This window comes from Vidua macroura, chromosome 2 (genome assembly GCF_024509145.1).
Source record: "Vidua macroura isolate BioBank_ID:100142 chromosome 2, ASM2450914v1, whole genome shotgun sequence".
In the NCBI taxonomy this organism is placed as follows: domain Eukaryota; kingdom Metazoa; phylum Chordata; class Aves; order Passeriformes; family Viduidae; genus Vidua; species Vidua macroura.
Window position 1 is genome coordinate 44,745,283 of NC_071572.1, and position 144,179 is coordinate 44,889,461.

The window sequence follows — 144,179 nt, forward strand, 5'->3', positions numbered from 1 at the left end:
TTTTCTACATGTATATATGTATATATAGATACATATTTATGCGGACTTTCAGAGCCTTCTGAAGAAACCGTGAGATCACAGAACATTGCAATCACACGTGACAAAATGCATCACATGGGTGGGCCATGGAGTGACTTAATGTACTTCTGGGGCAATCTAGAACATGTGGCTTCAGTTACCATCCCTCACTGGGATTCAGGATCATATGGGGCAAAGTGAGGCAGGTAAGGCCTCTCAGATGATGGCAAAAGGGGCAGATTTCTAGCTGAGAAAATCAGGTGGCTGTAAAGGGGGTAATGGGTGTTTCACCTGTGACAGAAACATGATTCATAAATATACTGATTATCTTGCATGATAATTTACCTTTAAGATCTGTTTTTGGGTAAACAGAGGTTAAAATATGCAACTGGTCTGCAGCTATAAGTGGCTCTGTTACACACTGTAATTTTTTTTCTTCAGATATCAGCTGTGTACTATTTCAGACAAATTTGAGTACTAACAATGAATGGAAATGGAGAGCTTCACAAGTTCTTTTTAATGAAAAGGATATTTAAAAGTTCACTTTAAAGAATTGTTTAATCATCATTTTCTCTATTCAAACAGTTCTGCTAGTTTCTCACAATTCTCTTTCTATCATTTGCCCTAGCTAGGAGATTCTTTTTTCTAACCAGTGGTTTGTCCTGCTGAGATTGAAATATGTCTATATCCTAAAACTGTTGATTTCTCAAAGAAAAATTAAAAAAGACATATAAACCAAGGAGGTTTATGTGTTTAAATGCATTTCTTAAGGTAATTAGCCATTACATATATCATGAAATCACATGCAAAATCTACCACACTGAAGACTTTTATAACTTCGATGGTTACATTCTGCTGTGATGAGAGATTTGGAAACAGTAATGAATTGGTCCAATGAGCAAGCTTTCAGCTCCCTATGCTGTATCAATGATGATAATACTGCGTCTGACAATGTTAACTTTTTTAGGTTTTGACTTAAGTGTAACCAAGCACCTAGAGTGTAATTTGGATGTTTATGTGAGATGAACAAACCCTTTTTACTATTCATGTTCAGTTATAAGCCTCTGGATTCAAACTGAAAAATGGCTGAGAAACTGACTGTTGGTAGCCATAGGCCCTACACAAAGGCACAGTCTTACCTTCCAGTGTTTTATAGAAGAATCTGAAAGTATTTTCAGGTTGGCATACAGTTATGCGGCACATTTTTCCTCCTATTTGACTGAATGAATAGGTGCCATTTTTTGTTTCTGGATAGTTCCAATTCTGCCTTTTCTCGCACTTCCCTGAGACATTCTTCACTGTTTTCCAGCTCAGCAAAGATTTTATCTGGTACTTATTATTTGCACCAAAAAGAAATTATTTCTTGTTCTGTGCATTTGAGATAGCTTGAGAGTTGTCAAGCTGAGGATTCAGCTTTGCATGGATCTATAATGAAAAATAAAAATGAAACAAATACTGTTACAAGGTCTGAGCAGATGTTCAGCCATTTCCATTAATCAAATTCTTTCTATTGACACTTCTTGTATTAAGATCATACTTTGCTGATTCATATGATCTCTTAATTCTGACCTGATTGTTTCACAGTAAATAGACCTGAAGAAGCAGATTTTAGACAGAATATAAAACAGGACGGACAGGTACTTAGTCATTCAGAAACCTGAGGAAGATTCAGGGTCCAGAGAGCAGACTTAATACTACATGAAACAGCTATTTATGTCACACAGACAATGACCAGTGACAATCCTGAAATAGTAAGAGGAATGTTTGGTTGTCGAAAAGACAATTTGATGATTCCAGATGAACTCTGACCACACTTGCTGTTGCCAGATGCCTGTCATGTATAGTGGAACAGCCAGCAAGTGAATTTCACTCTCTTAATTCAGTTCCAAGCAATGATTGTTAATTGCACACTCTACATCCTGTATTGCCTGTGGAAGAAAATATACTGCAAACGTGTGGAAAAGATATGGATAACAGTTTTTGAAGCTGGTTAGGGAAGTATTCTGATGAGTTGGAGAGCTGAGAGGAAATGTTTTAAAGAACATTATCACCATGACACAAAATCCATACACTATAGTTTAAACCAGCAGCTGTGCCTGCAGTAACATCTCATATTGCTGCTATTTTGAAATATCTGCAATTGCTAATCTGCCTCAACAGAAAGGTAAAAACAGCAAGATGCAGTACTTACCTGCAGATGCCAGGAACTGATAATCCTTTAAAGCAGGTGATCGTACTGGTATAACAAAGAGTTTTACAGCTCAAAGTAGTAAAGCAAAGGTAACTAACTAGTAAAAACACAGAGACTGATGGTATCACCTACCTATAATTATGCAACCTCTGAAGCCATTTGAGCTCCATTGGCTCATCTTGCTTGTCTTCTAACTGTCAGAAGAAATAATTTCACACATCTTTTGTGCTCCAACTGCTAGTCCCATATGGATAGTTCAGGTACCTATCCTAACTTGCCACTAGGTAACTATGTTAGACAGCTAAATTTGACTCACTATATCTTATGGTTAAAAAAAAAAAAAAAAAAAAAAGGAAAACAATTTGCAGGCATTAAAGATTTTTACACTTGAACAACTTCAGAAACTCAGTTAAAGATCACAGCTAATATAAATAAGGGGTTATTTTAATAAATACAACCTCAAGTAGATTTTATCTAGTAGGTAGGTCACAGGAAAAATTTATACCAACTGAGGCTGAGAAAGGAGTAAGGTATGCTTCTCATTAAATTTTAATGGAAGTAGATTCATTGGTTTATTGTACGTCTAATAGCTGTTGTAACTGCGTAGTCTACTCTGGATATAGTTCACATGACTTTAGCTAGACATTATTATTTCAAAGTAGTTAGAGAACAGGAATTAATTTATCTTCTTGTGGTAGGTTCTATAAAATGAACCCCAGCAATACAAAAATTAATCATTAACTCTCTGTGTTTTTAGAATATTCAAATAAAACCAGAGTAAATTACAGTAAAGTATCTTGTATGATTAACATCTTCCATAACATGGAGCTTGTTTTCCACTCCTTAAAATAATCAATAATCTACTATACAAGATATGGAGAACACAATTTAATCCTGAATTTTGTCAGTCTGTGTCCATAACTTTAACCAGAACAGTAAAAATTTACAGTAGACATAACAATGTGTCATACATAATTTTTGGAGGGCCACTCAAATATCAATCATAAAATCATAGATTGGTTTGGGTTGGGAGGATTACCTAGGATTACCTAGTTCCAGGATTACCTAGTTCCATCCCCCCACCATGGCCATGGACATTTTTGCTACATCAGCTTGTTTAAAGCTCCATCAACCTGACTGAATATTACCAATGATGAGACACCCACAACTTCTCTGGACAAACTGTTCCTGTCTCTGACTACCCTTACCACAAGTGAGGTAGGAAACCCCATTGCCTACAGGGTGTCTCCCACTACTAACACTCTGCACTCTCTCCTGGTGCTGCAGTGTAGCTCTGGCTCAGCTGGCTCTGATTTTTTCATTTTAGAGTGCCCTCAGTTTCTTATCAGCTATGAGGACAGTGAATATATCTCTAGGTACAAGTCTTCAGGAACAGCAGAAGCCATCTTCTTGGTTCAGCTTCCAGGCTTTACCATCATGGGAGTTCTACTTGCCGCTCTATAGAGGCCCAGAAGATAAACTGATAATGTCTCAAACACTAATAGCTGGAGGACATGGAGCCAACCAAGGACTGGTGGGTGATAACAGCCAAGGAATGTTAGTAGTAACAGTTCTATGAGAAAGAACAAAATATGGCTGGAGAAGGGCAGGAAATATGGAGATAGGGCAGGACTTTCCTGGGAAAAAGTCCTTATTCTAGTTCCTGAAATAAACATGACACAGTGTAGTGCAAGTGCAGGAATGAGGCTGAAAATCACATGACATGGGGTGGATTAAGACCACCAAGACTCTAAAGCCCTCCAACCCATTTCTAGAAAGGTTTAGAAGAACAGACTGTGACTTATAACTAATTTGCATAGAAAGCGAGAAAATTTTCTCTAGGAAAGTACTCTACCTAGCCCAGTGCATTTGTTCTGTGTGCACCCCAGGACTCTGGACACCCTGAAATGAATACGGATTTACACTACAGCCAGGACTGTTGATTCCTTCCTTCCTTCCTTCCTTCTCTTCCTTCCTTCCTTCCTTCCTTCTTCCTTCCTTCCTTCCTTCCTTCCTTCCTTCCTTCCTTCCTTCCTTCCTTCCTTCCTTCCTTCCTTCCTTCCTTCCTTCCTTCCTTCCTTCCTTCCTTCCTTCCTTCCTTCCTTCCTTCCTTCCTTCCTTCCTTCCTTCCTTCCTTCCTTCCTTCCTGGAATCCTTCCTTCCTGGAATCCTTCCTTCCTGGAATCCTTCCTTCTGGAATCCTTCTTCCTGGAATCCTTCCTGGAATCCTTCCTTCTGGAATCCTTCCTTCCTGGAATCCTTCCTTCCAGGAATCCTTCCTTCCTTCCTTCCTTCCTTCCTTCCTTCCTTCCTTCTTCCTTCCTTCCTTCCTTCCTTCCTTCCTTCCTTCCTTCCTTCCTCCTTCCTTCCTTCCTGGAATCCTTCCTTCCTTCCTTCCTTCCTTCCTGGAATCCTTCCTTCCTGGAATCCTTCCTTCCTGGAATCCTTCCTGGAATCCTTCCTTCCTTCCTGGAATCCTTCCTTCCTTCCTGGAATCCTTCTTCCTGGAATCCTTCCTGGAATCCTTCCGCACTTCCTTCCTTCCTTCCTTCCTTCCTTCCTTCCTTCCTTCCTTCCTTCCGCAACTTCCGCAACTTCCGCAACTTCCGCAACTTCCGCAACTTCCGCAACTTCCTTCGCAACTTCCTTCCGCAACTTCCTTCCTTCCGCAACTTCCTTCCTTCCGCAACTTCCTTCCTTCCGCAACTTCCTTCCTTCCTTCCTTCCTTCCTTCCTTCCTTCCGCAACTTCCGCAACTTCCGCAACTTCCGCAACTTCCGCAACTTCCGCAACTTCCGCAACCTCCTTCCGCAACTTCCTTCCGCAACTTCCTTCCTTCCGCAACTTCCTTCCGCAACTTCTTCCGCAACTTCCTTCCTTCCGCAACTTCCTTCGCAACTTCCACAACTTCCTTCCTTCCGCAACTTCCTTCCTTCCTTCCGCAACTTCCTTCCGCAACTTCCTTCCGCAACTTCCTTCCTTCCGCAACTTCCTTCCTTCCGCAACTCCTTCCGCAACTTCCTTCCGCAACTTCCTTCGCAACTTCCTTCCTTCCGCAACTTCCTTCCGCAACTTCCGCAACTTCCTTCCTTCCGCAACTTCCTTCCTTCCTTCCGCAACTTCCTTCCGCAACTTCCTTCCTTCCGCAACTTCCTTCCTTCCGCAACTTCCTTCCTTCCGCAACTTCCTTCCTTCCGCAACTTCCTTCCTTCCACAACTTCCTTCCTTCCTTCCGCAACTTCCTCCTTCCGCAACTTCCTTCTGCAACTTCCTTCCGCAACTTCCTTCCTGGAATCCTTCTGGAATCCTTCCTTCCTGGAATCCTTCCTTCCTTCCTGGAATCCTTCCTTCCTTCCTTCCTTCCTTCTGGAATCCTTCCTTCCTTCCTTCCTGGAATCCTTCCTTCCTGGAATCCTTCCTTCCTTCCTGGAATCCTTCCTTCCTTCCTTCCTTCCTGGAATCCTTCCTGGAATCCTTCCTTCCTTCCTGGAATCCTTCCTGGAATCCTTCCTGGAATCCTTCCTTCCTCCTGGAATCCTTCCTGGAATCCTTCCTGGAATCCTTCCTTCCTGGAATCTTCCTTCCTTCCTTCCTGGAATCCTTCCTTCCTTCCTTCCTGGGATCCATCTTCCTTCCTTCCTTCCTTCCTTTCCTTCCTTCCTTCCTTCCTTCCTTCCTTCCTTCCTTCTTCCTTCCTTCCTTCCTTCCTTCCTTCCTTCCTTCCTTCCTTCCTTCCTTCCTTCCTTCCTTCCTTCCTTCCTTCCTTCCTTCCTTCCTTCCTTCCTTCCTTCCTTCCTTCCTTTCCTTCCTTCCTTCCTTCCTTCCTTCCTTCCTTCCTTCCTTCCTTCCTTCCTTCCTTCCTTCCTTCCTTCCTTCCTTCCTTCCTTCCTTCCTTCTTCCTTCCTTCCTTCCTTCCTTCTTCCTTCCTTCCTTCCTTCCTTCCTTCCTTCCTTCCTTCCTTCCTTCTTCCTTCCTTCCTTCCTTCCTTCCTTCCTTCCTTCCTTCCTTCCTTCCTTCCTTCCTTCCTTCCTTCCTTCCTTCCTTCCTTCCTTCCTTCCTTCCTTCCTTCCTTCCTTCCTTCCTTCCTTCCTTCCTTCCTTCCTTCCTTCCTTCCTTCTCCTTCCTTCCTTCCTTCCTTCCTTCCGCAACTTCCCCAACTTCCCCAACTTCCCCAACTTCCCCAACTTCCCCAACTTCCCCAACTTCCCAACTTCCGCAACTTCCTTCCGCAACTTCCTTCCGCAACTTCCTTCCGCAACTTCCGCCGCTTCCGGAACTTCCGCAACTTCCTTCCGCAACTTCCGCAACTTTCTTCCGCAACTTCCTTCCTTCCGCAACTTCCTTCCGCAACTTCCTTCCTTCCGCAACTTCCTTCCTTCCGCAACTTCCTTCCTGCCATCCTTCCTTCCTTCCTTCCTGGAATCCTTCCTTCCTGGAATCCTTCCTTCCTTCTTTCCTTCCTGGAATCCTTCCTGGAATCCTTCCTTCCTGGAATCCTTCCTTCCTGGAATCCTTCCTGGAATCCTTCCTGGAATCCTTCCTTCCTTCCTTCCTGGAATCCTTCCTTCCCGGAATCCTTCCTTCCTTCCTTCCTTCCTTCCTTCCTGGAATCCTTCCTTCCTTCCTGGAATCCTTCCTTCCTTCTGCAACTTCCGCAACTTCCTTCCTTCTACAACTTCCGCAACGTCCGCAACTTCTTCCTTCCGCAACTTCCTTAGTTCCTTTCGCAACTTCCTTCCTTCCTTCCTTCCTTTCCTTCCTTTCCTTCCTTTCCTTCCTTTCCTTCCTTTCCTTCCTTCCTTCCTTCCTTCCTTCCTTCCTTCCTTCCTTCCTTCCTTCCTTCCTTCCTTCCTTCCTTCCTTCCTTCCTTCCTTCCTTCCTTCCTTCCTTCCTTCCTTCCTTCCTTCCTTCCTTCCTTCCTTCCTTCCTTCCTTCCTTCCTTCCTTCCTTCCTTCCTTCCTTCCTTCCTTCCTTCCTTCCTTCCTTCCTTCCTTCCTTCCTTCCTTCCTTCCTTCCTTCCTTCCTTCCTTCCTTCCTTCCTTCCTTCCTTCCTTTCCTTCCTTTCCTTCCTTTCCTTCCTTTCCTTCCTTTCCTTCCTTTCCTTCCTTTCCTTCCTTTCCTTCCTTTCCTTCCTTTCCTTCCTTTCCTTCCTTTCCTTCCTTCCTCCCTTCTTTTTAATTAATCTCTCCCCCTTCACTCTACCCTGTTATCGAAAACACATGTTGTGTGTTCATGCTAGGAGGTCAGGGACAAAAAAACCAATTTCCATGCCAAGTGTGTAATTTACTATAAAACTCTGTAAGATTTGCAGACCCTCTGACTTTTGTAGTTCATTTCAGCCATGAGCAGCTATGAACCTTGGATGCTCCTTTTCACTTATGATTGGGATGTCACACACCCTGACAGGCACAGGCTCTGCCCATCTCTCTTCTAACAGTTGGAAGTTTGAGCTCTTGAAGCTGCAGTTGCTTGGAAAAGGGCCATTCAACTGCTTTCCTTTCATCTCTGATGCTGCTCAGTCTGCTGACCTCTTCCTGCAGCTCTTTCATTTGGTAGCACAGCTTCTTGACAACTGCACAGCTTCTACAAGCTGTAAAACCATCTGGCCTAACGTCAGTGAGTTGTCCCAGGCACTCCCTGCAGTTTGAGATTTGTAGATCTGAACTCTCTTTCAGAGGATTTGTCTGGGTCAAGCCTTGGATGTCACAGGGACAATAGCTCTAACAGCAACTGGGAACCATGCCCTGTCATGACGTCACCACCATAGTTGGAGACATATGTATGCTGTTTGGCACAGAGCTGCTGGCTCTGCGTTTGTGCCTTTCTGCATAAACTGCAGCATGTGTTAGCTGCACACACACTGATGTGCATAGCACAACTTCAGTACTCACCTCACACTGAGTGAGAATTAAGGGTATGTAATGTAATAATTTAAAAATTAATGTAATTATTTAAAAATTAAACACTTGAGCCCAGCCTGTTATTTAAAGGGACTGATTTAAGGGCCTATCTTAACTTCTGGAGCAGTCTGTAGGTAGTGTTAAGAGATTCCAAAGGGTAGATAGAACCAGGTCAAACTGCAACTTGTAGATAACTAATGTCATGCTAGGCACCATGTTTTGCAGAATGTCCCTTTCCTCTTTCATGATTTCATGATATTCTCCTAAGCATAGTTCTCACATGTAGAATTTTGTGTTTGATATCTTTTTATATCACTTCTACAGGAAAGTAAAGGAATAGATAATGGCTACCTGGAATTACTGATCTCATTCACAGAATGAGAGCTGCAACTTTAAAAAATTTCTCACTTACCTGAAAGAATGCTATTCTGCTCAAGGCAAAGGAGTTTTAGTTTTACTTTGTTATCAAGTGAATATTTAGTGAAAGACATATATATTCCTCTGCTACTACAGAACGTAATTTCAGCATACATTGTATGCAGGTTAAACAACAAAAACAAACAAAAAAGATAACCAAATAAATCTGCCCATTTCTCTAGGCAAATTGGATTCGTGGATCTCTATTGATAAAATTTCACCTGAATTTGCAAAGATAAAACCAGCTAATATTCTGCCACACATAAGAGTGTTTTATAATCTTGTTGGATAATGTATACATCTGTGAATGGCATGGATTTAATTTTCCTGGCTTACCGCGGCTTTGCACTGTTTTCCCCCGTCCTGGGCAGCTCCGGGGTGCCCAGCTAATGGCGCTGTTTCTCTGTGGGACCGGGGCTGCTGCTTGTCCTGGGTGCTGCTGCGTTCAGCGCACCAGGGTGGGGCTGGCTGTGCTCTGTGGCCGGCGCTGGGGACAAGACAAATGTCCAGTCTGTCCACGCGGTTGACTGGAAGGCTTTTCTTGTCATGTGGAGCTGCAATGGAGAACCGCGGCCGCTCCCTAGCGCAGCGAGGACAAAATAGCGCTGGGACCAGGAGCACATGGGATTTTATAGGGGGCCGGAAGATGAGGGTGGAAGCCCCCTTGCCCAATGGGGACAGGTAACGTGGCTGTGACATGGACCATGGCGACCAACAGGAATGCAATAGGGGCGGATACAGGGCTCTGGGAGAAAGGGGGATGCGGGGATGAGGTAATTGACAGGGAAGTTTCAGGAACAAACTGGGGGTTCAGGGGGTGGTGACTGGAGTGATGTGGGGAAGCTCCAATGGCAGGCAGCCTGGAGCGAACCATCGCAGGGGGAACAGGGGTGTACAAAGGGGTACACAGAATCGGCTAAATAACATTAAAAACTCTAATCTGAACGCAACCCGGGATGCAACAGCTTACCATAAGATGTGCACCCAGCATATTTTGCCTGGCAAAAAATCTTATGAACAGGATATGAAAAAAAGTTATTTTTATATGAAAAAAAATCTGGGGGAGAATTAGTGAAGAAGCATGCAAGCAGTTAAATGGAATTCACAAAACTGTCTTGTCTTTAAATTGCAATAACTTCCAGTGGGGATTCTTCCCTGTGCATGTGTGGATGCTAAGTGAACTTTGAGCACCTAAATGGAGTTGTCTAACAATTCAAAATTTCTACAGTGTTTGTGCTAACAGCAAATCCACTTTCTGATTATCTTTTTTTTTTTTTTTTTTTTTTTTTTTTTTTTGTGCCAAGAATTTTACACATTTACTATTTCAAATTGTAGGTTCAAAAGTAGGAACTTTGTATTTTATACCTAATGCACAGACAAGATAGATAAATTGATTTTAAAACAATAAATTTCCTGCATGCAATTTGTGATACAATCACAAAGATTTGTATGAGATTCATTTTGAGATTACTGTTTCTACCTTCTATTGAAGCTGCTTTCCTGTTGAAGATTATTACTCTGAAGAGACAGTGGCATAGAAGTCTCTATTTCTCGTGTCACAAGAGCACACATTTTGTCCACCCAGCTAGTATTCCACAATCTGTTGAAATTGGTTTTTGGTAATTCTTTTCTCTTGCTCTCAATTTCTCTTTTGCATCATACTTCTATATTAGTTGAAAATAATTCAAAAGAAAACAGTATTTTTAGACCCCAAAGAGGATAACTAGTAATCTAGACACATCCTCTTTTCCTGCTTCCTAAGATTGGAATGAAGAACTGCATTATAAAGTTAGTTTTTTCTGAAGAGCATGGGTCAGTCAAATGACACAGAAATAATGGCAAAAAAACATAGTGAATGTAAAGGTTAGCCTGAGTGATTCAAATGGTCCACATTTCTTTCAAGAAGAAAATAGTCTCCATTCTCATCTTTTATTTGTGTTCAGACCATTGTAATCAGAGAAAAAAAGCAAGCAACAAAAGTATTAATTCTACCTCCTAGTGGCTAGAATAGTCTGCTGACAATCTGTTTATCTAACTAAACTGCTGTTCATTAAACTGAGAAATGAATTCTGTTCAAGGACGGAAATACAGGGTTCTTTTCCATACTTGTACAATGCTCAGCAGTTTGTTCATTTCCTGAAGCCTGAAGGATAAATTGTGGTGGTTTTGAGCTTCTTAAGATTTTTACGTTCTACAGAGTCATTTCAGTCCAATAAATTATCTTGTCAATGGGTCACAAAATTAAACCCAGAAGTACTTTTATTTACTTAAAATAAGTGAGAGGAGGAGGTAGGCTCTAGTATTATATCGTGGAGCAAAATATTAAATGTATATATTTAGTGTAACTGTAATAGGATTTCACACAGTAAGAACATAATGAACAATGGAGAAATTTCTTTTCAAACTACCTTTTTATAAATACAGTAGACCTGGGATTTGGGGGGTTTTGTTGTCCTGTTTGATTCATCTTCTATAGGCTTATTTTCATATCTCGGAAATCTTTAATTTAGGGACTAAAAACACTTAAATATTTTCTAAGATTTTCACTTGTAGTTATGTTTTTTAGTCAAATTGTACTAAAATATTGAGATCAACTCAGAGTTTCGTTACAAAAGAGGGTACAATACAGACCACTTGTCTAGGCCATAATACATCAGCTTCTTTAGAAGGATGCTGTGGGAAATGTTATTGAAAGGCTTGGATAAATCCAGGTAGACCATGTCCATCCCTTGATGCACATCAACTGAGCAGGTTGCTTTGTCATAGAAGGCAATTAGGTTACCAAGAATGATTTGCTCTTGAGGCTGTCTTTCTCCAGTCACATATTTCATTCAACTTATGAGAGGAGCTTTTGTTCCACAACTTTTGCAGGGACTGTTGTAAGACTTATGGGACTATAATTTCCTGTAGCCTGATTTAAGGATAGTGATGAGAGTTGTACCAGCTTTGTAGGTGTATGACTTAAGGCATCTCAGCAAGATGCCTTTCCTGGCATCTGAGGCTGAGCAAGGGAACCTGTTAATTGACAACAGCCAAGGGAAAGAAAAAACAGTGAAGCAGCTGGATGTTGCAGTTGTGACTGCTGTTCTCCTTTTATGTTCTAAAATGGAAGGGAGACAGAATATTTTGGCAACTGCAAAAAGGGGACCTGCTCCCTGAGCTACTGAGCAATATATGCTTGTATCATTATAATTATGACTGAATTTCCTTGAGATGAAATTGGATAGCAGTAGAATGGAGCAGGTCAGGATGGACTTCTTTTTTCTAGGTTTTGGTTGGTTGTTTGATTTTGTTTATGTTTGTTTGCTCGAACAAGGGCTTAAATGAATTTTTATCCCTTGGTATGAAAGGCAATGAAAAAGAATAGAATCTGTGTCAGAGAAGAAAGTAGCAACATAGTTCTTTAAATAGATCCTGTTGTGGTTAACTGAAGCAGAAACAAATTAACATATCTGTAAGAAGAATTTTAAGCTTTAGCTTTTTAAAATGTATAATGTAAATACAGAGGGAGAAGCATAGCATTTGCCCTTTTCTCTAAATTACACAAATTTGCCTCTGAGAATTTCTTTACTGTGATACTCAATATCCCTTAATTTTAGTCCGAGGACACTGTGTTATGCATAATAAGTGATAGAGCAGAGTATAAAACAAAAATCCACAAATAATAAAAACAACAAACCTATACACACAGTATCCAAAATACTTAGTAACTGATAATGAGAGAAATCAATGAATGCATTTTCTATTTATTTTTCATAGGTACTTTGGTTTAGAGAAAAATTAAGGCTGAAGGGACCTCTGAAGATCATCCAAACTTCTGCTCAAAAACTGAGTCTTGAACCTCAAGGCTGGAGGTTCTTCAGCTCTACAAGACAACCTTTTCCAATGTTTGACAGCTCTTGTGGCAATTATTTTCCCTATTATGTGGTGGGAATTTTCCACATAACATGGAAGTGTTCCACCTTGTACCTGTTGACACTCATCCTATCCACTGTGCATCTGTCTCACCAGGGAAAGCTAAAAGAAAAAAAGACATTGATTTCCTCATCTATGTTCTTTGTCACTGTCCCCTTGCCACACCTGTTAGATACAAAGATGGTGAAAAGAACTAATAGAGACTAAAGAAGGCATTTAGTGGGCAAAAAGAAAAAATATAATTTCTCTTATTAAAAATAACAACAACAGCTGAAAAAAAAAAAAAAAAAACAACAAAAAAACCATCAAAGAGACCCCAAACTAGAGCTGGAATATCTGCAGCACAAAGAAAATCAACACAGAAAAGTACTTGACAGTTTTTGGCAAGCTTGTACAAATATGGAGTTAAGGGAAATAAAAATCTGAAAGAGAAGATATATAGTCCTTTCTCACAAGACTCTTTCTCAAATTAGCTCTTGTACAGGTGGAAAATGCACCCGAAAAAGTGGCAAATAGAACACATAAGGGAAGCCATGGTTTTAGCTAGAGCTAGTCAGTTCTAGTGCTACTGGAATGTAAAGGTGAATTTTTACAAGACAGTAGAAAAAAATTAACTGTGAAGTTGTGAACTGCAGTTCCGGGGTTTATTTGTGATATTCCTATTGAACGTTAATGCTCTTAAGCGTGGAACAAGAATGCTTTAGTAGAACTAGCAATTTCGCCTTAATTTCCTTTCTACACAGATTGACTCATCCATGCTGTTTACTCCAGGTAAAATGATACTGTTTGTACTTAATCAAAGCCATACAAGAGATTTAGCCGAGGTAGACTCAGATAAAAACATGGAATTAATTAACTGTTAAACAATATGCATGTTCAAGAGTCTAGTGCTTCATCTTGCTTCCAGGATGTCTTATTTTGCTGTACAGGCTTTGTTTCATAAGACCATTATATTAATAATTGCTTATGGTTGCATTTTTTATCATAGACCATCACCATCATTCAGCCTGAATACTCAGAAATGTTTAAGTGCTCAGAAATCTAGAAAACAAGAGTCCAATGTCTAGGACTCTTGTTTACCTTTCAGTAAAGTGAGGCCATTGATGTCTGTGAAGCCAGATGAAGCCAAAAGAGTTTTTCTTTTCCTGCAGAAGAAATTGGTAAGATCTGACGGGACAAGATTTAGTTGAGACACTATTTACAATCAAGTGAGAAGGATCAAGCCATATCTCACCTTATTATGGTCTAGTCACTGTAGAAACAGAAGAAAGATTTTATCCTGTTTTTTGTAACTTTGGTGAAGCACTGAAAAAATACATACAGGTATGATTTCTGTAAATGTAAGCACCTAAAATAATTATACTGTTTCTTATATCTACCTTTCAAATAAACATAAGTTTGCAGAGGTCTTTCAGTTGCTATTAAAGTCCTTTCCTTGCATGACACAATGGATGAGCACAAACTGTTTAAGGAATACTCAATGATCAAAACTTGCCTAGTTAAACTTGAAAACCAAAAGTATTACCAATGGAAGAGTAAAAGAAAGATTTCATCCATTCTTTGAGAATTTCAGGACTGTTACATGCTACATATTAAGTACTGAATCAATTCCTAGATTGAACATTTTTATTTGCTAAAGCTTATTGACACAAATGCCCTACATGTTAAGAAAAATAATGAGACACCTTTAATTTATTGCTGGTCTGTTAACTGTTTTTTCTAAATTTTGTTCATTATTTTTCCCTGTAACCAATCCATATATTTTTCTTGGCCATAACTTCTTGCTTTACGAGTCATTTACTTGACAAAATTACTGTCAAATTAATTAATTAAATAATTAAATGTACAGCTCTTTTTATACTTAATCTTGTGTTGTATTGTGTTTTTTATATTTCTATAACAGTTCTGTCATGGTCTGTCATGCCCCTTCACCCCCCATTTTTTCCCAATGGTTCCACCCCGAGTTTTCCCACCTTTCCCTCAATGACAATCACCCTGAAAATGCCTAGTCATTCCCCTGTCCCCTCCCTGGTACCTTGTCCATCACTTGGCTCCCCATCCCACTCTTCCAGAATCTTCCATCTTGGGTATCGAGTAATTGGACGAGGGCCAGGGGTCCCTCCCTTAAACTTCCCCCACTGGTTTATGTATCTGTCTATCCTTCCACCTTCCACTCTCCCAAATCCCCCCATTGGTTAATGGGCGTCCCTTCCCCCTTGTTACCACCCCCGTATTTGAGATGTTGCAAGAGCCTCGAGGTTACTCTCGGCTGTTGGATACTCTGGAGTTCGGAGCTCCTCAGAGTGTGGATTAAACCTGAGACTGTTTCCCCAGCCTTGAGTCGACTCTCTTATTACCTCCTCGGACGCTGCCTCTCCTCCATACAAGGCAGACAACCTAGCGCTCTGTCTTAGCCGCTCCCCGACTCTGCTCGAGATACAAGGGAGTGTCCCCCGCAGCTGACCATGCCTCTGCCGGGCAGGTGAAGCCAAGGGCTTCAGGGTGGCACAGCAGCAATCTTGTAGTTCAATTTTTTATATTTAATCAATTGTAAATACACTTGTACAAAATTATCATTAACAAAATGCAAAGAAATGGATCTCTTCATATCAACAGATAACTAGAAATAAAGAAACCTTAACAATTTAAATTATTATGTCCAGAATTTTATCTCTGTGTCTCTTTTTTCCCTTTTTAAGCTCTGTGTATAGGATCTAATCTTTTCAATTTCATTAACTGAGATGTACTTAGTTTTTAACCTCACAGCAGAAGAACTAAACAAAGAAAATATTTCATTTAAGTTGAATGGTTGCCACATCATGTGTCAGAAAATTTACAACGTTGTTACTCAATCCCTTAGCTCATCACTACTTCTAAAATGACAACTGTGAAATTGATTAAAAAGAAATGTGTATTTACTATTTCCGCACCATTGCTCATCTGTGTAACCAGAGTGAAATGACAGAATCTCACAGAAGTATAGGGACATTCACACTATGACATAGGATGTTAAAGTGAATCCATATGACATGTGGCACCTCTGAAAAAATAGCAATATGAGGAATAACAGTCTGCTGCAGATAATGAGGTAGGAGTAATGCATGCACAAAGGGCTAGCTCTGACCCAGAGTTCCATTAAAAAGACAACAGCATAAAATACAGCAGGAAATTGTATGTAACAAAATAAAGCAGCAGCTTAGCAGAATTGCTGAACAAGGTAGAAATTACCAGGACAAACAAATCATAAACACCAAATAATGCTATAAAGTCTGCTAAACCATGACCATTAGAAAATGGAAAAGAGAAGCGAGCTGTTTATTTGTAAAGGAATGAGAGTGGTAAAGGAGAAGAACTTGAAAATAAAAAAAGAAACACAAGGTGAAGTAAAACAGTGTTTGGGTCCATTAAGGATACTCGTGGAGCAGCTTTTTGCCTGACCATGTCAGACAGAAGCTAAAGAACAAATTTATTTTGAGTTATTTTCTCCAGCAAAACTTATACCTGCTTGCCCTGTGTAGTCAGGGAAGTGCCAGGCTGGATGTGTTTCCTAACTCTGCTCATGGTCATCTACAAGAGGTCATGTAAACATCCTTAATGCAAAGAACAGCAGCCTTAAATTATTTTAATTTCAAGAATGACATAATACATCACAGATCATTCTAATGATCACCTTTAAATCTGAGAAACAAAATAAGGTGATGTATTGGTGAACAATTATGAAAAAACTAAAAATTCCTGCAAATAAAAGATCAGCAGAAATTAGTTCACTCTACCTGCTGAAATTTCTCTTTGCCAAAGATCTCAGTACTTCACACTAGAAAAATATGAACTCATGTAGTTAGGTATTTGTAAAGTACTCCAAACATTACAGTAGATACACTGAAATGTCCCTGATCCTTACCCGGATCTTCAAGCGTGATCTCAGGTCTGCATCATTATTTCATATTTCTGTGATCATGTGGACCCCTGATTGCATTTGGTTATTCTTCCATTAGCCAAATGAGTAAGAATCCAAAATCTTCTGAAACTATGCAGCCAATCCTGCAGAGAATCCACCAGCTAATGAGTACAAAAGATCCTTTGCAACTTAGTCTCATCATAATTAGCACAAGATAAATAAAAAGTACTTGCAAAATGGTAAATTGTGGCCTCAAGAGGTTATTTAGAATATTCACTAACTTCAAAGCAGTAGAACTACATTATTTGTAAATTGTTCTATTATTGTTGTTGTTGTTGTTGTGTTTTTTTTTTTGTTTATTTTTTTTTTTTGTTTTTGTTTTTTTTGTTTCAGACCTACAGACACAGTAGCAGTTTGAAGGCTTACCTATTTTTGCAGGTGAATGACAAAAATTTCTTCTCCCTGTAAATAATGTCACTTGAATAATTACTAGCAGATATTTATACATTCTGTTTGCAAATTTCTCCTGTATAGATAATTTGTAACTTCTCTAAGCAGTACCTCCAGTCCTCATTATTTTTGACACTGTATGTTTTGCTTAATGTCTAATTACAGTTCATAACTGACATGGGAAACAACGTAATCTGCATAATGTTCAGCTGACTGTCTGACAACAGCTCTGTCCTAGCAAGACTAATGGAGAAGAATCACTGGAGTGTATGACTGTGACAGTCCTTCTTCTTTCTAGTGCTAGGCACATCACATAACTCAAATAATGAGTAATATCACTGTTTATAAAGCTAAGTTATGAACCACTTCCTCAGAAGATGCCTGTTGCCTAGATGCCACAGATATCAATAATTTTTTGCATAAAATTTTTGCATATTTTACCCAGTGATTCAAGCTTATGAATCATGGAGATCATACAGAGAATTCTACTCATGTATGGAACAAAGTCATTGTTGACTGGTACAATGACATTTTTGAAATTACATTCACCACCACTAAGTTACTGAAGGTATATGTTATGGTGATTTTTGGAAGGAAAGTTCTTTGACAGCAAGAAGAATATTTATTCATAGCAGACTTACCTTACTTCCACACACTGTGGGAGATGATTACCTTCAGTACATAAGAACTTATTTTTCTGAAACATTTAAGACATTGCTTATAGAATATAAGCTGTACTTGCCACTGTGGCCTTAGAATGGTCCCGGATCACAAACATCAACAGCAACATGAATTCAGCATGAATTGAGCATGTGAACTCGTGTTTTGCCTAAGGTGAAATACATAATTTAAATAATGTTATTGCTCATAAAATCTCTCAAAATGTTCCTGTTTTCCTTATTTTTTATATGCATTGTGGAGACATAGAAGTGGGCCAAAACTCAAATAACTTAGAAGTTTTGCTAGGATTACTCCTCAGCCTAGTGATAGGACACAGACTCTGTTTTGACTTTACTTTTTCTTTAGTAAGTAGAATCTTACAGAGCTTTGCGTCTCTCATATGTATTATGGATACAACATTACCTATCTAGTCTTCTAAAAAGTTCAGGCACATGAAAGCTTGTATGATAATTCTTCTTCTAACAACTCAGCCTTTAAGTATTCATCTAAGTGCTTTCATTATCTACTTAAAACTTCTCATTTTTTGGCTAAATAGTTTTACATTGCTGAGTGGTGCTCAAAAATCTTTTTATTATATTTTAATTGCATTGGTTAATGCAAGTGGTCAAAAAAATGAAAATACTTCTTTAATTTAAAGAAGAATATGCTGACCAGGTATTTTCTTGCAAGTCAATGTTTGACAAATATTTGTTTGGAAACAGTGCTTATTTAAAAAAAAATTTAAAGTTTCTTTAATCTTTTCAGACAACAATAAACAGATTCAGTTACTATGAATTTAATTAGAAGGGTTTTTTTTCCCCCCAGAGGGGACAAAATTACTCTTCTTTTGTATGTTGTTATTATGTTCTTTCATTTTTCTAATCACACATACTCCTATCTATAAATGAGGATATTAAACTACTGGAGAATGCATGGACTGACTTCAAACAAAAGTATGTTGTTGCTTTTCATTCTTTTCTTCTCTCTCCGACTTCCTTGTTTTCGCCTGGTCCGCTTTCCCGGAGCGCTGGCCAGGCGCTTCCGGGAGCCGCCGGAGAGAGAGAGAGGCAACAAACACCTTTGTGGGTTCGTATGATACGGACAGAGCTGTTTAGAGAGCGCAAGCAAGACCGGGATAAAGACACTCAAGAGATTGGACACTTGTTGTGCAGTCCAAAGTAGGTTGTATTTGCCTGATTGCCGCACATACAAGTGACCCCAATCTGGGGTCCAGACAAAGGTTTTATAGGGGAAAATAAGAGATAAGGTGAAACCAATAGAACAATGCCCAGTGTGAATACATTATAGGTAAAATCCAATGGGAATAACTCCAGGGGGAAGGATAAATACACGTAAAATTACAGAATAGAAACTCCAGCTATAGGTTTAGGAAACAGAAACTCCCATTTCAAATTCACAAAGCCTTTTTGCTCCGTTTGCGTTGCTGCGCAGTGCAACAGTATGTTTTATAGTTTTGTGGTAGGCTGAAATTACTTGACATAACTTGCAGTCTATTAACTTGTGCTTTGTATTTTATCATTAAAATCTCAATTACATTTGCTAATTTATGATTAATACAACTTTTTCTAATTCTGGTGTTTACTCTAAGAACAATATCCCTATTAATAAGTAAAATAGGCATGCTCTTTGACTCTGAAATCAGGTCATCTTGACATAAGTATCTACTGTAAGCATACAACATATGCAAAACAGTGGCTTTGTCCCAGCTGAATGTTAGTTTTCATTCACCTTTTCACAGATCACATCCTGCAGTGCTGATCAAGCACATCACACCTGCCATGCTCTCATTTCACCTACTTCACTCATAGCTGGTCCACAGGCAAAAAGACATGCACAATACATCAAACCCCAAATCAAGATGAGAATGTCGTTTAAGTCAGCACCCTCCCACTGATTTCTCACACCAAAACTGCTGTCACCACTGCAGTTCTTGGTTATTTCTGTCCATAATGCTGCTAGTACAGCCGTGTCTCATGTACTTTTTTCATTACTAACTAATTACCTCAGTGTCCTCCATTCTCTATGCTAACAAAACTGTTATTTACACAAGTATAACTCTTCAGTTTTATCACAGAATGAATGGTACGTTGAAGAAAATTGACAAGGCAGATCAAAAAAAGGAACTCACACAAACAAACAAACAATGGTCAATGACTGAACTGGCCTGGAACTGTAGGAGGACCTAATGAGCATTTACAAAATTACTGGTTTATTAAGTGTTTCTGACCACCATCAGGATGAAGTTTTGGTTTTGACAGTGTGGTGCTAGGAGGGAGGTTCTGGAGCTCAGGTAAGAGATATAGGACTGGTTCTTCTTCCTTGTTCTGCTGGATGTGAGGAGGCTTCTATTCCTCTTTCCCAGATCCAGTCTGTGGTAAAACTGGTCACTCAATCCTCAATCACTGTGTGTTCTCTTTACAAACATGGCCAACTGCTGGAAGCCTGGATGCTGAGAATTTTAAATTTTCTGTGCTGAAAGGCACAGACCCACAAGAAAATACCATATTTGACTTGAGGCCATGGAGAAGGCTTCCAAAATTGAATGATAGAACTGGGATTATGGGTGTATCATTTGAATAGAAGTGTGTAATATCACAGGTGGAAAACTTAAGAGTTTAAGGTTTTAGAATATAGTAATATATATAAGGCAAGATGGAGGTTTTAGGGCGGTGGCTGGTTGTTCTTCTTCACCTTCTTCATGAGTTTGAGTGGTGTTATGTAATTGGACAGAAAAGTCTGCATTGTGGGACACGAATGGTTAGTTATTGGGTTAAAAGTGATAATAATTTAAGTCTCATTTCTTAATTGGGTAGTTTAGCCTTAAAAGACCTTGTAAAGAAAGCTAGTTTGCCATTTTGTAGCTTGTTAGTGAAATACTGCAGAAGACTGTAACATAGGCAAGACAAATAATATACATCTGAGTCTGAACACAAAATACTGTCTTGAGTGCTTCAATCCCAACCTTGACAGAGGCAGAAAAGAAGACCAAACTGGCAGCCAAACACTAGCAGGACAGAGAAGACAGGCAGGAGAGTTGAGACTTTTATTAGCACTGTGTACACACACACAGTGCTTACATACACATCAGCAGTACAATGAGCCTATTCTAACCACGTGTTCTGTCTCTAATCCTGCCTAGCAGATCAGGCTCACATGTACACACATGTACACGCCGCACGCACACACACAGAGATATGTACAAACATAGCAAGTCTGTCTCATAGCTGGTTCACTTATGGCTTCCCCAACAGCAGGCTTTCTCATGGTGTTTGTTGTTAAGTTCAACTTTAAGCTTCCTACCTTGTCACACAGAGAGCACATACACAGGAAATTAGTTAAGAAGGTAGTTTAAGGAAGAGATAGAATAGGCTGTGGTGATCAGGCTCATCAGGGCATGTGTATTGTAAAATCCTTTCTTAAATGCTACTGGCACATTTCAGCCTCCCTTCTCTTCAATTTACCATTATTCTTATGAGATCTACCTTGATTCCTCTTTTGAGCCTTCCTCTGAATATCATACAATAATATTTGTTCCTCTTTGCCTAACCTCAGAAGTTTTATGCAATCTCTCAAGCCCCTTTAAATGTCTCATAAAGAGGGTTGGGTTTTTGTGGGTTTTTTTATAATACCCATGGTAATTTGCAAATCAGTTGCAAAGCATCAAGGTTAAACTTCAGTTATTCCTTTAGTGGCCCTTCAGCCAGCAGCCTGAGATCTATGTTTCTTTTTATTGTCTCTGTTTTTTCCCATGTTCATGAGGGTTTGTGTGTTTGGTTTATTGTTTTTCTTATCCTTACGGAAATAGCCTACTAAATCCAGTGTTCCTACATTCCACATATCCTTAAATTGTTGTATTTATACAAAAGCAAAGTCTTCTGAGATAGCTTTGGACTTCATATCTCTCACAGACAATTTTACACAGTTTTGGGAGACTGATAAATAGCTCAAGAAAAAGTGTGCAGGACATTAAATCTGACAAAGAGTACAAATAACAAGGATCAGGTGCCTAGACACATGACTGGAAGTATTTTTTATACCAGTATATATGTATCAAAAGGCTAAAGAATGATCATTCAGTCCAGAAAGAGTCAAATTCTTTGTTCTAGTCCTGACCATCTTCTCCTCTCCAAATGGAAGAATGATAGACTGTAAGAGTATTTAGAAGCTGAGAATGACTGCTTATAATATCCCTTAACACAGAGATGTCTTCCTAAATATTTAATTTTTAAGATGCTACCCCTAATTTCTGAATATAAGTATGTTCATAAAATAGTCTTGGTATTCTCGGTATTGAGTGTTATTATTATTTATCTTAATTTTAGTCATCCTTATCCACATTTGAGCTGGTCACACTAGCAGGAAAATTTAAGATGAATTACACATATAGGTGTCCATATTTGAATGTTACAAACATTCAAATAAATCATATATGTTCTATTTCTGTGACATAAATCAGTTACTGATTTATATCTAATATCTACATCATAGTCTACATCATGGTCTCCACCTCACTGCTATTTTGTATATTGTCCTCTAAGAATATTGTTGTCCTCTTTATGTTGGAAGTTATTGGTCTCGAGTATTTTCTTTGTATTTTGTTTATTTTGAAGTCTACATCTGTCCCCTGGTGGTATTCATTATGTGACACAAATAAATGAAAAATATTAAGAGAGACGAGGAAGTAAAAGAAAAAGTTTAACTTTGCATTCCCTGAATGTTCCCAGCTAGCCTAATCTTCTGTGATCAGCATATTTGACAAACATATTTGCTATTTTATTATACAGAAAATTAATATAGCAATTGAACAGTGCTCAATGCGAGAGAAATCCTTTCTGCACACTTGCTAGGCTACTTGTGTCTTTCTAAACTGACAACAAATAATTCAGTAACTTCGCTTTGACTACTTTGTGTGTCTGTTCCTGAATTTAGTTTTGCTCTTCCACAGAAATTTCCTGACTTCTTATTTCTTAGTGCTTATGAGAATGTCAAGTGAGGTTATCTCAAAATTCTCTAGGAGCCATCTAAAATCCGATTAAATTCATGAGTCAATGGGGTGCTTTAGAAATAATATGATTGTGTATTACAAATTGATGTCTTTGCTTTAGAATTTTTCTGCTTACAATCCCATATTTGTTTTTAAATACACATTTTATACCATGTTGTAATTAGAGAACAGTTAATAGTGTTGGATGAACTAGGGAGCTTCTTAGTATAACAAAAATTATTTACCATTCATTATTTTCCTGTTCATTATGTGGCGTAAATTGTTTGCTTGGTGGTTTATGAACACAAGTCTGAAGAAAAAGTGGAAGTGAAAGCAGCTTGAAAATGCTATACAATTTTCAAATTATGATGTCCAGATTTTTATTAGCATTTTAATACCTTACCATTCTTTCCAAGCAGTTAGTGTTTAATGAAGTGAGATATCTTGAAGGCACTTCATAATTGCTGAGAAAAAAATTATATCTAGTGAACTTTTTCTGATTTTTTCCTGACCCCTCTTTTCAAGGATATTGAAAGGAAAATACATGAATAAATAAACAGAGTTTCCAAAACATGTTTCAAGACCAAAGACTGACAGTTTTGTGTAATACTTAGGGAAGATATGACCTGGGAAAATGCCTTAAGATTTTGTCCTCACCTCAGGAAAAGTTTCCTGTCAAGTTAAAGGTAAAGCAATCTATTTTCAACCTTATTAGGTCTCCTATTGCCAACAAAATACACTGGTTTATGCTCATATTAGGCTGGCTGAATGACAGAAATATTGCATAATACTGCTAATGGTACCCAGTTAATGGAGGGTAATGGAGCAGAAAATATGTTCATTACTGAAAAGGTGGAGAAGAGACGCTTTTATATTGTTAGCCTAGAAAACCCCAAATAACTTACAGTTATTTGTCTGTAGACTGCAGGAAATGTGATTAGGATGTTGGCATGACACAATGACTCACTTAAAAATGTCCTTTCCCATTTTACTTCTCTTAAAGTTAAGGACTTAAAATCTTAGAATCACTGCATTTTGCCTTTCCCTTTGTGAAGATATCTACCATTCCAGTATAAAGCAAGATTCAGAACTTCAGCTTATATTGAAAACCTGTATAAAAATATTTTTATTGTTGTTTTAGACTTTTATAGTATGGCATATTTAGCATTAGTGTTTATCACAATTAGGATCAAATTTAAAAAGCTAATATTAAAAATTAAGTTTTCTTCAATACCAAGAAAATGTGGAATGTTTCACATATTTGTTCATATAACATTTTTGTTCTATTATAACATTTTGTACCTGTATCATTCATAAGAAAAACAAATTTAGTTCCTAAATCTAGCAAGCGTAAAAGATTGGCTTCCTTTAAATATTTATAAAGGTAGCAAAACTTTTATTTGGTTAACTGTTAAACTAAGGTGAAGAAACCCATCTTTATGAAAGTTTAATCAAGCACAAGATATAATCTTTTTATATCGTACATGAAAAAAAACAATAAAATTTTGCAAGTTTCATAAGCCTAATTTCTGCTTCTATTGCCTTAAATTTGAATAGGAACAGGCCCTATATGCTTTTTGACTGTAAGCCATTTTATGCAAATAATACTTAAGGTCAGAGGCAGCAGTTTTGTTATCTTTCTTAATCACTTTGTATTAATCTTTTCAAAATTATTGTGGCAATAAGCTTGCAAATGGCCAAGCCTTCAACCAAGATCTATTACCTAAAGGGTCATGGCAGGTGAAACTGCCAGGAAAAAGTGCTTTATTTATGCTACATCTGATAACATTGTTGTGGTCATAGTTGTTATTTTGTTTCATGTTCAGCATATATTCATAGCTAAGATTAAAAATTAAGACCCCAAAAAATAAAGATCCTGAGGTTTTCTGAATAGCCTACTTATAAGAAAAATGTGTATTATATATTATATTACATTATTGAAATTATTGATCTGTAGATTACTATTTCTTGCAAGTGTATAAATTGTATATGTGGAGGTATTAACAATAATATTAATGATGCTGACTTTAATTTTTTTTCCCAGAAATTTGGTGACGGTTACATCACATCCACTCTTGCATCCTAACTCTGGGTTTCAAGCCCTTTTGCCCTAGATCCCACCTTAAGTCAGAGACATAGTTTTCTGTATCTCTTTCTGGGTGATTGATAGGTCTGGCAAGTGCTTCAGAATTATCTGATTTTGATGGAAATAACACAGTCTGTAATGAGCAAACATGTTGGGCCTCCATATTAACTTCATAAAATAATTAAAGTAAATTCTGCAATTAAAGTAAATCACCGCAAAAGAGCTAATACTTTGCAAATTGTAAACATACTTTCATGGAGACTAACTGTGTGTAAAATTTTTTTTCATTTCTGAAAACTTTATATTTGGGTGTTTAGGTGTTATTAAAATCAGAAATTTTAAAATCCTGTATTTTGAGGGGTTTCTATTTTGATATCAATGTTATCTTTTCTTAAAGGATTTCATCCACTCTGTTTACTACTGTGTTATGTTAGCCATCTCCCATATTTTATATGACATAAAAATAAGGAGTGAAAGATACAACTGACTTTTGCTTAAGCTCTGGGAATTTAAAATGGTAAAACCATTACATTTTGAGACTTCTCTAGAAATAAAATTGATATTTTCAGAATAATAAATCCAAGAGAGATTAAAAAATTTAGGAAAAAAGGCATAAGAATATAATACTTTCCAGTCAAGCAACACTTTATTTTCTAATGTTAAATTAATGGACAAGAAATAATATATTCTGAAGTTATTGTTGTAGTGCAGTGGAGTCCAGATTTATGTTTGCAGATTTTGTCTGCTTTCAGTCAATGATAACTAAATTTCTAAATTTTCCTATGTTTCTTATTATGTCTAGTTTGAAATATTATGCCTGACATTGAGAAAGAAAAGCCTTGTTTTAGTATAAACTATATACCTCAATTGGTATAAACTTAAAATACAGGTAAAATGGTTTGCCTTTGAACTTTACAGTACTGTATTCTCAAGGAGCTAAGAAAAGCTCCCTAGGATCCAATATTCCTCTGCAAATCCAGTAATTTCATAATGCATAATATTGATGATTCATACTTTTCAAAATCTATGTCTTTGTATTATTTTATAATTTTTCCCTCTAAAATCTCAAAACACTTGAACTTTTTTTTATTTAAAAGACAGAAGTAAAATATGAAAAAAATGCACTAAAAATATTTTCATGCTCATATAATCTTGAAGCCTATTGAGCTTTTCCTGTAATTCATAGTGTTTTTCTTCTATAAATCCTTGTTCTTCAGCACCAGAATGAAGTACCATATTTCAAAGTCTTCCCAAAATTAATTCACATAATTAATCTGAAACCTTTCAAAAAGTTGTACATTCATCCATAAGTTTTTCTAAGATGAATTCAGTTAGAAATTCTTCCTGGTAGAGGCACTCTCCTTTTCACAGGTAGAAGACAAATAGGATGTTTAGAGTTGTTTCCTATTTATCTGCATATTTTGGTTCAGCAAATAGAAAAAAAAATAACTTGAAAATCAAAATTATTAATAGGAACTGTAGTTTTTGTAAAGATCTCTGAATTGCAGAAAAAAAGCTAGGTGAAACCCTCTCTCTACTACAGGAAAATAATCTTTAGGAACTTATGTTCTTCACAGTAGAGAAAGACCTAAACTTTAATGAGATCAACTTTGAGCTAAGAGGAACTGAGTCCAACTGGATACAAGGAAGACAATTCTCAGAACTTTAAGGCTAAATATGTGATGTAACTGAGATGTTTATTAATAACTTCATTTTCCTAAGTCCTCTAAATGTGCTTGTGTGTGAGGAGAAAGAGAGATCCATGCATCTGACTGCAACATTTATCATAATAGCAGCAGCCAGGGTTCACTTTCTGTTATTCAATGACTGGCAATCTGTCACATTTTTTGCATGCCTGACAAATAATTTGCTTGAATTTCCAGCCTTGATGGACCTTATCACTTGAGTGTCCAAGCTGGTTTTCTTTATTCATACTAGAATATTCAATGAATTCCAATTTGCTCGCTGTCAATCATACTTGATCTGTAGTCTATAAAAGGCAGTGGTTTATATAACATGTCAAGTGTTTCCCTTTTTATTTCCAGCTTTTTTTGTTCTTCTACATTCAGGGAAGTACAAACAACGTATCTGACAATAATATTTCCTATCATAAATGGTAACCAGCATGTCATACTACTCATTAAAATTTATAAAGTGTCCTATACTTGCAAAATCCAAATAATTTTTTCATCACCACAGGAGAAGAGCAAGTAACAGAAAATTTCAGTCTTAAGCAGTTGCAATGAAATACAGGCAGCTACACTGTCTTGGAAAATCTTGTTAAACATTATATCTTCATAGGAGTAAGAAGGTTAAGTGAAAATTCCTTCTGAAAGTTCTGTGAATGATACATAAAGTAAAGAAAACACCATGTTTTGAAGGACACACAGCTCAAAAATTACTTCATAAAAGGTGTGTTAACATGTTTTTAAAAATAAGAAAATTTTAAATTTTTATCTTTTTTCCTTGCATACATGAAAAATATTTTTTTCATTCCAGATCTCGACATTTAATAAATTGATACTTCAGCCCTGTTTTCATCATGAGTTTTTATAGACATTATTCTAGTTAAATTAGCAAATAAAATTCATTCAACCAATTTCCTTTCTGAATTTTATGGTATTATAAAAAGAAAATAGTACCCATTTATTTAAATGAAATAATATATTATATTGTGGCCTGAATTTTTAAGCATCAGTCTCCATTTACTTCAAAAGAGAGATATTTTAACATCAGTTTTACAGAGGAAACTAGTTGTTTCAAACAAGAAAAAGCCCTGACATTGCACAGCTGCTTAGTGGATCATAAGAAACGAGGAGAATCTGGTGACCCCTCCAGGCATGTACATGAAATCTTGCAGAACTTTGAAAACTGGTAAATAGAAATAAGAATTATGACATTTCTGAAAACAGTAGAAGGTTTTAAACTGACTTAGTATTTTAATTGAAACCCTGTAAATAATGAGACTATCAACTTCATAATATCTGTCCAATTATTTAACTTTTTATTTAAAAAAAAACCCAGACAAACCAGAAAATGTAAATAAAGGCAAAATATGAAAATATCTTGTTTATACAGTACATTGGGATTATAGATAAAAACCAGAAATATGTAAAAAAATAAAGAAGAACCAACCGAAACAACCCCCTCCCAAACACAAAACAAAACCAAAGCCTAATATAAGAGAGAAAAAGGATGAAGGGCTACAAGACCAAATTTTAAAGATATAGTTCACAGATTTTTATCAGAGGGATAAGAATACTAGCATGGTATACGCTCACCAGGTGCTCAGATATGAGCATTTAAGTTTGCTTAATGACTCCAGAAATAGAATCCATATGTTGCAGTTAGTTCTAGCTGAAAAAAACCTGCCACTTTAAGGCAGTACTAATAGATGGTCTGTTAACATTGAAGGCTAAAAGTTGAGTCGAGGGGTTTTGGACATACTCTAATTGGGAGATAATGTGAGCTCAGCATCCTGTAGCAGAGAGAATTACAATAATCTGTTCTTGCAGCTAATAAGATCGGAAATAATAAATAAACTGTAAAAAGAAAGGCTAAATTAAGTAGTAACATGTATAGTAACCCTCATAAAATCTGGAATAGCAAAATTCAAGATCACAGGCACTTACTGTAGTGAATCAGAATCTGTTTCATATGCTGCTTTATTTTGTGTTATCCAGTGAAAAATTTGGCACAACACCTAATTGAATACTTTCAGGTCTTTTATTTAATATAAGCAAGATCTACTCTGACAATAATGTACAAAACTAGTGTTCTATATGTATATTGCCCCAGGAAAAATATAGGCTTTGTCTTACGTTGATTTTACAGTAATAATAGATTTATATTTGCTTGGTTCTGAAACAATTCACTGAATTACAATAAAAATGAATCAAATTCATTGAACAAGAGCAACCTGGATACCAATTAACCTTTTCAGATCGCATCTCATCTTTCCAAAAATTTAAAAGGTGCCAAACTGCTTTTCTTCTCTTTTCTAACATAAAATGGATTACATGTTATTTTCTGGTATTGTAGGGTTTTTTTCCTTTTACATAATTTTGAATCTCTGATGCTAGGATAACCAATGTGTAATATGTTTGAAATTATGCATGTTTTACAACTAACATAGAAAAATACATTAATTTGAGTTCAACATTTTTTACTTATTACAAAATTTGCAATTTTGGTATTTTTAAAAAATTACTTCTCGGACTTTCTTTTCCTTGGGCAAACATAACTGATGAGAGTGAGGCATGTTGGGATTTCGTCTCCAGTTATGTAACTGCTGTTTGTTTGGTGGTGTGTGCTGCAATTAATAAGATGAAATAGAAAATGGAATCTAAAAGGCCCTCGCTGGCTAGAACAAGAAGGTGAAAGACGTTTAACCTATTTAACTTTTTTGTTTATTTGTTTGTTTCTAAGAAAGTCTTGCTTTTCCTCACAAAGCATTTGCTGTCTACAGCACTGAACTTTTGCTAGAATCCCTCTCCTACCACCAATCTGTAAGTAACTACAAAAGAGAAAACAGGCCCATCTTCATCTCTCTTGTCAGTCCTGTGGACTTAAACAGACAGGAAAGGTGATTATCACTATAAGTGGAGGTAGTGGACAAAGAATAAGCTAACAAGATGTTCTTGCCCATCAAAGAATAGTACTGAGACCTTTTTGCAATACCTTTCTAGTGCAAAACCCACATAGGAATATCACAGCAGATCCCTTTGCCCTGAATATATCCCATTTCCTGCAGAGTAGGAATAAGGACAGCTATGTTGCCAGACCTGAGCTTACACCATGGTTTGTGAATATTGTAGTGAGTCCTCTTCATACTTGGGCAAGTCCTGGGTTAAGAAGGCCATTCCTGTGGGTGAACATGAAGGCTTTATGGAGAACAAACAAACAAACAAACAAACAAACAAAACTCTTAAATAAAATATCTCCAAAGTTCCTAAATCATTCTAGAGGACGAGAAGGGGGTTCAGGCTTTTTTAAATTAAAATATTTATAAAGATGTTGAGATATATTATAGATGAAGTTCTTAGGCCAGGATCAATCATACACTGCATAGTCCAGGATCTTTTATCCTCATATGTTGAGAAATAGATAATTGATAAATTTGAAGTAATGAAGAAGTCCCTAAATAGTTATCTAAGAAGCTTGATAAATTGTCCTCCAGAGATGTCCATTTCTCTCTGTTGACCAAAAAAGAAGACTAAGGTAATTCTGATTTAGAAGTCTCTCATTGATATGGGTAGTAAGAGAGCTGGGTCCTCCATTTTCACCTTCATTCTTTTGTGTTGCATACATGTACATTTTTCTAGACACTCAAAGAAAGAAAAAAATTAAATAAATGAAAAGGGAATTAAAGACATTTAAAGTGATTTTTCAATAACTAACTTATGTCTTGGAACTTAAAGGACTTTTTTCAGCATCTATTTCTAAGCATATATTAAAAGGCTTCATCCAGACATGTGCTCAGAGCAGATGCAGAATTCCTCTGCCCTTGCTCCAAATCAGATGGAATTTTTGCAACCCCATTAGTGTGCCATTGCTAAAGTACATGAATGTGCTTTGTTTCTTAGCCCTACATGTTTGGTGTTTTTTTTTTTTTTTTTCCTTTTGGATGCTTTTCAGAACTTCTGAATTTATTATGGGTCTGTATGTGTTATTTGCAATTTAAAAACTGTTTAGAAGTATATGCACTTGAGACAAGTACTGAAGATATTGCCAAAATGGGGAGGAAGGTGCTGAAATGAAGTAAAAATGTAACACTTAGAATTTTGGCTTTTTTTAAAAAACATGTCATATTTAAGGTAATGCAAATTCAAGTCCAGTCTATTCCTAATATACTGATAAAATTTTTATAGCATATGCAAAAGAGAAATATCAAAGAAAAGAAAAAATTAAACTGTTAAAATAGCACACACTCAAACACAAACTTAAGAAAAAAAGTAAATTAAAATCAGAGGTAGAAAATAAGGTTTCTGCCATTAAATTCTATGTTAAAGACAAACTGAATAGATTTTTCATTCTGAATATAATCACAAAATAAGACTTGAATGGCAAATTTTCTGTTAGATTAAATTATATGTATCCTATGAAATTATCATTTGCAAAGAGCTCCGTACAATCACACCTGAGATCATTAAAGTACTCATTCATGTTTGCCAGATTTAGGAAAATACCTGTATTAGGAGAGTTGTTTTTTTTATTTGACTTTTTCAAAATGGATCAGTGAATATAGATGCTGAAATTAAAGTAGCAATAAAGTCTTTGTTATTAATAGACCAGTTACTGGAATTCAGCGTGATTAAGAAACACAAAAATCAAATAAGTCACACTGGTTGTGGTTAATAAAGGATACTGAATAAAGGTTTCAAATTTTTATTGTGGTTTTGTCTTCATTTTATTTTCTTGTAGCTGTCTGAATAAATGTAGCATTTCAAGTGCAGTAATATAGTTGAAGACAGGTGTCATGAATCACTAAACTACCTTGCATCCTAGCACTAGTGTGAGAGAAGTTATTTAAATCTGTAGTCCACAAGACTTCCCTAGTATCAATAATTTTGAGTTGTTCTCACCCATTAGAGTAATTTAGGTATAGTTTTAGGGGAAAACACACACATACAGGGATTCTGGTAGTTTTGTGAAACCTGGTGGGGAAATGTAAAATCTGCTGGATTTAGGTGAGCAGCTTTAGGAATGACATGGAAGTGCACAATTAATATTTAAAAAGAAGGGGGAGGGAAGGGGAACTGAAAGAAAAGAGGGTTATTGAATAATGAGTTAACACAGATAAATTGCTAAAATTATTTACATTTCAAGGATGATCAGGTTTAGTGTGATATAAAAGGTTTGGAATTACGTGAAGAGATTGTTGGAGCTGCATTTATTATATTTGGTTCTTCACTTAAATCTCCAGCTTCTGAAGTTTCCTTGACAATATTAGAAAGATTAGCTGATTAACAAGTATCGTACCCTTAAAATGCAATGTGAAGTATGAAATCCTTCCGACGACTAAATCAGAATATAAATAAAAACCCAAGGACAACAGGTCCACTTCTTTGATTACAGTATCCTAACTCTGATGAAGAAGGATGAGAACTGGATTCTGAACAATCTCTCTGTGTGTGTGTGTGTGTTTATCTTTCCAAATAATTTTGCTTCCCTGCTGCAAATTATTGCTAATGAAGAAGCGAGAGAAGAATTTTGTCTTTCATGAATGGATGGAGACAACAAAAAGGTACTTGAGTTTCTGTCATAAAGAAGCCAAGAATCATCACTCTCTCTGGGCTGAAAATTTGATATGAATAAGGTGTCCAGATGAATATTTTGGTATTTCATATTGTCAGGAATAAGAGCTACAGAAGGAAATACTGAAAGGGGAAAAGAAGATAATGTTAAAATGACAAATAGAAAAACAAGGGGAAAGGGAAGAACTTACTGGACATCACTGGGTGTCTTCACACATTGATTGTAAAACAATTCACATTCTTTCTTCTTTGGACAGGTCATTTTATTTCTACATAGATTGATTGAATCTTATCTAAAACTTCTATTTAAAGCAATTTGTGGGATGTGGAATGAGAAGCTTTTATTTGTGTATCTGTTTATGCTTATGTGTCTATTAAAAAGGAGTCTATTGAAGTAAAATCAGGGGTGGATGTTATATTTCTTTGACACTCAATATAATAGGTAAAAGAAATTGAGTAAAATATAGAAGTGGATTTGATATTTATTTAAACTTACCTTAATATCATGACTGAGTTTCCAGTGCTATGCAATATTTCTGGTTTATTCTTTAGGCAACAGAGTACAGACTGCAGCAGCTTTCACAGTGCCAAGAGAAGACAGTTTAATTATTTTCAAACATTATGAGAAAAATAGACAGGAAGGAGTTTGTAGTATTTTTTAGATTACTAGTTTTCTCATGCGCTATAAAAATCTGGATTCTTAAACAATTTTTTCTCATGCCTGTCAAATTCCTACCAGTATGATTTGACTTGCTGAGGCCATTAATTATATGATATATAATGAAATTCAGGTATTCAGTGGCAATTAGCTCAAATCTCAATATTTAAATTATCAGAAAAGTTTAATTTCAGATCTGAAGATGGTCCTTAATGTTAATTTTAAAACAACTGCTCCACAGAGTAACACAATGTAATGACTATCAGTATTTTCTAGCCATTTTACAGACAAATGGAGAGTAAAATGCTCCCATTTCAAAGTGAAAGGAAAGATCAAGTGAGAAATGCTGTAGAAAAACATTACAAAAAATACATGAAGGCCAAGAACCAGCATTAAGAAAGTGATGCTGGAGAAAGAAATTAATGGAAGCATCTGAATGGTCTCAGTATCAGGAATCAAAGCAGGGCAGAGGAAAAACAAAGGCCGGAATCTTTTGGAAGAAGGCAAAGTTATAAAAGCAAAGACAAGGATAGCAGCATGTATTTAAGTAGGATCTAGGCAAGAGAGGAGAGAACTTAAACAGTACTAATTGATAGCACAAGAATCCAGATTTACTTCTGTAAATCAGACCACAAGACTAGTTCCAAGCTGATTCTACAGTATACATGGTATACGTGTATTCTATTTTAAAATTTTTTTTCCCCTATATGTGATGTTTTTCTTGAAGCAAGGAGGAAGCAAAAGTGGAGTTAGCACTCTTCGAGGCAGCTTTAAATAGGCTAATTCAGGAGACACTTCTGTCTGCTCCTACAGATCTCTGCCTCAGGCAATAAAAGCCTTTGACATGCTCCCTCTTCTTAAAAGAGAGATTGTCCTACATATAATAACCTTGCTCAGTGTGCTTATTCAATATTTCAATATTTACGTCATAATTATATGGTTTTTAATGAAGAAACTGTTAATATATCCTTAACTGCATTTTCAGATGCTGAAGAAATAAAACAGTGTTTATAGAATCCCTATTGGTATCATGAAAACACTTAAAAACATGTTCTAAATATGTAAGAATTTAAATTTCTGTAGTTTTCAGAATAATATTTACTGAATTTGGTAATCACATATACTTACCAAGGAACCAAAAATATAGGAAAGTTGACATTCTAACAGCCCAGAATCTATATCTAGATTGAATGGCTAGAAGTCAAAGCAGAAAAAAACTCAATTATTAAAAAATCATGGTCTTATAGTGAGAGCAAATAATAATTGAAGCAATAAAGATATTTTAAGTATAATCTAGTATTTTCAAAGTCCCAGGGTGATCAACCATCATGTTTGTCCATGCCTTACAGACATGTCAGATTTATCAGACTGGTTTATTAGAGGTCTCTGATACATGGAAGGTATCTTAAAAAGGCTCACATTTTAAGCATTAAAATAAAGCAAAATCATGTTCTTTAACTTCAGATCCTCTTCTAATCAGTGGATATTTCATGCTTTTAAATATATTTAGCACATTGCTTTTTTTTTGCTGAGGCTAGGGCACATTCTAAATTAGGAATTGCCAAGTGGTATGGGATAATGCATATAAGTACTTGATTATTGTTCATGCAAAAATTCATGGCTTTGAACTGTTTTTTTCACCATTGTTTCAAATACCTTCTGGAGATTGCACTAGAGTAAGTCAAACAAATGGCAGAGAGTCATGTAAAATCCATAAAAAACCACAACACAACAAACAAAAACCAAGCCCCTCACAAAAGAAAAATCCAAGAAAAAAGCAGAACAAAAAATAAAATAAAAACAAAACCAAAAACAAAACAAAAAGATAACCTCACCCAGAAAAAATGAATACTTGCTGTTCCCCAATGTTTCCTAGCCCACAGCTTCTTGGGCACTCTACTGTTGCAGGAAAAATGTAGTAGAGCACTTCCATTCTTACACTCTTGGTCAGTGTGTGGTAGTGAGAGAAAAGCTAGATGAGTCTGGTGACACTTATTGCTGAAATACAGGGATACTGACAGCTTTGTAAAATGGATAAATGTCTTGAATGGTACCATTTCTAGATGCCTAGTTATGCAATATCTCTGCACTTATTTTCTTAGAGGAGGCAGTATTGTATCAAAAACTTATTTCTGTTCTTATCATAATAGTGACTCCAGATGTTCGCTAACCTTATGTCTTGTCTTCTCTGCACCTTTATTCTTTTATGATTGTCTATTACCTTCTCTGAATTTCACACCAGTATCTGTCCTGCTTTTCAGACCTTGTTAAAAGTAATTCTGTTTCAAATATTTTATTTCTAGAACTTTTAAAGACACATGTTGCTGTTTTCACAAAGGAATTTTCTCCTTTGTTTTCAGAGATACTGTCTTTACTTGAAAGAGATATTGTCCTCTCCTCCTTACATTAAGGACAATATACTGATCTTAGTTGCTTTTAAGGAAGAACTTTGCACTCAGCTTAATTTCTTGATTTAGCGTTTATAACATTTGCAAAGAGACATCCACATTACAGTGTTGTCAACCCTGAGAGACTAAATCTATGAACAGTATGAATTTCATGTTTCTTTAGATAGATCTGAATGTCATATTCTCATAACAGTAGGGAAAATTGAGTGTACTATACAGGTTAAAAAAACCCAGCAATAAAATTAAAAAAAAATCCACATTCCTTTTTTATTATTTATATAGCTATAACAATTTCTTATGTCAATACATATTTTTGGTGGCCTGATTCAGAATATAAAAAGCAATACTTACAAAGAGCATATAGATATGCTCATGAAGATAAATGTCAGACTACACGAACTTCATAGGTATTTTTTCATATTCTTTTTCAGTGACAGACAATTCAAAAATAAGTATCATAAACTAATTTTCTTTATTAAAGGCATTTTTTCTCTCTATCTATTTTTTCTCTCTATCCATCAATGTTCCCTTAAAAGATGTATTGCAAAGGAAGTTTGTAGAGAGTTCAGAGGAAAAATTGGATTGATCAAAACATAGGCAACTTTCAAATCCCACATTAGATTAACATATTATTAATTAACGAAAAAGAGCAATTTTTCCCAAAAACAATTCCTGTTAATAAAAATACTTTGGCTTTATAACCTTATATCTTTCTGAGAAAGGGCAAAGGCAATGAGTCTCCTTGGTGTAGGAAATGAGCCTGAAAGGTTAAGCCATATATCTGTATCCCTTGTTTTTTTTTTTTTTGTTTTGTTTTTGGTTTTTTTTTTTTTTTTTTTTTTTTTTTTGTTCTGGTTGGTTTTTTTTTGGGGTTTTTTTTTGAGTTTTTGTTTGTTTGGCTTCCCCACACCATGTGACAACCCCACGCTCCATCCCCCATAAAACCCCCATGCAGCCGAGGCCATGCGGCCATATTCCCCAATACAGGGATTGGGAGCACACCAATAAAATGCTCTCAGCTCCTGCCGCAGGGAATTTGGTCCTTCCTTCACCCTCTTTATCGAGGTCCCTCGTTCACAGCGGTAGAAACAGCCGACCCACCTTCCTGGAACGTGTGGCACCCGGGAGCAGCGCCGGGACCGGGACCGGAGGAACCGCACCTTACCTTTTATTTTTGCTGTGTCATTTAAACTTTTGATTTTCACCTTTCAGTTTTACTACCACTGCAAAAATTGCAAAACAGTAAGTGTATCTTACAGATACATGCTAAAGTCTGGAAACATCAAATTGAGTTTTCTGTCAGAAAATAATTTCTCACACCTCTAAAATAAACAAATTGAAATCTACACTATGTTAAAACTTTTCGCTACTAATTCAGAGTTTCGCACTGTTCCCAAATATGTTTGTCTAAGGGGCAAATGCAATAATGTTAATGAAATCAGGCAGTTAACAAATTGTCCATAACATAATTTTGACTTTCAAATGTGGATATGAGTGATCCTTTATCCTAAGCTTTCAATTTAACAGAGGCAAATTTAATAAATATTAGATAATTAAATATAAGATGAATGTTCAAATTTGTGAATGAACAGATAAAGCTCACTGATGTGACTGAGAGGAAAATTTTTCTGTAAACCAAAAAGTAAAGGAGCTTCTATGTAACAAAAATCAATCACTTTTAGAAGTTTTTTTGTGGATAGTTGGTTGGTCAGTTCCAAGATCAGAGAAAATAAGAAATCACCAAATTCACAAAAATTCATATATTTTGGAGCACATTTGCTCTGGACACTACTGATCTATCTTTCCTATATTCACAGTTTGACCATTGCAGTATTCTGGCTATCAGTATTCTGTAATGTGATAACAAGAAAAAGACAAATGAACATTTCAGTTGGTATTGAAAACAATATTTTGAAAATATTGAAAGCAATTTTTTTCCCTCAGTTTTCAGTTAAACATAACTGTGAAATATAATCTATTCAAGTATTTTAAGGATCTGATTTATTTACAAGAAAATCTGGATTAAATGACCTTTAATTACAGAATGGCATTATATACAATGAAATACTAAGCCTTTTAACCAGAACTAACTCAGTAAGTCATAACCATGCATTGAGAATGCTGTTTAATTGTTCTAAGTTTATAAACTCTTTTTTTCTATTTAGCAGTCCAGAACTCCCCTTCCTTCTGCAGCACTTTCTTGAAAATCTGAAGATCTTTCCTGTTAAATATAAAGATCAAGAGTCTTTTCCAGTTTTATAGCTTTCTAACAGAAAAGGACAGATCAATCCCCAAAATCCTAGAAAACTTTTATTATTTGAGGTAGACGAATATACATTTCCAGCTTAAAATTCTGTAGCAGTCTATTACGTACATATATATTAAAAAAATATTATGTATCTGATGATCATATTTTCATTTTTTTACTAGTATTAATGACTAAATTAGGAGTATTCAAAGCCCAAGAAATTAGCCTACAAATAAAGGTATTTAAATATTACTTGGAAACCTCTTAGTTTCAGGTATGGAGCAGCTCACATCTTCATTATTAAGTGAGACCTAAGCATTCCACGCCCCTCTGATGTTTGGATTTCCATAGTATATAAGCCCAGATGCATTGACGTGCATTAACAATGGCTTTAAACTATAGCACTAATTTCTCTGAATTTACATTACCTGAAATGCCTGAACTAGGGAGTAGGAAGTAGAAAATGGGAGCTAAGCTATGAATGCAGTCATTGATAACTGAAGAGTAATTTAGAGCTGAAGTAATGCTTAACACTTCTGAATCACTGTCTAAAGGTATTTGTCTTTTCATTACTGCTGTAATATATTTAAATGAAATTAGGTTCTAAATTAGCTAGTTTAGGCTAATTTGAACTCCTAAATTAGCCCATGAAAGGCAAGATTATGAATCACAAATGTATCATGGCATGGTGTTTTCCTGAAACGTGTAAAAATTTGTGCAAATATCCATAAAAGAGACAGTGAAAAAACAATCAATAAGTGCTATGACTGGTTTTTTACCTTTTCACAATTTTTCAGAAAAATTAGAATAATGGAGAATAAACTGTGATTTTCAGACACTTAATGACTTCTGTATTAAAATTACATGATGCCCTGGTTTACAATATGCTATTTTTTTTATGCTAAAACTCATGAAAAAGTGAATGTTCAAATCTCATTTATTCATTTTGTAACAGAAAAGGAACACAGAATGAGAGCATTTGTGTTATTTTAAAATATGTAGTGAGAACGTGATATTTAATTTATAACTCTAAATTTTTTTTTGTTTTTCTAAATGGAGGGATTCTACATGGATTTTCTTTTTAAAATTTATTAGATATGGCACTTCACAGTACTGAAAGAAATCCCCACAAAACCAATAAACAAAAAGAGAGGAAAAAGCATGCTAAATTGCTAACTATAAGTCATAAACATGTGAATTGCAATTTAAATTTCAGAGAAAATGTTTGATAAAGTTACAGGAAGATATTGTAAACATATATTAATCTGAAGGGGCAAAACCTCTACTTGTCTAAATGTCAGAGGTCAACAGACTGCAGTGGAAGAATGGCAATGTATCCTAGGCAACATCCTGCCTCCAAATGTCTGTGTAAGTTTTGTGAGACCTGTTGAAAGCTGTTGTCACCATCTACCATCCATCTCATGGTATTTTGCACAGGGGAAAGTACAGATTTACTACACAATTGCTTTTCTCTTTTTCTTGGTGACATAACAAAGGATTCTACGGAATCATTCCTGTCAATCACCTCTTATGATATTTGATATATAAATATAATAGCTGACATATGCTCAATATAAATCCTTAGCTCTTTTTGCTTACCTAGCAAATGCAACTCCTATGCTGTCCACAGGGAAAGGGTGTGTGGATGAACCAGATAAGAAATATATTTGATTAACTGGAAGAAGCATTAGGTATGAGATGTTGGATGATTTCTAACTAAAATAATTATATTTATAGGTAATTGAAAAAACATGGATAATTTTTTCCCAGTGTTTTATGATGTAGCAGAAGCCTATACTTCTAGAAAATTCAAGAAATATTTTTATCTGCTCACATATTTTTTTACCTTGAAGTCTTTTTATTGTCCAAAATATTCTGTCTAGGGATAAGCCTACAGTTGTTGGAATTTTTAACCACAATTTAGAATTCCTCTCCCTCTTTGTTTCAAGCCCATTCACCCTCTGCTGTATAGTGGTGAAACCTACATTTATCTCTTTGACAACTGCAACACACCTTTCCATTTCTGAGATGTCTTTCCTCCTGGGTATTGATTACCAGCACATTACCTTTTTCAGTCAGTATAAAAACCTTTTTCATTCACCCAGGTCTTAGCTAGCTCATGTCTTTTCCACAATATGGTCTGTTTAGAAGCTTAAACACATCTTTTAAAATAATCTTTAACATTACCTCTAACTGCCCCTCACTGTCTTGCTTCCACTTGCCCTTCTTGCCAGTGGGATTACCTGCCATACAGAGGTCACAGTTCTAACAGATTGTGCCGGAGGCCAGCTTCAGGCTGTGCAGCTGGGCTTGCATGTCATTTCACAGTACCTGAGGGCACAGCAACACAAAGACAACACATGTTTTTCAAAATTCCATGAAGCCTTCAGCATTTTTTTGTAATGCTTTGGGGAAAAAAAAACCCAACCATATCCTACTGATACAATAAATATTGTGCTCTGGTGAGTGATTATTTTTTAAGCTGAAGATCTTGTCTCCAGAGGCCTTCTACCATCCAGCAATGTGTTGAAATTTCCCTACTGCTATAATATAGTAGGACCATTGCAGAATTCATCTTCTTTATTTAATGTCCAGTTCTTCTGTCATGTTGAAAGGATGGTGGTGGTTTTTTTCTGGTAAAGAGGCTAAAAGTTTGATCCAAGCTGATCCCCCCAAGTGGGCCAAGATCAACATAACTAATGGTAGAAAAATATTCAGGATTCCTTGCTAAAATATTAAAACTTATATCAGTTTTTGGAGGTAAAGTTCTATGCTAGTATATTTCAATGGCGTGAACAAATTTTATTACAAAATATTATACATTAAAAGTTAACTTTTATTTCATGTTGTCTTATCTAACAGTGAGGATTGTTTGGAGATTTACTTATTTTAACTGAAAATAAAAAATGAAAGAAGTTTTACTCATTGTTGCAAAGCATTTTAAAAGGACTTGTTTATAAAGGCCATGTATTCAAATGTTTTTCTGTCTTTTATATTCTTAATCTGTCTCAGTGCACAAGCATTATCAGGCAACACAACTTCGATAAAGATTGAAAAGGCATTGTTTATAGTGTTTGTGAGATGTTAACATCTCTCAAGAGTCTACTGATTTCTAATGAGATCTGAAACTCCTCAAGAGATAGTACTATAGCAACTTCAGAGCTGGAGGAATTCACTTGCTAAAAGGAATAATAGAATCAGAATGGTCTAGGTTGGAAGCAACTATAAAGATCACTCAATACCCTTGGCACAGCAGTGACACATTAGAAATAATGTCAGAATTTTTTACATGAGAAAAATTAATATTCCTACCAGATAAGATTCTAAAGACTTTTCTCATGTTTATTATCATTTGGCAAATTATAGGTGCATTTGTTAAATTATTAAAAGAATTTTCTCTTCTTTTAAGGGAGAAAAGCCACAGAACATATTCCTTCTTTTTCATGTTTATTACTTTAACTATAACTTTTTATAACTTTAACTATAATATTTATAATTAAAACAACACGATTCTGGTTATGAAATCATAATGGTTTTGCAAAGTGTTATTGTATAATCAATTCCTAGATGCCTAAGCCTGAAGTAGACTTCTTCAGGTGACTTCATAGACATTCACATGTTTAAAATTAATTAATCAGATAATTATATAAACGGTGTTTCTTCTCTCTTTTATATAATTCCCTTTAAGAGGATGTGAGTAATTCACTAGTGATAACTTTTTCATTTGAAGAAAAAATATGTCAGAATTAGAATTAGTAGTCTACACACAGAAATTAGGATAGGATTTTATTCCTAAAATGTAAATGTTTTAGTGATTTTTACTAATATTCTATTATGCCATCTAGGACACCCTCAAAGCACTGGCAGGCACTGCAGGACTCAGGGGATAGCTGCACTCATTTACAAAGGTAGGTTAAAGCCAAAATGAATATCCTGTGGTTTCTGAGAAGGCATCTCATGTTTTATTAAAGACCAATCTTAGTTTAGTTGGAACATCTTTAGCCAAGCACAAAGAGTTATAAGAAAGTAGAATATGCTCAAGTTGCAAGTACAAAGCAAGTGTCCATTGGTTATTGCAGATAACAGATGTCAAGGATATACTGATATTCAGACTGAGCACTAGTATGCTCACGATCCCAGTGAGGTGCCCCAATAACCTATCTAGTTATGAATTAGAACTGCAAAATACTCATATCTAGTTCAGAGTTAGACTGCATTATCTTACTTAGAGTGTGAATATACAGGGAGGACTGGTAGGCATGAAAAGGACCTCCAAGACACACAATCTGGAGTGAATCTAGAGACTGTATGGGATACTTCACAGTTCCTAAAATGGGCATGCTCAGGATGCTGAATCCCTAAAATGAATTGTGCCCTAAAACGGTTTGGCTTTTTCTTTTAAATTTTTCATTGTCTATAAAAACCACTAAACATAACTGTGTTTGTTGTTCATTTATAATTCTAGCAGAACAAAATCCTCTCAGACTTTTCAAGTACAGATTTATGTGTGTATATAAGGTTACCAAACATGAAGACTGAAATATTGATTTCATTATTAGTTTTTGTAAAGCAAGCAAATATAAAGACTAAATGTAACATAGCTATCATAAGCATTGATTTTTTTTAAATTACAATTAAAAAAATAGATGGAAGAAACAGAAGGGAAGTTACTGCAAACTTTGCTTAGTGTGTTAACAGAAGTCACATTACAGGAACAGTATCTTCAAAAAAAGTACTATTCCATTACTGTTTATTCTTGTTCTGACATCTTAAGGGTAAATCCAGAGAGCATCCATGATTCTGTGCCTTGTATAACCATTTAAGGGTTAAGTAACTATGTACAGTTATATATCTCTCAGTAAGAACTTAATCCACAATATAACCATGGAAATTTGAGTTCACCTACTGCCTAACTGCGGTGTTTGTCCGCTACGGCCACAAGCAATTAAGAAACCCTGGCTAGCGCTGCTTTTGCGAGACCGCAGCTGCCGCGTGCACGGGCACTCCAGGGCTATCGCATTCACCTCCCTGCTAGTGCTGAGCGCTCCAGCGTGGGTACACAGCTTTGGTAGCTTCACGCTGAGTAGAAGCAAAGGGATGAGAGAGACACACTTTGATCGCGGGCCTGAGAGCTTTTATTTCCCGTGTGGTCAGAGCGATGGGTGGAGCAACCGCTCCTGGCACAGTGCAGGGCAAAATTGTGAATGGACAAAGAAAGCATTAGGTTAAATAGGGGGTGGGTGGACAGGGGTGGAAATCCCCCTCGCCCAATAGGGACAGACAACAGGGGAGTGACATGGAACATAACAACCTATGGGAATATAACAGAGGTGGGTACAGTGTTTTGGGACAAATAGGATTGCAAAGGTGGGGTGATTGACACAGAACTTTCCATGAAGAAGCAGGGAGTGGCTAAGAGCTCCCATGGCAAACAACTTGGAGCGAACCATTGTGAGAGAAAATAGGGGTACAGAGAACCAACCTAACTAAGATTTATTAAAATCCCTAACTGAACCAACCCAACCTACAACACCTAACCCTGGAGGCTGGATTTTTTCCAGTAAAATTCCACAAAGCCTACATATTTGTTTCTCTTCATTCTGAAAATTGCCAGGGTTCATGAAACTTTCTCTGAAGCAATATTAGTTTTCATTTTAATGATTCAAAGGTTTTCAGCACAGAAAATCATAGCTACTGTCATATATAAAAAAAAAAACAAAAACAAAAACAGAAACAAAATTTAAATTAAATAGCCAGAAAATGAAAGCTGTGGCACTTTGTTTGTTTGTTTGCTTTATTGATTTGGTTCTTTTAGCCGATCACAGCATGAATTTCTAAGAGAAGTATTGAAAAGACCAAAACTAAGCTGCAACCAGCAGAAGCAGTGCTGAAGATGTGGCAGCTGATGATCCCATGAATACCTGTTCAGCTCTAACTCAAACCAGAGTTACTGATGATAGTTTCCATTGGGATTCATCTCTGCATATTTCATGTCTTCAATAAAATACATTTAAAAGCACTGACTGAAAACAACTCTGGTGCAACTATTCTTTGAGCTGATTGTAACTTCATCCTAATACAATTTGCACAAGATTGTAAGAAGGCAAAAAGCTAGAAGAGTCTTCTTGAAGTAAAACAAGAATGAGGTATCAGAAGCAAGAGAATGCTTAAATTAAATATCTGTTTTGTGTTACAACAGGAGCATAACTGATTGGGTTGGATGATTATGTGAAGACAAAACCAGCTATTGTTCCTAAAGTTTCCATAAAGCCTGTCTATGTACAAGTACAGCTTTAAAACTACTTTATGTTATAAATTAAGTTTTTTCAAATAAACATTTCAGATCTAATTTTATCTGATAATGAAGCTTCTCAGGAGAGATTTTATATTTTCACATACATTCATTTACATCATCATGAAAATGAACGAATACATTTTAAAAAAAGTTCACTTGAATTTAGTATCCATTTGAGGATTTAAATTTAATTAATCAGATAATAACATAAAGTTTATTAAAACAATACAAAGGGGGCATATTTTCTTGCATTGTGAATTATCATCATCCTACTTAAGTATAAATGTATTTTGGTCTTTTTAATAGGAGATACCAGCAATTATTTATATGGAATATATCTACTGGGCCAATTCCTTTATATATATTGTGGACTTGTTACATTGCCCTGGCAGCATGAAAACACCTTTAAGTTTATATAAATATAACAGTAATAAAATTGCTATCTCAGTATTGCCAAATCAGTTAAATAGATAACTGGTGTAAATGGGAATTTATACACTTTTATTTCCATTTTTATTTTAGTAGAATTTTGAGATTGGTAATAAACACTGTAGAACATATAAATAACACACAACCTGGGAAATGCCAAATGAATAAATTTTTATTGTAAACTTATCTGTGTGAGACACATTTATTACATAAGGTATATGAAATTCTTTTTCTAAAAATAAGAGATGATCAATATTTTTATTATTGGTAAAGTCTTCTTGATTCAAAATACTGAACACAGTTGTGAACAGGGATTAAACTTGGAGACATCTAGAAAAGAATTTTCTCTTTTCTTCCCAGCAATGACAAGCAAATTATATTCACTTAACTTTTATTTTCATGACTTCCAGTATATCTCCCCACAGTCTCTTGTTACATTCATTTTCTGTAATTTTTTGTGCGCAGATGAGCAAAAGCTAGCACTCATTTATAACAGAGAAAAATATCTCCTGAGGAACATGTGAAAAACACAAATCTCCAAGACTTCCTTATGTCTCCTTGGTGTTCTGCTTTGTTCACTGGCTGTCCCAGGAAGGGATGACTCAGGACACATTTGCAGGGAGTAGGATTGTTTATATTCTTCTTCCTTCATGCTCATTATTTTCTACAACCACCATGTTCTTTTGGGACTGTTAGACATAAGACAGATTGTCTCATCTCTGCAACAGATAAATTCTCTCTGCAAGAGATCAAGAACAAGACTCCTCAGCAGTCACAAAGAAAAAAAAAATTGAAAGAAAACAAAAAAAAAACCCCATAACAAAACCAAAACCAAAACCCAAAAAAAACCCCAATGAACAAAACAAAAACCACACAAAAAATACCCAAACAAGAAAAGAAATGCCTATACATAACCCTACATGTATCAGTAGGTCTCCCAAGGAAGGAGAACTAGAATCAAACTTGCAATAGGGATGAGGAATCTAAAATTCAGACAATGAAAAAAAGAGTGGGGTAAATACCAGAAGATTGGCAGTTCTTACTGTCATTCTCTGTGCCTTCCTTTTCCAGCACTACCCAATATCCCAAGCACTATTGTTCCTGCTGATAGCAGCAAGCCAAGCTTTTCAAATCTCTGCTGTAGACAGAGTAGATTTGGCCATCAGTCCCGCTCTGCTGGGCTTCCTTATAGAGTAGTATATGGCTAAAATTGTTTTCTTGTTTTGATGAGCTAGGATTTAAGTCAATGCATTCGAGTTTAACTCTGTGAACTGGGTTTTTTTTTCCATAATTTTGGGTTTTGAAACTGATTATCCAAATTTAAAGAATGCTAACAATAGTTTGCAAACCAACTGACCTTATATAATACCTGCATGCATTCCTATAGTATTTTTTTTTGGACAATTACATATATTTCTTCATCAACATAATAGCTTCTCATTTCTTTTGAGATCTGGGTATGCAGTGGCAGTTAAACAACTAATTAAAAATTACTATATTTACAAATAAAATTTATTTGCTATTTAGAGTATTTAGGAAAAAATCAATACTTGAATACTTCTGTGCATACATTCAGCTAATTTCCTCTAAATTAATTTGTAGTATTTTACAGTAACATCCATAATAGACCCACTCTGCTCTCTTCCTGGCTAAAAATTTGAATGAGACCAGAATTCATCATCACAGACTTCCTGTTTAGCTTGGGCAGCTCTTTTAGTCCTCCCTATCTGATGATTAAACAAGGCTAAGTCTCCTTTGGAAAGTGGAAGGGTGACTTAATCCTTCCGTACTTGGAAGGCCCCTTAAGCTTTTCTGGTGGAAATTAAAACTGAAGTATATACTGCTTACAAAGACCAAAACTAGTGAAAATTTCTAGCTGCCTAAAAATAATGACCTTACTGTATATTTGCATTGCTAAAAAATAAAAATAATAATAAAAAAAACTTCTTATTTACCTTTTCCCTTTTTTTTTTTCCCTCGGGAATTGTAGCAACTACGTTATGTTGACCATGTTGGGTTTATTTGGTTGTGGATGTCTTTTTTTAATGTTGCTGCAACTTTTCTACATTTCCGTTTCAAGGGGAAACACTCTAACAAAAAGGTTTTGAAATTTGATGAGGGGCTAAATAATTTCAGGTTTTTCTCTAGCTGTCTGTCCAGGACTAAGTAACTGTCTTTTATAAAGAATTTTATAGGAGAGACTTTTTGAATCATATATCTTAATAAGATTGTTTATAGAATAAAAATCTAAATTTAAAATTCAACACTGAATTCAAAGAAATTTAGTTTTTTGAGAATTTTTTAAAATTTAAAATGATCTCACTAAAAGGGAAGCACAAATAGAAGTAATGCAACTTAGGTCCAGTCTGTTACAACTAATAGCACACATACTTTGCATGAATCATTTAGTAAAGACAATGAAATATCAAGTTTCAGTTTATGGAAAGGAAGGATGTTCTTTACGATCATGTCTTTCATAGAACATTTATTACTGTACTTTCAAAAGAAATAGAAGAAAAGGGAAGATACAAGAGAAAACCAAGATCTCTAGTGTGCTAACCCTGTGTATACAAAAGATTTCAGAAACACTTTTCTCCATTCCAGTCTTTGAGAAATGAAACTTGAGGTCCTGTAAATTGAAACAAAGCAGGAAAGCCTAAAAGAAGTGCACAACTTCACTCAGTGGCCTTGGAATAAATGAAAGGTTGAGACTAGCAATCATCTGTCTCCATAATTTCAGTCACAATTGGCAAACACAATTTAGAAACTGCCAGGAAGTGAAATTGATCTCACTCCCTGAGAAAGGAGTATTCGTCTCCTCTTATAATTTCTTTACCTCACTACAAGAACAAAAAAATTGAACCACTTTTGTGGCTGTCCTTATGAAGTCCCTTCAACTTGCATGTTGACACACATAGGTAATTTTCTTCTACCCCAAAGTTTAAAGAGTATGAAACCTAGCTAAGAGAAACACCACAAAAAATGTATGCAATTGTATTTGAGGCCAGAATTGATAACAGCTTGATAGTATCAATATAGCCCAGTTTAGGTGACATTGAATGCCTGACTTCTAGTAATATTTAATAATTTTCTGGCATTGATTTTTAAATTTTTGTCTTCTTTTCTACCGCCATGGTAAGACAAAACTAGGGACAAGAAACAGGTGCTACACTGTAAAATGAGCAGCTTCTGAAAAAACACTTGCTTATTTTAAAATACAGTAATTGAAAGATTCTTTCATTTATCTGCTGAAAAGTTGGGAGATTTCCATTTGTACATTACAATGTACTTGAAATTATTGAAGACAAATAAAAAATATAGATTTTTATATATATATATTACTGGGAAATATATATATATTACTGGGAAAGATTGCCATTTCAATTTTTTTTACCCACTTATTATAGCTCCTTGTTCTCAGCTGTATAGCATTGCAAAGTGTTTATTTACACCAGCTACAATTTTCAGTTTCTGATGTCTACAGAAAGGTCAAATTATGGTGGAAAATTTTAGCTGATATTTTCATGGGTGGGGAAGGTATGGGTAGCATTAACACAAAGAGCATGGCTAAGAGTTGAGCTGTTAGAACACTTTCAGGAAGCAAATCAAAGACAAGTCTTTGTCCATGCCCCAGAACTCCCATGTAGCACAGAGGGCTGGATAGGCTGACACATGTCTTAGGAAGAGGTTAAAGGCCCTCTCTGCATCAAATAAAAGCTGACTAAATGTGTTGGATTGAGCTTGGCTAACTAACTGGTGTCCATCACACGGCTCTTTCATGCCTCAGCATGTTTGAGGAAAAAAAAAAACCCATGGATTGAGGTACAGGCAGTTAAATACAGAAACACTAAGGCCACAAATGGGAAAAAAATAAAACACACAAAAATTTATTCTCTATTTCCCATCACAAGACAACATCCAACCATTTCCTTGAAAGTAGGGCCTCAGTACATGTAGTCATTTCTTCTCAGGACAAATGCCTTAACAATGAATGCCTCCTCCCCGCCTCCTTTCCCTTAACATTTTATTGGTGGGTATGACTTCATATTGGTAGAAAATATCTTTGGTAAGTTCTGTGATCTTCAGTCACAAAAGTGAGGCTGACAGGTGGGTAGCTCCTAGGGTCCTCCTTTCTACCTTTTTTAAAGATGGATACAATATTTCCACTTTTCTAATCACCTGGGACCTTACATTTCTACCATGACTTTTCAATTATCATGGAGAGTGGCTTGACAATTACATCAGCCAGTTCCCAGTGGACTCAGGGAAGCATTTCATTTCATCATAGATTTATGTACATTCAGGTTCCTCAGGCGGTCACAAGCCTGATCTTCTCTTACTTCTCTTCCTCCTGTGGCAGGAACTTTGCTCCCACAATTCTCGTGCTGCTATCCATCCACTTAATGGGTGTGGGAAGAGAGGTTGACACTGAAGACTGAGGCAAAAAAGATGCTCATCATCTGTTGCTACCAGTTTACCAGAATTTTTTATTGGGGGATACACTTCCTTTGATCTTCCTTTTCTGGTTAACATGCCCTCTTTTTATTCTTTGCATCCTTGTTATTCTTTGTATCCCTTGCCAAGTTCAGTTTCAGCTTCGCCTTGGTCTTCCTTACCCCATCTCTACACAACTGTACTTCATCTCTATACTCCTCAGAAGTTCTTTGTCTTTGTTTCCACTGCCTGCACATTACTTTCTTTCCCTTTAGTGTAACCAGCAATTTCCTTCTCAGCCATGGCTGTCTCTTGTTTTCCTCTCCTGATTTCTTGATTCTGGGGATTGCCAACACTTGTGCTTTCTGGAAGACATTCTTAAAGATATGCATGTCTGTTCTGCTCCCTTGTCCCATCTTCATTCTCATAAAACTCTTACCAAAATATCTCCTTGGCAGCCATTTACTGCCTTTGTCTTAAAAGTGTTTTCCTAAGTAAAGAAATATTTTCTGTAGCAAAAAACTATGAATATAGATAGTTTTAAAAAGTGAGTTTAATTTTAAGATATTTATTTCCTATGAAACTGATAAAATAATTTCTTAGCTGCTTCGCTGCTTAGTACCTTCTGCTATACCTTGATGTTTATATTTTGAATTATTCTGCACCACCTACAGTGTTTCTGTCCTGATCTCACATTACAGAAGAAAAATAAGAAACTCCCTACAGTTTTGAGTTTGATTTTATTTCTATTTTCATTAACTTTTGGATCCTCTAGTATCTCTCAATTTGGAACCTGCATACTGAATAGCAGTCGACAGTTATTTGGGTCAATGAACATACAATGGAGATCAAGATATAGGGAAAAATTAACAAATTAACTTAAAAAAATGTTTGATAGTAGTTAATGAATATATCTCCATACCTTTAATACCTAAATAAATAGAAAAAGGATAAGATGACATCAAATGTAAAACAGAGGGGAAGAGAACAATGAAGGCAATAACATTGTGTCCCTTGATATAACCAAGCAAAATAAATCAGTTACCATTAATAAGTGATTATGGAAATGTTCTCTGTCATGATGAAAAACCAGTAGAGATGATGCTGTCCCAAGAAAACTGAAGATAAAACTAATTACTACAAATATTTATGAAGAGCTAATCAAATCTTGCAAATTGATATTAAAAAGAAAATGCAATAATTCTATTACTCTTAAGTAAGATTCAGTAAATTGAAGGAAAATCGAGTGTTACATATCTGGATAAGTGCTAGGGAGTATTCACTTAAAGAGGTCTAAAGGTATTTAGGTGTTGAGATAATTACCAAAGAGAACAATCCATAATAAATTAGCTCAGGAAGACCTTTGCTAATGAGAAGTTTTTGCAGATTAAGATTATGGCATATAGTGTTCATTCAACCTCATTTTTAGAAGCTATTAAGAAACTGACCTTAGCCTGATTAGTTTAAGCTATATAGAAATCCACAATCGAGAAAACTAAAAGGGATTTTAATTAACAGAAGGCCTAGTCACAAGAGAGGCCAGACTGGAAAAAACCAAATATGACACTGAAACTTCGTTCACAATTTTTTCACACTTATTTGGCTATATTAAAAGAAAAGCTATGGCTAATTTCAATGTTACGCAAAATTCAATAGGCTAAGACTACCTACATTTTAGAAGAGTTAAGTATATTAAAAGCAAAATTGTGCTGTGATGATGTTACATAAATTAATTATAACTACTAATCTGTACTGTATGTGACTGGTAATTTTATTAATTAAATATGAATTGATTTCACATATTTACCATAAGAATATTTTCTTGTAACAGCCATTTCTACCTCTATCGTCTTCCTTTTAGATACTTATATCATTCTTGTGGTATAAACTAGCATCCAAAAATGCTAACTAGTCAGATGTTATCTGTTTTTAACAAACTAAAATCATTAAAACAGCCTACTTTCTTGACTGTCCACTGACCATGCTGTGATTCCTTTGACAAATCTCTTTCTGCATAGAAGCGCCATACATGCAGTTAGCAGGTGTTCCTACACTAAGAAATAGTCTTCAGTTATGGAAATTATATTGAGTTCAAATGTCTAAACCAAAAATGGAAAAAGTCTTCTAATTAGAAAGCAGAGCCACCAAGCTGCTGGAAAAAAAAGAGAGATTCAGCTTACTTTTTCTGTAAAGAAAAACATATCTTTGACAGGAGAAAGAAATATTTTAACATCTTGAGATGATCTTACTGAGATTGTTTGTTCAGAAACAGCAAGAGAAAGGATAGATTCAAAAGAAAAAAATAGAGAAAGAAATATAGAATCTAAATGCAGGAGGGCCTGTAATTCGTTCACTTGTCAGCTGCTTGCTCATACTGTTAACAGCATGGTCTTGCTGCTTTTATCTAATAAACCCTTAATGCCTCTGTTGTATAACAGGAAGCAAAGCTCTTCAGCTACTAACATTTGAGAGCTAAGTTCCCCTGCTGTGACTATTTTTGCCATTTCCTAGGATATGTGGAGGTATCTAGCTTAGGGTCAAGTAGAAACCTAATTAATATTTTCACAAATTAGTTCTTTCATATGTGTATGAATGAAAAAATGAAGCAACAGTCTCTGCAGTCAGAATAGCTCTATGTTACTGCTAAATTTTATTAACAGAAAGAATAAAATCAAGTGACAAAACTTTTTCTAGAAAAATAAACTTTTTTCCAATGCCCCAAAGGCAAGCAAACACTCTGACTTTTGAGAATTTTACAAAATTTTAATTATTTTCATTATTAAAAAAAACTCAAAACCAACATCATTTCAGTAACATTTTTATACCTCTTGTGTCAGTAAGGGCTTTTTTTGTTCAAGCAATTGTTTCAGCAGTCTTCATCAAACAGGTAAAATGAAGACTTGTCTTTCATATGTTAGTACTAAGAATATATCCTACTTTCTGGATATTCTTTCTAAAACTGTATTATAAATTAATGGAGTTTAGTAACAGGAATATCTAACTAAAATAACAAAAAGCATTAAAAGCCACAAAAGAAACAACACTGCTATATGATTAACATATGTGACCAGAGAGTTTAAACTGAGACTATGTTTAAATTAGGTATCACAAAGAAATTCTTTACTATGAGCGTGATGAGGCACTGGAACAGGTTGCCCAGAGAAGCTGTGGATGTACATTGCTGGAGGTGTTCAAGGCCAGGCTGGATGGAGCTCTGAGCAACCTGGGCTAGTGGAAGACAACACTGCCCAGGGCTGGAACAGGATGAACTTTAAAGTCTCTTCCAACCAAGCCATTCTCTGTTTCTATGATTCTACAATATGATGCAAGTATAAAACAAATCATTCATGGATGTATTGGAGTAAGTCCAGCAAAGTACCATGAAGGGAGCTTCTCTCATATAAGAAAAGGCTGAGACAGCTGTGACTGTTTAACTGAGAGAAGAGATGGTTCAGGGGGAATCTTGTAAATATGCATAATGACCTTCCTGCTGGGACTAAAAAATACGTAACCAGACTCTATCCAGTGGAATCTAATGATAAAGCAAGAGGAAATGGGCTCAAACATCAGTTTGATATGTGTGCCACCATGTTAAAACAAAATAAATAACTTTTTTTTTTTTTTTTTTTTAATGTGCAGGAGACCAACAATTCGAATAGATTGTCCAGAAGTGTTCTGAAGTCTAAATCCATGAGATATTCAAAACCCAACTCTTGGCAACCTGCATTAGCTGGTTCTGCTTGAGAAAGGCACTGTACTACGTGAGTTAAAGAGGTCCCTTTGAACTTCAACGATTCTGTGATTCTATGTTCCCCTGAAAAATAATAAAGAGAAAGGAACATATGCTGAGTAAGCTGAAACAAAATCTCATATTTGCATTTTATTCTGTTAGAAAATAAAACTGCAAATTCAGAGTAATTCCAGATATTCCAAGGGAAAAGTTTTTCAATTTCCTAACCAAAATATCCATATTTTCTTTTTAATAAAATTTTCCAGGTAATTCACTTTCTTTATGTGTTCTCACTATTCTGTAAAGAGAGAATAGTGAGACACTGAAATATAAAATATAAATATTCTAGTGTAAATATCTTCTAATCTTACAGTATTTGTAGCAAAACTGAGTACTTCAAATTACTGGTTTTTTTGGTTTTTTTTGTTTTTTTTTTTAGTTGCCTTGATTAAATGTCTTTGTTTCAGGTCTGGTGCATAATACCTCTGAACACACATTGAAAGTTCAATTAAATAGGAACAGAAATGTTAAAATAGTTTGAAATATTTTGTAATTAATTACTTTGTTTTGATCTTGTATGTATTAAACATAAGTCTGTCTTGAAACTAGACCAGCATTGTAGCAAGAATAAGGATCTGAAATACAGCAATTAATGAAATTCACATTTGCTTGAAAAGAAAGATCAGTCTAAGGTTTTGCAGTTTGCAGTCTACCCACTCACCCACACTAATGTAGTGTTAGGGGAGATAGACAAAAGAGAGGGAGTTGCAAGCCTGTCATTTTTAGCAACAACCTTACAGGGCAGAAAATAGAGAACATTTTTATTTACTGATTATGTGGCTAGAATTGAAAGCCTCCCAGGAAAAGTATGTGTTCCCTTCCTTAAGTTTGTGGAACAGCTATGTCTATGCAATGATAAATTTTATTTCCTACCAAAACCATTGACTCATTCCTATCTATTTTCCTCTGATCAAAAAATGTCACTACATATGCATAAACTGGTCTTCAGAATTACCTGCATGCTCAATATTCCTTCTTTGTCTTCAGCTTTGTGTGATTGTGATTAAAAGACCATTTGCATCAAGAAGGTTAAAATAAAATCTCACAGGCTAGCCTGCAAAAGCTCTTTTTCTCTGGTTAAATTTTGTGTTGCTGCATCCAGTATATTATAGTAAAGCCTAGAGGCAGTTGTTCCCATTGAGGAAAATATTTTGCAAGCAGTAAATTTTCTACAGTTGTTTGAAACAAGAAACAAATAAACAGGCAAAACAATAGGAACTGTGTTCAATGTGAAAGGTCTTTGAATATCACCATAAGCTCATATATGGACAGCTATGCACTAACCTAGCCCATACTGCAAGTTCCAGCCAGTGTAGCATCCCATGAACTCTCCCACCTCAGCCAATTCCCAAGTCCTTGGCCCTGGCAACGGCAATAAGTCAGTCCTCCTGGGGGAAAAAACAGACTCCCAAATGGACTTCTGCACCACCTTCCCCTGTGTAACTTCCCCTGCTTTCTCCTTTCCCTGTCCCCTGACTGGATTGGTATCCCTGGGGCCACCCCCCTTCCCCTGGAGACCAAACCCCTCTGCCCTGCCTTTAGCTCTGCCCCCCACCCCTTCCCCTTCTTAAGCTGGCCTCTTCAAGTGGTTGGCCTCTTTTCTTCGCTGGGTCCCCTTCAGCCACGTGTGACATACTTCGCTGGAATAAAACCTTGCAAAAAGAGCCTTTCTTGCCTCTATTGCTGAGCCAGTTGCGGTGAGTGTTGAGTGAGGGTCTGACTGCATTGCTTGAAGCTTAACTCAATTTACTTTTCTACAGGAGAGGTTGGCTGGGGACAAGAAATAGGCAGCAACACCCACCACTCCAGGAACACCTGCATTTTTAAGCCAGGGAGACTATAATGATCCTAAAGCCTCATCTCAGGATTAGCCCTTGGTTTGCTTAATCTAACCTTAAAGCTTAGATGGTGGAGTAAATCTTTGTATATGATTTCATTGCCATTAACATCTTTGAAGTGACTATAAATGTCTAGGGAAATTTTAAATTAACTACAAAATGCATACACTCTGAAGACAAACTATCAAAATATAATTCATGGACATAGAGGTATTAAGTTTGAATTAATTTGAGTTGTACTTTCTACTGTTGGAAAACACAAAAACTTCCTGATTCAAACCAAAAAGTTCAACAGAGAGAAAAATTGAGAAAAATTAAGAAATATTAAAAATATGAAATGTCCAGATTCTCTGGCATGGTTCATCTTCTGTTCTGTATTGCCCAAGTACACGTTATGCCTTCTCAGATTTTCATCACTTATTACACAGCTGACATGATATCAGACAGATCCATTGTCCAGTTTTCTTAAGGGCTTCACTTATTCGGCACATTCAAAACAGTTCAGCAGGGTTTCCCAACTGTGAGCAATATTTTTCATAACAATTCACTTTTTTGTCTGCTTCTCTCTTGAGCAAACATCTCAGAATTTGTCCTGGTAATGTTGTAAAAAAGGGAGAGGAGAGATTGAATGTATAATAGGACATTAAAATTCAAAACTCTTAAAAATGTTGACATAGATTTAATTGTCATGCAGCTGAACTGTTTGTAAGCATGTTTGCCAATGCCCATGTGTATCACGCACTCCATAGAGCGGAGAAAATACAGGAAAAAGCACCATCTTGACTGTGAGAAAAGGAGAAAAGGGCTAAAGCAGATGTTGCTTACTTGACATTCACGTCGACATAATGTGATCAGAGACATCTCTACGTACAACTTAATCATGGATAATATATAACATGTCAGGAGTCATGTTCTGAGTGGTTAGGTCAGCATATCCTGAGGGGACTGGACTCCATATAGAAAATGTCACATATGCAGGACTCTTTGGAATAGAGGTAAGCAGTTGCATATGCATTGCCTCTACAATTTTTCATGTGAATCCTTTTCCTCCCTTACTTCTCTTAGAGATATGGATTAAGTTAACAGTGCTGATATTTATAGCATATTGATATTCTGAGCTGATCCAACAAGTTTTGAAGGAGGTTCATCAAAAACCAGCCACTGCACTGTTCTGTATTTTCAAGATGAGTTTAACATTCTTGAAACCTACAGAAAAACAAAATAATGCAAAATATTTGAAGAAAAAAACCCCATATTCTGGGATGGAAAATAGATCATAAATATGACACCCATAGGACACAGCACTATGAAACAGTCTTTATTACTTGTTCAAGTGCATAATACAATTGTACTGTTAAAAATTACATTTGTTAAAAACTGATAAGGTTCATATGTATTCCTATTTCCTTCTTTATGAAATGATGGTATAATGGATTAAAAGCTGTTTAGATATGCTCAGTGTGTATTTTTTCCTTTGTCCTATTTGGATTTTGTTTAAATATGTGTTTTGTTTTTTTTAATTGTGGTTTGTTTATGACCATTTTATGTAAGTTATTGACAGCTACACTCTATCTGAATTCTGCTGCAATACTGTGCATGGGTGTGGGTCTGGAAGGTAATTTTCAACCTGTACATGTAAACATATTAAGTGACTACTGATGAAGACAAGAAATCATTAAAACAGAATTCTCATCTAATATTAGAATCTCTCATCTTAACCTTCAGGTTTTATATTGACTTTCATATCAGATTTATGGTGCTCATTCTTTATATCATGTATTATAGAGATAAACAAAGAGCATTTTTTGCTGTTGTTGTGCTGAACATTATTCTGTTTTCTTCTCTCTAGAACTGAATGCATTGTATTCCGTAAAAACTTGGGGAAGTTGGATATTGTGACCCAGAATTATGGAACAATCCAAGTCAGACAAAATAAGTCAATTTTTGATCTTCAGAAGAAAAGAGAATAACTATGCACTGTATGCAGGGGAGGTTTGAGAGAAACAAGAAGGGTATATAGGAGTGTGCCATTTTTAGGAGATTGGGAAGAAGATCAAGCATTAAAAAAACAGGAAAGAAAAAATGAAATAAAGGGGAAAAAATGAAAGAAGGAAGGAAAGAATAAGAAATATAAATAGTGTGAGTAAAGTAATATGAATATACTCTTCATATTGACAAATGTACTCAAACTAAACATGAAAACATATTATAATTAAATTTAATCTTTTCATGGAAAAGCTTATTAAAGCTTAAGTGTCCACTAGGCACAACTGCTTTGCAAGTCTCTTTCACTGTGTGCTGTGTTTCAAGGATTTGATGCCATGGTCCAGCATACACTCAGAGTTATGTCTGTGCTGAAGAATTTTTGCTTTTTTGCAACTTCTCACTTAGGGCCTCATTTCAAAAGATATCCTAGTACACGATTAAATCCACTGTTCTAAGCAGGGTTTGCAAAAAATATAGCATGACTTACATGTATGCCTACATATTATTGATTTCAAATATTATTTTCAATAACAATGTCAATAATGTTCTAAGCTGGTGCTGATCTCTGTTAGGTAGATTTATTTTCTGTTTACAAAAAAAAAAATCCATAATGTATTTTGATTTGAAACATTTAGAAACCCATTTGTGTGTAAAATTTTAAAACTTGGAATTAACAAATATTTTGCTGAATGCCTTCTTTGTTTTGTACTAAAGCTCTTTTTAGCTATAATATTGCAATTTCAGTATTATAACCAAATGAACACAGTGTTTGTTTCTATTAAAAAAGAGAAAATCACAAACATTTATTTAATCTTCTGCGCTCTTATCACACATTAAGAAGACATTCACAAGTGTAGACATTCTGCCCTCTCAAAAAGATGCTATGTATTGTCTATAAATAACTTCATTAAAAATTCAATACTGGACCAAAAAATATAGAAAAATTTAAAAATTATAGGCTCTAATTTTGTTGCTTTCGTTTATCACTTTGCTTAAATCAGTGCAATTATACAGTGCAATTATGTATACATATATTAAGGGAGTATACACAGTTGTCATATGAATGCTTTAAAATATTATTAAAAAGGACTTTTTTTATGTTTTAAGAAACAAGTCATGTTTCTTGTAAATTTAGAAATGAAATGTACTTCAGAATTCATTCTTGTTTTAACACGATTTTGTTAATAGAGAATTCTTTTCACAGCAGTGTCACCCAACTTGTAAAATTAGCTTCATAAATGGAAATAACTGATAAATATCTGAGTGGAAATGGATTTGAGTTTAACTACATGAAAGTATTAAACAGCATTTGAAAGAATGAGCAATTATAAATTCTAGCTGGGCTATTCACAACATGTGTTTATGGCTATGATAGATGAGCAAGATAAATTCAGGAGCCTTATGCATGCACCAGTGAGAGGTGTACACACTATTTTTGCATAATTCAGACCTGTCTAAATGTAAATGAGAATCTTAGTATGTGTTCAAATCTTAGTTATGTGGTTCAAACATTCAAATTTACGTATCTATATGTATATTTATATATATATAGGCATATACATACATACGGATATTTGTGTATATGTGTGTATGTGTGTATATCTATATAAACTTCATGAAAAACTGGTACTTGGAAAACATGTGATATGTACTTAATGTACATCAATCCTGAAACAATATGGGATCTTTCCTTCACATGGCTATATAAAATCTGAAATTGGTTTGGACATACAGTAGCAGTACTTACCTAGCACTTTTAGCTGAAAGGTCTACCTGGTGTTTTATAATACTTGAGCTTTTCTTACCTGTCCAGATCGAGTGTCTATGCCCATCTCTGGCAGAACAATCATTTTCAGACTCAGTTTGTTAGATGAATCAGATGGAAGAGCTATGGATGTTATCCCTCTGGACTTTGATAAGTCCATTGACATGATCCCCCGGAAACCTCCTCTCTGAACTGGAGAGAGATGGATTTGATGAGTGGATTGTTAAGTGGACAAGGTGACATCCAGAGGGGAAGTAGCAGTCAATGTCTCTATGTCCAGATGGAGATCACTGACAAAGGGTATTCCTCAGGGATCTGTACAGAGATTAGCCCTGTTTTGTTAAATACACTAAATACAGTATAGGCATAGATGCCTAGAGCCCAATGAAAGTCCAATACTTGCATCTGATTGGTGTATTCCAGTCAAAACTAATAACATCATACCTAAGACCAGCCAAAGGAATTTAAAAAGACTTCAATGACAATTGTGCTGTCTTAACAGAGAAGTTTGGCAAAAAAAGAAGGAACCTCATACTTTCTTTCTTACCACTTATGCATGAGAGAGAGCCACCAGACAAGGATGCTCATCTGGGACCCATCTCTGTCCATCCCAGCACTTTCCAATATCAACCCTTTCCCTTTCTCCTTTCCTTCCTTATCCCTCTTTTGATAGTCTTCCTCTCCTCCCTCTATCTCCCTTTTTTTTTTTTTCCCAAGAGCAACCTTAATGATTTAATCACTAGAATCATATGTATGCCACCAGATATGAACTCCAATAATGAATCTTTCTGTGTTGAAAAAGTCTTAAGATCCTTTGTGTAGCAACACGCATTGCCTGCTAGCAGTTACTAGTTTTCCAAAGCTCATCATCCTATTTTCCATATTTTTCCATCTATATTTTCCAGAAGATATTAAAAAAAAAAAAAAAAAAAAAGTGGTTTTACATTCTATATTGAGTTAAATTAATCAAAAGATGATTTAGGGCCTTTGAGGATCTTGGCAGTATAAACATACCCCTGGTATAAGATACTAAATTAGGATAGTAAAAGATATCTAAACATGTGAATGATATTATACCCTTTCCTATAAAGAAAGCAAACATTTTCAGTATTCTTCCAAAGAGTGAGTAGTCATATTAATTTTTCATACCTGATAATTTCTTTGATAGCAGCAATACTTACATCAACAGCCCTCAGTATTCACTGAGAAATAAGAAAGTCACAGTATTGCAGCTGCCTCTCTTTATCTGTCCCAGGGACACTGTTTATAAAGGAAAATTAAACTTACCAGCTCATTTGTTCTTAATTTAATAACTTAGGTAATTATAATTCTTCTGACTGCATTATTGCTTTGAAACTATTCCATTTAACTTTATCAAACTTCATTCTCTCACAATGATTTTTTGTCAGATTCACTTATGCTCATTTCCTCCCTTTATATCAGCCGGGAATGTTGTTTTAGTGAATTGATATCTTTACTAGAAGTCATTTAAGGCATTTACACATACAGTAAGGAAATTACCTTCCAGATCTACACCCATGCACTGTATTGCAGTAGAATTCAGACAGCGTGTAAGTGTCAGTAACTTATATAAAATGGCCACAAATTGCAATGAAATCCAAAGAGTACAAATGAAAAACAAGCAAACAAACCTGAGCATATATAAATAGCTTTTAATTCACTGATTTAATTAATTATGCATTCAAATGACTTACTATACTTAGCAAACATTTCATATTAACTTACATAACAGTGTCTTTAACATTTACAACTGTCTTTGCTTCATATTTCCTCCTTGCTATTTGCACTTTCTCAAAGTGACCATTTTATTATTACATTATCTAGAGAAGAAAATTAATTCTAAAATTTGTTTGCTTTATTGGTTTTACACAGTAATTCAGGAGACAGATAATTTCTGAGACCTGAGATCTCAGTTGAAGTTCATTTGAAAATTTTAAGTTTTCACCTAGATTGATCTATTAATGCATTTATCTTGTTTTGTGTTGCTTGATTGGTTGAAACATTTGGATTTTTTTAAGGACACATGCCTTTCTTTTCAAGAAAAAAATTTAGAGTTTGAGCACTTCAAGCTTTGTGTGTGTGAGTGTGTGATAGAATAGTAATTTTCGAACATTTTGTTTTGTTACTGTCATTACTTGATCTTCTAAATTCAAGCCCTTTCAAGCTAGACAAATCAGAGAGATTTTTACAGTATTCCTCTGTTAAGATCAAGTTACAGATATTCTATTGCTTGAGAAAGAATCCAGTGTTTTCATATATATCACCTATAATTTTTTTAGAAAAATTTCCATGCTTCAAGTTTTAATAGAGCTAAACACAGCAATTTCCTATCTTTTCCTAAAACCAATGTCTTTCCCATTGACACAGAGCCGATAAAAATTTTTGATAAGGACAGGGAGTTCTCATTGTCCACACTGATATTTTTACTTCTATATTTGGATTAATGAATCTCAGTGTAAATGTTTGCAGTGTTGACAGCTGTATCTGAACTGCTTATCTCAGAATTCCTTTAGAGATAAACAGCTTTATCTCACACATGATATCTCGCACAAATAATTCAATCTGGTTAAGATATTTAATCTATGATGACATAAATTGTACACCAAATGGGTCTTTTGATCTCTGAAAGAAAAGATACTTAACCATATGTAGAAGAGTAGTTGAAGGAAGATTCTCAGCCGGGCATGAGAAGTAGGACACAATGATTACGTGGATGATTGTGATTAGAAGTATTGCTGGTACCATGTCTATATACTGCCAATGCAGTTGCATGCACTACTGCAATGGATTATAATATAGGTTGTGGTCCCCTCCCAGTGTGACATGAGCTTCACTGAGATGCTCTTGCTTTCTAAACTTCTCAAAGAAGCCTAGGTATGGCTTGGTACACTTAGTCTCAGATTAGGTCTAGAGTTTATGTCTAAAGTATTATAATATCAGCTGGTTCCACTAGAAACATAGAGGTGCCTTACAGAATTCACAATTAGAAAGCCGCAATGTGTAAGATTTATGGCTTTATCTCTGCATTTTACTGAATCTTGGAGCTTTTTTACTTACCCACACAAAAGTCAGTATTCCCTGTCCCTGCCTAAGATATATCCTACAGGAGTCCCTGCTGAGGTGGGGCATCCAGCCAGGGGCTGCCTGCAACCTTCAGAGGCCGAGTTGCTCAGCTGGCTAAGTCTTCAGCAACACTTTATACACTTTTGCAGGTCGATGAGTACCAAAACATCTCATTTCCCCCATCTCTGGAATGCATTAACTACACCAGCATTCAGACCTTTCCACCTGCAATACCCGCCAGGTGTTCTTATCTTAGGGCAAATCAAATTGCCTATGAGAAGTGACTGAAAGGGAGAGGGTCTATTTTTGTGTGTGTGTGTATTCAGAATGAAGGTGAAGACTTGACTATCCTTCATCACCATCACATCTTTCTGGACTTGGATGTAAACATATAAGATTTGTTTAATTTTACCACATAGGTTTCATCTGAGCATCTAAGACATCCAGATACAAACAAAAAAGAGTGCAGGACTAAAAAAAAACACACAAGACCTTCCAAAGTGTCACCCAGGAGTCAGGCTAAATATCTTACAGTACTGTAATTTCACTAGACCCCTAAGAGTCAGCAGCTGAACTAAGTATACACATTTAGTCCAATAAATTCAGTTTCTAATGTGTAATAAAAAAGAAAGAATAGTATTTTAATTGCTGTGGTTAAAATTCTTTCAAGTTTTTTTTTGCAGAAAATACCACAATTTACCCTTAATCTTTGTCTCCTGCATCTTCTCTATAGGCAATTCTGTATTTCAGAAATTCATATGATTATTTAACTGTTCCATTTCTACTCTGATTGAAGAGGGAGTTGGAACTTGATTGGGTTGTAAAGAATTAAATTATGAGGTGCTGCCTGAAGTGCTCTGGCATTTCTACTGTTGCCTCCAGAAGCTGTCCCTGGAAGGATTAGATTTTGTACAGGTTTGGTCTCATTCCTGCAAACCTCATGCATATGCTTGCAAAGCCTTATGGATCCTCAAAGAACATTAGACATTTATGAATGGATAACTGAATTACGCTGTAGAAAATGCAGTTATTGAAGCTTAAAGAGTGACACAGCTGTCTAAATTATTTATTTTAGGATGCACTAAACAGCTGTTCAGATCTTGGTGACAGCATTTACATCTTGTTTGGCTTAAACGGGTGCCTAGACATCTAATTCTCCGACTGACACATTTTGAGTCTGAATCTGGAGCAGAATCCTGCTTTTTAAAAAACAGACACACAAAGATTTTCAGAGCTTTTTTTCTTTCCTTAATTTGTGTAAACCCTTTGTAACTAGCCCTTAATGATGTGTCACCTGAAACAAAAACTTTATCTATCATATCTCCATGTTTTCAATATATTTTAAGGTACTTCTGCCTTTTGTTCTGTGTTTTGTGCCTTTTTTTTTTACCCCACCCTGTCAAATACTGTGTTTTCTGTGTTTATTTTAACGACTATATAAACTCAGAATTATGGTGCGGAGTCACATTGTTTTTCCCCCGGTCCTGGGTGGCTCTGGAGCCCGGCAAGGGCGCTGCTTCTCTCTGGGACCAGCGGCTGCTGCTTGCTCTGGGGCGCCGCTTCTGCGGCATGCCGGTCGGGGCTTGCCGAGTTCTGTCGCCTGCGCGAGGGTGCGAGGCAAAGAGGTGAAGGAATTGTCCACTCCGTCCGCGTGGTAGGCTGGGGAGATTTTATTTACCGTGGGGAACTGCAACAGAGAAGCCGCGGCTGACTCCCCCTGTGCCCACGTGGACAAAAATGGCAACGGGACCGAGGAGGTGCGGGATTTTATAGGGGGCGGGACAAGGAGGGCAGAAGCCTCCCACCCAATGGGGACAGGTGACATGGTGGTGACGTGGACCATGGCAACTAACGGGAAAATGACAGGGGCGGAAATGGGGAAACGGACACCGAACCCTCCAGAGGGGACAGCGGAGTGGTTACAGGAGTGGCGTGGGCTAGCTCCAATGATAAGTAACCTGGAGCCAACTACCGCAGGGGAGTGGGAAACACAGGGGGTGCACGGGGGTACACAGAATTGGCTAGCTAACACATATCAGAACCCCTAATCTGAACCCAAACCCGGGATGCAACACTATGGGACAAAAGTCAGTAGATTAATATCAGCATAGGTGTGATAACAAAAATCCTTTTTGTTCATGGAGTTATTGTTCAGTCATATTGTTTGAATTCTAGATCAATTTTTCAGAGTTCCAAGACAGACTTTTTTTCCTCACTAAAACTATAATAGGAATGACCAAGTAATTGACAAAATTATGTATCTTGGAAATATGAATAAAATGGTCTACATTTTTTTTTTTTAAGACAGCACAGAACTAATGTGCATAATTTCCTAAAGCAGAAGAAGGATTTTTACACTTTTTTCTGTTTATTCCTCTGAGGGGATTTTCAAAGTGTTACAGCAATAACTTGTGTACATCATACCCATTTCTATAATTTAAAATATTTTTTTACCAACACAGGATCTGCTTAATGTCATTTTATGACTTATTATTTCAAATATTCTTATTGCGGTTTTTCTTCGCTCTTCTTTCTTGTTGACCTTGCACATATACTAAGGGCAAAATGATTGTCATTTTAAATAATCTGAAATGACCACAGGCTTTTAGACAGGCAACTGCAGAACATGAGTTAGGAACATAACGTCGCCATATCAAGAAAGGTCAGAGTTATTTTGCAGTCTGCTGTGACAAACTAAATAAATTGCTTTGCAATGAAGTTATGAATTGTGCTATGAAAGTATATCAGAAGTTTCCTCCTTCTGCTACCCTTTTTATTCCACTAAAGAAATCTAGTTTTGTATACATATACACACACAGACAGACACATTTGTTTATATATAAACTATATAGCATTTTAAACCTAGGTTTTGATCTTTTAATTTTCATCAGGAATGAGACAGATCATATTTTGATATCCATTACATAAATCTGTTTTGTCATGTGATAGTGTTTTATTTGTATAAAATTGTTGTACATAGAAAAAAAAAATCAAATATGCTGCAAAATTTTTTGAGATATAATGTTAAAATTATCTCAATTTTCATGTATCCAGACTAAAATTATGTCAGTTTTGTGAAAGCACTTGTCATCCAGGTGCATAAATCCTCTTAGAATGAAAATAAATATGGTTAGGGGAGTGATCATGGCCTTCTAAAATTAGATATCTTGGTTTTAATCTTCAGCTTCCAGCATATCTGATAGACCAGGAAAGAGAAAATTCCTACTTTCACAAGATTTTAAGCACTGGAGCTGGTAGGACAAAACCAACATATCCAAATGCATATTTACCCCTCAAACAATCTCCTTCCTAGATTATATCAGAGATTCCAACCTCACTTTTATTAATAACCAACTTCAAAGAGGTTGACATTGAAAGTTATCAACATGCTGACGTTCACATGGCCATGCTCTATTTTTCCATAATGTGATACCTGTCATTACATTTAATTCAAATTTAGATTACTTTGGTTTATAGTTTCTGATTCTGATTCTATGAGGTCCACTATTTTTTTTGTAACTCAAACCATTTTCATAATGTGATATTATGAAGAAACTGGTTATTAAAACATATAGTAAGAAATTCACTAAAACAATTTAAAAAGTTTAGAATAAATTTTTAAAAATATATTTGCTTATTGAATCAGTAATATAATGTGGCATTGAACAACACTAAGTTTTAGGATATACTAACATGCAGTAAACCAATCTAACAGGAAAAATAAACACTTTAAAGTGTGAATTATGCTGTTTCATTTACTAGCTCTTCCTTTATCATGAATTGAAAAACTAGTCCTATTAAGTCACTTTTATTTGAGTTTTTTGTGAATGAAACCTTTGCTTTTCATGGGTAAATTCTGCTGAATAGTGCTGAATAATAGATCTGAGTTTTATATATTGAAACATCTGGATTTTTCACTTGTAAATTGTGCTGTCGCTAATTTATGTCATGGGTATATCTTAATTCTATGTGCTTAATAAATTATTTAAATCTAATATAATTTGTATTTCAAAATAATATGCAGTGTATTAAGAACATTACTTACCACTAAACTTCTTTTTCCCCTAGTGTCTTTATTTTTATCTACACATCAAAGCATATTATAAATTAATCCAGAGAACATTTGTTATATATGTTCTTGGAAAAGAAATTATAATTACAGTGTTTATAACAGGAGGCTTGCCCATACAATAACTTTCATAAACTTAAGCAGTTAATCAAAACTATATATACAAAATTAAGAAAACCAAAATGAAAATAAAGCACACAGCAAAACAACAAAAACAAACAAAAAACACCAACCAACCAACAAAAAAAAAAAAAAAACCTTAGATCTTTTGCTTACATTAAAAAAAAAGCAAAAAAGCAGAAATTCTGAAGCCAGTCACTATTTCTCTTGAGTAAGAAAAAGATAAGAAATATTGTTTATTTTCCATTTTGTCTCAAAAATGCTACTGTTTAAGGAAAACCTCTGAAATCATACTTAGTCTTATAAGCCTGTAGCAATTCCTGGTTTTGGATTTGAATTACATAATTCACAACTTGTTATGTAATATCCACAGAGTATCTGTGCCTTGAAGCTGTATATGATGTTTCTGGAAAGCTCCAATGTAGTAAATGACTTTTAATGTATAGGATCAATTCTGAAATGCATTATGATGCTATTTTAAAAATATTACAAACATTATGAGATATCAGAATTTTAAATTTTGAAAGGCTGTGTAATGCAATTTTCTCAAATTACCATATGGTCATTCTAGCAAAATTCAACAAAATGTATGAGATTTAGAATTTATAAAAAAAAACATGTGGTAACTTTTTTTTTGCATGTGTGTAAAATTTTTTATTGTGGAAACTACTTGAAGACGTTGGGGATTTGCTCCCTTTATGTTTTTAATATCTGTGTTAATATTCTATAACATAAAGAACAACATTTCTACACCCATCCCACACAGCTAATGGAAGAGGAAGAATTATACATAAAGAGCCAATCCACCAAAGGTTTGATCTGCCCTCCTTTGATGTCTGAAGAAAATTTAATTTTTTTACCTCCCTCAAATATCCAATTTTATTATTTGAAAATAGATTCAATAAATTATTTCAAATAGTTAATAAATTGGCTTATTTATTGGAAAAGTACCTCACAAACAATTTTGTAACTGCAGCAGTGTTTAGGAAATTTCATATAATTTATGCAAAGTGTTGATTTTTCTGATTAAGATTGTACTAGAAAATAACAAACTCACCTATATTCTGCATTTACTTCATTTTCGTCAAAGTAATGAAATCTAAGAAAGCCACATGGGGAGCCAATTTCACCACCCTCCAGAGAGTTTATGCTTTTGAAATAGCTTATGACTACTTTTGTCCATAGCTGTACTACAAAAATTCATCCTAAGTCTCTAACATTACTATCTACTCAATTATATCTGATTCATCTAAGCCCTTATCCAATACTTTGTGCCTGTAAGAGACCCTTGACTATTTCAGTTAAAGAAACTGATTATATCTGCAAAATAAACCACATCTTGTCATTGGTGGCTGACCTTGACAGATGGCCTTGTTATGGTTCCTAGTTTGCCTCTTATCTTCCAGATGTTGTGATGTTTCTATTGTTCAGCAAAACTTTTTACAGAATCACAGAATGTGCTGAGCTGGAAGGGACCCACAAAGATCATTGAGTCCATCTCCTGGCCCTGCTTAGCACCATCCCCAAGAGTCACACTAAAAGTATTGACCAAATGCTTCTTGTACTCTGTCAGCCTAGTGCTGTGACCACTTCCGTGGGGAGCCTGATCCAGTCCCCAAGCACTCTCTAGATGAAAACCATTTTCTAATAAAAAACTAAACCTCCCCTGACACAATTTCAGGCCACTCCATTGGGTCCTGTCACTGGTCACGACAGAGAAGAGATCAGTGTCTGCCCCTCCTCTTCCTTCTCAAGGAAGGTGTACCTGCAATGAGGTCTCCCCTCAGCCTCCTCTTCTCCAGGCTGACCAGACCCTCAGCCACTCCTCATGGCTTCCCCTCCAGACCCTTCACTATCTTTGTTGCCCTCCTTTGCACACTCTTAATTGATTTGTATCTGATATTGTGGTACCCAAAACTGCCCCCAGCACTCGAGGTGAGGCCGCCCCAGTGCAGAACAGAGAGGACAATTCCCTCCCTTGCCCAGCTGGCCATGCTGTGCCTGATGCCCCTCAGGACAGAGTTGGCCCTCTTGGCTGCCAAGACACTGCTGACTCCCATTCAACTTTCTGCTGATGAAGACCACTAGGTCCTTTTCCTCAGCACTGCTTCCCACATCTCATTCTCCATTATGTACATGCAGAGTTACCCCATCTTGAGTGCAGAATCCAGCGTAGCTCTATATTATCCCCATAGAAAATTGCATGTATATCCCAATTATCTTCTAAAACTAAAGCAGACCAAATGCATGTTAAGTATTTTAACAAAAATCACAGCAAACAGAACTAAAAATGTAATCTGCAGTTTAATCCAACCTCATTATTCTGTGATTCTGTGTGTGATTCTGTAACTGCAGAGTATCTATTCTACTGATATGGAACAGTATTATCTGAACTACTTCTGTTCTGAAATGTTGAGAACTAGGCTGACATGCTCCTAATCTTAAACCCTGTTTAGTTATTACCAGAACCTAGGACTTCAGTCTTTATATACCTGTATTTCCAGAAAGCTGAACTGCAAATCTTTAATTTAAATTTCTAATGAATTAGTGATCCTCATGTGTACTTTCAAACTACTCATAATTAATTGTTTTGCTGTTAAGAATAGGCTAAAGCACATATTCCTACATTTCTTAATCTGCAAGAACTACAGTGTTAAACTGAAACCTTGAGAGAAATGTGAATGCAAAAAAAAAAAAAAAAAAAGGAAGACAAGAGGGAGTAGGGAAACTGTGCATATTGAAGAACACAGTAATTGCACTAACCTACTGAATGACCTTGTAAACTTGGTTTACTCTTTTGTAGTCAAGTTTCTCCTCCAGAAAAATCATGAAATTACTTTCTTATCTTTTTTGCTGAGTTGTGAATATCATTCACTCCTAATTAAAAACAAGCAAACAAAACAAGTACATGAAGAGCTTCTAAGAGATCAAAGGCTATTAGACCTTAAACTTTTGTGATCATTGTGAATAAAGTTTTATATGAATGTTTTAGAACATTTTGGTTTGAACATCAAGCCATAACCCTTACAAAAATATTCCTTCTAATTATCACAGAGGATGGTATAGTAAGAAGGTAATATAGAAACTAAAATTAAAAATATTGATACACAAGTGAAAAAAAAAGAAACCACAAAAAATAGAAAAGAGCACTTACACTTCTCTCATTTTGAGGTGATCCAAAATTTTTGAGAGCTTTTGCATGAAGTTTTCCATAGATACTTGTCCCATAAATTCATGTAGCTTCAAAGCTATAAAGCTAACAGTATGAAAATATTGGAATACATTATGTTGTTGAATCCAACACTAATGTGCAACTTCTAATCTAAAACATAAATTTACAATTAATTAGAATTAATCATGGCATATTTCAATTATAATGAGCACAAGAGTATAGACCTATAGGTGTGCTAAAATATCATTCACCCATTCACTACATCAAGAGATAGCCCATTGAAGAAGAATGGATATGGAATGTAAAGCAGTCACTGCAGAGGATGTTACACTGTCACATTTCAGGGATGCTGACTTCAGATTTTGGGAGCTGACAGTCCATTTGTTGTTGGAGTTCCCTGAAGACCCCTTCCCAGCAAGCCTTCTGCTTTTGTTTTATCTGAAAGTAATCTGATTAATGTACTCCAGGATCATACTGTGGGCTGAAATAAGGCATAGCTAGAGGGGAAAAATAGGGTTGTTTTGGAGAAACACACAGCTTATTCAAACTAAAATTGAAATTTTTGCCCCCAGATTATCCTCAGAGATGTCACTTTTGACCTTTTCTCTCTGTACTTTTAAATTCCAAGCAGATTTTAGAATTCAGCTGTTGTCTTAGCAACTTTTCTTTTGCTGATGACAAAGTCCAACCCCTGATTTAGCAAAAAATAGAATTTTACATATTCAGTTTAAAAACAAGCTTCTTTACTGAAAGAAGAAGCCAAATAAACTGCACATAAAATTCCTACATTTTCAGAGATACAATGAGTTAACTACTCTTTCTAGAAGAAGGGACTTGATGATCCTTTTTCACATCTTGGAAGCTTATGGAAAAAAATGTTTCTACATCACACTTGAAAGTTACTTCCATTATACAGACTTCTAATAATGTCACCTTCCTGCTCTGTCGGGAGTGTCAGACCTGCCAAAACATATTTGACATGCCATTCTGCCACTAGGCAGCACAGGTCACTTAATATCTAGACTACATAAGTGTTCTGTAGTCATGGAAGATGAGGAATTCAAACACACATTTTAAGGTGTCAAAATATTTTTAATGTGTATCTAACATACATCTATTTCCTGTATTAAACTGTAAACCCAACTGTTGATCAATAGGTCAATTAAATACTTTATAAACTAGCAGAACTTAATCATTATGCATTTCCTTAACCTGTGAAATTGTACACAACATTGGGCTCTTAGTAACTAGCATTACGTGATGGTGACATTTTTTCTGGTTCCACGGATAAGGCTCAGTGTCTGTATAAGTAGGAAATGCAAGTTCACATTAAATACTACATTTAATACAAAATGGAAATAATTTTACAATTCAGTTACTCATAAACAATATATTTTTTTATTACATTAAAAAGTTTTTATGCTTATAAAACAGACTTGAACTAACATGTAGAGGAATTAAGTTAACAGAATTGGCAGGAAAAAAAGTATACAAGTGCAATCATATTGTGTGGCCTGTGGGTTACCTGTTGAGCTGCCTGATCAAAATAGTAAAACATGATAATAATCCTATTTTTCCTGATTATAATTGAGCCTAACTTTTGCAGTCAAAGGAGCTCTGGTGCCCTATATGACACTGGGGAAGGAGCACTGTGAGACGACAGTCTGTGTGCCCTAACAAAAGAGCTCCGGAGTGCTCCTCTGGTAACAGTGGGAAATGAGCAGAGAAAATAGACCAGATTACTTAACTTCAGTAGCAATACTTTTCTTCCTTTCATAATCTTAGAAAAATTTCAGCATCAAATAATATTTTTAATGTGATCTTATTAGAATAATATTGTATTGTGATTTCTTGAAATTTGTTCTTTTGTTTATCAAAATGTATAATCATTTTGGGGTAAATGTATAATGGCATAAACAGAGGCTTACTTAGAAAATAATGGAACTGTCAGATAAGATGGATATAGACTCATCTATGGTCCTGCCAGCCTATAGGCCTGGCTAACCTTACACCCATTCTGAAGAACAAAATTGAAGCTGTTTCTTTTCCGAAAGAAAAATACATTTACTGTTTTCATTTAGACTCACTGGGGAGTTTATTTTGACAGATGACAAAATCTTGGTTCTCTGCTTACACAGAAAGTAAGTATAAAAGATTTAGCTAAGAACACATTGTATATTCTCCAATTCCAATTAAATTTAATGTGACAGTGAGAAAGTGTCAGCAACAGAGCTCTAGAATTGCTGTAAGTTTGGGTTGTTTTCAAACTTTCTAGTAGGAGGTCCAATTACTGATCCAGTATCAATCATCTCGACTGTGTCCCACATGGCCAACATTTAATTATAGGTAATGAGTGACAAGAAACTGATTTCACATAAAGAAATGTTCTGTATAAATAACTGTTGAACCAAAATATGCAGTGAAATAAAATTGATTGTGGGAGCTCAGTCACTCTAGTACAAAATTACTATTATTCATGGGGTTCAAGGTTTCTGATGAAATCAGGTGGTAGTTCTCGTAGCATATAAAATATTTGACAACTGATAATTATAGTGTATTTGATTTTCTTTTCATAATGAAAAAATGTACTTTAAGAAAAGATCCCATGGTTGGCCAATTTATTTTTTTTTTCTCTTGAATTTCTTTCAAGAGGTTAAAGTTTACCTTTTCTGCCTTTCTTCATGATGTAATGTTTTGGACAAATGTCTTGTGGTCTATTTTATGACTCTGTCACGATTGAAGACATTTAAAGACACGACTGAAGTCCATTGCAGGAAGTTAATATGCTATAGATCTCTTTCAAAAAAAGGCTACAAATCATCTAAATATTATTATACCTCTTGAACCACAAAATATTTTCTTAAATACCTTCTAATAAGCTGAAGACCTATGTTAAAAAAAACAAAGAAACTCTCACCAAAAAGAAAAATCCAGCCAAAAAAAACTTGAATATATCCTAGAAATTAAGCAGGGAGGATAAAACTCAGGCATTATTACCAGTCTCTGAAATTACATGGATGTGTCAATATTTTCTTTAACAAGAATATTGTCTATGATGTGAATTAAAAAATAAATAAAACTGATAAAATTTTAATTCAATTTATGTTTTCTATTTTAGCAATTATAGTAAGCAATTGCTAAATTACAGCTTCTTGAAGGTTTATTAGAATTGTTCAAAAAAGTCTAGCTAAAGAAAAATTATGAAATTTTAAAGATTACTAACTAAAATAAGTTTTTAGGCAACAAAAAGCACTAAGACATCACAGTTATTTAGCCATTTTCCAACTGAAATTCAGTTGAATAAAAAAACTTCAAAGTATTGACCTTAATTATAGAGTGCTTGTAATCAACTCCATGGATGTATCTTTCAGATCATCATCACCCATCAGAGGGTGGAACAAGATTCAAATTTTACTTTAACATTTCTTGCAATTCTTTCCACTTGGTTTATTCCCCTGCTCTGTGTAAAGCCCATACAGAGGGACTCCTTGTGTATAAATTTCATTAATCCTGTCTTTTGCTGTTTTGTTTCTAACTTTATAACTGAAGAGTTACTGAGCTATGAGGATGATGTCATTTTAAGTATGGAAAAATTAGACCTTCATAGACTCCCCAGCTTTTCTCCCTGCTCTCCTTAATGAGACAAGTTATAAAACAGCAAATAATCCTGTGCAAAAGACTGATTGACCAAAGTAAGTTATTTGGAAAGAAAGAGTAAGACTGAATTTATCTAGAAATTGTGTGCACCGAGTTCTTGGCTTCTTCAAGTCCTACACCCATATTTATTTTTCCTTTAGTGAAGTAATTATGAAATGTTTCAACCCAGATTCTTTCAGATTTTCGGTCCTTTATGTTTCATCCATTTTGTCTTTTGCAACTGGATATATACACACACTTAAGGACATTAGAGATCACTTTCACTGTAGCATTTGAAAGGTGTAAGATAGAGTTGGCAAAAAAGGTTGTGGCTTTTTACCATGAATGGTGGTATCTTACTGGCTTACTGAATACAGAAATACTCATGTAGCTGTATTAGTATGATTACTTTTGGATTAAAACCAGCAAAATGCAAAATAAACTATTCATTGGCATATTTCTACTTTATAGGTGCAACAGACCTTTATTTTTACCTGTAATTTTTTTAAATTGTGAAAAATTAAATGGACAGAGTAATTGACTTTAAAATAATGTACCATATGGTAAATCATGCATTATATTTAAGAATAATGAAATATGAAGATAAAGAATAGGGAAAAGCACACTAACCACCTGCTTTGTAAAAAAAGGATATCTGAGTTCCAGTTAGCACGTGTATACAAGTAACATATTTGAAAAAGGTCACTAATATTTGCTCTTTTTGAAAAATTTTTGTGGTTGTTATGAGCATCAGAGGTCAAAAACTGAGTTTATGTTACCAAAGCTTTTACACAGATTTTCTTTAGCTCAGGCAGTTTAGCAAGCACCATAGTTGTTACCTTTTTCTTGTCAAGCCACCAGCAGAGATCAACTGCTGTTCTTAGGCTATGAGTTCAAACTACCCTTTTCCAACACAGTGACTCCTTTTTATCTTATTATACATTTCAGAATTAGCTGCATCTTATTCTCATGTTTAAAACTTCTAATACCAGTACCACAAAACTATGTTCAGCATTGTTTGGAAAGTTTAGCTAGGTTAGTTGAATTAGAAACATTTTGGTCTCTCTGCTTTTCATTTCCAGATATGCATGATTAATATACACAGGACATTAACATAAATTTGATTACAAATATATACAAAACACTTTAAAGAGATATTTCAAATTTCAATGATATAGCATTTAAGTGAAAATGTTTTTCACTTAAGCCAATTTGCCAAGTCATACCTTTTTACAGATTATATGAAGTGCTGCTTTAAGAAGGAGGGAGTTGAACTCTACTATATCATTGCCTAAAGCCTTCTGATTAAAAATCTTTTCTGAAAAATGAGTTTACATGGGATCTCCCTCCAAGCTGAAGAGGGCTTAGAGACAAGTCTCTTCTGCTTGAAATAGTACAATAAATAAGAAATATTATTTAGAGGACAGGACTTGTCACTGACCTCAGGACATGGACTCTTGTTTTGAATTCATTGAGACACAGACATCTACTCTATGGATTCATCCTCTCACTACATGTGCTTATGGTTTTCCATCTCCTGCTCTGGATGTCTGTGCATTACCCTTCCAGGTACAGTCAATTTCACTGCTGGATGTCTAGAACTTCTGGACAAAGAAAAGTACTCTCTGCAGACACCTACTACCACCAGTTACTGTACTACCTGGACACTCAAACTTTCTTATTCAAGTTTGTCAAGCATAAAACTTATTTTTAATACATTTAAAACTCAACTTGGCCAGAGAAAGAAGCTGTGATTACCACTGTTAATATTTCCAGGCCAGTTATAAAATCCTTTTAGGCCATAAAATAAAATTTTATTTTATTTTACTGGGAGCTTTTTTCCCCTCAATGATGCTAGAAAACTCCTAGCCTGAGTAGCCAACATCATTAGGTATAAAAGCATCAGGAGCTCCTCTGAATGCTGAAATATTTCAGTAAACATATTTGTAATATGCCATATAGTGGATATAAGCACACACGAGGACCTACATAATTATATTAAGTACAGATGCAGTAGTTCAATATTAATGTAACAAAATCAAATAGTCAGAAACAGAAAATAAAGGCTCTGGATTTTCTGCAAATTAGGTAGATTTAATTTAACATATTTAATTTTGCTCTCTTATTTTTTTATTAAAATAAACCAGCATGGAAAGTAATGCAATAGATCCCAGTTTTGTGAAGTGTCATTTACACAAAAGCTTAAAGAGGTCCTTATTCCATAAAATATTCAAGCAAATAGTAATACATTAATATTACAGGATGTCAATATTATTTACTCTATGGATCTGCTTTATAGGACAATATATTCATAATTATGTTATATATAATGAAGATCTACTACACTTTGATAGCAACTTATTTGAGATTGCTGGATGCAGCAAATTCTTAACTGTATATTGAAATTCTTTCAAAAAAAAAAAAAAAAAAATTTCTGTGTGCATTCTCCTGATAGGACTACTTATCTTCTTCCTTTGTTAAGTGTTTTGTATGCAGTAGTATGGCCGTTTGGCTTTTTTTTTTTTTTTTTTTAATGAGCATTTACAATGTGCACATTAAATCTTTAACAAATTATGTTTACACATTTATGGATAATCTGAAATTTATTTGAATTGAAAGCACATATGGTGCTATTCAAATTTGTAAGATCTACCTTGGACAATCTTTGTCCCAATATTTATGAAGGTGGTTCTATTACTGCATTTATTTTAAGGATGACCACACACTTGTTCTTTTACTGTCATTTCCTTTCTTTTAAGTTTAATTGATTAAAGATTACCCAGTTTATTTGTGAACTGAAAATCCCTATAACTCTTTAGTTATTAAATTAACTGTTAGCCTTCCCCTTAACCCTCTAGTATAAAAATCTGGTAAACATTCTGTTATGTTAGGCTTCTTGATTGACTTTATTTTTGTGTTTATTATTAAGAGAAAACTGGGATGAATATTTCAAGAGTGAGTGTTGCTTATGGCTGCATGCTCCTACTCAAAAGTGAGCAATAAGAAAATCAAGCTGTGAATTTTGCTTTAAAGCAATTTCATGACAGAGGTCATGATACTGGCATGAAGAAGAACTACTAAATCACTCTTTGCCTTTCTATTTGCTCACCTTTTCAAGACAGCATGTACTTATATCTAGACATTCATCCTGGGATTCATGTCAAAGTAGTTTTACAGGAAGAAGGAGGGAAGCTTAGGTGAGAAGCTGAGGACTGCAAGATTACTTTTCCTGTGGGTGTCTCACTATCACATTTGAATTTTTCTTGAGTCTAGACATGCTATTATCAGAATGATTGCTGATTCTGACTCATAGTGGAATGCTCTTGAATGAGTAGATGTAGAAGTGCAGCATTGCCTTTTGCCTTATATTCGACACAATATTCTGATCTGGGTTTTAAAACTACCAAACAACTAGAGACAAAAGCTAAAATGAAATAAAATAAATAAAAAAACCAGCAAAAGACCTACATAAAAAAAGAACATAAAAAAAACCACTGAGTTTATTTCTGAGGAGAGGGAGAATAAAGGGATAATTTACAAATTAATAAAGGTGTAAATGATAGTAAAAATTTAAATGTCAACAGAACATTAACATGAAATCAAATCATTAAATCTTAGCTTCACAGTTCATAGGCCTTCTACCATGTGACAATATAGTAAGCTCATCAGTTAATAGTTCTTTGATTATTCTCTTCTTTCTAGAATGTAATTTCTTTTTTTCTGATGGAACAAACAGTAAATTTCAGTCAGGGCTCTGCATAGATCAGCAGCTCCCTGGGGCTGGAGGTTTCAGTGCTAACTGAAACTATGTGGCCGTAGTTTCAGTGCTGTGTGGCCAAGGCCCATGCCAGGGGACAGGCCAAGGATGGGTTGGGACATTGGCCCTCAGGTCACTGCCAGGTGGCATATCCAGACCAACGGGGTCCATGATCACACATAAGCATTGCTGTAACACTGCAGCTGAGCTCGGCATCCAAGGTGAGGTCTCCAGCTTAGAAGCACCTCTCCAGAGAAGGAGAAGCCATTCTTCAGGCATCCTCTAAGTTTGTTCATAAAAGCCAAAAAATTGGACAAGATGGGAGTGGGCTCAGGATCCTGACAAGTTTTTATCTTGGTTTATTTTCTGTGAAAGTCTATTTAAAAATCTGACTTCCAATATTTTGAAGAGCATATAAATATAAAAAAATACTTTCACAGAAGTTAGAAAAAAATGACAAATCCCTAACTAATTTTACACAAAACAAGGAAAGAAGCAAAATGTAAAATCAATTCAAAATATTTAAAAGCCTCAGTTGTAAAAACTTAATTAATGCTTCCTTGGTGAATAATTAATTTACTTGGGAATGAAAGGCTCTTAACATGAATAAAATTTATTTGTAGGAGTCAAATGTCCACATTCAACTAAATGTAAGTGAACAATCAATTTGATATGTACTTATACTATCTGTCCATTTCAAAGGCATTTTAAAATTTCTTTTTACTTATATGCAATTTTAGTATGGTTGGAGAACATTCTGCTCTTCCATTAGAAACCTTTATCTAAAAAGTATGCTCTTTCAAAATATATTTTTACTATTCCTTATTCTCTAAGAGTTAGCAGTGTTCAGCCTAACAAAACAGAGTTTCTAAGGCTCTTGCCCATAAATACATTAGGAAGGTAAGCACCAGTAATCTCCTGCATTTGCCTTTCAATTCTGTGAGCTGGAGCAAGAACTGGTCAGCCACAGAGAATTGTGGTGGGTTGACCTCAAACTTCAGCCCACCTAACTGCTCTCTCACTCTCCCACCCCAGCTGGATGAGCTGGGCAAGTAAATTGAAAAAGCTCATGATACAGGCAAGGAGATCAGTTACTGATTATCACAGTGGGAAAAACAGAATTGACTACGGACACCTAAACGCTTGGATCCCCATAGGTGGTGGGAGTGTTTTGTGTCCCACATTGCAGGGTCCCCAGGTCATCTGGGTCCTATCACTACACACTGTGTAGTGTGGTAGCACAGGTAGGCCCAGCTCTCTGAGTGCACCAGTGTCAGAAATACAAAATATCTCTGTATGTCTACAGCCACCACTCCTATGCCTTTCTCCATCACAATCAAATTTTTTCTAGAAACAGGTGCTTCTCTCTGCTAAATGTTGAAAGATATCTTGATGCTGCACCTGACAATATCTATTCTCTAGAAATCTTTTGTATTACTTATCTGCTTCTTTAAATATTGTCAAAATACGTATTTCAACACTCCTCTGTCTAGACCATCTATGAGAACAGCAGGTAATTTTCTAATTGACTCATTTGGTGTTGTTAATACCTGCACTTTACACTGTGTTGTTATAATGTGTGAGTTGTGACCTTTGTTTTTAACTTTTCACAGGAAAACAAAATTGACATTAATTTTTCAAATGCACACATATCTAAATTACAAGCAAGCTCTCATCATAGCTGTCTTTTTCATTGAAAACCAGTATAAAAAATATTTTATCAAGGATTTAGATTCTTGCACTTTATAGTTTCATACAGAAAGAAAAAGGGTTTCTCTCTTTTCATTAAAAGTTAATTTAAGAAAATTTACATTTATGTTATTATGCATTTATATGAAAACATAGGCTTACTTTATAAACTTTCTAGGAGCATAAATTTTACCCTAATAAAATTTTAATCTATAACAGTTACAGCAAAATACTGAGTTCCACACAGTGATGCTGAAATACTGGTTTTATTCTATATACCTCTCTGCTAACTGAAAAAGTTCATGGAGCCACACAACCTAGTTTTCAACCAAACTTTATTATTCATAACATAAAATTATTGGTTTATGAAAATTACAGCACTATTACCTTCTGTCCCCCTTAAATTTAGGTTAGATTTTTGTAGAACATTACTAATTATTTTCCCAAAATTTGTACCTCAGATACTGTGTGATGGTCTCATTTAAGATGTAGCAAAACATGCACTTACCACTGCAGACAATTAAATATATCTTCAAACACATGTCCTTGTTTAAATATAATTCTTGACTCTATCAAGAGTATTTTAGATTATGTAAAAACAAGTCAAAGCAAGGAGAAACAGAAAATTATAAGATTCAGCATTCTTATTTAGAGAAGAATGCAGTATGTGCTAAATTACCCTATAATTCATTAACCTTGGTAAATCTACAAGAGTATTTTAAGTTCAACATCTGCTCACATACCTCTGAAGTCTGAGGCTAACCACAAAAAATACAGTTATGCTGATTTAGCAGTTGAATCTCTAAGATGACATTCAGAGTATAGTTTGCAATTATCAGAAGCAAATCTCTTAGAAACACCTGAATATTGAAAAATTAATTTCAATCAATACATCCCTCAGCATGCATTACATCATGCAGCATGAATAAAAGTATAATTTTCATAAAGCCTTCATCTAAAAAATTATACTTGGCTACAGCTAATTATGTAGTTTGTATTTCCCATAAATTATACCAGTATACAGACAGTTTCAGTGCTTCCCTAACAGCACCTCAAAAATATATTAATATCTTCCTATAATTAATAACAGGGAAAATATAAAAAGTTATTTTTGTCAGATGATTATTAGCACAGTGAGAAGATTAAACCCTTGAAATCTCTAACAGATATTTAGATACATTTATTCAGTGCATTTCTTATCAGAGAATAATTCTTCCTGAGGTAAATAAAGAATTACATCCGGGATGCAACATCAGGATATCTTCCTCCCTACTCTACACTTTCTGTATAGCTTAAAATCCATATTATATATTTCTGCCTGTCAGTTAAAAAGAAATCATACTTTTTTTCCTCCTCTGTTTCTAGAATACAAAATGTACATAGTAGATATAATAAACTGCTTACATATATAATATGTAGATATAATGACTGCCTTCATTTAAAACCAAAGACTTCTTCAATCTGTTGAAATGTCCTTGCCTATTCTGTTCTGTTCTGATGATACACATCTTAATGATCCCACACCTCTGTCTACAATTTTAAATTTACCTGAATTTAAGAAATCAAGGTGAAAAAAAACCCCTGTATTTTACTGTTTGAATATGGAAAATTAAAAAAATTTCTTGTATCTCCTCCCTGTCTGGCTAAAATTTACCCCTACTGAAAGCTGTGTAAACTTTTCCATTGATTTCACTTCTTCACAACCCTATAGTCTTTAGTATAGGCATGCAGTGCTCCTGGGATAAAGAAGTCTCACATTAAAAATTTTGAGATATTTCCAAGAGAATGAAGGAAGATTTTGGACAGAATCCAACAACTGCCCTTTTTTTCTGTGTCTTGTAAAACCAATTCTGACTGACTAAAGTATCTCAAGTGCAGAAAAGGACATTGGTTGTTTCATTTAGAACACTTTCAAGCCTTAGTATTCAACAATGAGTGGAGAAACATCTGATGGAAAACTGCATTATATGCAGAAACATGCCAGTAAACACACTTTTTGCTTAAAGTTACTGTGATTTTTATTATTTTTGAGGCTTCAAAAGGAAACAGCAATATCTGTGAATGACAGCTTTTATCATTATAATGCAATATTGTGCTCACTAAGCAACAGCAATAGTTTCATATTTTACTGGGTCACACTGGTGACATTAATGGCAGTGGATTCAAGATTAAGAAGTATATATTCATGGATACCTGCATGACCTGAGATGAATAAATTGATTATGAGTCATAGATCGTTGTTTTGAGGAGCTCACAGAAATATGAATTGAAATTTGATGCATTTTAAATTATTTTTTATTTTGCATATATCTTAAAACGTGACTGCTGTCCTGAAAATGTCAAGTGATAACTCTAAAAAGTCTATTCTACACCTTCTGGTGTCATCTTTTCCTTTTTTTCATTTTAAAAAATATATGTACAAACTGCTCACTACCCAATGTGATATATGGGTTTGCTTCTTCAGTTTCCATTAGCATATCAAATAATTGAGTCCCTAATTAATCATTTATTATTGAGCCATTAATTAAAATTAATTAGTATCACAGCATTTTAAACATCTGTGGAAAATTATGCAACTTCTTGAAGCTGTGTATGATATATTAGACCTGGCTATATCAGCACACATTGTTATACTGAATTAAAGGGTTGGTTTGCTTCATTAAATGGAATTGTTTTTATAAGTTCTCACCATTAATTCTACATGCTCTTTTGTTCCTAAGCTTTGATCCATAACACCTCTACAAATTCTTATTATTTCAAGCAATTCAGAAATGTTACCATACTTTGCTATTAAGTTATTTTATCCCTTTTCTCTAAGCAACTTTTCCTTTAAACAGATTTAGACTTTTTTCCATGGATTTCCCTTTCTCTTTTGTTAGCCTAACAAGTCTCATAACATTATTGCCAGCAGAATAAAAAATCAGAAGAATTTTTAGCATAAATATCCCTAGGCAGGTTGTTTTCCTTTTAAGTTAAGAGCATATGCTGTCATTGTAATCGCTGTGGAGAAATAGCTGCTACTTGAGCACAGCTCAGCATCAAAGCTCTGGAACAGCATCTGTTCAGCTCACCCAGAGTAGGGCACTGCAACATAACAGTTGCTTCCATATTTTGCAGCAGGCCTTTTTTATTTTCCAATTGGGTGCAGAGGAGAAGGTTTGCATCTGGATGCCAGTGTACACGCAGTTAGGGTGCATATCTGGAGGTGCAAACATGGGCAATAAAGCCCATATTCCATACATCAGAAGTAACTTTTAAACAACTAAGATTCCTAAGCTAGATGACATAAATATCCTTTTAACTAGTATGTCCTTCCAGGCACTTGGAGATACATTAGTGTTTTATCTGTTTCTTCTGTAATTTTGAGAGAGCTTAAAGATGAATCACAGCCACATTCAGGCTATACAAGACACATACAAACCTGTACAAAATAACAGTATTTATTTATTATAAAAATATTTATTTATTATAATAGTATTCGTACCTGAATGAACTTCTATCACACTCAGAATTTTCATGTGAGCAGAGATCACATCTTTTATGCAGATAGAAGAATTTATGCACGTTCTAAGTAATGTTTTAACAGTGTAATAAATATACAACAGATACCATTAATCTAATTACACTGATATTAACACTTTTCAGTCAAATTGTTAAATCATAGCATCATAACTAGCAATGCAGTTAAAATTATTGCGCACACAGATATTCTAGCATCTTCCCCTTTTCTCCATTGCAATATTTATCTTTCTAAGCACCTGCTGTCAAAGGTCAAAGGCTATTTTTCCTACGATGCAATTCTTCTGTGAGTTGCCAGTAGCCAGAGCCCTTTGTCGAGGGTAGTTATGGTGTCAGTAGTGGTGATAGTTTCCTTTCCTTTCCTTTCCTTTCCTTTCCTTTCCTTTCCTTTTCCTTTCCTTTCCTTTCCTTTCCTTTCCTTTCCTTTCCTTTCCTTTCCTTTCCTTTCCTTTCCTTTCCTTTCCTTTCCTTTCCTTTCCTTTCCTTTCCTTTCCTTCCCTTCCCTTCCCTTCCCTTCCCTTCCCTTCCCTTCCCTTCCCTTCCCTTCCCTTCCCTTCCCTTCCCTTCCCTTCCCTTCCCTTCCCTTCCCTTCCCTTCCCTTCCCTTCCCTTCCCTTCCCTTCCCTTCCCTTCCCTTCCCTTCCCTTCCCTTCCCTTCCCTTCCCTTCCCTTCCCTTCCCTTCCCTTCCCTTCCCTTCCCTTCCCTTCCCTTCCCTTCCCTTCCCTTCCCTTCCCTTCCCTTCCCTTCCCTTCCCTTCCCTTCCCTTCCCTTCCCTTCCCTTCCCTTCCCTTCCCTTCCCCCTCCCCCCTCCCCTTTTTCCTTTTCCCTTTTCTCCTCCCCTCCCCTCCCCTCCCCTCCCCTCCCCTCCCCCTCCCCTCCCCTCCCCTCCCCTCCCCTCCCCTCCCCTCCCCTCCCCTCCCCCCTCCCCTCCTTCTCCCTCTCCCTCTCCCTCTCCCTCTCCCTCTCCCTCTCCTTCTCCTTCTCCTTCTCCTTCTCCTTCTCCTTCTCCTTCTCCTTCTCCTTCTCCTTCTCCTTCTCCTTCTCCTTCTCCTTCTCCTTCTCCTTCTCCTTCTCCTTCTTCCTCTCCTTCTCCTTCTTTCTCCTTCTCCCTCTCCATCTCCTTTTCCTTCTCTCCTTCTTCCTCTCCTTCTCCTTCTTTCTCCTTATCCTTCTCCATCTCCTTTTCCTTCTCTCCTTTTTTCCTTTTTTCTTTTTTCCTCTTTTCCTTTTCCTTTTTTCCTTTTCCTTTTTTCCTTTTCCTTTTCCTTTTCCTTTTTTCCTTTTTTCTTTTTTCTTTTTTTCCTTTTTCTTTTCCTTTCTCTTCCTTTTCATGTTTCCAAGCAGTCTGTTGCTAACACTACTCTTTTTTCCCTGATGCAGAATTTTTACCTTCAATGACCATTAAATTTTATTAAACCCCTACCATATGTGATGCAATTCCTTGGTACAGTAACATAAAGCTAAGCTGAAGCTACAAGCAAGTTAGAAGACAGTCATCAGATTATTGGGCTATGTGGTGTTGCAGCTAAAACTGAGCTGAAACAAACTCAAGTCTGGACATGTCCATAAAGTCCTGAAGAGCCATTAGCCCTTTTATTCCTAAGTTAATAAAAGTTCTCTGATGGGCTAAGAACTGTGAAGAGCCTACATCTGCTGTTTTGCAGTGCTATAGCTGTAATTGTTCTTCTGGGTCCTCTGAATTCTTACAGAATTTAAGAGCTCATAGCTTGTGCATGGCTTTTCTAACAAATTACCATCTTCTGTTTCATTATTTTCCATTTTCATTTGATGTTTTCTACCAAGAGTAAACCTTTCTCTGAGGTAGCCTCCTGTTTTGCTTCTGCCCACAAATGCTTAGTCTGCTTAGTGTGCTGAATTCTCTTTGAATAACTAAGATTCTATAAGCATAATGGACCTTTTCTACCCTAAGCTTTAATGAGCGAGTTTTCAGAGGCTGAGCTACTCATCCAAAGAATGTCTTCAAAGCCTTTAAATAAACACCTTTTAAATAAATTTTAAATAAACACCTTTCCACTTACGTCTAAGGGCACATCCATCTAGCAGAGGGTTGTAGTTATCTAACTTTGTATGAAAAAAAAAAACCCAACTATATGTGTTAGTTTGTGTTGCTTTTTTGGTGCAATGTGTCTAAAATAATGTAAGGAATTGTTTTTCTCTGTTTGCATTTCAGTAGAGCAGTATTTTTATAGAATGAAAGCAGAGATATATTTTGCAAGTATTGGGATTGCCTTAGGGCACATGGAAATGCTTGAACAGGAAAAAAGCAAACTAGAAGCAAACACATATATACATACAAAATTAAACTATAATGCTTAGTGTTGCCAGGTTATTGTATTAAATTCTCCATAGTCTAATTCAGTTGAGAGTTACTATATGCGTACAAAATATGTATCGCTTGAAAAGAGCTGCTGAAATTTTCATTTCCTTTCAGATCTTTCACCTAAAGTCACCAAACTCCCAAACCCATAACCTGAGTTTCTCTTAATAAGTCTCAGAATCTGAAAACTTTTTTGTTTTTAAAATATGAAGTTCTAAAAGTGAAATCCATATTTTTTTTAAAAGACTCTTAAATGTGTTTTTTTCTTCATATATACTAGGACATATATACTAGGACAAAATGTTGATGTATTCAACCCTACATCTTTATTTGCAATTGAGCTTTCCTGTTGTGGCTGAATTTTGGTAATTATCTATGTACAGACAAAGAGTCAGGTTAGAAAATGAGACACTCATTAATCTGAACAGGATAGAAATTTTCCATAAATCAAGCATACTGAGAAGAAAAGAGAAGAAAGCATACAGTAAGGTTTGCATAAACCCACCTATCTAGTACATAGCTGTTGCCTATCTAATGCATAATCGCTGTTTGTGCAACCTGTGCCTGCATGGGCCTTTTTGGGAGTCTCTATTTGAAATGGAGTAAGGAGAACCTCCCCAAGTGACCATCCTGAGTTCAGCTCAGGATGCACAGAATACAAGATTGCTGGCCAAATAAGATGTGACCTACAGCTCCAGCACCACATTTTCTTAAACAATTGCCAAGCAGGACATAAAATGCAAAAGCTTTTTATAAGCTACACCTGCGTAACACACCTAATAACATCTACATGCATTTAAAAGAGGGGTCAAAGATGAGAATGTTACCATCAACTTCCAACTATAAAAGAGATCAAAGAGGGACAGAGAATTCTGCTTAAAGGCATCTCTATCTGTAGTGGTTTCATTGGTTTATACTATTAAAAGATATTATTATTTATTACTTATATCCTTTTTTATATGTCATGATTTTGTGATAGAAGGCAACTTAAATTTTTAGTAGTTTCCTAGTCCTTTGTGTGATCCAGCATGTATAATCCAACTAAATTTTCAGTTGTGAACTATTACTAACTTACCATATTATAGAAGAAGCTTTTTAACAGCTGACAGTGCTTGTCAATATGTGTCCAATAAACTTCAGTGTAAGTACAATTATAGCAAGGCTGGTTGTAGCTGTGAAAATGTGACCTTTAATGTTTTGTCACTTTTTAAAAAATGCATTTTTTTAAAGAATGAAATAGTTACCCTCTACAGAGTTTTCTAATGAAAGAAGAAATAACCCAAAACCAGGAAAAAAATAAAATTACTACAATAAGATGCAATACAATGTTTGAGATTCAAATGAAAAAAAAAAAAAAAAAAAAAAAAAGGAAGACGAAGACTTACAGGAAAGCAGAGAAAATACTTGTGTAGGAACTTTGGTTTTGTTGCCTTTTTTTTTTTTTTCAGTTTATTTGATTTTTTCCTTTTGTCTGACTGATACAATTTCTTTGTTTCTTTTCTTTTCCTTTTTTTTTTTTTCTTTAGTGGCACATACTGTCAGTGTAATATAAAGCCTCTGTTAGTTTTGACAGCAATAATTCAGTGATACTTCACATTTTCCTTTGGGGCCTGATTCATTGAATAGTCACCTGAGTCATTCTGACACCTGCAGTAAAAGTCACATAACTAACAGCAATATATAGCTTAATAAGATCTTTTTTCACTTAGAAAATTACCATACTTTGCAACAAAAATGTAACCACAGGGAATTTTATTAGCACGGGTGAATACAAATAGCAGCAAAAGCATCCTGAGATCACTTGAGTAATGAAAAAGACTACAAGACATGATCTACATAAATTGAATTTGTACCTTATTATGCCATGAGCTCTGTTCATGCTGAATATGTGCATTGTGACTTTGGGGTAGCCAGAGAGACACTTAAAATGCAATGGAACTTCCATTAGGACTCAAAGATTTTGGTTTCCAATTCTACTACAGAATTGCATTTTAAATAGACTTCAAATACTTTTTTCCATTAACTTCCCCTTGGCTTATCAGAAAAAAACACATTCCTGTTTTTGTCTCTCTTTTTTCTCTCTTTTTTTTTCTTTTTTTAATTTCTTTCTTTTGTTCTCTCTTTCTTTCATAGTAAACTGTACAAAATCTCTTTGCATTTTCGTAAGTTATTATGAGTTTTTTTATAAAGTACAAAGAACAGGACTTCTTGATTTCTTTTTGGACTTTATAAATTGGCAATATAGACAGATGAATTACCTTTTGTGTTTTTTTTTTTTTTTTTTTGTATTGTGAGCAAGAACATGCATCTGAATATATGGTATTGCTTTGAGTTGTCCGTTGAGCAGGCAGATAGAGCGTGGAGACAATAACTTATAAGGAGGAGGTGGGATACTGAATTGCAACCTGGTGCTGCAGCAAGTCAGCAGATTTCAAATCAGCTTTTGTCCTACAGGAAGGAATGACTTTATCTTATAGAGATGTCTAAGCTTCTTTTAAAGTTACACAGCCACATATTTCTCTTGTTTTGAAATTTCTACATACTAGGTTTTTGTTAAAAGCTGGGACTTATCTGACAGAACATGGTGTTGTGTCTTAAACCAGAACAGGTTTACTAGATGGAAACAGCATCCCACCCTTCCCTTCTGAGTAGTGGGACAGGGAAGAAAATCAGAAAGGTGAAAGTGAGAAAACTGATGGGTTGAAAGACTTTTTAATAAGCAAAACAAAAGCTGAATATGCAAGCAAATCAAACTAATTAATTCGCTTCTTCAAATCAGCAGTTATTTAGCTTTTTCCAGAAAAAAAAGACTTCTTCACATGTAACCCCAGTCTCTCCCCACTGAGACCACCCCTGCAGCAATCTCCTATCACAACTTTTGCATCTAGATCAAATAAACTTTAATTCAGTACATATTTCCTGATTTAATAAAGGGCAAGATCACCTTCTTCTTCACTATTTATTCTTGCAGTATCATTTGGTTCTCAATGATTTTTTGTTCTGTCATACATGCAAACTGGAAATTTATCTGTTGAACACTATCCTGTACACCCCCAGCAGGAGAGGACCATTGTATTTAATGGCAGCACAATCTTACCTGAAATGAAAATAATACGGTATAATATGGCATCAGTGAATAAGGGAAAATAAGAAGTATTCTTTATTGGTGACTAAGTAGATCCTCCTTATTTATCACTCATCTTGTTTATTCTTTTCTAATTACTTTGTAGATCAGTCATCTTATAAGAATTCTCAATTCACACATCATGTATCATCTGGCTTATGCCTCCTTTTCTCTCCCCTTCCTAGATAATAAAAACTTACAGGCATTTATCACATACACAGCTTGTAAATTCTATGAAAACATTTCAAATCCAGTAAAAGAACTTCAAGCCATTTATATTCTCTATTGGAAAGAATAGTAATGAGATATGCTCTGTGTCTGTGATTAATAAGTAGAAGACAAAGATCCTCCATCACAATTTTAAACACAGGAAGTTCTAATGAAATAATTGAGGACAGACACTCAGAGGCTGATGAATAGAAGTTATTTCTAAGATAAGTCATCATTTTATAAGGAAAGAAAATATTATTTTTACATTATTTTTCATCATAAATGTATCAAAATAAAGCTTTTTTTCATTTTCACTAAACTGACAGTACTATTAGAACTTAAACTAAAATCAAATTAAGTCATCTGCTTTTTATATGGCAGATCTAGTCCATATGTCTGTCCATAAATGCTACCTGTTTGTAGCATGTGTTTTTTTTTTTTTTAACGTTCATGTGCAAACTTTTCAAAAGACAAGCCAAAAAAAACAATCCTCCAACTCCTCCCCACAGTATATGATGTGATGCAGGCAGAGAACAAAAAGACCTGAAGACAATCTGTAACTAAAGTATAAAACAACAGGCAACACCTAAGTGAATTAAAAAAAAAAAAAACAAAAACACCCCAAAACATTTATTAATCTACACATAGCAATTAAGACAGCAATTTTCTGACTGTTAGCAACAGTTTTGATGAGATTACCATAACAGGGTCTCTGGAGGAACACAAAGGAAAATCATAGGTTGCACACCAGCTGATAGTCTTACTGGCAAAAATGCTGCTCAAGAGGCTGAAAAGCTGCTCATGTTGACATCCTTGGTCAGCATTTCTTAAAAAAAAAAACAAGTTGTCCTTATATGTAATGCTCTTTCAACATATGTGGCAGTTCAAAAGCCTAAAGATTGTCCATATTAATATTAAGGTTTCATAACACAAAGATGTTAGTGAGTCATTTACAATAATAGCAAAAGCAATATAGTTTCTAGTAGGCTTGTAATACAAATTAGGTACATTTTGTTACAGTGTGATGTGACGTTGCATTATTTTTCCTGGTCCCGGGCAGCAGCCGGAGGGCCCGGCTCGGGCACTGCTTCTCAGCAGGACCAGGACTTGTCACAATTCCCGGGCACTTCTGCCTTCCGCACACCAGGCAGGGGCTGGCTGCGCTCTGTCGCTACACAAGGGACGAGACAAAGAGGGAAGGAATCGTCCACTCCGTCCGTGCAGTCTGCTAGAAAGCTTTCATTGCCATGGGGAGCTGCGGTGGAGAAGCCACAGCTCGCTCTCAGCGCTGCCTGGACGGACAATGGTCCTGGGACCAGGGAGGCATGGGATTTTATAGAGGGCGGGACAAGGAGGGCAGAAGCCCTCCCCCCCAATGGAGACAGGCGCCATGGCGGTGATGTGGACCACGGCGACCAACAGGAATGCAACAGGAGCAGACACGGGACTCTGGGGCGAATGGGGATGCAGGGATGGGGTAACTGACAGGGAAGTTTCAGGAAGGGACGGGGGTTGGTTACTGGAGTGATGTGGAGAAGCTCCAATGTCAGGCAGCCTGGAGTGAACCATCGCGGGGGGAACAGGGGTGTACAAGGGGGTACACAAAACTGGCTAGCTAGCACATATCAGAACCCCTAATCTGAACACAACCTGGGATGCAACAGTGTGATATAAAATTTATTCATGCAAGTTGAACCTGATCGCACAGCTCAGTCTTGACAAAGCCATAGATTACCCCTTGCAGTTCAATTATATTAAACCTCTGAAACAGGGGTTGAGATAAGCGCAGGAAGATCCCTCAGCAGTTACTGTCACAGGCAAACAGACAGACCTCGAGAAAATTAGTTGTAATTTATTACCACTCAAACAAGGGTAGGACAAGGAGAAATAAAGCTACATCTTAAAAACACGTTGCTCCACCCCTCCTTTATCCTGGATTTAACTTTAGTCCTGAGTTCTCTGTCTCCTCTGTCACAGTGGTGAAACAGCCTTTGTGCATATGAGAAGAGCTGATTATCTCATCTGCTATATGAAATGAGTGTTTCTGCATGTCCTTCAATAAAAGCAGGTTGGCTTTCAGAAAGACAGATTGAGAGAGAAGATTTAATCTCAAAATATCCAGTGAGTTGATACAAAATTCTAGGAATGATCATAGAAATTTCATGGAATTAAAAAGTTGGAAATAAGCTTTATAGTTCCCTTAAGCATGCCTCAGGAAGGAACTGCCTTTTGAGGGAATTATCTGCAAAAGCTGCAAAACATCTTTTTTTCTGTGATGACATGATCCTCTACATTAGTCCCCATAGTGTAAGGAGGGATTAAAATTTAATATTTTTCAATTGCATTAAATATTAAACCGCATAAAAATATTAAACTGCATTAAGTTGTAGTTTAATATTTTTAAACTGCAAAATGTAATAGTTTGTCAACTATTTTCCCTAGAAATACAGTTTTTGGAATGGCAAAGCATAGGACTCTGTTTTTAGCTAAGAGGGGAATATGTATTTTCACTAATAGGAGGGAGAGTGATAGACACGATGGCCACATATAGTATGCAGAATATTATATGAGGGAAACCTTAAAAAAATAGTTTTTTCATTTTATCAACTGTCCTGTTATATGAGAAATAAAAAAGAAAAATATCATTTACCTCTGACTTCCATATACTATATTCAGTTCAAATGTGACTTTTTGCATTTTAATACTAATCTTTGATATCAGAAAAGAAAAAAAACCTGACAAACTATTAATGCATTCCTTACAAAAAAATTACCCTTGTCTGAGAAACTCTAAGTATTGTGAGGACAAGAGAATATCTGGCAGAGAAGTTCTGTAGCTGCCCGGTTGTGGCCACAATGTGGAGGTCTCCCGGCTAGGATGCTCCCTGTGGTCAGAGGGCACTACAGGAGTGGCTGCCCCCAGGTCTCTTCCGAGACCTCATTGGATGGCAGTGCACATAGAGAGATCAGCAGCTCCCTGTGGCCAGCTGTGGCGTGGGTATCACAGCACCGGAGCAGTACGATGGGCCAAGACAAAGAAACAGAGAGGGACTAATTGTATGAGTTCTAAAACAGTTTATTTCCAAAGAGGGTTCAGAGAAAAGTAAGCACAGGACCAACGGTTGCAGCACATTTTAAAGAGAGGAGTGTATGAGGGGTGGAAACAACTCACATCCAATGGGGAGACAATAGGGGAGGAGAACACAACTGGGGTAATCCAATAAGGGCAATACAGGGGAGGGAGCAGGCTTAACAGCCCAATGAGAAACTGTGTAAGGGGTAACAGACAGGAAACATTCAAGAACAAACAGGGTGTGTTCTACTTGACAGGCAGGGGTAGGGGGCAGTGAACTGGGCATTGACAGGGACTTGTAAGGAAGCAAGGGAGGTACAAAGGAGGGACTGGGAATACTGACATGGGGATTGACAGGCACTTGGTGGGAAAATATTGAAGTAAACAACTTAGGGCTAAGCCATTAGGGGAACAGAACAGGGTAATAATGGAACAAACCATTATAAACTGATTAACAAAAAACAATTATAAAACAACAAACCACCACAAAGTTCCATCTTAAAAGTCAGAAGCCAGATTAACAAATAAAATGTCAGCATAGGATAGCAGCTATGTTGTCAGCAGACCAGAATAAAGACTAAGGAAAGAAACAAAGTGAAAGAGCTTCCTTCCAAAGCAGCTGTGTTTTCAGTGGAAGTGACAGAGCTGCTCAACTTGTGTACTTAACTTAGTGAATCACATATATTCACACATATATAAATCACATATCCAACGGCAGTACCTTGCATTTGGCTTTATTGAACCCCATAAGGTTCAATAAGGACAAATGCAGGTGCCCATGTGTTCCCATGGGTTTCTAGCAGGAGGAAGAGGATGGATTTGAAAGCAAGACTCTGGTGTTGCATCCCGGGTTTGGGTTTAGATTAGGGGTTCTTATTTATGTTAGTTAGCCGAGCCCTGTGTACCCTCGTGTTCTCCTCCCCCACGGTTGTTAGCCCCAGGCTGCCCGCCATTGGAGTGTTCCCCCGTCACTCCTGTGACCACTCCCCCATCCAGTACTGAGGAGTTCTGTGTCTGTCACCCCAGTCCTGCAACCCCATTTGCCCCGGGGCCCGGTATCCGCCCCTGCTGTGTTCCTATTGTTCGCTGTAGTACACATCAGCACCACGGCATCTGTATTCATTGGGCGGGGAGGTGTCTGCCCTCCCTGTCACACCCCCTATATCATCCCGCTCCTCCCTGGTGCCGGTGCCATTTCCCCCACGTGGCGTGGGAAGCGCGGGTCGCAAGCTCCCACTGCAGCTCTCCACAACAATAAAGCCTTCCCCCTTTCCTTCGTGGGTGATTTGGACAAATTCCTTCCCTCTTTGCCTCGGACCCTCGCACGGGTGACAGAACTGGCAGATCCCAACTGGCATGCAGCCAGCAGCGTCACACGGGAAGAAGCAGCGAGCCCGAGTTCCGGAGGGAGGCAGGGCCGAAAGGCGCCGGAGCTGCCTGGAGCCAGGAGAAACCGCGCAATGCCGCTCTCTGGTATGTCCTCATATAGCCATTCTTAGTTTTTATGCTGGTACAACTGTTGTCCAGTTATGAAGCATTCCATAGCTCTTCTGCCTCAAATAATAAGATAAATACTGAATCTGATAATGATTACTATGCTATGCTATAAAACAGGATCCTCTTGTTAGGGACCTTAGCCAAAAAATAAAGCTCTTTCTAAAGTGCAACTGTACAAATTATAGCAATTCATTCCTTCATTGTGCTGTTAACCATCACAGAGTTTTGTTCATTTGTTTCAAGATACACAATAATTGTGATTAATGCATGAGAATTTATTATGCCATTAGAGACACCTCTTTAAGTCCTCAGTATGAAATTGAAAAGATTATGTAAATAATTTAAAAGAAATAAGTATCTGATAGAATATAATGCAGATATAATTTCTGGGAAAGTGAAACTCATATTTTAATTTCCAGAGTGCCTTTGTTGATTGAGGAAATGAATCCTGAGTCAACCTGGAACAGTTCTTGCAAATTTTCAAAAACTCTGCACCTAAGACTGGGTGTTCTTTAAATGCAACATAATTAACCAGTGAATTTTTCACATGTAGGATTATATAAAGTATATTATTGCCAGTATTCATAATTTGCTTTATTTCTTGGTTTTTGTCTTTTGGTCATGATCCAGGCTGGGTTGCAGGCTCATAAATTGAAATGTCACACAGTTGAAGTGACACAGAGATCAGAGTGTACAAAGCCTTGCTATAGCCATTGGAAAGCCAGTCTTACGATACTCACCTTGCTTTGAAGGAGATACATATGCTGAGAGTGTTGGGGACTTACACAAGAGATATAATGAGAGGAAGAGGGAACAACATGATATAACTTTGAATTTAACCATTGTTTGAGCAAATTGATGGAGTAGATGATTTCAAGAAACAGTTTCCCATGTTAGCTAGAACTTTAAACTTTCCTGTTGAACAAAAGCAATTAGCAAATTACGTTAAAAAAAAAAACAAAACACTATGTTGAGAACATCTGTTGGTAACATTTTCAAGTGACTGAACTGCACTGTGCAATATATATATTGTGGAGCAGCTGTTCTCAGAAATAGCTGGTGGGACAATGAAATCTTTTTTTTACAAAGGCTATGCATGCATTGGAAACTTGCATTTACCAAAACCTATTGCAATATTTACTTGAGTTATTGCTATGCTCTTACCTCAGAATTTAATGAGGCACCATATAACATTATGACTACCATGTAACAGTATGAACAAACATACACCACAGATATCTTTCTACACGTGTCGTTGTTAACAAAGATAAGAATACAGGGTAGAAAAGTATAGCTTTTCCTTCAAACTTAACTTTATGATAACTTCTATAAGAAATAGCTCTTTTTCATCTGTTGTGTACCTTCAGATTTTCCACATGGTGTCTGCCACTTAGGATGATGAGGAAGCCTTTCTGAGCCATATTTCAAAATGCTTCCAAAATACCCAAAAATGTTTAGGTTTGAATATGCTTTCTGAAGTATTGAATAGCACAAATTATCCCTTCTTTAATTACGATTATTTTTAATAATGAAACATTCACAAGGGAAAAACTCAATAATTATACAATAAAAATTAGTTAGCATTATATGTGCAATATTTTTTAATCTTTTCAATAGGGATTATACATTTTAAAATATTTTAAGAATCACTTCATATAATGAACCAATTACCAATCATATTTAATCTCAGGGATGTTTATTTTTATAAAACTCCCTCTATTTAAAGAAGTTCCTTCACAATGAAAGATGCAAATAAGCATTTTAATGTGGAAAGAGCTATTAATAAGGAAAGAGCTATTTATTTGAAACTGAGTTTATTTATGGGATTTAATAGTTAATAGAAAAAGACTATACACTTTAGTGTTCAAAATACTAAGGGGAATAATATTAATGCAAATTAGAATTGTAATGCACTAAAGTTCTGTGAACATTGATGAAATTAAATTCAGGATAAGCCCTTTGTATAAGGTCAGATTTCCCAATAAGTCTGCATGTCACTAAATGAAAAAAAAAAAACAAAAACAAAAACAAAACAAAACAAAACAAACCCAAAAACCCCACAACAAAACTATGCAATTCTAATAAAACATAGATATTTTTGTTAAACTTAACGCTTAGTGTGATTTCAATTTACTTTTCTTCAGGTCATTTACATTTTACTATCTTCATGCATTAACTACTTTTGGTATTTATTTTCCCCTTTTTCAATGTTATATTCATGACTTTACAATTCCAGTTTGAATGACTTTTCAAAAATTTGTAGCAGTAACAGATTCAGATAATAGAAATCAGTTTTGATTCTGTTAAGTTCAACTTTTAATAGAGTCAAATGGCCAAATCTAAGTAGAAACTATGATGAACATCCCCGGAGTTTTGGGGTGTCACCAGTGTCCAACTTTGATTTAAAAACAAGAAAAAAAAAAAAAAGCAAAGCACACTTACCTGAAGTTAATGGAAATTTAAGTGTTGCATAAACAAAAACAATAATAACAGAACTAAACAAAAACTCCCTAAACTGATATTCATAGATCATCCCATTTATACTGTTGTGTTCTTTATATTAGATTGCTTCTGTTCTCTTGCCTGTCTTTTGCATTTCATTATTTCCAGTAATGTGATTCTCATTTTCTCAAGAAAAAATGGGTATTTATAACTATTAAAAAAAATCTGTTTTCTAATAAGTATTAAAAATATTAATGTTAATCATAATCTGGTCAGTTTTTGTTTTAAAATAACTAAATTTCGAAAAGACCAAAACAAATATTAGAAGTACTTATTAACTGTAGAGCAGTTTTCCTTGGGACCTTTGTGGGAGTGGCAAAAACTAAATGTAGATGGATGCATGAAGCTGTGTGTCTGTAAAGTGTAGAATGTATGGAATACTTCTATTTTAAAATAATCTAAAACATAATTAAAGAAAATAATATTCACTTTTGTATGCACAGAAAGAAAAATTAGTTAAATGATCATTAATTTGGCTTATCTCTGTACTAATGCAAACGATAAAGTATCTTACGTGAAAACAAAACAAAACAAAACAAAACAAACCCAAAGAATTTAGAAACAGACAAAGCAACTGAACACAGTATCTGAGGTGTGACTTCACCAGTGCTGGCTTACAACTTAATTTCATCAGGTGAGTAATTGAGTTATTCAGAAGTGAAAGTGTACTTTTTGGTTTTGTGTTGCTTCTAATGCTTTTTATTTGCCAGATTCATCATATATTTTATGACCTTTCCCAAGAAGACTAGAGAAGACTAATAGAACAGTTCAAATCGCTTTGTTTTTGAAATGAAAATTGGAGTTTCAAATGTATAATCTAATTTTAATTGATAGCATTCTTTAAAGACATGACATCCTTCACACTGTTTTAATGTTCATATAACTTTCTGTTAAGATTGATTAAACAGGCTGAGCATAATGTTCCTTTTTATTCACCTCCGCTCCTATGTATGTTATTGACTCCTTCCAGGATATCCTTTTTTCCTAGCGAAGGGCTTCAAGGTATCAACAACTATGTTTGCTAATGCTCCCCTCAGCTCCTAGAGAGATTTTTGTTATTACTTTGCTGCTGCATTTCCTTTTGAATAAAACATGTTTGAAGAAAACATTGGATAACTGGGACTCGTTCTACATTTATCTCTTCCTACTTCTTTACTCAATTCTTTAAATCCAGTACTTTTTCTTTCCCTTCCTCCCACACACTCAAAATATGCAAATTTTGGATTGTTTCATTTTTTTTCAAGGTTGAAACTCTTTACTACCTCAATCCTTTGTAATTATTATTTTCATTAACTGCATTATCAGTTTCAAAATAAATATACTCAGTAATACCATTAAAATCTAAGCCTTGATATTGAGAATTTTATATTGGTTCAGGTTTCTTTATGGCATGTTAAGATTTATTTTGGAGGCTGCTGATAATCAGTGCTCATTAGAAATTCTAACCTGCTTCCAAATAGAGAGAAGGTTTTTACACACTGTCCTGGCAATGAACTCTTCATTTATACAGCTTAGATAGACAGGTAACCCAGTCTCAAAGCATGATATGTGGACTTTACTTAATTAAATTTACTTTTTTTTTTTTTAACATGTAATAGAGTATAGAACAAGGTATTCCAAAATATTTTAAAAGTATTGCTATTTTTATTCATCATATAGATATAATTTGACTAAATTTATTTTAAAAAATATTAAAATAAGAGGGAGTGAATAGCATTGTTTTTTTCATTATTTACTGGTTGAAAAAGGATATATTAATTGTCATGATTAATGATATTGTAGTATTAATTAAAACAAAAATGTACACTATTACTCTAAGCAATAGTATTTGAAAGAATTTTAATAATATATTTATATTATTAATATAATATAATATAATATAATATAATATAATATAATATAATATAAAGAATATATTTAGTATCTGTGTATTTATTAATATAGGTATATATTAATAATGTTTATTACTTACAAGTTATTTAATTTGCTGCTTTCTTATCTCTTTTGCCTCTCTTTGAAGAAGTGAAACTTCTTCATCCTCCATCACTTCCAGCCAACTTTAATTTTGCCAAATTAAATTTGACAAAAATCTGATTTTAAATTTTCAAATAATTATTTGAGAAAAAAAAGCTTTTAAAAGTTACAGATTTTTTTTACAAATTTCTGTTAAAAAACCCACAGTTTTTCCAATCTAGTCTACTGAGCTGATCTTGTAAAATGGTTTCTTTAAACCCAAACTAAATTTTGTTAATAATACATTTTATGTATTATTAACAAAATTTTAGACTGAAAATTATATTTTATGTCATTACTTGAGGCAGCATGTAGTTTTTTTTATGAAAGACAATATTTTAAGGATGGATAGGACTTTATAGGAAGCAGTTTTCTTTCAGGAGGTGCTATGAAAAGATAACCAGCAAAGTCAATGAGAAGGACTATGCTGATATATAGAGAGAATTGTTTTTTCAGCATATAGAACAATAAAAGCGTAAATGCTTCATTTAGTTAGGTAATCTTTAGTATCTGGATACTTCAGCGAGCTTCAAAATCCTATAGTTGTTGTTCATCGTCTATACATTCTGTGTAGAACATTCATCCTGAACAAAGTAAGACTGAAAATGGAGAAAACCAAGGAAGGATGCACAATTCAATAACCAGGGAAAATGAAGACTGTGCTATACAAGCCCATAATCTATGTCTTTAACTTTTCAGATTACAAAGAAATGCTGTAAGTTCCTTCACAATTTGGAGTCACGAGAAAAGACTAAGGCCAGTGTCTTCACTTGCAAGATCTCACTTTAATGACAGGTTAATCATTCTGGGTGTATCTGTGCTCAGAGGTATAGGAGGAAAAGTTAAATTCACAGTGTTACAGTATACTTAAAATTTCACTATATATATATATATAAATATATATATTTTGTAATATATAGATATACTCCAATATACTCTAGTGTTTAGTCTCTCCTCAGCTTTATTTGTTTTAGGTGCCACTAAGACTTCCTTAATTATCTCAACATATTTTACAGTGCTTCCTGAAGATTTGGAAGGACATGAATCAAATTATTTTATATTGAAAAGTAAATATAAGGAAGAAATAAGATCACTGGATTAAAAACAAAAATTAGAATTCCTTATGATAGTAAAATCACCTTATTATGCTACTCTTTTTCTGAGTAACTTCTTTTTTAGGAATGCACCTGTGATGGAATGTGTACAAGTGAAAGCTGCAGTCTGTTTTTGACATCAATGAAAAGGATAATAATTTTAATAAGTCCAAAGAAGAAATTTATTCATGTTTTACAGTGAAATGAACCCAAAATAGTAATTTTTTTGAGAAGTGAAAGCGAAATTCCCTGAGAGAAGACTCCAAATCACTGAGAAGTGAAAACTGTCTGAAAAAAAAATCACCAAAGAGATTTCACCAGAGTAGCATGACATTTCTGGATTCCTTTTCCTGAAGCATTTGTTACTCTCCTGTGAAAATCAGATGGACAAAATGATCAGGAAATCTGAACAAGAATGTCTTCCTTAAATAGGGGTTTGGGGTGATGATATACATCTAGGTGAGCCGTACTTTATTGGTGTCAGTCTCTGTCATCTTTTTTGTCAAAGTGCAAACTTAATGCTTCTGATATCTAAGTAGTGGTGACACAAGGTGAACTTCATGTAACCTAAAACTTAAAATAATGTCTGCATAGAACACTTAATTTTTTTAAGGATTACACATTTTAGTCACAGAAGTTTCAGATTGTATCCATTTTTCCTGATAAACAGAATTGGTAAAAAATTCTATAAGGTCTGTAGGGGGAATATAATTTTAGTCTACTGGATTAGCAAAGGAAGAATTGTTATTGTAGTAATAAACTTTGTGCTAACTCCTGGTTGCTTCAATATTAAGACCTGTCAGACTTGCTTTGTGTGAATTTGGGCTGGCCTGGGCTTGCCTGGAACTTTGCTTTAGCCTGTTTAGCAACTGAATATTGAATTATTTCTTTTTGTTTACTTTTTATTGTTATGTGACAAACATAGAATAATTTAATCATAGATTTCAAAATAATACTGCAGCATAAATTGCCTACAATGATAGAAGAAAATTGCAACTTAAAGAGTGCAGGCATATGGTGACAACAAAGGCCTTCAAAGCACAGGCATGGAGGCCTCAGGGCTCTTGTATTATTGAACAACATACTAGGGATCAATTGCAGATCACTAAAGGAATCCAGCCTGGGGAAATTGGTAACTGAGATTTCAGGGGTAACAAAGAGATAAAAGAATCCAATGTATGGAGGAGCACACCATTCATAATTTATGTGCATGTTTGGTGGAAGTGCAACACACTGAGGAGCAAGCAACAGGCAGAACAGGTTAAAAATATATATAAAAATAGTCCCAAAAGATGTTATAGTAAAGAAAAGGAAAATCTCACTGTAATTATTGCATCTGCTCTGAGAAGGACTTAATATGCTGTTGATTTATTACAACTCATTACATCTTCTTGAAGACTCAAGTGTTGACCTAAGTACATGAAAGGATTTTGGAAGAGTGAGCACAACAGTGAAAAAAGTAGACATTAGAAGTTTTGTGTACAATTATTGTAACATTGCTTCTATTGAGACTATTGTTTTCCTGTTATATTGTTTTACATTTTCCTTCTCTTTCTGTGATAATTTTATCTATGTAAATTATGTACATATATATACATAAATAGCTAATTGGATTTTGATTGACTACTTAAGAAATTCTTGACTTAGTATATGAGGTTTGTTCCTTTGGATCCCTTGCATGAGTCAATTTAGGCTATTAAAATTTAGCTGCAAACTATGCATGTTGAAGTGATCATAAGTAAAACGAGGCCATACCAGAATACAAAGACTCATAATGCATCTACTTTGTGACTGCTGAGAGTATTTATATCCACAATCAATAGACCAGTTGAGAGGACTCGACTTGTATAATAATGCTGTAGGGAATTGGAAACAGTATAATCTCAGCCCTAGGCTGTATGGCTGACGTGGTTTCAGAAAATTATTAAGATAACTTTTTATAATTCATCATCACTACACTATGGTCTATTTACATATTTTTTAAAAGATGTTTATATTTGTATATATGTTATGTTATGCATGCTAGGGGTATTACTGAGACAATTAGATGATCACAGGATATAAATCACTACTATAACTGTGTGAAAAACTGTAGACCTGGGAAAATTATGTCATTGTTTTGGTTAGTAATGATGTCAAAAATTGTAATTAAAATTCTCAGTTGCTGGAGTTCTTAGGACATTTTAAACAGCTAAACTAACTTAGTCTTTTGACAGTTTCCCATTATACTCAGATGCATAATTTTTATTTTCACCAACATAACAGTGATACAACAACATAAGATGAAAACTTGTAACAGATTTTTTTCAATAGTTTGCTACAAGCTTATGATTTTAATACATTAATGATTTTGCTTACATCTCCCCATACTAATCTTCTTATGAAGAAATTACTCTCCCAGTGTACCAGTTCCATTTCTGATTTGACTGGGGGAACTTTTCTCCATTGTGAAGGACTGACACATAAAGCAAGAACAGAATGAAGTGAGTGAATTATGACTGCCAAGTAACAATAGGGTAGTCAGCTGCTTAGAACACTAACCATTAACTAAATAGCTGATCTTGATTTACACCTTCTCTCTGGAGTGCAAAATGTTGCATGCCTAAGTTTGTACACTTATAGGCAGAATAAATTTATTGCACAAAGATAAATAGAATGATAGCAATCTCTAGTTATCAGTCACCTACAGATAAACCATTCATAAAAGTTGTCATTGTAGACAGGTCATTGTAGACTCATTTGAACTCAACATTGCACTTTATTTTCTGAATATAGGAACAAAATTACTAGCAGTTACTTGTAGTATAAGATTATGCATTTCTGTTGCATTCTTAAAGAGATAAATACTCTGGGTATTAAAAAAAAATAATTTCACATGAAATTGAGTTTATTGTGATTTTTATGTATTTAAATTATATTAAATACATCTTTTTAATAACATTTACAGAAATTATTTGCTGAATATTTGCATTTAGCTACTGATGAAAAAACACTGTTCCACTGTAAATGGAATATACATAAACAAACTATATCACTGAACACTGAGACTGGTGCATATACACACACAGGCCAGCAATGGACACCTTCAGAAAACTGTGAATATATACTGAGTCAATATTAGAAAACTGCCTAGAAAAGTAGTGATTGCCCTATGGAGGTGTTCAAGGTCAGGCTGAATGGGGTTCTGTGTCACCTGGTCTAGTGGAAGGTGTCCATGCCCATGGAAGGAGTGATTGTAACTACATGATCTTTAAGGTCCCTTCCAACCTAAACCATTCTATGATCCTTACAATTCCAATTCTCAATAATTTGTAATTCAGAATAGGACCCCAAAAACATTCTTGCAGAATTTCACATGTAATCAGCCTTTGTTCAGTTAGGACATTGTTTAGTACCTTTTTTTCACTTCTTTAAAAGAAAAAATTAGAAGCTGTTTTGAGAATTTCCTACTATTCCACAGGAGATTTTTTTCCCCAAACTTTCAAGTTACTTCAATTTTCATAGGAATAATTGGCTAAAGATTAGTTCCAGAAATTTACATCAGGCAGTAAACCCAGTTATTGCCTTAACATTGCTATCTTTGTGTAGAAAGAGTTGGGGACAAACTAGACAGTGAAAGACTGGATGTGGATGATGATGAATCCCTGGAGAAGTATGGATATATAGTATAGATAAAATTTGCTACATATACTGTTTTTCAATGGAGAAAAGGTCAATCCCTGTCAATATAGCTAGAGCTGTAATTGTCTTTCTCTTCTTTTGTCTAGGTCTTTTTTTTTTCTTTTCACTTCCATAACCTTTCTTGCATTAGTCCTAATTTTCTTTTGTATATCTATAACTTTACTCTGTGTGTGAGCTGAGAAACAATGGCTTTATTTTTTTAAGATGCATTTATCCTGTGTGCTCTGTGCCTTTGTGCATAGGTAAAGACTAAATAACTGCTTTGTAATTATAAACTTCTCTTCCAGAAACTCATCTAAAAAGATAAAAATTCTAAATGGTGGCGATGATAAACTCATCCTAAAGTACATCCTTAGTTGTTAAATGAAAGATTTCTACCTTAAGACTGGAAATCTGCATGTGAAGTCCTCTATAGTAATTACATTTCAATGAGCCATGACTTTTCTGAAAAGGTTTGTCTACTTTCCATTAACTATTGCACTGTTTCTTAAATTTTCTACAGCAAATATAAAATTCTTCTGCTTCTCCTAATAATAATTATCATTTATACCTAGGCCTAACTCCAGAAGATGTCTTCAAAAAATCATAATCACATGAAAAATTCAAGTTTTAAGTGCTCTGGCAATATTTAATACTGTATAGAGCTACATGCCTAAACCCTTTTAAAATGCGATTAAGAACCTACATATTCAAATTCATATCTGTTTTGCAGCAAATGGATGTCAAGGCTGCCTAGTGATCTGGTGAAAAGATGAGTTCTCAGATACACGCAAAGTAAAAATTACATATGTTTGGGGAAAAATAGTCTTCAGTGTTGTTTCATAGATCTGGATGAAGAAAAAGTATCAAAAATTAATAATTAAAATCTAAAAAGGATTCAACACAGCAAAAAATGCAAGGTTTGCATGTTAATTAATGGTGCTGGATGTCACATGGAGCTCAAATTCAATCATTTCAAGCATTAGTACCATCACTGAACACTCTTGACGTGAAATGCCACAAAATTTAGATTTATTTAACTGAGCTTTGAACTGTAGTCAAAATTAACTTCTGTGTGCCAGTAATGGATATGATATCCATGAAACTACCATGAATAAGCAGATCAATACAATAACATGTAAGGCATTCATATAATAATTTTATACTTATTTCAGTAATGGAAATTTGGATCCTGTCATGTCAAATTTGGAAATGATCATGTGATGAGACTGTTCATCCATTTTTCCAGATTGTTAGCCCTAAGGTTCTCACGTGATCAAATATAATTTTGTAATTAAATAACTACATCCCTAAAATGTTATAGTTTTTCGTAGCACAGATACATAGGTTTATGCAAATATTTTCCCTGGTTACATCTTTCAGAAATCTAAATCAACAGTAATGAACCCCTTGCATTTTTTTGTTATAAAGAATTAAGACTATTCTCCTCCCCAGCAAAATTTTAAATTAGAGGGCAGTAAAATACCAGCATAATTAGAGCATATAGAGAAATATAAATAATATATTATTTATGTAATCAATATAATGGAGAGGAAACCTGCTGCTAATTAAGCATTTGTAAAATACTTTCAAATCTGAATTATGATAATAAACAAAATATATAGAGAACAAAACAACAGAAAAAATAAAGGCATTATTTTGCAGTTTCTTTTGCATTGTGAGAGGACAAAATAAATTTGTTTTGCCTGAAAGCATCTGGCCCCTCTGTAAGTGAATACATATGTGATGTGTATTCAAATCAAATTCAAGGAGGGGAAAAAAAAAAAGTGTTCCAATGAAATTTTAATCCTGAAAACTATAAGCTTAAAAATGAACCCTGAAAGCCTAAGTGAAGCAATTTTCTTAAGTTTGCTTGCTAAATGTAGAAGAGGAAAAAAAGGACTTGCAAGCCTCACTAGATATGGCATTTTCTCCTCAGTCTTCACCAGCAAGATGTCTCAGGCTTTTGTGATTAATGAAAGGGTTTCTGGTGGAAGAAAAACATCAGCAGTGGATGAGGATCAAGGACTGCTTAAGCAACCTTTACTCATGAAAACACATTGCAATTGACAGACCTGTACAGCATCCTGTAATAACGGAGGTGGGAGGTGTCTTTGTGTAGCTATTGCCTATTATTTTTGAAAAGTGATTAGAGAGGTCCCTAATAATTTTAAAATGGCAAATGCCCAGACTTTTTGCCCTGCTACATAGTTCTTGACAAGATGTTAAGTTTGTTATGAAAGAAACCAGAACTTGTCAGGAAAAGAGGAAAAAGCTGAGGAGTGGGAAAAAGTATAATGGAGAGGATGATTGTATGGTGCATATTCAGAGGTCAGCCCTAAATCTTGTCCAGAGCATAGAACACATGTGCACAGAGATGATTTAAAAAAGAATACTTAACTGTATGCCTATAAATAGAGAAAAAATATTTTTGAGGTTCAAAATTCTAACAATGCATGTAAAACTTGGTAATGTTTTACCTAATTGCTTAGATGTGAAGGAAAGTTGAAGTTTTGGGAGTATTTGAAAATATGAGAGCCACGGAGGTCAGAATAACACTGAAAATTAGTAAAGTTCAAAGAATATATTCAGTGGCAAGATATACTCATATAAAAGAGGGAAAGAATAGGATGAGAAAGAAAATCAACCAATGTCTTGAAAAAAGACACACCTAAAACCAAAAAATTTGTCTTTCTGGTACTGAGGAATACACTCCTTTTCTCTTTTCACTCAATTTCCCAGAATATCTCACATCTCACTGGAATTATAGAGGCCTTTATTTCAGTCAGATAAAAATGAAAGAGGGAGAATGAATAGCTAACCTTTAAAAAGGTTATACATCCATTTAAAAGCTATTTATCCTGCCAGTTTTGCTTAGTCTGAACATGCTTCACCACCTTTGTCATGCTACACACTTTGTAACCTTCCATTAAATTTTCCTGGCTTTCCTGGTCTAATAGCTACTGGTATGCACTTAAATATCTCCCAATTGCTTCTAGTCAAAGAATAGAGTTCCCGCATAAAATTACTATGCAAGTAAATGATCTAGAAATCAGAAAAACAAACAAAATAATTTCAATGGAAATTAATTTAGATTTAAAACCTTGGTCACAGACACTTGAAAAAGATGGGTTTATAGTAATTCTCAGGCTTAGAGAGCATAAGATCAGGCGTGATGAAGTGAGTCAAGATCAGAAACAGCCCTGGGATGTTGAGGCAGGACCACAGGGACGAGACAGAGCTGAAGTCAAGCCAGGAAAATAGCCTTCAGTTCAGGATCCGTGGGATCCAGTACTGCTACAGCTGAGCTGGAGATCACTGATAATACAAATAATAACTGAAGACCTAGGCTGAAATGGAACTTTTGAGCCCATGGGTAGGATGTGTAAGTAAAGGCCCCAGGTTTGCTGCTCAGGGACATTTAGGTTTACCAGTGCCCTCAAAGACACAACATTTCTCCTTTGTCTCTCACCTAAATCTTAAAATCACATAAATTATCAACTGGTGTTCTATATACAAGGAAATATAAAGCTGATTTTAAGAATAATATAGATCTGCTCCCATCTTAGGAAAAAAAAAGAAAAAGAGAATAGATTATTTTTGTTACACATTTCATTAACAACTGTGTTGAAGATGCAGCACTGCCAACAACTTTAAGAAATTTTATTAACATTTATTTCTGGAGAAAAGAATGATGTAAAGTTATTAAACAGTGTCCAAAGAAGGGTAACAAAGATGATGAAGTGTCTGGAGGGGAACCCATATGAAGAATGGCTGAAACCACTTGGTCTGTTCAGCCTCGAGAAAGGGAGACTGAGGGGTGATCTCATCACAGTCTGCAACTTATTTGTGAGGGGAAGAGGAGGGACAGACACTGATTTTTTTCTCTGTACTTTTCTCATTTTACTTCAGTATTTTGTTAGTACGACATCCTTTAAAAAGGATGTTGGCAAGGTAAGCAATTCGCCAGCACAATAAGCAGTGGAGCACTTTAGTGCAGTGCACAGGGGGATTTCTTGAATCAGGAAAACCTCATAAGATTCAGGAGTGGCCCGGAGCCCACAGTTTATGCAACGGTGGCTGACTAGACTTGTGCAGGACCAATATCTCAAAGGCAACTGTCAAGAATACAGTGCCAGATTCCTTTCAGTGGTGCCAAACAATAGGGCAGGGAGCAATGCCTGTAAACTAAAACACAAAAAGTTTCACCTCAGCATGAGGGAGAGCATCTTTACACTGAGCATGGCAGAGCACTGGAGCAGGCTGCCTAGGGAGGTCATGGAGTCTCGTTCTCCAGAGACATTCAAAACACACCTGGATGAATTCCTGTGTAGCCTGCTCTAAGTGTCCCTGCCTTGGAATTGGAATTGGACTAAATGATCTCCAGAGGTTCATTCCAACCCTTACAAATCTGTGATTCTATAAGTGGAAGTTCTTATGATTAAAACAGGCTAAAAAATGTGTGGTAACTGAAGTGCTCGTTCTAATCCTGACTCAGACTCTAGTTTTAGTGAGTCATTTTGCTTATCTAGGTTTTCCTGCTCTTAGCAGAGACAACCTATACATCACTGGAGACAGTGTTAGAATGAATACTTAGGTTTCAGCTAGTAGAATAGTAGTATTTAAATACTTGTATAATCTCATTCAAACTGATATAAATTGTGTTAATTTTTAAATTAAAGTTGCACTGAGACAGTGATGAAATATATATGCTTCACACTGAAAAAATTTGAATGTGGTAAGAAATAGCCTAAATGCATCCCTAAACTGTGATAAAGAAACTGATTAGAAACAAAAATATGGAAATTGGGACAAAATGGGCTCATAAGTTATTCATGAATAAGCTTAAAGGAAGCTGTATAAACCAGCTAAATGTGGAGAAAGTTATACAAGGAAAAAAAGTAAGAGAGAATGATAGATGCAGATTTTCTTTGGGTTTTGAGTCTATCAAAAAAACAAAAAGATTCCTTTCCTCACAAAATAAAGATGATTGTTGTATTTAACAGATAGGTCTATGACTTCTGTAGTATTTTAATTTTTTTTATATTTTTTCTGTTCACATATAAAATAAAAACCCAAATGAAATCGCGTTCTACATCACCTGATCATACAAACATCAGGAAAAGTGTAAGATTAGTAATAGCATAAGTTTTTTCTGTTGCTTAGTTAAACCTGTGTTTCTCAGTCTAAACAGTGCTGTGATACATCAGCTGAAATTACAATAGGTGTCACAGAAGGCTATATTCCTTAAAGTAAAAAGCAGCTTGTTGTTATTCCTGTTGAAAGAATTTCTGAAGCCTGATGAAGTAAAAAAAAATGAGTGACACACTGAGCTGGTGGTGTGAATTGAAATTTTGAATATAAAATTTTTGATAATATAACACAAAAAACTTTTAATCTTATGTTTTACATAAACTTGATTGATGGCCTTTCTCCTTTATCTTCTTCATTCCATGGAACAGACCACAGTTACCCTTTCCTGTCAGCCTGACTCTAGCTTCTTGTCTCCTAAGTATCTGATTGCCCTCTCACTCTTCCATTCAACTACGTATTAGCATTCACTGCATAGCAAAATGGGGTCAAGAGGGAAGGCAGTGCTCAACAAAGCAAGTTGCTGGAAGATTAAAAAATGAGTGTACAGTATGTCAGCTACTCTGTGGTCATGCATATGCCATTGCATTTATACACACACCCGACAGCAAACCAACAAAGAAAAAAGTCATCAATGACTTAAGGTTATGGAAAACTTCTACAAATACACATAAACAGCAACAATTTTGTGGTAGTTTATGGCTGAGCTTTAGTGAAATGTATGCAAAATATGTTACATATAATGCATTATACAACCTCTGCTAAGTAATATTACAATCTTGACTCAGACTGTGTGTTTATACTATTAGCAAGACCTAAAAAAACCCTGGACTAAGTTTCTAAGATGGAAAGTTACCTCAGAATGCTTTTTATTCTATAAAGGCACAATTTTGTATTTCAGATCTATTACTAAATCAAAACAATCTGAGGTAGTTGTATGGTTCTCAGGGATTAATATATTTCTGTACAAGGTCTTTGAGAAAGTAAGATAACATTGCCTTCACTTGAAAGAGGACTAATGTCTGTACATCATGAAAAAGAAAGATAACAATGTACAGAAGGTAGATAGCACTGGAGAGATTGGAAAAAGGAACAGAGATGAAAGGACACAAAAGTAAAAATTTTAAGGAAGAGCTGACACTAGAAAACTAATAAAAAAGTAAAATAAATGCAGGATCTGTATTGAGTGTGCTTGCTATACATGCTCTTGTATATATATATATATGTATATATATATGTGTACTTTTTTCACATATATGTACATATACATACATATATACATTTTATTATATACATAATTTACATATATATATTAAGAACACAGGTCAACCATTTACATATTTGCTCATTTCTTTATATTTTTTTCCATTTCTTATGTTTGTCCATTTCTTCTGGAAACATGGCTGTTTCTTGAAGTGTTTCCTAGTAAAGGAGTAATCTATTCTGGGATATACAACCAAAGGCACCTCTTATTGCTTACAACCATACTTAGAAACTCTGTTTAGGATTCTTCAAACATAGTTTTTTCAGGGTTCAGCTAAGTAAAGAGATTGAGACTATCAATATCTCTTTAAGTAATCTGATTTTTATTTTCCTATACAGATGATGTGGGATTCTTCATTACACTGGTCTATTTCTGTTATGACACACATTTTGCTCACTCACTTCTCCCACCCTCACTGTGGGGTTGTAAATGTGTTGTGCCCTGGTTGTAAATCCAAAACTGTATGTTGTCGTAGAAGTCATTAAAGCAATTTTAAAGTAAATCTGATATTTGACAAGCAGTTGCACTGTGGCTCTCCCTCAAGACTGGAGTGACATGTTGAATTGCTTGGAGTGAGTTAAAATTCTGGACACAGCATTTTCAATAACGGGCAGCTTAGGCAGCATTTTCTTAGACGTCCATATAAATAAGATTGAACCCTTTAAAGTGCTGGTGGTTACGGAAGACCAGCACAATTCTCTGAAAATGCTAGCTATTTTTTATTTGCAATAAATTTCCAGAGTGGTAGAAAGTCATGCTGCATATTTTAACATAAAGATTTTTAAAGGTTGTTTTAAAATTAATGTTCAATTTCAGAAAAGTTTAAGAAGAACCTTTAAATTCAAAACTTTAATCCTCCACCATTGTGTGATAAAATCTAATGGTTTTGAGTGTCAGAGAGGGAAGAAAACTATGACAAGATCTTACATTTTTATAGTGAGATAAACATGGTTCTATTGCTTAAAATATTTAAGATTACATTCCTGCTTGTCTTGATTTTACTGCCTAAAGAGAGAGGAATCTAATTCTTATTTCTTTGACCCATTTTACATACAAGTTCTGGAAAAGAAAAAAATTCTTCATTTTTCCTGTTTTTATAGAGCATTTATCTATTCTTTCATAGAAAATAACTATCCCTAAACATTTTTATGATCATCTCTTACACTACACATCATCACTTTAAGGCAATTCTTCTTGTTACCCTTCCCTATGGATATGTAAGAATCTCAGATTGAAGTGATGATTGCTGTTAATTAGACTCAAACAATAACTAAATAGTGAAGGAATTTCCAGGGAAGTTACATCTTGCAAACTCTTACAACACAGGGGGATTCCTCCACCTGCCACTTTTCAATCCAGTAATTCCTCACTGTCATTCACAACTGTTAGAAAACTTATTTGAAGATCCAGATGTTAGCAATCAATAGTCTATGAGATCACGATAGACTGGATATAGTTTCCAAACATCAGTAGGACTTCACAATGCTTCTATGCAAATTGGTTGTTTTATATTTTGTTTTTTTTAATTGGTGTGAAGTCTGTAAACCTAATCTTCCTGTCCATAATTAGATTTCAAGACAAAACAATGTGATTTCTGATATTTGAATAGCATGATATTTTACAAGTAGAAATTTGAATATTTCATTGTAATTTCTGGAATTAAAATAAAACTTTCTCTTCTAGTACTTTGAGACAATGTAAATTGGTCTATGATTAAATTAATTAACTGAGGACTGTGGAGGAGGTGAGTGTATTTCTTCTATCTTCCTCATAATAATTCTTTTATTTCCTTCTACTATATGTACACCATTCAAAAGTACCAGAATTGAATGTGTAGTAAGTGTACAGCTTGGTTGTATTAGCAAATGAAACTTGAGTGAAATAGAAAGCTAGATAACAGGAACACAACACAAAAGTGCTTCACAGTGTTCAGTAACAATGAAGCAGCTTTGAAAACTTGCCAGAAGAAGTTAGAAACTGTGGCATAAACACCTCCATCCTTACTGCAAGGCTAACACAGAAATGGCAGAAATACAATAGAGGTATCAGTGAATAAATTGTCCTTTTCTGAAAGAATTTTCTAAAGCTTTGTTAGAGCACTTCAGAAGATAACAACTTATAATGAAACTATGAAATGCCAACAGAGGAGGAAATATTAATAATTTTCCACCTATCACTTGTTATGTTCATTCATTTGTACTAATAGCATTTGGAGATGCTAAAAACATTGGGTTTTTTGGTTGGTTGGTTGGTTGGTTGGTTGGTTGGTTGGTTGGTTGGATGGTTGAGGGAAGGGTGTTGAGTCAGGGAGGGTTGAACAGTCCAATAATAGTGGACTGTTTTTAAAATGTAATTTTTCCTCTTGTGTTGTAGTTTTAAGCTGAGATGGAGATGAAAAAACAGGCAGCCACTCGCTCAACCCCCTCTCTTTCCCCCCTCACCCTGGTGGACTGGGGAGGAGAGTTGAAGTACCAGTGTTGAAGTACCAGCATCCCTGGTTTGGGTTCAGATTAGGGGCTCTGATATATGTTAGTTAGCCAGTTCTGTGTACCCCTGTGCACCCCCCGTGTTCCCCCCTGCGGTGGTCTGCTCCGGGTCACCTGCCATTGGAGCTTACCCACGTCATTCCTGTAACCACCCCCCTGTTCACTCCTGAGAGTTCTGTGTCTGTTACCACATCCCCACAACCCCATTCATCCCAGAGCCCCGTGTCCGCCCCCCGGTCACGTCCCCGTTGGTTACCGCAGTCCATATCACTCCCCCATTGTCAGTCCCCATTGGGCGAGGGGGGCTTCCGCCCCCATTGGCCCGCCCCCTATAAAATCCCACGTGCCCTCGGTCCTGTCGCTATTTTGTCCACGCGGCGCTAGGGAGCGGCCGTGGTTCTCCATCGCAGCTCCACGCGACAATAAAAGCTTTCCAGCCAACTGTGCAGACAGACTGGACATTCATTCCCTCTTCGTCCTGTCCCCAGCGCCAGCCACAGAACATGGCCAGCCCCACCCCAGTGCGCTGAATGCAGCTGCGCCCAGGACAAGCGGCAGCCCCCGTCCCGCAGAGAAACAGCGCCATTAGCTGGGCACTCTGGAGCTGCCCGGACCGGGGAAAACAACGCAAAGCCGCATACCAGGACTTAAGAACTATGTTTCTTAAGAAAGATAGTGATGACTGATTCCATATTCTTCTTGATGGGTTATTTTAACATTCATTTTTAAGTTGATCTATTTTTCTCTAAAAAAGAAAATTAAAAAACGTGAACAAACATAACTATAAAATGTTTTTTAATTAAAGGTATTTTGCTTTCCTCATATTTTTCATATTTTAATTTATTTTAATTTTTCATATTTTAATTTATTTTCCTCATATTTTTCAGCCTGAACAAAAGCACTCAGAGGACCCCTGAAGATTCATGTTGCTTCAATATGGGGGAGCTCTATAGCTGCATTCTGAAATTCTGCAGCTACATTTTTCCAAAAAGTGTCTGTTGTATATGGGATCATTCCCAAATAGTATTGACATAGACGATTCAGTGTCACATAGCCTTGGAGCAGATCCCTGTTCCTTTCACTAACCATTACAGGCAGAGCATAATGCATATTCATAATTTCTATTTAGGGAAGAAGATATAACCCATTAGCATTGCATGTAAAACAATCATTACACACATAAAATAGAAATTGTTAAGAAAACTCCCCCTATCACTCTGTGAAAGTAACATTTCACTAATAGATGTCCTCTACAAAGCAATGTAGCACCCTTCAAGCTCCAGAAGACAGAGATTTTTAAATGTTATGTGTCACATAATTGTCTTTACTCTGGAATTTGCTGCATTGTATATTCACTAGGTGTCCCAGAAAATCCATAAAACTTAGATTGTCTTATTAGTCTTGTAGATCAGATATTTTTAAGTGGTAAAAGAAAGTCCTTTATAGTATGGAAATTGAGGAAGGGACTTGGCAGCTTGGTGCAGGCAAAAGTGCTTAGTGGTAGACTTCAATCAAAAGACACATTTTTTGAGTTTTTGGGTTGGTTGCTTTTTTTAACAGAAGGCTATAGGGAAAACCATCTTACTTTTAAAAGTGGGTGGGAAAGAAGGTTTGAAAATACACTTTTGGAAAAAAAGATTCTAAGATTATGTCTACAGACAGGTAGAAGATATATGTATTTCCCTATGAATATCCAGACTTTCCAAGGAAAAGTTTATCTGTTCTTGGTGTTGAGGAGGGGGTGCTAGGGTTCTCCACTTTATGTCTTCTTTTTAGATCCGTTGCTGTATAAGTTTTTCTCATATTATTTATTTGTACTTAATAATAGATTTCAATTTGTTGGTGCCTATGCTAGAAATATCTACTCTTTTTTTTTTTTTTATTTGATGGCGATTATTTTTCTGTGGTGTTTCTTCAGGTGCAGACACCATCTCTCTAAACTTTGTTGTCAATTGTTGCATCCCGAAGTTTGGGTTTAGATTAGGGTTTTTAATTTATGTTAAAATAAGTCAAGTTCTGTAATCCCGCGTTTCTCCCGCGTTGTTCCCCCCCCGCGGTTTCTGGCCCCATGTTGCCTGTTGCCGGCTCTTACCCCTGTGCCGCTCCTGTAACCACCCTGCCATCCGGCCCTGGGAAACCCCGTGCTGGCCGCCCCGAGCCACACGGTCCCGCTCGGCCCGCTCTGGCTCGGCGCCCGCCCCTGCAGGGTTCTCTGGTTGGTCGCGGTTGCTGACATCATCGCCACGGCAGCCGCCCCTATTGGGTGGCAGGCCGTGGATCCTCTAGCCCCGCCCCTCCATAAAGCCCTATCCTGCCGGCAGTCAGACGCCATTTTCTCCCATGCGAGTGCCGGGAGCGGTCGCGTCTTTCCATCAAACCGCGCCACGTGACCAATAAACCGTTCCTGCCAAGCACGGAGTAAATGGACAAATTCCTTTCTCTTTGCTGGGTCCCTAGCGCATGGTAACAGTGGTTGGCCAGCCCACGCACCCGAGACACGGAGCCGTGTCCGGGAACCCGCGGCAGCAAACCCCGGCAGCACGTGGAAGCTACGCCACAGCCGGGCTCCCAAGAGCCACGTGCAGCCGGGGAGAGCAAAAACCCACGCCGCAGTCAATCACTTTGTCATGGAAAATCTGGATGCAGAATAGAAGAAGAAATAGTATAATTTAAAAGGATATAATAAAGAGAGGCTTTAACAAATAAGGTACCCATGTAGGGTGAGTCATGTCAAGGGTGAAGAAGCAGAATAGAGATGGAAATAGGTTGGGATATTAAACACATCATGGGTTACAAGATCAAGGAGGAGACAACGTGGGCAGCAACACCGTGAAAACAAGACAGTGTACATCTTTTGGAAAGTTTCTTGAAGTATCATCCATAAAAACTGGAGAGGACAAAGAATTTCTTCATGAATATTTGAAATTGTAAGAGATATACAAAAATTCATTCACTTTGGCTTCAAGCCAGAGCTTATATTTTTCAAATCATACCATCACCATCACATTACCATCTTAGATGCAAACTGATGAATGCCAGAGCATAACTTAGTAATAAATTCTAATTTGGGGGTATCTATGCCTGAGAGCATTTGATAACAGTATGTTGTAAGTGAAAATAAAATGAAACAAACTCAGAAAAGATTCCTTCTTCCCTCAATCTTCCTATGCCTTTGAGACAAAATTTAAATCAGTGTAATAGAAGACATAAATATTACAAGGTTTGATTTTATTATACCCAGTGGTTTTAATAAGAAAATTAAATTCTGCCTGTATCACAGCATATGGGTGTTAGAGTTTTGGTTTTTTTTTTAACTAGAAATAAATTATTCAAAAGAAAAAATTATTTCACTAAATAAGACATACCAACCTAGATTCTACTCCCTAATCTGTGAAATCCATAATATGTTTTAGTCACATTGCAACATTAATAATAATTTATTCTATAACAAAAAAAAATTACAAAGAGAAGTAAGCTTCAAACAACATATAATCAAAAATTTTAAAACCAAGAAATGGTTAATGTCAATACAAATAACATGTGTGTCATTACCCTAGTGGAAAGCATCAACATAGTGATGATTTTCTTGTCTTTTCAAATGGAAATAAAAATAGTTGATTTAGAGCCCCAGTTCACTACAATTATAATTGAAAAGTATTTGTATGTAACAGAAGGTGTGGTACTAATCATAGACATTGAATAAAGTGGTCAATCCTCAGATCTGCTCTCCATTTCAGTTGTGATCTTTCAAGTAAAATCATAATCTCTGAATTTTAATTGTAGTTTTTCTTTATCACTTTCCCCAAACTGTACACTTGTATAGCTGGTATTTCCTTTTCTTTGGAGGGCTAGTGGATTTGGCATCTAAAAAAAGCTGGATTTCAGGTTTCTTTGAAAAGTAGGATAAAGGGACTTGGGTTTACCAAGGTAAATCGATATTAACTTGGTCAGAAGTTACAGGCTTCCCTGAACAAATAGAAAATTCTATCAAACATACATTTGCCGACCTTTTGATAAGTCTCTATAGAAAATTACTTTGCCTTAAGTTGCACTGTGTTTTTCAAATTCTGGATTGCATCTGCATCCGTGGGTCATATTTTGACAATTTATTTTCCCCTAACTATAAAACTATTTCAGATTAACAACTCCAGCTAACTGTAACAAAGACATATGAACACTTAGTAAGATAAATGCTACTCCCATAACTATACTATGGCAAAATATGTCTGCACTGCATCTGCTTTATTCCTGTGTCTTTTTGTTCATGGCAAGTCTCATGGCAAAATTTGGGAATTTTTTAAATGACTGAAGCTAAAGCTGAAATAGGCTAAAGCTGAATTCCTCTATAAGCCAGCATAATAATCAATCACTGTAAACAATTCTTGGATGAACAAAGCATTAATTTTACTCATGGATTTTCTTATTTTCCTATAGGAGCAAATGCATATCCTCATTAATTATTATTTTGCTTCATCACTTATTAATATTGTTTGAGTATCCTAGCTTATTAAAAATAAACAATAAAAAAAAGGTCACAAAAAGCCCAAGACCCACAAATTCAAAACAAATGCAGACTTAGATATTTTCCACATTTAATAATTTTATCCCTTTTTAACATTATGGTCTCATGAGTATACAATATAATAAAAACAGAGACCATGGTCTAAACTATTTCTTTTAATGTGTCAATAAACAGTTACTTTTCTTTTAAATCCCATACCTCTTTCTTACTCTATTTCAACCATGTCATTCTGTCTTTCTACTGACTTAATAGATGAAGCTAAGACCATGACTTTAAACCTCTAAATTACCTAATGGAAATCTTACACATTGAATCAGATATCTAAAACTATTACATCTCAAACATCCTTTAAAGTCATTGTAGAGAAATTGAATTCTCCAAACATAATTCAGCTGACTTTACAAGAGATGCTTTTAACAGTTGGCACATCAATCAACCTTTTAGGTGCTTATTTCTCCCTATTGATTATGTGAGGAAAATAAAATCACAAGCTCAAACTTAAATCTGAGATTGATAAGAGTTGAATTCTATGACCCTTGCATACTGAAAGAGGTTTTGCTCTTTTATGTTTTCCCACCCCTATTCCCTTACCTTGATGGAAGGAATAAGGGGCAGAAAAGACGATGAACAGTTTTGGGGAAACAGAGAGACTGCTGAATTCCCAGAGAAATAGTTTGAAAAAGGCACGATTTTCAGCTTGATGTAAAGAAGGTTCAGAAGTTAAAGTGAGAAGTACTGACCTAGACATTGCAGAGGAAAGTGATAATTTCAAAATAGCTACCTGTGGCTTAACTGAACAAGGAATAAACAAGAAAAAAACAGCAAGTGATTCAAGACAGTACTTGGTGTTATGATCCAATATTCCTCTTTATGACCTGTATTTCATTCTGAAAAGAGAACACAAACCAAAATGGAAATACAGTTTGTCATATTGTTTTCTTACTTTATGTGTAAGCATATAAATAATGCATTATTTTGTAGGTTGCTAATGAAATTTTCCTGTCTGCATTGAATTAGAGGAGTTAGTTTTTATAATTATAGATATGCCAATCTACAACCGCAATCTTATGAACCATTAAAAATTGTAGAATCTTCCATAATTCCTTCTTTTTGTAATCAGGCTACAGCATACTAGGTTAATAAAACTAGCTAATCTCTTGTTCTAAAAATTCATTACAAGCTGAACTCTTGTGTTTATAAAAGATTGATCTTGATTAATGTGCTGAAAAACATCAACTTTAGATGTAAAATAAAAAGAAAGATATTCTACTCCTACTGATGGAGATATTTCTTCTCCCATTTTGAAGGAGTACCCAGACTTTGAAATTACTCAGTTATCAGTTTTACATATATATATAGATAGATATACAGATATATACATATATATATATATATATACACACATATATATAAGATAAAACTAAGCCACTGGATTGTAAAAATTTCATAAAATGTGTGATTTTAGTGAGTATTAGAAGGTTATCTGACATGTCTTCTGTTTTACTTTTCTTGAACATATGAGTGTTTGCACAGATATCTCTATGTCATTCTATGTATGTCTACTTATTTGTCCACTTTCATACATAAATTCAGTATGCTATGCATCTGCTTCTGCAGCTTCACTTTGGTTCTTTTGGGGTTTTTGGTGCGTTTTGGTTTTTTTTGTTTGTTTGTTTGTTTTTTTTTTGTTGTTGTTTTTGTTTGGGTTTTCTTGTGTATATAAAAGTCCCTTGTGTCCTGTTATTAGGTTTATTTTAAAACCTTGGAATAAACCTGTGTTTGGTAAATAACACTTGGGTTCAGTTCCAGATTTAGACACTTTAAGTTAAACACGAGCAATGTAGGCAACTAGCTGTGATCCAATCATCCACTATATAGAGTGGAAATAAGGGGTCATTTAGATTGGTAAATAAGCTTTTAAAGGATTTTAAGGCTTGGTCTTCTTATTCCATTTGAGTGGCTATCTATGTTTTTCATTGTTTATCTGTTTTTTCATTCTTTAAGCAGAAGCATATGAGCAGTCTCCTAACTACTGTATTTTTATCATTATTTTGAATCCATGTTTCTCTTGTATGTGTGTTGTGGTGCCTAGAAATATTGCTATCCTCATAAAATGTAAAAAGAACAGAAAATGTTCTCCTTCCTTTATTTGAAATTTTTGCCTTTTCTTAAATACATGTTCCCAGAGCTGCCACCATGGTGGCTGCTGGGCTCAGCTGTGGGGGGTCTGTGAGAGCCAGCTGGAAATGTCTGTGTTTGCATCAGGGCATCCCTGTAGCTCCTAACAGAGGCCATCACTGCAGCTCTCTCCACATACCAGTACCTTTACACCTGCACCCAATAGAGCAATACAGAATTACAAAGGAATTAGAACCTGCTATCCATTAAGTGACACCGAAGTAGAAATATGTCCCAATTAGAAAACACAAAGTAACAGTCCTGTCACTTTCAGAGAAGAAAAACAGTTCCTTCACTTGTATTCCAGCTGAGCATATTTGGAGTTACATTGAGTCCATTTAAAGAAAAAGCTGCAATTCACTTTTACAAATTACATGATCACTGGTCTACATTAAGGCAGGGTGATTAGGTGATTTTTTATAAATGTTATCTGCACTGAGGATTTTTTCTGACTACAAAAACTGGAACAATTCTTACAATAGGATTGTACTTACACAGTTTGGGTGTTCTTTAGTCCAAATTGGATTTAAGTATTTAAAAGAAAGAACAATATGCATGGCTTTTTCCCTGCTATCTTCTATTTTTTTTTTTCTTCTTGGGGAAGGGATTATATGATGGTGAGATTTCAAAATGGTGAAAACTCCTTGCGAATATAGGACCTTATTCTAGTCCTGCTACTAGGTAAATGCTTTCAATATACCTAGGATAGGCACTTTCTCCCATCTGCTCCCTTCTTTCTGTCTCTTCTTTGCTTGGATTTTTTTTTTTTTTTTTGGGGGGGGGGGGGTGGGTGGGTTTTGGTTTGGTTTGGGTTTTTTGGATAGAAAACACTTACTTTTGTCCTTTCTGACTGAATAGTTTTGTTCTTACTGGTGGCAGTGTGTTCTTTCCAAAATTTAAGAATATCTGTGTAGTGTGTAGTTTTTGCATTAATAAAACCCTGATGATTTGAAAGTACAACAAGTAAATTTGCAGATTTCTCCTTTTTTTCTTACTCTTTTGTTATGGGTATATTTACATAGCAATTAAAGTTTGGGCTGAGCTGAGCAAACATTAGTATGTTTGATTTAAGTTTTTGTAACCTACCTGCTCAATTTTGCCCTGTTCAAGACAGCAAGGCCAAATTGTGCTCGTATTGAGGCTAAGAAGTGTTGGAGTCTGTGTTGTTCCTCAGCTTCTGTGGATATGGATGTCCATGAAACACTGATAACAGTTACCTGTCTTGCATGACTTCAGCTTCCGATCTGACATCAGCGTGACCACAATGCTCTCTGCTCAGTAACACTGAATGTGCCTTGTGAACACTTGGACATTGTGACCTGACTGTTGCAGGCAAAGAACAAATGCCTATTATATTCATGGTTGTCAGGTTATGCTCAGAGCATAACAAATGAATTAAATTTTCCAGAAGGCTGAGGCCATAAAGAGGTGACTCTGACTAATGGTAGTCGTCATGCATTGAGATGCATCTGAATCTGTTTATCCAGTCAGAATATATAAAATATTTATCCGGCTGCTGCTATGTTACCTAATTTATGTACTAGTATGGGATTCAGAAATATACTAAAATTGTTGATAAAATTTATTGTATGAGGCTTTCTGCTAAAGGAAATTGTACCAGAACTGTAAGTTATTTTTACTGTTGCCTAGTGCAATTCATATTTGCTTGAATTATTTATGGAAGCCTACAATGTTATTTCTTTTCATTTTTTTTTCAAATACAATAATGGTGCCACTACTTAGACATTTTATATCCTAAAAAAAAAAAAAAAAAAAAAATTGCTTTTTATAGAGAAAACCCAGATTTTTAGTGAGTCCCAGAAGGAGGGTCCTGTTATAGAAATGTCTCCTTTGTCTTCAGTCGTGATCAATCCAGGAAAATGGAAACTGGTATATTCTTCTGATATGTCTTCTTGCATGTTAGGATAATGATGCCTTATGATCAACAATGTCATGTGCTGCTGATATGCAAGAAGAGAGTCTTACATATTTCTTGTCTTGAATCATTCATCACCACTTCTCAATTTTTTTCTGTAGCGTGCTCTCAGATGATTCAAGATAGCAGAATATAAACAGTCTGAATCTGTAGGAGTGCAGTGGTATATCTTGATATAGAAAAAAGCTTTTTTCATCACAACTCACTTATTTCCAGAAAATTATTTTATCTTGGAGAACCTAAGACAACATGAAAAAAAGGGAAATATAGATAAAAATCCTGCTGATTAAATTATTTGTGTATAGTTTTACAATAGTAGATAAAGTTAGATACATATACACGTATCACTCTTGAAGAAAATTTATGGGAAAATAAAAAGAAATAATTTTAAAAAGTTCAAAAATAGGAACGACTGGTAAAAACAAAACTAAAAGAATCCAGTAATTAAATAAAGTTGGAAATCCATTCAGACACAGGTAGGATTTTTCACCAAGTGCAGACAGATGCTCAGTAGACACTTATATCTGAGGTAGCGTAATAGTTTTAGCTGGAACAGAGTTATCTTTTGGTTTGGACACCAGAGTCAGCAGAGAAGGAGGGGGAGGATGTGCTCCAAGGGCTGGAGCTGAGGTTCTCTTGCAGACCATGGTGAAGACCGTAGTTAAGCAGCTGTGCCCTTGCAGCCCACGGAGGGCAAAAATTATGCAGAGACCCACCTGCAACCCTTAAAGGAGATCCGTGCCAGAGAAAGTGGGTGCTTGAAAGAAGGCTTTGAACTCATGAGAAGCCTGTGCTGGAGCAGGCTCCTAGCAGGAACCTGCAGACCTGTGGAGAGAGGACACCACACTGGAGCAGGTTTCCTGGTAGGACTTGCAACCATGTGGGGGCCCCATTTTGGAGCAGTATGTGCCAGAAGGATGGCACCCCATGGAAGAGTGACCCAGGTTGAAGCAGTTCTTGGAAAACTTGGAGGAGGTACAGCCTGGGAAGGAGGATGGACTGACAGGAAAGTGTTAATAAGATTTATTTTATTTCTCATTATCATGCTCCAATTTTTTATTATTAATAAATTTAATTAAGATCCCCAAGCAGAGTCTGTTTTGTCCATTATGGTATTCAGTGAAAGATCTCTACCAGTCCTTGTCTCAACTCATGAGTCTTTCATTTTATTTTCTCTCCCCTGTCCAGTTGCAGAGGGGAATGATAAGAACAGCTTTGGTGGATACCTGGCATCCAGGCAGGGTTGACCCACCACAACTGATTATGAAAAGAGTTCAGATGTGGGCTGGTTCAGATGTGGGCAATAAATCTTGGTGGAATGAACTCTAACCAGAAGGCCTGAAAACAAGAGCACGCTCATGAGAGTAAATCAAACATTATGAATTGAGCCTTATTAATTCTTTTGGGTTGGTTCTCTCAGTTTACCCCTAATTAACTATGATTTACTTAATTATAACTAAGCAACATATATAACCCTTGGAATATTATCAGTGCTGTCACAGTCAATATTTTCCTTATCTAAAAAAAGATGAGCTTCTTTCTGAACCTTCTGCGTCTGTGTTGTTTCAATTCAATGTCATTGTAATTTGCTCCACATTGCAACTATTGCTTTTGAAAAAAATTATTCTATTCTATTAGAGATGCATGTGAGCATTCCAAATCTTCATGGTTTTGGTGTAGAAATGTGAAAATATAAAGCTGAGAAAGTTATAAGTAATTTCTACGGAAGTATAGTGATTAAGTGCCTGACAAGCTATAAAGGGGACAAAGAAAATATGTCAGGTCAGCTCAATATTTCTTAGTAGTTCATAGAGGTTAATGAGGAATGAACAGAATGTTTTGTAATCAGCACACAAGTGATTAGTTCAATGCCACTCATTCTCAGTAATGAAGAAGAGAATAGTAACATTATATAGATGTTAAGAATACAAGGGAAGAACATCTCTTCTGAGGATAATTATGGCTAAAAACTAGGTACACTAAATCCTGGTTTTTCACTCACAAACCTTTCTCTATACTTTCTTTCCTCTATCCACTTGTGGAAGGAAATAATAGAGTAGCTTTGGTGGGTGCCTGGTATCCAGCCAGGGTCAACCCACTATGATATCTCTGTATAATTTTACATTCTGTTTTAGGCAGAAAAAATAAAAATTTTTGACCTTGCCTTTTGATAAACTGACAGATGCCAGTAATAGAATTAATAAGAAAGAGTACACAAACTGTCTCTGAGATTTCTGGCATACTGTCAGTGGTTCAATAGTGTCAATGCAAGGGTTAGGCAGTAAAATAAACATAGTCTTCAGCTTTGAAACATTATTGTAGCTTCCTACAAAGCTTTGAGAAACTGATTCCCTCAAATAAGCATATTAATACCAGCAGACTCTGAGTCCTAGTGTTTTAACCTAAAGCTCCAGGGAACTTTTGAAGAGAATTTCAACTACATTATTTGCTTGGGACTGCAGTAAGATGAAGACAATATGACCCTGAAGACCCTTTACAACCTAAATTATTCAATGATCATATGATGAATATCATCAGTATCATACCATGAAGGAGAATCATGACAAATACTGGCAAAGCACCTGTGCATTGCTCAAGGTCTCATTCAATGTATTTGGGCTGTTGGAAAAAGTGTGAAATTCTTCGTAGTCCCCCCATTCAGGAAATACTACAAAAACAAAGAACTGACATTAATATTTGAGCACATATTTTCTTTTCTCTGTCTCAGCTTGACACCAGTTTTTACTAAATACACATGTCAATTGAACAGCTACCTCTGGCATTCTGCTATGTTTGGAAGATTCACAGGAGAAAGCCCAGCAGCACATTGCTACTCTGTCATCCATACTATTGTCATTCATACTATTCACAGTAACTAGTAATGCATTCTCTTCAGAGCTTCACTACATTGGTTCTTCAGAGAAATTGGTTTTGAGGGAAACAAAAGTAAGGTGGTATTGGCAAGTCTTTCTTTCTATATTGCTGTTCCCTCAAGGATCCTGTTCACCTGTTCACCCACTCACTGCAGTCTTTAATGTTAGATGATTTTGAACCACCTAAAGTCTCTTCTGTTCTCTTCCTTCTGTCCTTCAGTTCTAGATGCTTAATGAGACATGTTTGTCTCATTAAGTTCTAGGCAATTTTTGCTTTCTCAGTAAATTAAGTTTGGATTCTTTTTTATAACATTTCTGATATATTTATGATTTAAACACAGATATTTTACTGTTTTCCATTACCCTGTGCCTTCTTAGTGGGTATGTTGTATGGGGTGGTACAGAAAGGATCATGGAATGTAAGATTTCATGGCACTTCAGCATCTCTCAGACTGTCTCAAGATGTGTCATGGTTTAACCGCAACCATCAACCAAGTTGCACCCAGCCACTCACTCACTACCCCACCAGCAGGATCAGCAGAGAATCAGAATAACAGCAGCTGGAAGACTCATGGGTTGAGATTGGCAGTTTCATAAAGAAAGCAAAACCCATGCATACAAATAAACAAGGAATTCATTTACTGCTTCCCATGGCCAGGCAGGTGTTCAGCCTTATCCAGGAGAGCAGGGCCCCATCATATATTAACAGTTACTTGGGAAGACAAATTCCATCACCCCAAACATCCCATCTCTTCCTTCTTCTTCCTTCCCCACTTTTATATAGTGAACATATGGTATGGAATATGCCTTTGGTCAGTTGGAGTTGCCTGTCCCAGCTGTGTCTCCTACCAACTTCTCATGCACCCACAACTTCCTTGCCAGCTATACAATATGAGCAGTAATAGAAGGCCTTAAAATGCCTTGGCTCTGTGTAAGACCTGCTCAGCAATAATAAAATAATTTTTATATTATCAACCCTGTGTTCAACACAAATCCAAAACACAGCCCCATACCAGCCACTACGAAGAAAAACCTTACCCCAGTCAAAATTAGCATGTGCTGTAAAGCAAAGATGCTAATTTCTCTTGTCTGGGGTGAGAGGTAGGAGTTCTTTTCCTTTGGAGCAGAGTGTGTGAGCTATTGCAAACCAGAAAAGTGTGGCCTTCTCTTCATAGGGCACTTCAGCCAGAATCTGACTCAAGTAACAAGTGGATAATTTTTCATAGAAACTGTAAAGGAAAGGGAATGGAAAGATGACATCTAGGGAGAATCTAAGGGTGGTTTTTTTTTTTTTTTGAAGAGCAGTAAAAACTTACTTTGTGATCTTCAAGGCTAATTAACTGCAACTATCTCCTTAGTCATTATGGAGTTGTTTTAGGCCCCCAGAGAGAGGCCAGACAGAATTCAGGAGCTTCTAAAGAATCGCAGAGCAAGCAAAGTCTGGCTCATTCTCTCTCCTGCTTTCTCCTTGGCATACAGCAGCCACTTTTCTAATACACTTTCCCTCAGCTAACTGCTTGGTCTTGTAGGAAAGCTGTCTTTTTCTGCTGAGACAGCATTCTCAGGTACATGCTCCTATTCTAAAAAGGTCAAAAAGATAAAGAACCAGGGAACATACAGTCAGATTTATTATGTTTCTGCAAAGATTGGTAGATACGTTATGAAGAGGAAGGGGAGGAAATGTAAGAGAGGTGAATCTTACTCTTTTATTTGTAAGCCTATTTTATATTGTATTTATGATTCAAGCTGATAGATTTTTTTCAAGAAGCACACACAACAAAATAATGAGCAATAATTTTAGTTTATTACCATGACTCTTAGAATTGGTTATGGATAAGGCTGTATTGTTTCCACCCAGATCCTCCAAACTAGTCTAATTCAGGAATAAATATGAGACAAGCTATCTTTAAAAACAAAGAACAGAATGTTCTTCATTTTCATTAGGTAACATTTTAGTGTTTTTTTCTATTGGAAAGTAGACTTGGTTAAGATCTGTAAGAATGCTTGGAGAATACAGTTATTTTTCCCTCTATAAAGCTGGCATCCAGACTTTACAATTCAGTGCAGTGTAATGAAGTGAGTCTGTGTCAAGAACACTCTCTCTGGCCAGAAAAAGCAGATGACTTATGATTCAAAGTGTCAGTTTTTTCTTGTATAAAGCCAAGCTAAGGTTAGTAGCTACAAATCACGACTCGTAGAATGATAGAATATCAGATTGGAAGTGACCTCAAGGATCATCTACTCCAACCTTTCTTGGCAAAAACAAGATCTAGGTAAGATGGCACAGCATGCTGTCCAACAGAGTCTTAAAAGTGTTCAGCATTGGGGAATCCACCACTTTCCTGAGGGCATTATTCCAATGGCATTGTGAAAACTTTTCCTCTTCTGTCCAGTCAGAATCCCCCCCAAGAGCAACTTGACCCCTCATCTTTTCCAGGTGACTCCTTGCAAACTTCTTTGTAGACACACTTTAAATAGTGAGACAAGGTGACAGGGTCTCCCCAAAGCCACCTTTTCTTAAGATTGAACAAACCCATTTCTCTCAACCTGTCCTCATATGGCAGTTTCAGTCCTTGGATCATCTTTGTGACCCTTCTCTGAATCCTTTCCAGCCTACCAACATATTTTTGCTTGGTGGGGACCAAACCTGAAAAGAGTAATGCATGTGTGGTGTGGCAAGCACTGAGCAGAGGAAAAAGTGCCTTTTTTATCTCTGCTGGTGATGCCGTTGTTGATGTACCCCAACATCCTGTTGGAGTACTGCAGAGAAGGTCCTTCATCTTTCTGCTGGAAAGAGATCTGTGTGTCCACATTGCAAATTCAGAAAAATAAACTATTGGTCAACTTCAGCCGTGACTGAGAAAAGAAACTAAGAAAAAGTTTTATGAACAAAAGTAGTGTAGAGTGTGGGCCTGGTGACTTGAAATATAAGACAAACTTTCACATTCCAGATCTCTAAATAATTTACTAAGGAAGTTCAAAAGTACTCAGAGGATTAAAAAACGGCATTTAAAATTTTTGACATGGAATACATTGAACATAAAATGTTTATTTTTTAATTAGTCTAGAAACTTAGTTTCTTGCTATTCAATGTATCAACAGTTGCCAGCAATTTGGTAGAATAAATGAAACATACATGTAACTGGGATTCATATACCTGAAATTGGATTCAAGCTGTGTAATTCATGGTTTTTTTAGAAATTAGGGGTGTATTTCACATCATCTAAATCTAGGCTTTTACCGATGTGGATATTTACATCTGAATTAATATCTTTTATTATCAATTAAGAAATCAAGATTTTCTAGTTTGTGTCTGAGAGGTACAGACATCAGAGTTAAAGGTGTCTAAATGAAAGTGGTGAATCAAAAAACACATAGAGGTCTGAGACTTCTGAGACAACTTTTGAATGGGATCCTATCACCTACTTAAGACATTTTCTGTTTAGTGTGTTGAGAACTGTGAATGAAAACAAATTTGAATTCGTACTTAACTAGGCTGCAGGGTGAATTAGAGCTGTGGTTTCAATCTCCAAGTTCAGGCCAGTGAAACAGGTATGACGCCATGAAGTGCTCTTAAGCTGATGTCCTTTTTTGTAACCTGCCCTGAGCACTGATGATGAGAGAGGATTCAATGGAAAATTTTCCTTCAGAAATTTTCAAGATAATATATAATAAAACATAAAATTAAATTGCCATGTGTTCAAAGTAATTGTACTTTAGTTGAATTCTATTCTCTGCTTCTGAAAAAACCTCCTGAATACTCTCTGGTTAAGGAAATTTCTAATTAACTAAAAAGTTCTCAATCTGTGATCACATGAAATTGAAATTTCCTGTGATCACATGAAATTGAAAACCAATATATCATTTTTGTCTCCAGAATTACTGGGCTAACATATATCTTAATTAGCTCATTTCTTAGTTTATGTATCATTCTCTTTATGGTTCATACAGGTTGTTTAATACACATTGATTAAATTTAAATTATTTATATTGGTTTGGGGGGGGGTTTGTTCATTTGGTGGTTTTTTATTTGTTTGTGGTTTTTTTTTTTTTTTAATGAGATTTGCCCTACTAAAATCTACACATTTTTAGTAATTTGACTAAGAATGCATCTTATAAGACCATGCATCATCCATCTGATTTTGGAGTACTCTTTTACAGGAAAACTATAATCATCTTCTACTCTACACAATGGGTTCTGAAAGTTTATTAGAATACTTTATGGGGAAAACAGTAATTTTCAAAATCTCACTTGAAGAGGGATTCTTCATACTATGTTCATTAATTTTGTTAAATAATTTCACTATAAAGGATGCAAACTGAGTCTAAATTAGACTACTTGTAATTTCGAGTCATAGGATCCTGAAACTTTTTTTTTTTCTTTTAAATTAAACTGAAAATGCTGGGATTTTTTTCAAATTCCCTCTTACCATTCAAAAAGAGACAATAATTTCAAATGCCTGCTGATCTGTTCTAATCTCTTTTTCATATCAAAGCATTGCAAATTTTGAAAAGCCATCGTTGACCATCAATAAATTAATAACCTTTTAAAGAAGAAAGAAACAAAACATGATTCTGTTCAGATGGAATGAGCCTAAAAGAGCTTGTAGATGCACATTCCTAGAAAAGTGCTAAAATAAAATGACAGGGTGGCTTGTTGCAGTGGCTGATTACAAGTATTGGTAGAAGCTGGAAATCTGTAGGAAGGCATTTCAAGAAGGTCCCAGGTACGGTAAAACCAGGATGAAATAGTATCAGGGATAGTATAAAAATATGTCTCCACATGGCCCCTGACCTAAGGTGAGAACTCTGGGAAGACTCCTGTGAAAAGTTTTGAAAGCTCATCTCACCTGGTGAAGAGGGTATTTGGAGAAACATGTTGAATCAAAGAACTTGTGCCCTATGAGTGGTCTAGAGACTTTGTAATGGAAATTGTTGTATTTTGCATAGACAATAAAAATATTATCTGGCTAAATATATAGATAGATTGATATAGATATATAGATTGTAATATATATATATACATATATATATATATATATAGTAATTCTCAAATTCGAAAAAAAAGTCTGAATAAATACTGAAATTCTACATAAATTAGAAGTGTTTTTCTCAAACAAGCGAACAAAAAACATTTAGGAAACATTCTTCAGGAATATATTATAATACGGAATTTAGAAGGCCTGGAGTGAAATGCCTGATATAGTCAGTAAAACTGGAACTTGAAAGAGGACTTTTTTAATATTCCATGTAAGTGCTCCCCTCAGGGATATAAAGAATAGAGATGTTGGGATTTAGTGTGCCACCTAGGTAGCTAGGCATGTTTTAACACCAAAAATCAATTAAAATTTCCATATTTTAAAGGTGAAATAATTAGGGGCCACATTAATCATTCCTGTCAGTATCTGTATGTCTATAAGAACATTTCTGAAGAAGAAATTTCATACATCCAGAAATGGTGTAATTTTAAAAAGTACCAATTGGTTTCTTCAGGCCCTCAGTGTTCTTCTAGTCTTGCTGAAAATATGTACAGATAATTTAAAGAGTTTCTTGGCTGAAGTGTGTATGTACAGGAATATGTATGTAAAGGAAGCTGCACCTGCTGATTAGTTTCTCTTATAAAAATTCTACTTCCTGAGTAGATTTATTTTCATTATACATGTTGACATATTAAAGAAAAATTCAGCAGGTGAAATTATAGCTGTTAATAAGGACATAAGAAACAAGACAGCAAAAACAACCTAGCATGTGAACACAGAGAAATTACTTACTAGTAGAAGAAAGTTAATTTTGAAAAGTAGTGCCAGAATTTATTAATATAGGTGACATGGGACAATAATAAGAGAAAGACAAATCCCACACCTCAGGTTTTATGAATGAAATTGTTGTTGGTAGAATCAAGGATTAGGTACACAAAAGCTCTGATATAAGAAATAAATGTTTTTTTTTTTTTTAAAGTTCTGCTTTCATCCATCTAGATAAGCAAGACATTAAATTTGAGCTGCTTGAGCATGGAAAAATGAGAGATTCATCTCTAGAAAATATTACCTAGAGTACTCAATGACTGACCTGTTGGAGTACAGAAGACATCATAGGAAAGGAGAAGAAATTGATAAATTTACAATGAGGGTAACCCCCACTCCTTCCTCTACAGAAGTATTTTGACTTAAGAATAATGAGAGATATTCACATGAACCTTCTGCTTAATGCACATTTGTTAACATCTAAGTGCTTTAAACTGTAACACTTTAAAGAGCTTGGAAGGATTTCTGTTTCTTTCCTGCTTTACTGAAGATCAAAAATACTTCCTATCCCCTTCACTGACATGCAGATAGTTCTGACATTGACAGGAAACTATGTGAATCACTTGGCCAAGTGCATTTTGAGTTCTCAGGAAGCCTTCAAAAAACTCCCTTCAATGATCCATTGCTCAAAGTCCAGTTCAGCTGAATGACACACACATCTTGGGTGGATGGCAATAACAGTGTTCTCAAGCTATAAAAATTTACCCCCAGGAGTGACATGTGTGCATGTATTTCCAGCCTAACTGCACTCAGGTGATCACTTTATAACCTCAAACCATGCCCAAGCAATACTACTCTGCTAGGGATTTTTAGGAATTTTCTTTTGTAAATTCTCACTAAAATGAAGCCTAGTAAAGAATCAGAAAGCCCTTTACCACCAAACTCTATTTTACTTATAGATAATTTATAGTGAATTATAATTATATACTTTGCTGTTCTTAACATTGTTATAGATAAAATATTTTATCAATATGTGTCAACTAAAATTTATAAGTCATGCTTTGCTATATACATTTGAATTAAATAATTTCAGTCCAAAATTGTCAAAAGATTGTATATCCTATAAAAATATAGTTTTAGAAATTGAAGAAAAAGAAAGAAAAAAGTAACATTGCATTTACTATCTCTGGAACACTTAGAAGATGATTTTTATACAGCTAGATTTTCAAAGTAAAGAGACTAAATAATCAAAACTTTGATAAAATATTATCTATGTGTGTGTCTATATACAAATATACCAGACAGCAAAGCGACAGAATAAATCTGACAAGAGATTCTCTTAAGACTTTTAAATTCTCTGTTAGATTCTATATCAAATTCTATCCCTGTTTTGCATATTTGTGCTAATGAGACAGTTTTCAGCAGCAATTCTGGCAACTTTCAAAATGTGTTGCACTAAAATGAGTTTTTCAGTCTTGCAAAATGGGAACAAGTAATGACAGAAGCCTATCAAGACCTAGGACCTCTAGAAAAGCTGAGATACTTAGTCTTCTACTGGCTTTTTATCAAGTTTTGGCTTCCAAAACTTTTAGAGTTTGAACTTGAGAAGAATTTGAACAATGAATGATTTTAAGTCCCTAGACTTGTCCTGGTTTTGCTGAACACCATACAAAAGCTGCTGTATACCTTTTCTTCCATTCAAAGACTGCTGTTTAAATTTCTAAAATGAGATTTTTTAACAATTTTGCTCTGTGTATATACCATACCTTGACCAACTATCTTCACCATTTTCTGCTCTTTTACCTTCACCTTCAGTCAAATGCCCTTACAGCTGTACTTTGAAAGCTGTATGCTAGAAAGAAAACGAATGGTAAAATGCTTATTATAAAAGTGTCATTATGATCTGGGTCTCGTTTACTTATCCTTTTTCCAAATCACGTTACAAAAATGTTCCAAACAGCATTAAAAAAGTACAAAAATGTTTCAAACCAAGCAATATAATAAAATTTACTGCAATTTCTAATGACAGTGAAATGCTGAAAACTATGTGTTAAAGTGCTAAAGACCATGAAATAGAGATTTGATATACATATCAGGTTTCCTTTTCTTTTTGATGCACAGCACACAGGTTGCAGGGTTTTACCAATTGATTTTTTAAATTAGATTTTCAGTTTTCTGGAGCAATTAGATTGACTTCTACGGAAAACATGCTTCTAAATGGTCAGAAGAAAATGATATTAGATTGTCAACAGGAATGTTATTAGATAATGTTGTTTGCTCATTACATCTTTATCTTGTACTGGCTTTCATGAGCTTAATTAAAGCACAAGGTATTATTGCTAATATGATACTTTGATACATATCAAATTAATTTTAATAATAAATAGCTCATTATTCTATTAGGTTCTTTATGTAGTCTGAGTTACATTAACAATGAAAAGAATTTGCAAGTAGCATTGTATTCTTCTGTTTGGAAGAATTTTTTAAAATGTACTGTTGAGCTAGTGCAGCAAAGACATAAAAATATAAACTCCAATATGTTAATAAACACTGTCTTCATCACAGTTTCTAAATTTGCTCTCCCCTCTCACCACAAAGAATGTTATTTGAAGTCTTGTGTCAGATCAGTGACTACCCTTCTATGAAATATAATTTTCTTAGAAATATTACTGTAAGAGTACATAACATTTTATGTACTGTGAGCTCAAAACTAAATTCATATTCCACATTTAGGTACTATTTGAGGAGCTTTCATATTCTTTTATTGTTTCTTTTGGTACATCAAGTTTCAGTTTAAAAGACTAAAATATCTATCAATTTCTTATTTGAAAGTTGTGAGTATTCTCCAATGTTCCTCAAAAAACCTAAAAGATTTTCTTCTAAATTTTTTGAAAGGCACACTAATAGCTAATATAACATGCTGTAATTTTAGTCATTGTGTCAAGAAGCATTAAAACGCTGTAAAAGCACCTTGGAAAAGTCCTGTGCTATGAAACTTTTGGTGGAAAACCAAATGCCCGGGTCACTTTGTCTCACCACCCTAGTTCCAAACCATCCATGTGGTAGGACCAATGTGGGATCTAAGGACTAGAGACATTTGTCTTTTTCCCTGGGGATCTCCTGGGCAAGGAACAGCTGTCATATTCTAGTTCATACACCATACTGCTGTGGGAATGAGGCGGTTGTGGAGGTGTTTGTTGTGGCTTGTTAGGCAGCACCTTTTGAGTATTGTGTTGTGGCTTCTGAGCCAGGACCTCTGAGGAGTTTGTGGTGGGAGCTCAGAACTTATAAAAGTGCACTGTATAATAAAAGCATAACAGTCCTTGACATATGGTCTGGTGTACTTGCTCGGCCTGATGAGAATTTGTAATGAACACCCCTCATGCACTGGTCATGGCACATGGTGTGTCCCACAAAGCTGGAGAATTGCCACGGTCCTTCTTTTGTATAGTGGCATGAGTAGTTCTCATCAGATTTTATATTTCTAAAAGTCCTTCAAAACATAATTGTAAAAAAATACTTTGTTATTCTGGTAAAAAATATAATAAAGATAAAAAGGTAAAAAATAGAATAAACAAATCACACACGTTCTTCTATTTGAATACCTTTGGTGTAATCTACTAAAGAGAGATCTTTTTTTTTTCTCACTCTTGTCATCATGATCCTGACAAATAGAATTTGCACCAGATATGTCCACATTTATTATTGTCTCAGAAGATTAATTTAGTTTTACTTCCTCACAAAAAACAAATTCTATGCTTTAACCCCAATTATAAATTATTAGAAAACACTAAGCTGTGTTTATATAGAATGTAAAGGCCACATTGTGAAAAACCTAATTTTGGCATTTCAGCTGCCTTACAAGTAGTTTAGTACCAAGAGAATGCAAACTGACCCTTCTTACAGAGGAAGACGTCAATAATTGCATAACAATGATAGAATCTATTTAATACCTAGTGTTTGTTTATAGAAGAAGGCAGGTTTACAAATTCCAATAGCACTACATGAAAGTAAATCTGTGGGCCTGCATCAGACCTGAGTCTAAATCCATGAAACTATGAATGTATTTCACAGTTTTACCTAATCTGAGCAAGATTATAATATTTTTAGGAAATTATGTAAGTACCAGATGAATATTAATGTATTTTCACTTATATTTAGGAGTTTCCCAACTGGAAAACTTCCTGTTGCAATATTTCAGATGCTAAAAAGAAAGAAATGGTCACTTAATATTAGATGTATTTGCAGATGCAGGTAGTAAAAAAAATCTGGGTTTTTTAAGCCAAATTTGATGTTTGACATTTCTTATGTCTGGTATGGGCACAATAGGAAAAAAAAAAAAACTGTTTTCATTTTTTTCTTTGCTTTTTTGTTTTTGTTTTTTTGGTAAAAAATGAAGTTTTTACCATTTCTGTTTTTTCATAGAAACCTGTCTGACTACTTTAGGATAGGTGATGGTGTTTGCATAAAGTGTGACAATTTGCTTAGCACACAAATTAGGATAACTGTGAATATAAAGCAATATGTTGAAAACTCTTTAGATAAATGCAGAGCAGTGCATTTCATCTCAGACTACTGTGATAACTGGGAGAAGATTCCTTTGTGTCCTCTGTATTTTAACTGATAGAGCACTTACTCTTCTCTGAAATTAAAAGTTCTGTGTCCAAATGTTCCTTGGCAAAAATAATTTGTCTCCATAAAATATTTTATTCTAGAAAAAAATAATAAATCAATTGAGCATATACATTAAAACTATGTCAAAATAATTAAATACATCTTAAATCCTATTGTATTTTTTAAAAAATGCATATAGCTTTGAATGCTCAGTATTTTTGAAGTATTTTTTCATAAATATTGAGCATAAGCAGCCACCTTTTCCTTTGTCTTATGTTATTTTGGGCATTAAGTAAATATTTCAACTGACTAATGGTAACATGTAAACTTCTGTATATTATCATATGATATTTTCTAAGCATATCAACTTCCTTTTTCCCTCAAAATTGCCACCATTTTATTGTGTTATGACAGAACTTACTTAAACAGGCATCAGACAATGAAATTACAGCATTTTTTACTAATACTGCTGTTGGTACAAAACTACAAAAAAAAGTTGCATCGTAATTTGTAACAAGTTACAGAATCACAGATTGGTTGAGACTGAAAGGAACTTCTGGAGGTCATCTGGCTCAAAACCCTGTTCAAACAGGGTTATCTACAGCTTGTTGCCCCAGACTAGGTTCAGAAAAAACAGAAGGAAGAAACACCCACAAAACTTCACTGAATACACTTCTTTCTTTCTCAGTGCAAAAAACTATTTGTTTGTGGTTTTTTTTTTTTTTTTTTTTTTTTTTTTTTTTTGATGTTTTTATCTTTTGGCACAAGATAAAGTTTTTATGAAACGAGAAGCAAGAGTTCTGCTATGTATTTCAAATAAAAAGAAGGGGTTTTTTTTTGCTTTTTTTAACTGTTAAATAATTTAAGTTTTCAATATAGAGGTGAACTTCGTATTTTTTACCTCCTCTGAATTTGGTCCAGATTTGTAGCCCTCCAGATGCAAAGACTTTGCTTGTTGGCACCAACTGCATTAGCTGATACAGCAAAAATGTATATTTTACTCATGCAACTTCCTCAAGCGTAAACTCAGAAATGTCTCTGGGACCAACAGAACCATTTGAAAAATAAGAAAAATTGAACTTATTTTAATGGTTGAACATTGCAGAAATGGATGTCAAGGACTTGATTTATACCATACAACAGAAGACCATTATTAGAGAAATTTATAGGAAGTCCTTAGGCTGCTTCTGGAGTCAATGAAGGCAGTGCATTATCTTAAGAAAGTAATAAAATTCTTGGGCTAATTTTTTACCTTTTTTTTTTTTTTTTATTGCCTGAACAGTAAAGGGACCCTGGTGCTCATTAACCTTATTTAGGTTAGCCTAATCTATGCTGAAAATTAGTTTTATGAACAAGGTATATACTATACTTCAGTTAAATATACATGGTCCTATTAAATCAATTTGGTTATGTGAATACTATGTCTATAATCACAAATTAAATAGGGCCAAAGCCCATTCACTGGACCTTGTGAAATGGCATAGCACTCTTTATACCCACCTTAATAAACTTTCTCTTCCTGCAAAAAAAGACTTGTCTATGCCATCTACTGCAGTGGCCTCTAACTCTCGATATCTGTGAAAAACTGACTAGGAAAAACCAGGGAACATATGATCCCTGGAGAGAGCAAATCAATGTTACAGGCCATACTAGCATTTTACAGCTTGGACACTCATACCTGAGGAGTAGCTCGCCATTTCAGCACTATACTCATATCTTCCAGGTCAGATTTCCTAAATCTTAATCTGGGACTGCAGAGGATGCAAATTTTCATAATGAAAGTCAGTGATTTCCAAGCCTGAAATCTTTTTTCAACACATTTCTTTGTAAAATCAGGTTTAGTTCCTCATCTCAAAAATAGAAGTATTTGACATAGGGTGAACAGTGGAGCCCTGAAATAGAGGTTCCACTGACAAACTGAAGTCAATATCTCTTTATTTTGTCTTTATCCACCACCCTAGTGTGAAAATTTAGAAATGACCTTCTAAAATAATTCATTAACAGTTCTCATTTCAATGGATATTAATTAAGATGTTCCCCTTCTAGCTTTTTTATTATAATGTGACAATTTAATAGGCAGGAAAAATTTGAACAGACAAACAATTTTACAAGGATAATTTCAGATACATGTGCAGGGGTGTCTTTGATACCCTTGAGGATCTGGTTTTGCAATTACATGGAAGTCCTAATTACACGTTTTGTAAGTGAGAATTTTTCTAGTTGCTCCTCTCTGTACTGCAATTTTTGTGAAAATTTGTTGTCCTTTCAGCTCTAACTCCCTATGTTTTGGAGTGGATTCCTACATATTCATGAATTTAAATACACCAATTTGAATAAAATACTTTCATTAAGCTATAATAAAAAAAAAAAGATCCTTACTGTCATAACTCAAAAGCACAGAAGAAAAAAATTATGGGTTGAACAAGGACATAGAGTTTTGAAATAATTTATATTTCTGTTCAGTTGTTCTAGTACCTGCTATCTACTTTTAATGAACACTGCTCAGCTCTAATGTTTTGTTTCACTTAACTTCCTTTCTGTTAGTAATATACCAGGCTTAATACTTTTTCACCTCAGTGCCTTTAAGAGTATAGAATTGCAGATCTAATCCCTTCCCCACCAAGTAAAGTTTACTTATCCTTTGTACCACTTACCCCTGTAGTTCAACCAGTAAGTAACTACAAAAGAAATATTCAGTTAAAAATCCTGAGACGGATCCTCAAACCTTTTGTCATCTATAATTCTGTTCTTCCCTCTTCTTCTTTCTACCTCTGCCACTTCCTTTTGTCCTGTGTTCCTCAGCATGTTGTTTTTCTACCAGCTAATTGTTGCATCCTGGATTTTGGGTTCAGATTTGGAGTTCTGGTCTTTGTTAGCTTACCGGTTCCATGTATCCTCGTGTGTCCCTGTGTCTTCCCCCCCTCCACGGAAGTTAGCCCCAGCCTGCTGGCCATTGGGTTTTCTCCTCTGCCACTCCTGTGACCACTCCCCTGTCCGGTCCCCGGCAGTTCCATGCTCGTCACCTCATTCTCGCACTCCCACTGGCCCTGAACCCCCGTGTCCGCCCCCATCGTGTGCCCATTGGCCGTTGTGGCAACGTCACAGCCACGGCGTCTGTGTTCATTGGGCGGAGAGCTCCTGTCCTCCCCTGTCCCACTCCTATATCCCTCCGCGGTACCCCAGCCTCGGGGCCAGATTCGTCCAAGCGAGGCTGGGAGCGGCCGCGGCTTCTCCATTGTGGCTCCTATGACCAATAAAGCAATCAGCCGCGATACGGACAGGTTTGGACAATTCCCTGCCTCTTCATTTCCTTTGTGCCAACAACAAAGCGCGGCCAGCCCACCCCAGAGCGCAGCCGCAGAAGCGCCCGGAAGTAGCGGCGGCATCGACCCTGACGAGGAGCTGAGGCGCCAAGCCACGTTCTCGGGAGCCGGTCAGGGCAGGAAAAGTGACGCGCCACCAGAGCTAATCTACTTCTGCTTTCCTGATTTTGAATAGCACACAAGCCACTGCCTTTCAAACTATTGTGAGGACAGATTCAAGTGTTTCTGAATCCCTCATTAAATGATATCACAAAACATTTTCACTAATATTTGCTTCTAGTCAAAAGGAGAAGACCAAAATTACAAAAATTATGTAGACCAGAATTCAGTCTCTTAAGGAATGAAGTTTATTATCTAACACTGTAGAAGCAGTAGACTGGAATTAGATACCTAGAAACTTGGAGTCCTTGGTATGATACCCAGGAAACCCACATTTTTACTATTCATTACAATTATCCTAGATAATGAACTATAAATTTAGACTGTACATTGTGATGTTATAGAAGAAGTTTTCATTACCTCGATGTAGAAATATTGCCTTCCTTGAGACTTCTGGCAATCAATTTTAATTTCTCTTCAAAACACAATTTTAGGGAACATTTTATTCCTCATTTTATGGACAGTGGAGATTGAGATAAAGAAAGGAGCAGGAAAGAGGAAACTTTGTGTTTTAAAACTAATTTCTGTTAGCTGATAAATCATTATGATGGCTAAAAAAAAATTGTTGAATTGCAATGTTTGCGCTTATCTTTGCAATTAATTCAGTCGAATAGTGCACTTCAAAACAGCCATTACAAGAGAAAAACAAGAGATAAGCTGTTGAAGGGCTCCCAGGCCATTATGGCTGAAATGTTTCCTCATATTATACAATCCGTGTGGTCAAAAAACTCTACAGAAATTTGCCTCTTTGGAGTAGCTTATCAGTTTTCTTAATATTAAGTAATCTTTTTTTAAATAATACTTAAAAGAGAAAATACTAAGTTGTCTTTCTTTAAGTATGTTTAAGTATTTGTATGTCTGTATGTGTCCATGATGATTCTGATAACTGATTTTAAAAATTAATTTAAAAATTTCATTACTGGATTCAGCAAGGATATAGTCTTGCCCTTCTAGAGTTAATAATAACATAATTATAATAACATAAGCAATATTACATGTTGTGAGGAGAAACACCTATAAAAAAATTGAATAATCCATTGAGTTTAAAAAAATGCTTCTTAAGATGTGTAAGATAATATTATTTCAAGATTTCAAGTAATTAAAAAAAAACCCACTGAACCACATTGCAAAAAATACAACCCCAAAAGAAACCCACAACCCAAACAAAATTAAAATAAAAAAATCTTTCAGAAAAATTACCATAGGCTTGGTAACAGCTATGGAGGACAAAACTATTTATGTTAAGATGATGTATGAATTAACAAAGACAGCCTTTCTAGCATGGATGACAAAACCAGAATTTTAACTGCCAAATACCTGTAATAAACAGATCTGTATATGTCATGTAAGGAAGAATTCCTTGACACCATATAAAAGACAGACGTGGAGCAATGAGTTACTTTAGAGCTGTATATATTAGTAATATGAACTATAATGGAATTTGAAGAGTCTTTGTCATGTTTTTTTTGTTCCACATACTGGGCATTGAAGCAGTCCTCATTGAACTTCAGAACATTGATAGAACCTCCACTAAAAGCAGGCTAACAAATACGACAAACTTTGGAGGAAAAGGCTGGTTATGGGATGTTCTAAATGATCAGTGGAATAATTCTTCATGAGAAACAGCAGATATTCTGTGATCAGACTGGGTCCACCAACACATTGTAGAATGCCCCTGTTCCTTAGAGACAGGAATTTGATCTTACCCATTTTTTGTTGCTAATAACTCCTCTCTTAACCTGAACCCTAACTCCACCCCTGCAATACCCTATAAAAACCCCATGACCCTGCCTTTGCCCGGTCTTTCCTCTCCATCCCGCCCCTCCTCCCTGGGGATAATAAATGGATTCTTGAGCTTTCTGAAACGAAGATCCGTCTTGTTTATTCCCATGCCTGGTGCTGGCAGCTGCACCCTCCCTGGACACGATGAACCCAGTTGCAACCCACTGCAACAACACATAACAGACTGTAGGTACTATAGTCATCTGCTCCAAATCTGTCCATCATCTTTTAACTCCACAGAATCAAACACCTCATATGAAACTTATAATTCTTCTAAGTTAAAAAGAAAAACGTTGCATTTATTTTGCTTACATGTTTTTTCTGTGTCTTTCAGTTTTGCTTCTGAGCTTGCGCAGTGCACTAGGTAAGGATTTGTTTGTCATTATCATCACGTGTAAATAAATGACACCTAAAATCCTACTTGAGCTGTAATTTCTTTGATGGATATAAATGCTCCAAGGTAGAGTAGAACAAAATATGATACTGAGTATGTTACAGTTTCTTGTCCAGTGATTTATAACAGCCATACAAAATGAAGTTTATACCCTATAAATTCCAACACATGTTTATCTTCTGAAACTCATTTAGTTTCTATGACATGCCAAAACAATTTATCACTTCTACTGTGTTACATTAAAATTGGAATTTATTGTTCATTTCTTCTTTTTTCTTTTGCAGACAACGCAGCAAGCTCCAAAGGTCAAGTGAAGAATAATGAAGCATGACACACTTAGAACTATGAAATACAAGAATCTTGGAAATAATACTAATGCGTGTATAATAATTAAGGAAAATAATTAATAAAAACAATGTTGAATCCTTGACAATATATTAACCAAAGACTGCAAAATGACTGATTAAAATTCAACTTCTGTTCCATAAAATTAACTCTACATGGCTAAGAAAACAATGTATAGAGGATAGGAAAAGTGGAAATATCACCCATGATTTCGCTGTAATACATTATGGAATGTGCTACATAGATAGTATACTGAATATAGCACAGAGGTAACAAAGCAATGGTAAAACACACTTATATTTCTAGTCAAGGTTGCTTTGGCCATGTTACTTTGGAAACTGTACTATCTTTTGTAACTATGGGTCATATGATTTAGCCCATGCAGAGATAAATAAAAGATTAGTTGTTGTGAACTGTAGTGTCTTTGCATTCTGAAGCACTTTTCATGTATTTACACACAAATTGTTATTTTTTTCCAAGTAGTAATTTCTGTACTAACAAAGGAGAGTATTAAAAAGGAACCCCAACAACAGACAATATTGTTGTTCATGGCAATTCAAATTTATGAGCAAATTCTGAAAAATAAAAGAATTGCATGTATTGACTTTTCAACAGAATATCTTCCTAGCTTCCAGGTAATAGCTGTTCAGAAACCTTTTGAGCAAAGGATGGTGCGCTGTGGTCATAACTTTAGGTATATTTTATTTTCATGAATGGCTTCCAATAGTTTTAAACCGCTGTAACTTTCTTTCTTCAAGGACTTTCGTAATTTAATTGTGTATTTTGCGAAAAATCTGCTTTATTTTTCATCTTGAATTTGATCAGTTCTTGTTCATATCTTCTGTTGAAAAAGCAAACACTCTTTCCTATTTCTCGTGTTTCTTGCTTTTCCCTGCCAATCATTTATTTCCAAACCCAAGCGTGTTAATTTAATTTCTCCTTATACAGAAGTCATGTCTCAATTATCCTCAACATTCTCTTTTTAGTTTTTCTACTTCTGTCTTTTCTGTGTCAGAAGTACTGTCCACTGTATTCAAGGATTTTTTACCTCTGCAGAAGTTTAACAATCTATGCATGAAAAAAACAGCACATAAAATAGTTAAAGATTATGTTGCAGTACAAGCACCCAGGAAAATTTAAAGGTGCAAAGTGTAATATTAGCTTTGATCATTTGTGACCATCTACTACAGATATCATACTTTCTCAAAGCAATTTTTTTCCTACTTAAAAAAAAAAAATTAAAACCCAAATTATTTCCGTTGTGCGTATTTTATTTTGGCATTTGGTCAAAATATTTGAGAATTGCATTGTCTTATTACTTTGTCCTAATATATGATGTTCAATTTAACCTCTCCTGCAATTTTATGTGTTTATTGTGCTAATTGTCAGCATAACTCCAACTTTTTGGTACAGTGTGGGAGGAGAAATATTGTTCTTGCATTCCCTCTTATGGCAGCTGGCATTCTAGATTGTGCACATTTCTGACATTGAATTAAGCTTATTGGTCCTAGATGATAATGTACTTTCAGTTATAAATAGAATAATTTCAATTTAGTTTCTTCTAAACTATTCTATTCTATTCTTCAGCATAGAATATCAATCTGACTTCTCAAGAGAAGGGAAAACCTTATATCAAAGCCTTGGCTCAGACAAGGTGAAGGGTTTTACCTAGAACCAGACCTGGTTTGATGACATTCTAAAAAGAGAAATAATTATCGAATATTTTATTTTGGAAGGAACCCTAAAGATCGTGTAGTCCAACCTCTCCACCATGGGCAACTTTCACTAGATCAGGTTGCTAAAATCCCCATCCAACTTGACCTTGAATATTTCCAGTGATGAGGCATCACAACTTCTCTTGGCCATTTGTTCCAGTATCTCACCACCCACAGAGTGAAGAAATTCTTCCTAGTACTTTCTACCTTCTTTCAGTTTAAAGCCAATCCTCCTTGTCTCATCCTTGCAGGCCCTTTTGAAAGTCCCCCTTCACCTTTCTTGTACATCCCCTTTAGCTACCAGAAATCTTCAATAAGGTCACTAGAGCCCTACTCCTCCAGGCTGAACAACCTGGAAGCTCTTTCAACCTGTCTTCATGGGACATATGCTTCAGCTCTCTGACCATTTTCTCTAACCATGACTCTGGTCATTTTCTGACCATGGCTGTCCCCTGGACACTCTCCAACAGGTCCATCTGTTGTACTGGGGACCTCAGGGCTGGATGCAATTTATTTCTTTCATTGTAAATTAACACAATATAAGACTGTTTAACAAAGAGATAGTGGTAAATTAAAAATATAAAATAGAAGCAGCCCAACAAACCTTTTGGATTGAATTTATTGCAAAACTTACAAGTAGCCATAAAACCAGAGCTAACTGTATTGATGTAAATACTTAAATTATTGTAAACAAAACACAGACTCCTATTTAAAATATAAGGCTAATTTTAAATTTTTATCTTGCTTTTATCACTTCCTGTTGTCTAAATTACAAAAAGAAATTTTCATGCTTTTCATGACATAATATTATCTATGTTTCCTTCTTCTTGGGCACTTTGCCATATTTACTACAATGTAATTAAAAGTAAGTCAGAAAAAAGCAAATAAAATCATATAATATAAATATCAACACTATTAAACTTTTAAAGAATTTTCATTATTATTTAAAGATATTTCACTTATCATTAATAGATTAACCAATTTCCTTAGAATAAAATGAACATGCATTTATTTCACAGCATATTCTAACAACTTGTCTGTTGGATAAAACTACACAAGACAAATGAAGCCAGACAGTATTTAATTTCCTCTTTGCCATGAACTCAAAAGGCTTAAGGAAAATCAAAGCCTTTCTGAATATGTTTTTCCTGCAAGGACATCTTTTCTTATTTCTTTTTAAACCTCAAAAACTGCTTTCAATCCAGCATATTCATTAGACTTTGGAACAGAATTTGAAATGTTCTTATGCAAAAACAGAAGTCACAAAGACTAAGATGTTAGAAATATTTTGAATTAACTGCAAAAGTACTGATGTCTAGAAAAGAAGAAATTTGATGCCAGTGTCATGACAGAAAGTACTGCAAATGTACTTCCTTGAAGAAATATTGAGCATCTTCAATGGGAATCTTCAGGTCAAAATTACATGAAAAGTATATTGATTAGACGTGCAAGAGAAATATACAAACAAAAAAATTATGACAGATGCAAGGATGCTGAGCTGTGCATAACTGGTAAGTAAAGGATTCAAGGATAAAAACATTGACATGAAAAGGTATAAAACTACTCAAAACTAAAAAAGAAGAAAATGGAGCCTGCAGCTCAGAAACATTTAACATCAGGCCATTTCAAATAGCAACAGAGTGCAACCAATTTACAAGCAATAGTCTGCTCAACTCCTAACGTGTATTTTAGGAGGTGATGACAATATTAAAGCTCAGATTTAGAAGTTATTAGTCTTAGTTTTCTATTATGAAGCTTTGTCCAGTAGATACTGCCTTATATTTTTGTGTTTAGCCAATGTAAACATGCTAAAACCCAACAAAGTTTAATGCCACAGTGTGAATGTGGGAGGAGTGGGTCAGAGACAGACAACCACTGACCCACTGTTCATGTGGCAACAGAGAGTGTTTATTCTTGGGCTGGGTTTCTTATTTATAGCCTAATTAATTGTCCAATACAAGCCAGCTTGTACAGTAACAGCCCAGAGAAGGCACTATCAAAAGTGATTTTGCACATCATATTAAATATTCATCAATTCTCATCAGTTAAAAGCATTTTATTTAGCATAAAATAATTTTAAACTGAGAACCAAATATCCTTTGCTCTTACCAGATTTTTAAAAGAACATACATCATTTGGCAAAAGCATTTTTCTTTCCCCTGCTACCTGGCTCCTTTTTCAAAACAAAGGGGCAGACCAAAAAATCACTAAAAATGCTAAAGATATTGTGGGACAGAAACACAGTGATGTTTGTAGTTCAAGATGATTACTACAGGCGAGCAATAGCACAGAAGACAGAATAGTGAGGTGTTGGGTAAAAGTTAACATGCTCTGCAGGGAACCATCATAAACGTGTACAATTAAATAAATAAATATTGGGAAAACTCTTATCAGAATTAGAGATGTAAATGCCTCTTTTATTGTTTCAATTGACTCAGTATGACTACATAATCTATCTGTGCAAGTCAGATTCAGAAAGGTGAGGAAATTCAGAGAAGTGATATCTTTATAAGTTAAATATTATGGACCTCAAAATGGTAAAAGATTGACCCAGCAACAAAGGAGAAACATATAGTTAATTTCATGCAACATAATACAATGTTAAACCCATCTCCTCTTTGAATTAATTTCAAATTTGTCATATAATATGTATTGTAGTTACTCAAAGAAGTGAAAAGTGGCTCTAACAGGAGTTATAGCAGAAATCTTTAATCAGGAGCCTCAGCTGAGTTGTTCCTGAATTTAGATCAGATAAATATAACACATCTTCAACATACATTGAGGAGTACACATAGAGATGCCAATAAAATCATGCCTTTTATTTCTGATCTTGAATTGCATATCTGCTACTTTTATTTTGTTGAAGAAGTAGTAGGGTTGATTTTTTTCATTTGGAATTTTGCACTAATCTCAATTTAAAATACACCCAAGAACTCAAACCAGTCTTTTCATATGTTGAAATCTTGTACATCTGTGTTCAAAAATCTTAATCTATTGATGTTCTTTTTTTTTTTTTTTTCAAAAGTGAATGGAAAATCAGTAACTTGGTTTGACTTGGTTTGATCCTACTACTTGTCAGATGAGATTAAATTGCATGTAGACTCTGAACATCACTGAAGTCAAAATGACCTTAGAATTAACCTATCTAAATTCTTAGGATTAAACCAACTTAACCTTAACAGTAATGGTTATATAACAGAAAAAAAAAAACCACCAAACAATTGTATCAGTACAACTAATTTATTATAAAGGATACTTGCAGCTTTGCATTGTTTTTCCCCAGTCCGGGCAGCTCTGGAGAGCCCGGCAAAGGTGCTGCTTCTTGGCGGGACCGGGGTGCTGCTTGTCCTGGGCGCTGCTGCGTTCCGTGCACCGGGGTGGGGATGGCTGTGTTCTGCTGCTGGCGCGAGGGGCGAGACAAAGAGGGATGGAATGTCCAGTTTGTCCGCGTGGCTAGCTGGAGAGCGTTTATTGTTGCGTGGAGCTGCGACGGAGAAGCACGACTCACTCCCTAGCGCCGCATGGACAAAATGGCACTGGGATCGGGGGCGCACAGGATTTTATAGGGGACAGGCTGAGGAAGGCAGAAGCCCTCCTGCCCAATGGAGACAGGCACCATGGCGGTGACGTGGACCACAGCGACCAACGGGGACGTGACAGGTGCAGACACAGGACTCTGGGATGAATGGGGACGCGGGGATGGGGTAACTGACAAGGAAGATTCAGGAAAGAACAGGGGGTGGTTACTGGAGTGACGTGGGGAAGCTCCAATGGCAGGCAGCCTGGAGCGAACCATCACAGGGGGAACAGGGGTGTACAACGAGATACACAGAACCGGCTAACTTAACATTATAAAACCCCTAATCTGAACGCAACCCGGGATGCAACAGATACTAGACTACATCAAAGCAGATAAATAACTCCTTTGCTGACTGTGCACCATGGGAAAGGAAACTTGCCATTTTTAAAACAGTTAACTACATTACCATTATTAATTTAGTGTACAAAACAAATACAAATACTTGCAATTTAAATATATACTTTTAAAGGTAGGCTTTTTTTTGTTAAACTTTTGAAGTGCCATGAGGTTCTGTAACACTCAGATGCTATTGTTATACTGATAATTAAAAAGCACAATTGTCAAGGACACATTAACAATATAAATATTGTATATTAATAGAGCTAATAGAAGGTAATAATGTTCATAAGTTAAACAGCAATGCATCTAGAAAGCTCATTAAAATAAAATACCATTCGTATTGAATCCAATTGTTTCATTTATATCAAGGTTTGGATCTCCTGAGAAGTAAGGACAAACCAACCTTCATGTGATAAGAGCATTCTAAATCACAAGTCATTAGGTGAGAAAAGAGAAGAGATGGGTTTAAAACACCCATGACTCAATTCAGTTGTCTAAACATAGATGTCTCAATCAATTTGGGATTTCCTGGCTGTGTGGCCAGGTGGCTTCAATGTGTAACTTCAAGAAGACTGGTATCTCACAGGTATTTTGTCTCAACTTTCAGACTCATACAAATGTTTACACACTCTGACATGTTATAGTAGCATCTTTTACTCAGATATAGAGCAGGTCACAAAAGATGCAGTCAAAAATTCCAACAATGCCTTATACAACTGTCCTAGATTGCAAGGCAATGTGTGTGTTCTGTTTCCCATCTGTTAGAGGTTTGGCAGTTATCTTCTTCTGTTAATTGGGCAGTTTTCTTTATCTCTTCCACAAACCAATCCTCCCACCGGGGAGACATCTGCTGTTAATGGGATATTGAGTGTCACTGCATGACTGATAAAAATTACAGCATCTGATTGTGAGATGCTCCACCCAGAGGGAGGAGCCAAGCATTCCTAACTGGATATAATCTGAGTTTTTGGGACACCAGAACAGCCTTTCCACTGGATTACCAGAGGAGCAGCTGCCTTATCCACTGGATTCCCAGAGGAAGGCCAGGCCCATCTACACCACCACTGGATTTTCAGAGGAAGACTACACCCTTCTACAATATCACTACTTCAACAGAACCACATCTGCCACTCCAGGAGGACTGCAGCTATCATTTCAGTTAGACTGCTACCAACACCCTGACCAACAGGGTGCCAGGTCATATTCTGACTCTATCAGTGTTGTTTTGTATTACTACATTGTATATTTTACTTTGTTTCCTAATAAAGAACTGTTATTCCTCCCATATCTTTGCCTGAGAGTCCCCCTTAATTTCAAAATTATAACAATTCAGTGGGAGGGGGTTTACATTTCCCATTTCAGAGGCCGCTCCTGCCTTCCTTAGCAGATACCTGTCTTTTCAAACCAAGACAACAACATAATTTGAGAATACATACGTCATTTTGACTTCAATGATGTTCAGAGTCTACATGTGACTTAATCTCATTTGACAAGTAGTAGGATCAAACCAAGTTGTTGATTTTCCATTTATGTTTGAAAAACATCCCAAAAAACAATAGATTAAGATTTTTGAACAGGGATGCAGAAGATTTCAGCATATCAAAAGGTAATATCCAGATAAGTCACTATAG